Raw genomic sequence first — 144,179 nt, 5'->3', positions numbered from 1 at the left:
TCTGCCAATACCTGTTAACTTTGAGACCTTGCCTATCCCTAAATCATCCAATAAAGTGAAATCAGTTCCTGCCTTTTTATTTCATGCCATCACTGTCTTCAGAGAACTTGCTGCTAACTGGAGATGGTGGGAATTTCTTTTCTTCTTACAGAAAAAAAGATCAAAATGAAACAATAGTTAAAAAAAAAAAAGGGTATACATTGCATCTGTTCTGCATCTGTTCTAAAATTAGTATTAAATATTAGAGCGTAGCTTTAAGTTGCCTTCACTTTTTTTTTTTGGCTTTGTTAAATATAATTTGATTCCATGCATACACTAGATGTTAGATACTTTGATATGTTTTTCACCAACCATTAAGTTAAGAAGCAGGTGTTTTAGATGTTATTGTCATCCAGAAGACGCCACCTTAAGCACATGGGTGTGTGCATACATATGCATGCCTTAGAGAACCCTCTTGTAGCCCTATGTGCATATCAAATAAGAGAAAATGGTGTAATACTTGTTGCAAAATAAACCATCTAGTTCAACATAAAAGTAGTTAACTGGAGCATACTGAATCTGCAAGCAGCAGGTTAGGCACATAGGTTAATGTATTCTTGATATTTATGATGGTTCTGTATCTTCCCCCCACTCTCACTGAGGCACAAACATTTCTCCCCATTTTAAGAGTAGCACAGCTACCAGCTGGATCTGATCATCATAATTCCCATCTGCCACCACAAACACAAGATCACCAAAAATGAAATGTTCCACTTCATTTGACCTTTTCTTGCAGAAATACATTAAACATGTATAAAGATTGTACATTTTCTTTCATCGATTTCAGAAGGTATTCAACCTGAAAGCAACAGAACATGGTTTTCAGGAGCTGTCAGACACTCAATTTACTGCTGTTCTGGGTACCAAAACACGCAGGGCTCAGAGAACATCAAAAACAAACCTACAGTTACATGCTCAGAATACAGAAGATCCAAAAGAGAATTCAAATATTTGTCAAGTTTCCCAAGTCCAATTTTTGTTTATTTGTGCATTTGCTATGCAGACTACTTAGAGACAGTATATTTTCTGCTCTCTCATTTGAATATTAAACATTAATATATTCTGTAGTTATTGCTGCATAACAGCTTATATGTGTATGTGCACGAACACGAATATAAATATTTATACACACACCTACCTAATAACTAAGGCTTTTCTCCTACACATTTACATACAGGCTTAAAGGCAGAAATGTTCTTATTGACTTCCAACTGGACTACGTCCACACTTAAAATCACATATTTTAACTACATAACCTGATGTTAACATTATCCTGTACATGGTACAAACAGATTTTCAGGCTTTGTAGATTACCTTCTTATAGAAAGGGCTACCAGTATCAATAGGCACGAAAACAGTCTATATGCCACTTGTTCTTATATGCACAATAAAGCCATGCGTTTTGGGACACAGAAAGTCAACCGAGTTGCCTTTCACATCTTGGGAAACCAAGTCCTGTGCTAAACTTTGCTGACTAAATTAACTCCAATTGGAGAGTATAGCAGACAACTAGCATTCATGCCACTAAAAAAAAAATCCTCCCCCCCCCCCAAAAAAAAAAAGTCTTCCTAGAAACTTCAACACAACAAGCAAATGGGAAGAGCACTGACAACTCAAAAGCAACCCAGAAGCCTTTATAGCCATGTCACCTGCTGATGTGTGCTGTAGCTTGATACCCCATGACTGCAGATTAGAAAACAATAATAAAAAACAGAATTTATTATGAGATTTGAGTTGTTTGTTCAGGAATCTACTGATACTATTTCATTTCATCAGCACATGGTGGCCCTGACAGGAATTTTTTCTAAGACTCACCCCTATATTACCTGTGATTCATGTAATGAAACTCTCTTGTGCTTCTGAAGAAGTGCAATGGCTTTATTCAGGCCATTTTAGTATTCTGAAAGGAACTTTTAGTGTATTCCTAACGAAGTAGTATATCAGCAGGCATAGAACTTGATTTTTTTTTTTTTTTACATTTGAGACCTTGTGTTTAATGTCGGAGGCCTTCATTCTGCATGCCAGTAAGCTTTTACTGTGCAGTTCTCTGCTCTCTGACAGGAATATGCCCTGGGGAAAGTCCTAGTAAGGGCTGCACAACGCAGAAGGTGGCACCAAGTATGGCAAGGTTTTTTTTTTTTTTCTTTTGGTCAGAAAACACATTTATAGATTTATATTTTTTTATATGTTTTTTGGGAGACAGTTATGGGTGCTTTCCTTCCTTCCATCCCTAACTCCTTAAGAGTCCATGCTTATTCTAACTTGGCTTTTCAGCAGTTGCTTCATTCTGAAACTGTAAGTGGCTGTTGTTCCTTGCAATACTGAAAGGCATTTATTTCTTCACATAAGGGTCCAGATACCGATCTTTAGAGATCTTTAAGCTTGTTGCTAGAGAGACCCAGGTTTTCCAAGCTTCTAGATGATTCCTGATTCCTTACTTGTGTGATAAGGAATTGCTGGACTGGTTTAGAGAACCATCAGCAAGTGCATACCTTCATTCTATGTTGTACTGCATATCACAGATGTAAATCAAGACTCACGTTTCTTCTAAATAAGTAGCTACTATGTTTAAGTGCACAAGCAGTCACTTGAGACCAGATGAGGCTATCGAGTGGTTTCAATAATCACATTGCACAGGGAACACATGAGATACACTCATCTCTTCTTTCAAACCATTTTCTGCAATCAATACTTGTTTACTTGGTCATATAATTACTGGGCGATCTGGAAAGAACTATAAATAATATAAAGAGTTTAAAAACTTGGGCTCTGTCTTTCATCTAGTTTTTATAATTGGTTCCAGTATTTACATTTTTATGAAGAAAAAAAAGTCTATTATCTCATTCAAATCACTATTTACCATTAAGTTTACCATTAACTTAATTTGTAAAGACAGGCCTCAGATGAAATTAGAAATCCTGAATTATTCATGATGAGGTCTACTAATTTTACACTATTACTTCTTATGTGAAACTTCAATGTGTCAGACCAGAAGGTTTTTTTTTCTGGCAGGGAATAAATGCTTCAAAACACTCCCTAGAGAACAAAATGTAGCTGTCACATTGAAGATAACGCTTTTAATCTCTTTGTTACATTACAGCAACTTCAATAAGCTTTATTGTACTCAGTTTCCGTATAGCAACCCTGCAAAAAAATTTCATTTACTAAGTAAGCAGCAAGATGGTCTGTACATTTCTACCCACTTAGCAATTAGATTACTGCTTTCAAAATAGTCAAAGACAGCAGTAAATTCCTTTCATAGCGGCTGGCAAACACAGCAAGCACATCAGTCATTCCTCAAAGCCCAGATGACAGCTAATTTCTAATCTTCAGTGATTAAGTTGAATTTGGATTCAAATTAAATATGATTTCTAGCTTCCCATTGTAAATCTTGCACCACTCAAGACCCACTGCACTGGTATTTCATCTAAATTTATTTTAATGTCCCTTCCAAACACATTCCATTACCAACATGAAATCCTTAAAGAATGCTGACTATGCACAAAATACATTCCAATTTTCAAACAATTCTTTTAAAATTTCCACCTGGAGTTCAGGAATGAATTATGATTATAAACCTAGCTGTAGCATAGCAGCCAAGAAAACAGCTCCCTGAGCCTCACCCTTCTCTCCTGTCAGAAGTGGCTGCTGCAAACCCAGTCTCCATTTGCTACTTTCTCATAACAAACAGCTAAATGTCTTATGAGTAGTAGAATGCTGTAAGAGCACTGAAGTACACATCCCGTGCAGCCTGTGTGTGGATCCAGCCTCCGTTTATCTGGTGCAAGCATTCAGATTTATATCACTAAACATTTTGTTGTAAAATTAAAATTTTGCTTAAAAGGAAGAGCCCAAATGACACCCCCAAAATACATCAGAGCCTATAGAATATCAGCATGCCATCATTTCACTTCTTTTGTCCTTCAGAAAAAAATAGCACATTCAAAACAGATGCTTACTTCAGAGACCACAACATCTATGTAATATCTAGTAATTGCTGCAGACTATTTTCTCTATTACAAACACAATGGCAGCTACACAGTAACATCTCCAAGCCAAAGCAGTGTGCTTCTGTTTTGTATCAAGGGGTGCAAACCTATGCTGAAGCTTAGGCTTTTCTGGTATTTCTATTTGTTGGTAATGTAAACTACTGAAATTCTCCATTCTCATATGAGTGGGACAGAAACTATCCTGTATATTATTTGTAACTGCAGTGATAAATGAAGTCATTCAGAACTTCATAAACTGTGCAATAAAGTTAATGCTAGGAAAGGCTACCTGGGATGAAATGTTTCAGCATACCAGAAGACAATTAGATGAAATGGAGCCAGGTGCTGTCACGATCATAGTTCTAGAAGTGTGGCCTCCATGACGAACCAGTGTCAACTCAATTCAAAACCATGAAAGAATTAACAAATAGAATTAATGAGTAGAATCGTATGGATGCAATCTTAAGAAAAAAAATAACAAACATTATAGGACTATTTTTCTAATTCAGAATAAATGACGAAACTAGCAAGTTAACTGTAAGGAGTTAAATAAAAGCTCATTTTACTAATAAAACTCCTTTCAGGCAGGGCACACTGCTCCTCTTCGAAAAGACTGCTGAGAAAGATGAATGTGGTAATATTCCCCTGAGGATGAGCAAACAGGAGTTTTGGTGTGTGCTGGAAAGCAGCAAATTTAGAAATTAGAGACCTCGAAATGCTTCACAGGTTCGTCTCCATCTATAGGTACCCAATTAAAGACAGATGTTAAACATATGCTTCAGTCTATTTCAATTTACAAAGTCAGTCAAGCATGTGCTTCAGGCTTACATTCTGCACAGGGATCGTTGTAGAAGGGGGGAATATAGTAATAAGTAATACTTAACTTTTAAATAGTGGATTGGATTAGTGATCTGAAGATGTTTAATGAAGGAAATCACTATCATTAGCTGCATTTTAACAGACGAAGGAGCTGGAAGACAGAAACGAAGTGATTTGTCTCCAGACATACAAAAAGGCCAATAAAAAAAACTAGGAATAAAGCCTACCTCAGGTGACTCAGCTCAAACTTACAGCCTCTGCAGCCATCCAATGATATGACTACCCCAAATGTCATATTTCACAGAGAAAAATGGCACTATGTCAACAAAGTAAATCATTAGATGGTGCTCTGAAAAGGAGTTAATAACTACCAGATCTTTGTGTGTTCTGTAATGCAAAACCAAGCTAAATCTTGTCCAACAAACATAAGCAGGTACAGTGATTACTCTTTCTAAGCAGTTCAATTCCTAACCTGTGAAAAAGTGGGTGGTCCATATTGACTCAACATGTTTTTCTCTATTATATTAATAATTTATGAACAGTTTCAGTAATCTAAATACCCATTCTTCTACCCTGAATTAGTTACCACAGGGACAATAAACCAAATACTTGCACGACACTTTTGACAAAATTTGTTTCCAAGAAATTCCTCTGCTGTAGCTGAATTCTTGCCCAACTTCAGAACAAACTTGCACGCTCATTTCAGTTATTACAGATGCATGAATGAAAGACTGCCAGACAACTGCAGTGATTCCCACTATTGGCCATACAACACAAGGATGTCATCAACATCTTCTGAAAAAATGGCTAGGACTGACAACTCTTTCATTTCAGCCTTCCTTAAAGAGTCTCAGGCATTGTCACATTCATTCTCACGCACCACTTCCAATGTCTATGCCTACATGTCCAAACCAAGTCTTCAACATAGCTCTTCTGTCTTGGCAGTGGAATCTGCACAAGAGACAAGTCTGTTACCAAAACTCTGATCTTCCCTCATTGCTTAATCAGCCAGCAAATCTTACCACTGCCTCCTCTATTTCACCAGTGCAAGATTCATCTAATGTTCATAAAGATGCATCACGGGACTCTCAGTAACTAGTAAAGCAGTTCAAGGGATACCAGCTTTTGACCATCAGCCCCAGCCATGAACATAGAGAATTTCAGACATCAGCACAGCAAAGCTGGTTTAACAGACATAGGTGATCAGTAGACAGGTGGCTTATATGGAGCATTCATGTGTGTTTTAAAGCAATGGAAAATATTTTTTCAACTGTTATTTTACTATATTCTTGAAAACAGCGTGTTAAAGACTATGGTAATGCTCATGTTTGGAAAAATAAGACCCTCAGAGTTTCATTACTTATTGTGTAATTATTTTAACTATTCCCTCAGCATGAGTGTTATTGCTTACTTCTTTAGATTTCACAGTTTCTGTACAGAAATGCCTTTTAACAGCCTCTCTCTGGGCTCCCACAACCTTAATTCACTTGAAAAATGTATACAAACCTCTGTGCCATCTGGTAACTTTTTGCAATGTAATTATCCTGATATATGTACGCAGGATATTAGACATTTTCCATTACAGAGGTGACTAATGTTGCTTCCATATTTACAAATCTGTCTGCAGATTTCTGCTACAGGTCCATCTGAGGCAGCTAACAGACTTGTTCATTTAAATTTATATCTTACGGAAACCTGATGCCAAGGTTTTATGCCAAACATTACTTAAATTATGCACTACTATTTATTCAAATTGATTTCCTGCCTTGTAAATTAGGCATACAAAGTAACAAAAATGCCACAATTTGCTTTGCACATTTTTAATATGCTGCCAAATGAAATTTTGGATAAAGTCATTGTTGCACAGCAGGAGGAAAAATAATAATAGAAGTGTTTTTTTCTCCTCCTTTTGGAGTTTGGGAAGGCTGGCAGTTGTATGTCTTAAAGTTCAGCTACAAGAGCAGAGTTTGAACTTTATGTCAAAGTATTGTAAATGACTTGTGGTTACACAAGACTATTTGAAAACATTATGTAAGCACATATGTAGACCAAAGCTTCCTACCCAAGCACTCAGCCAACAATACATGATACGTCACATCATACTTTTGTTCATCTCAAGGAGCAGTGACATCATTGACTTGATCTGTGCTTCTTGTTCATACAAAATTGTGGAGGCAGCACGGGAGAGGGTTTTTCAGAAAATGGTATCTGGAACATCTGTTTGTGTAGAGCCCTGCCAAAAAGCCCTAATTTCTCAGCTTTGGCCCCGTAACATTTAGGACAGCAGAACACCACATCCTTCTTTTTGGGTACCACAGTTGGGGTTCTCACACGCAAGTTGCCTTCCACTGGTTTTATTTATCTTCAAGACACTGCTGCAGATCACAACTATCCAGGAGAAGAAGACACCAACAAACTCCAAATCACAAACTTATTTAAAACTAAACATTTTAATTTGAGGTGCTGGTGAATAAACTGAGGATCAGTAGGCAGATAGCTTCACAATTGGATGTGCCAGTGCAGAAGTACACCAATTACAGTTAAATATCTTCGGTATTTTTACACTGAACTCCACTGGAATGGTTAGGTAAACTCGACAAAATTTGTGAGAAAATTAACAGTTAATATTAAGACAAGTACATTTACCCTTGTTTAATTCAACCATTAGTAGTCTGGTTTGCTGCTGAGTAGCAATAGGCTGGCTCAGCACTAATTAAGCCTGTCATTATCACAGCAAAACGTTTATGGCTTTTAAACTTCTCCCTCACTTCTTCTGCCATCAGCTCCTAGGAAAAACATTTCACAGTAGAACCACAGAATGGTTTGGTTTCGAAAGGACCTTAAAGATCATCTAGTTCCAACTCCCTGCCATGGGCAGGGACACCTGCCACTAAGTGTTAGTTTAAAGCCCCTTGTCCTATCACTGCACTCCCTAGCAAACTTTCCCATAGGCCCCATTAGGTGCTTGAAGGCATGCAGCCACACCATCTCCCCAGGCTGAATAACCCCAGCTCATAGCCTGTGTTCATGGGAGAGGTGCTCCAGCCCTCAGATTTGCCATTTTAATCCAAAGAGCAAATCAGCCACATAAATAAATAAATAAAAACACCCAACTATTTAGAGCTGTTAGTAAAGAAGTTAAAAAGAGAAAAGCCTTTCATCTCAAGGCATCCCAAGGCAAAAAAATAAAAAAATAAAATATATATATATATATATGTATACACACACACGGTTTTCCTTTGCTGCCAGGTGAAGATGAGCTTTTGCATGTGGTGATAATGCAGTAAGACGTGGACTGTCTGCATTTCATTAGGTGATGTTATTAAACAGAGCAGCTCACAGTATTGACTCTGTGACAGTCGCGAGATACAAAGACATGTTTTAAATTAATACAATTTTTAAAGTAATTTGAGGAACCAAACAGAACAACTGAGTGTTGTAATATCCTCACTGCTTCTAATTAAGACTAAGCTCCTCTGCAAGCCTACCCCAAGTTACACAACACATCCAGAAGCTGCACTTGAAAGTCCATAACTCTGAAGCTGCATGAGGTAAGTCCCTGGGATATCCTAAGAATTTTCTCAAAATTAGGGTCCTTTTTTGTCTTTTTTTTTTTTGTCTATATAACATTAGCAGAGATATTTGAAGTGAGTAAAATTTACTATTAAAAATTACTATTCTATTTTAGTGATGCACAGAATGTCACTCCTCAAAGAGGAGAAATCCTCAAAATAAGTTTCCATTCATCAGTATGAACGAACATCATTTAACATGCAAGCTCTCCACTTACTTTTCAATTTAGAAACATCTTCTGAATTTCAAACTGACCACTTCAGATGCTATAAATATAATGAGCACGGAATTACTGAGAGTAAACGTAAGTGGGCAAGCATTAGTGTGATAGGAAGTTACCATTTAACAGTAACCACATAGTCCAGCTCTGCCATGTAACTGTTGTGAAAGGAGAAGAGAAAACAAACAAACAAAACCCCACCTTTTTAAAGAACACAGAAATGCTGTACTCCAATTATAAAGCAATGACTGTTTTATAAACATTCCTATCCCTACAGATGGGCAAGTCAGGACATCCCATTAGGAAAAAACAGAATTTTCCTATATGTTTTTAAAAGACTTCAGAAAACATCTTGAACAATGTAGCAAACAACTCTTTTTTGAGCTGTAAAGCCCTTTTGTTTATCCTTCTCCCAACTATACATCATTAAGAATAACATAAAGTAAAGCAAGATATGCTCTGCACTGCAATTTGTGCCATACCAAATAAATAATCACATCTGAATGATCAATAATCAAGGGGAACACAAGTTGTATGAGATGAAGTAATGACTACAAGCATTGAACAGGGCAGATGAATTTGGCACTGTGCCTTGCAGGCTGGGTTTGTGCCTAGCACAAAGCTCAGGAGGCTTCTGGAGCAACATTACCGTTGTTTTCCCTTCCAAGAACACAGGATCCCACCACACATCTGCTGACCACAGCAAGGAAAAGAGCACACCACAGCTCCTGGTCCAACAATGTGACACAACATGAAGAAAAACAAAGAGAATCCAATTATATTGCAACTTCAAACAAGTCTGGGGGAACAACTGGAAATTTGTAGATTTACAGATACTTGCCACCAAGCAGCTGAGGACTATGCTCTTTTGTGAATAGGCATTCACCTAAAAAGTTGAATTACCATGCCGCTAAATGCCCAACTTCTGCTTCTGAGTTCAACTTTCCTCTTTAAGCATCTGGTCTTTGTTTCTGAATATAAAAGGCATGCAATATAACAGTCTAAATTCAACAATTTCCCAAAACACATAGATTATAAAGGGTTGTTTTTGAAACCTTCTACAACCACAGAAATACCAGTGAAAATACAGATGTACTTATCTCATCTGTTGCATAGTTACTGCACTGAGAAAGAACATGTCAAGCTTCTTCATCACAAAAGAAATCATTAAGTTGTTGTTATATTTTCCTTGCTGGAGTATTTTGATTATTCTCTTTCAGCCACTAAATCAGTGATTATTTACTGCTGGTTCTTGTGAAGGTTTTAAAAAGAAGAATTATCCACAGAAGCATTATATAAAACTAACTACTTTTGAGACTAAAACCATGGAAGTAATTGATTATTTTTAAAGCTTTTCAGAAAAAAAAAAAAAAAAAAAAAGTCAGGTGAAATTATTTTTTCATTTCAACAAGTTTTGCAATAATTTTTAAATAAATTTTTTCTGAAGAAAGTGTCATTTAGAACAAAAAAAATGCTTTTAAAAAGAAGACAGCTCAAGTATTTTTTTGACTCTTTCAAAAATCTTCAGAAAAAAAACTGTCATGAATTCTTCAACATTTCAGTTAACACTGAATGTACTGTTTTCGTTATTTTTTTTTTTAACCTGGATTATTTAATGTTAGTACAAATCCTCCTACAGATGCCATCAGGAGTATAAAAATTCTTTTTACTGGAATTCCTACTTCCCCTTGCAGATGAGAGCTGTGTTCTGCTATAAAGGCATCTTCCAACTGCACCCAAACCAGTAGCTGGGAAGAGGGAGCCCAGGGAGAGACAGTGGAAGAAAGAGAGCGATTCCCTATTACACTGAGGCAGGAACAGTAATGATTGTGAAAATAAAACTACCACAGAGAGTGTGCAGCAGGTAAGTTCTTAGGGCGGGCACCTCATGCAGGAAACCATCTCTCGCTATGGCACAGAAAGGCATGTAAATGATTGAAATATATATATATAAAAGCAGATATATATATATCTGGTGCACTCAAGAAATGGAGAATAGGACAATTTCTAGATGATTTGTACATTAGGAATGGTATATCTTCCTCATTAGATTAATTGAGAAGTAGGCAAAATAGTAATTGTGCAGATGTCATCGAATGCTGCACCAATACACACAGCTGTCAATATCAGGTACGGTACCATTGTGTTTAATGCTTCCATCACCTGCATGTGACAGCTTCAATAATGAAATGCTAGTTAGGAACAGAGCAGAAATACAGCTGCTTGCTCCAAAGAAATTAGATGGCTCCAAATCACCTAGAAACAGCTGCCAGAACATTGTTTGAGTTATACAACTTGAGATTTTCAGAGCAGCAGGAATAGATAATTTGCCAGAGTTCAGCAAAAACAGTACAAAGGTGCCAGAGGGACCTGAGCTAGGTTTACTTAATGCTCTAAGGGGATATGGAGGAGACTGCTTTTCACAACTGAAATGAATTCATTTGAAGATTCCGCGAAATACAATTAGCCATGGGAAATCAAGGCTGATTCATGGAGAAGGACACATTTTTGGAAATGTGATGGAAAACTTCAGACTCACTCTTTCTGCAAGACCAGAACAGAGCAAGTCTGATTTCTAATTAGATCAGCAGCAAGTCAGGTATAATTCTACCAGAAACGATGTAAATTGTGGACTGGAAATTATACAACTTCCTCAGCAGGTTACCACCCATATATGAGCAGTGTCAGATGCACTTACATAAGAGAAAAAAGACAAAAACAAAAACAAACCATTGATTTATGTTAGATGTCACAATCATGAGCTATTTCAAGAATAAATGTTATCAGTTATTGTCGTGTAAGAGATTCTTCTGTTTGTAACCATCTTTTTTAACCTGCTGTGCTCTTAACAGCTGGACTGTACCCAGTGCGCAAAGCCATAGAAGTGAGTAATGAAGTTCATCATTAGGGGCCCATCATGCTCGTGTCAGTGAGCAACTTATAAATTGACTGTGAGCCTTAGGAGAATTAAAATATACAATCAGCCTCCAATTAAAGATTGCAAAATAGGAGTCTAGCCCTAAATTCCTTCTAAAGTACTTGCAGCAAGATTCCTATTTGGGCCTTGTCCACACAAACCTGATCCCTGCCATTCAACAAGATCAAAAACGCCTCTCTGCTCTGGCAGTATACAAGACTTCACCTTCCTGTTGTGAAAACCCTGTTAGAGGTTTCTTACATGTTGCATATACTTAAAACTTGTTGGGCTTGGAGATATATATATATATATATATATTTTTTTTTTTAGTGGAAGAGCTAGGAGTTGAAAGGTGAAGAAAACGATATTGTTTTTAACCTATCAGATTGTATTCAGCCACTGAGATCACTACCACAATAAACTTAGATCTTCTAAAGTTAACACGCATATATTCTAGGATAAGTGAAACTGTTTTTCTCAGCCCTCGTAGTTATGTTGCCCTTTCTGTCTATAGAGCTTCAAAAATACTTCTGCAAACTTCTAAGTTGGATCTAACTTGATCATTTTTTCCACTAATGACCAATTTCCCATCACAAGTTCTACTCTTGAGGAATGCAATTTATCAAGTCACAAATCATTCCTCTTATTTTGATGACTTCTGTTTAAACATTTTTGATGACTTCTGTGTTAAAAAAGCAAGCACACACATGTTCAGCAATGATTCTCAAGCATTTGTTCGCTGATTACTTCATTATCAACCTACAAGCAAATATTGAGAAGAGTTAGTGTAGTTTATTGTCAACCTAGTTACTTTTCCTAAACTACTGTTTAAATTAAAGTAGGAATGTGTTGACAACATTGTTCTCTTTTAGTGATTTGTTATTTCATGTTGTTTTCCAGAACTAACTGTGCAATATTAAAAATTCTAATAAAACGATGACATCCAAGTACTAGTATACCCACATAGATGTGCACTGATTGGTTTGCAGTAAAGGGAAAAAAAATCCATAGGCAGTGAGTACAATTCCTTCTATCGGATTAGTTAAAACACCCTATTTAGCTTGCTGCCTTGGTGAATTTGCTTAAATGCTTCCTTTAAATTTTGTTGACAATATAATGCTGGTTTTAACATTCAGCTCTTCAGTGTATTAATAGAGCTCATAATGAACATAAAATATTAAAGAAGGTTGGAAGTCATTACTGCTAAAAAACAACTGTACACACCGAATTCTAATGCAATGGTTAGCAACGCTGCTGTGGATGGGGAAGGGGACCTTCACAAGCAAAACAGCTCATGGTCTGTATTTGCATAAACACTTTCAGATCTTTTCATAATTTTAATACAGAATATTTTAACAGATACTCAAATCTCTTATTTAAGTGTCCAAGATTGATTATTTTTCAAGTAGTATTTCAAGTGAACCCTTTCGTGTAGCTCCTCCTGACACCTTTCTTGTCTACAGTTTAGCAAAACAGCTAAGTACTCAATGGTCTGATTTTGAATTAGGTCAGACTGTTGCTTCACTTGTATTTTCTGACCTCTTCTTTCCTTGAGAGCAAAGTGAATTTGGTATTGATTTCTTCAACAGGATACAGAGTGCACATTACTGAAAAACATGAAGCAGTTGCATTCTGATCTTCAACACTGACCATCAGATGGCTGGTGCTATGAAAAGACTTGCACACCGACACTTAAATTTCAGGATATTTGACCTGTCCAACGACTTCAATGCCTACTTGGCTATTCACACACTGCAAGTGTACGAGTAACAGCTGCAAGGCCAGAGCAAAGAATAGAAGCCTTTATTGAAGTGGGATTTTTTGTTTGTTTTTCTGCAAAGCACAAGAGAGCAATTTAAACTCTCTTGCTTACTGGCACAAAGAAGCTGGTGGCATCAAAAATAGAAGCCAGCTGGGTGAAATAGTGAGTACTTGATGAGAAAGCACCAAGTACATAGTGAAGCACTGAACTCCACTCTTTCAGTAGGCTCCACAAGAAGGAATACATACAATAAATTGTCCATTATTCACATATCTGATATTCTTCATAACCATTCTTTATCACAATGGCAGAGGTGCTTGCAGTGATTTCACAGATCTTTGGGAACTCTTCTATTAACATGCATGTCTGCAGGTAACCTATTACAGCGCATAGTTGGACAGAAAAACTGGTATTTTCTTATGCTCAATAAAATAAAATCTAGCTCAATTCTATCACCTAAGCAAAAGCTGCATAATGTTAAGCTCGCAACAAGCTCTTAGCATTTTCAGAAATTATTCTGAATGGCATTTTCATGAAAAAGATTTGGGGAAGGTGACCAATTTTTTATAAAGTGTTACTTCAATTATGTCTCTAGTGTTTGCAATTATGGAGTTTTGAGAAGCTGAAGCAATAACATGTTCTCATTAATTTATACAGCAATAACAATTTTGGCATGAGGTTAGCATTGCAGGCCAATAAAACAGATGAGCAGGCAGAACTGTCTCTCGCTGAAAAGACAATAAGGCCTCAGTAGGCTTTCTTGCAAAGTCCATAACTAATAAGTATTTACACAGAGTGATTGACGGGAAGACCTTTGCCAGCCTTTTGGGATGTGTGTGTGTGGGAGGCAAGTGTCCAGCAACAGGACAAGAAAAGACTTCCACTTGGTTACACACACCCCTCTGCTTTCGCTACAGTTAATGATATACAGGTAAGTGATTAAAAAAAAGCTGAAAATATTGTATCATGAAATATTAAGTCAGTATTTATCTCATGTCAGACTTGTATCATGGCCAGTATTTGTCTTTCAAATTTTAAAATATTTTGCAAATATTATTTACCTCCAAGCCTGCAAAAATTAAGTCTACAACAGTGTACTCTGAAACATTTTCTTACAGAGTATCCTGGTATAGTAAACTTCGCATTTTTTTTTTTTAATAAGTTTTTGAACCAAGATCCACTAGTTTCTAAAAAGCATTTTTGAAGTGCTTCTCAAGAGTTCCTCAAAGGTAAATGTGTTCCTAATACAAAGTGCCAGGGAAAAAAAAAAAAAAAAAAGTATTACCATCTGAGAAAAGAAACCTGTCAGGGGTCTTTGATGACATAAGTTTTTCTTTCTTTCTTCATCTTTTACAGGTCTAACTTAAGCAGCCAATCACCACAGGAGTCACTGTTATCATAGTTATTCCAATTGGTACAGTTACACTTGAGTTGGTAAAATGCACCCAGCACCAACTGAAATACAGCACACCCCTGATTTCTGATAAATGGGGAAAACAAGACTTTTAGAAATAGTGGTATACTTTCATACTTATTGCGTGTTAGTTAATAAATTACTATCAAATGAATACAGATTTTCATCTACTCTTAGACATGATGCAACACACATGAAAATATCTTGACATGAGGCTTAAAGTTGTTACCTGAAAAACACAGGCAATTTGTTTTCTGCATGCACCATTTACTTGGTTTCAACATCACATGGTTGTGCTTGTTTATACCTGTTGCCATTTGCAGACAGTTTCAAGAATAAGATATTGTTCATTGCTTATTCAGTGAAGCCTGATCCTTTTTAACAGAGAAAAAGCAATACTTATCAAAGTGAATTTATCAAACTTTTACTTTGTCTTAGGTACAAAAGACTAAGTAAACCCACATGCATACAAGTGTGTCCAAAGCACATGTATGTCCTGGAAAAACATATACACTGCTCTGTTACAGAGATCTAATTAGGTTTTATTAAAGCTGTAGATCTATTAGCATTTTGAAGAAAGGGTATGAAGTTATTTGGATAAAGATTTCAAAATCAGATCTTTGAAAAACTGAAGTATTTGCTTCCTATATTCAATTTTTTGTTCCACACTTCAATTTTTAGCCAATTCTTTTGATGCATTATTTCTCTACACATTACATTCCTAAAAAAAAAAAAAAAAAAAAAAAAGGAAAATAATGCTTATCTGTTGGATTTTCCAAAATGCTTTAAAAAAAAAATCTATTCAGGTCAATGGAATCTTAACTTCTTATTTTCCCATTGACAATTAGACCAAGGCGACAGGCTTTGGAAAGTTTCATGATGATGTTTTCATTTGTACAAGCTACTTTTTGTCTGTAGCTGAACACAAGGAATGTGAAAGCATCTGACAGGCTGAGGGTACCAGGTTAGTGTTTGCTACAGCCATCACTGCCCACTTAGAGTGAATCTCCATTCCTAATCTTGCCAGAATGGCTTCTCACAAGCTGTATAACAGATAGCAAGGTGCTTCTGCTCCCGCCTTAAACTCAAGTGCCAGACACTTTTCACAGAATTAATTAATCAAAGGGTATTTACTAATTAGGTGCCTTCAACATGTATAGCTAGCTATATGTAACTGCCCTTGTTTCTCTGCTCTGTTTGTTCTTATAACTGCTTTAAGGAGATGAAGCCTATCCAATGCAGCCATGTGCTGCCTAACCAAGCCAGTAGGAGCCCACTATGATGATGCTTAGACCATTTGCCACACAAAGCACTTCACCAAGCATTTTACAAGCACTTTTTATATTGCCAAGTGAATTTTCTTCTCAAGCATTTTCCCCATTTTGTCAACACTTAATACACAAAACAAACCAACCCCTCAATAATATATTAGGAAAGAGTACTCATTAGGAGAGACAGTTATTTTCTTTTTACTAGTACAGTTTGAAATACCTTTTCCGATGTACTGATGCTACTTTCCTTTAAAATTCTTCAAGTATCAAGTAGTGAATAACTCAGAGGGATGAATAATTGAGAGAAAAAAAATACTGTTATGACTATCAAGCTTTTCAGAATAGGTACGTAGGTTATGACAATACTGAGATAATGCAACAGGATGCTCCCAACAGGCACATAATGTCTTCCAGCCAGATGTTATGCAGAAGAACAAAATACTAATTCGGTCAAAGAAATCACCAATAGCAGCAGAGGGTGCTTAATTCCTGACATATTATTTCATACCAGAGCTATTCCTAAGGGAGTTACACTGCTCACTACACCACAGAGATCGCCCAGCACTCCAAAGAACACTCCAAAGAAACACTCCAACACCCCAGGTCTAAAATTATTAGCAGCTTGATTTCTTATTTCAAGTCTGTTAGTTATTACTTCCAGCCTTCACTCTGGATTTGATTTACAGAGGCCAGACGTATCTACAGCTGGTACAGCACTCCAACAAGAAGCTGAGCTACAGAAGTGGTGCACGCATTCTGCGTCCTGCTGCAGTCCCTGTGCAGAGCAAAGCCAGAGCATGGCCCAGCTGCTGGCCCCGGTTATCCTGACAGAGCCGTGTACAGAAGACAGCCGGGATGCCAAGGACACTGTCACATACAAAAGTGCTTTCTATGGCATTTATGAAGACATTTCAACACCTGTCATCTTTTCAAGACCTCGACTTCCTTCTCCTCCCATGTCCCCATTACTGGAAATGCTGGCTGCCAGTACATTCAAGCAGCTAACAAGAAGCTAACAATTGCTTTACACTAATCTCATATGTCCTTTCTTAATTCATCTGGACTTGAATTTTTGATGGAGAGAAGAAAAATATAACTTCATATATGAAATCTGAATGACATTTTCCCCTCCCTACAGGCTAGATGTCATTATTATCATTAAAGAAATCACTATAAACAATCTGCCCATGGAATTTATGTCCTGCCTATAGCCACAGTACATAAGAACTGAAGTGAAAAATGAGAAAATACAGTAGAAACAGAATAGGTTTTAGCTTCTCAAAATGAAAATAGAGAAAAGATGTGGTCACTTACTACAAATGCTTCAGGAAGATAAATATCAGGGATGGGAGAAAAGGCAATGTCTAAATAGGAACAAATATCTATTAAAGGGGCATCAATATGTTTAGGCTGAAAGTTATGAGACTTCTAGTCAGTAGAGCACTGAAGTTCTGCGATAACCTCTGAATTGGAAAGGCAAAGCAAATCATCTAATATTATGTTAATGATGATGGGTGATTCAAGAGATTTCTTTTAATTCCGTGTTCTCATCTTTTTAGGACTCAGTCTATTGCGTTTATTAACATGTTGTCACTCAGTGTAACTGGCATGCTAAAAAGGCATAATGCAGCACATGCACCTCTCTGCTTGGGACTATGCAAATGGATATACCCTATTTCATATTAAAGATGAAATTAACTCCAAATTTTCAGAGCACTGCAGGCAAATGTACAAAGAATATTCTGACGATAGATCTAAAATGATCCACTTTTATCTCATACACAGAAAATATAAACAACACTGACCTTTAAAGTCATGCTTTTACAGCAGGACCTGCCTGCTAATATTTCAGTTATTTTTTTCTGAACTAGCTTCTGTTTCTGACCACACAGAGCTAACACTGGCTTTGTTCGTGACAGTTCAATTCTCAGGTGACAAAGCACCAATCACGGCAGCTGGGTAGGCAAACTGTCAGAACCTCATATTCAAGGAAAGGTGGTAAAAGGGTATTTGGGAGACTTGATGTTATTTGATCCTCTAATAGCAGTTGGGAATATAGCCAAAACCCTATGATGTTGGTGACAAACTGACAAACCCCTGCTATCAAAGTGACTGATAAACTCTGCCATATTAGTAATTGTTTTCCACAGCCTCTGAGCATTATTTCTATCCTGTCTACTCAGCCTCTGATAGGTGTCCACAGACCATGGCCCAGCTTCTCATAGGTAAGCAAGCAATTTCTTCAGCAGCTCTGAGTAGATGTATAGAGCTCGCTGTCACCCCAACACCCAGCAGCTCCTCCATCATTTGTTCTTAACAAGATGACTGGACTTGAAGAGCAGGATATAAAAATAAGAAAAAATAGAAGGATCCCAGAGAAGGACAGGAGAAAGGACTAGAGGAGAAAAGCTACACACTGGATAGCAAAAATAAATAAATAAATAAAATAAAGAGAAAAAAAAAAGAAAAGAAAAAGAAAAAGGTCTCTTTCTTTACTAAACCACTGAAAATTTTTCAGATGTACCAAACCTCCCTCTCAGAATTTATTCTGCACAGTCACAGGACCTAACCTGTTTTACAAATATTTCAGACATATCTTTCTATGCAAATATAAATTTTCCTCTAAATTAAGATTTCAGAACCATTATGATACAGCTACGCCTGAAAAAAAAGTGTCTGTTATTGCCAGTGTTGCCACCATATAAAATAATTGCCCCCAAGCTGAAATGTCTATTGATAATTGGCAGATCAATTCTTATCACCATTTTTCATCCAGGATCACACCAGGATGCAATATTTACTGTATTCTGTACAGTCACTCTCCTTCATTTAACTTCGGACTTGCAGAAGAGCAGGTGAATCATGACAACAATGTTCAGAAAGGGAGTATTTATAAAGAAGCATAGGAAGTGCAAGAAGCCAGATTATCCTGGTGGTGTAAAATGAATTAGTTTGTATTTTACTTTTTGGCAATGCTGTGCTGATAATTCAATGGAACAAAAGCCTCTGTTTTGGTTCCAAACTTCTTACAAAGATGATACTTGATATCAAAGCTGCAGCTTTGGCCACACTGAGACTTTGTTTTAAAAGTTTCAGTTACCTTTGGAGAACAGAGGGGTTTTTTGTTTGTTTTTATTCCGGCTTTTCAATAACTTCTTAGAAGACCAGTATCTCTAGTTGAAACTTCCCACTCAAATGCTTAAGTGAAATGCAATATATCTTGAAAAATATTTACCTCTCTGTTTAAAATAGTTATTTGATGTTATTTAATGCCCCTAACAGCTCTCAACTTTCTCTCAATAACGTCGGATGTGCAGAGACTATAGTTGTGGTAAAGACTTAGAAATAATTTCTATAGGTTTCTCTCCTTGTCCGAGCATTACCTCTACTAAAATCTTTCTTCAAAATATGCTAGAAAAAATATTTGAAAATTATAATAAATGTGATAAGTAAATAAACTCAATTATCTAACACAATCTTTGTTAAAAATGTAGTGGTTTTTTTTGTTTGTTTGTTTATTTGTTCTTTAAATCTGATTCTTAAAAACAAAGTTTGGGAAGGTAGATGCTTTTTGGGTTTTGGTTGTTGTTGTTCTTGTTTTTTTAACAAAAATTTTCTGTAATGTCTCTGGAAGTCAAATTGTTTTCTTTTTCTTTGTAAGCAAAGAGATGATCTTTTAATCAAATGTAAAGCACAAAAACAATTAGGACACACATGGAAATATACACTGTGCAAGATGGTAATGAAATAATATTTATGAACAATTAATCAGTTCCTGCTTGTGAAGATATCTTCACAACAGGTTATATTTAAGAAGCCGTCCCAGTTGTCAGGCTAATAGTTACCAAGTACAAACAGACAAAACTGAAGGTAAGTCTTCAGCTTCTGCTAGATGATTTGGTATTACCTGAAATAAGGACCGATTTAATGTAGTTGTAGCTTACAGGATCAAAGCATGGTGACCAGCAGAGCTAGGGTTGGGGAAGCACCACTTCTCAAAACAGGTAAGTTTTCACCTCATCCCAGTCAAGTTGTGTTCCAATAAATGCTATTGCTCTCTTAAATCATTGACATTTCAGATAATTGTAAAGGTAAAGAAGGAATTCTTATTTTTGACTTTCTGCCAGTTTTGGATAAAATACTTTTACTTCTGATACTTCTCCTCTATATCAAGCTTCTGTTTATATTTACAGCCAAATTATAAGGCAGAAAGATGACAATGAAATTTCAGGATGTGTTTTTCTCGCACTGTTTAGATCTAAAGCAAGCTACAGCGGCACTGGTTGGCACCCCTGTCGAGTCTGTTGACAGTAATAATGCTACACTGACTCTAGAGTAAGTCTCCTCATATAACATTCTGAAAAGATGACACCTTGTACTAAATTTACTCTTGTTATGAATAATATGCTGCCTGTTAATATAAAAGAAATAAGAGCTACTTTTATGAGGAAGAATGTGCAACTTGTTATATTTTCCTAATCTAGTCAGCATCTAGAAAAACTGCTTTACATCTGGATGTGTGAGAAAGCAACAGGAAAAGTAAGGATACAGCAGAACAAAGTCCTGGTTGCAGGACAGCTTTTGGGAAGTTCTCTCAGACTCATGTTTTCTAACAGGGTCACTGAACACCTGATGCTTCCAGACAGAGACAAAGTTCAACAACTTTTTATCTCATACCCTACCACACCTAAGGAACACAGATCTGTGTAATAGTTTCTGATGGACCAAACACAGGTACCATCAGAAGACAAGAGCACCTAGGACAAGGCTTCATCATCACGCCTAGGCACCCGAAAGCTGATCCTCAGTTCTGCCATATATACCAAAGATGAAGCAGAGAACACTACTTTCATGAATCAATTCCCTTATTGCAAAATAAAATTAAGTCATGAAATACAGGTATCATTAAATCTCGGCATTTAGGCCTACCTCTCACCAATGTATTAGCTGAGTATTTCCAAAGCTAAAATATTTCATCTGTTTATGATTCCTGGGGGAGGAGCTGTATTTTGGGACAGCCAAAATAAAGGTGATTAATGACTATTTAGGACTGAGGAATATTTGCTATAGGTTACTTAATTTCAGCAACTTCTTCCTGTCCAGTCAAATAACTTTCAATTACCCTTTTGGCAAAAATGTAAAACAAACTTTTTTTCTCCTCACAGCTTAAACACGTACTAGAAAAATCACACTACTTTCACCCAGCAAATCCTATAGAAAATTCCTGCAGCTGATGCTGACTGCAATAAAACAGACCGATCCACCTATAACAGACTACCCACCACAATTTTTAAATGCTCATTCCTAGTAATGGGTGACATGGAGGGGTTTATTCTGATGGCAGAGATGCATAGGTTTCACCAAGTTGCTAATGCATCTACTTTGTCACTATTTACATCACGGTAGTCATATGGTTTCATGTATTCACTTCTTTTCCATGTCACTTTATATGCTCACTTACAGATTTATATAGTCAAAATAAATCAGAAAACAAGTTACATGTGTGCCATGACATATCCCAGCAGGATAACACATTCTCTATATTGGTAAATAAAAAAGATTTCAAAAGCATTTATTTTTTTGCTTACACTAGAATTTGTCTTAAATACTGAGAATTATTCTATGTTTCTGTAGGGGATAACTTTCCTACCAAGCTGCGTTTTCTCATGTCAGGATTCAGACTCAGCACCTGTACTTGCATGTGGCCACTGGGAGCACAGAGCTGCTCAGTTCCTTAGCCTGTATTAGAGCACTGTATTTGAATGTAATGCAACCGAATGAGTATTTAACTAATAGCACAACTCTATAACAATAATTATATTTTTGCTTTCACCTAAGTACCTCATATGTGCAGTATCTGGTTTAAATCTTCCCTGAAAAGCAAAAGCAGATATGTTCCTTCATCCCACACGAAGGGAAGGTGTCAAAGTTCTTGCTCTCACACAGATTTGCATAACAACCTCTTTACCCCCATAACATTTACCAGCCAGGTATTATCTACCTTCTAAGATGGTACTATGCCCTTTTCTTATCTGACACTGGCCAAATGCTCAAAAGCCTTGTTGGATGAGTGTTCAGAAATGGCAAAATCAATGTTTTTATAAATACATACACCTAACCACCCACAGCATGCCTGCCCTGGAAAGCTCGTCTCTGCATAGCACAATTTTCAGGAAATCACAATTGTTGGTCTTTACTCCCCAAAGTAGTCATTTATTGCTTATTTCTTTGAAGATTATGCAAACTGTAACTCTGCTTTGTCAAGCAGAGAAAGGGAAAACTGCTTATCTACAATTGTTACATGTGAGTGTACACTGTCTTTCCAAGCTCATTCAAAAGAATAAAAACCACACAACAATAACAAACATCCATGTTTTTAACAGATTAAATGTGGATATATTGGACCAGGTTTTCAGATGACTTCAGATCCCACCTATGTGTCCGAAAACAATGCGCATTTTCAGAATGTTTTAGAGAAGTTTAAAAGAATTGCCATGGTTTCTTGAAGATAAATTGACACTGTTGTTACAGATCTCAGAACAACATAATCATCAAAAGACAAAGTAAACAGTAGCAAATAGTAAATAGTAAAACAAAGGGTAAATTCTTGCAGCTAATCAGCTAATAATTTCTAATCTATGACGCAGATTTAAAAAAAATACCCTAAACTTTACTTCTTAAGGTTGGTAATTATGTTTTCTGTTATGTGGATTAAGAGAAAGAACATAATTGTGTAATATGCAAATATATTAAGAACAGATCTTTTATTTTAGCTAGTGCCAGAAAGCTTTTTCCAGCAACTCCAGCTTATTCAGTAACACAACTTATATTATTTCTAACAATGATATGACTGGATTCCTGAAAACAAAGGAACGGTTTTTGAAATTCACACTTATGCCTGAGTATGGCAACTGTACTGCAACAGTCGTACTGACAAACCCTGCGCAATCCCTCTCAAAAGAAAGGAATTAAACATGAAATAGAAATGAACAGTGCAACCAGCCCAAGAAGATGCTGAAGTTGGCATAGTCAACAAAATGACAATAAATTTAAGGAAAAAGATACACACACACACAAATATTGGTGGAAGTGAACAAAAGCTATAAGGATATTAAGACACTGAACTACGCAGAGCCTGAAGGTCAGTCATATTTCTCTCTGATAACAGTCCCAGCAAGCAATGAGGCAATTCCTCTCAGGTAAATGTGATCACAGAGATTTATGGTAGACACACACATGCAAAAAAAGGAACACATGCATTTTATGATATTTCCACCTTTCTTGGAAGCTACTATTTTTATCTATAGGTAATAGGCAGCTACTGCTTCATGTTATAAGAGACTGGAATTCATTCGTAATGTATTCCAACATAAATTTCTTTGATGCCTAAATTTACTTCCTTTCATAGTCCTTGAAATGCTACCTTTTTATCCATCTTGTGAGCATACCACTTGAAACATGATCTGCCATGGTTCCCAAAACAATTTACAGTAATAAAATGCTTAAAAGGCCAGTGGTAACATTAGCATGATATCCTGGTCCATGGTATCATGGATAGAGTACAATGCAAGCTTCTAAACGAAAAGGTTGCTGCAGGAAATTTTACTCTGCCGTGCTGTTATCTGCATTTGCCAGGGTGATAAGCAACCTATAGGACACCAAGGATAACAAGAATGGCTGAGTCTTACCAAACTACCTGCCAAAAGGAGCAGCTCTGTAAGCACATGGATTTCCTGTGGGTTAGTGTTTTGTGGTTTATTGACTCACACAACCTCTTCCAGAGACTGCACCAGCTCTGTGGTCTCTCATGCTACCCTTTGTTGATCCTTAGTTTGAAAGCCTGAGCTCACAGTCTATCAGACGTGGGACATGCAGCCTGCATTTTATTTACCACGCTTATGCTGGCAATCACTTCGAAGTCCTGACCTTAATTTTCAGAGGCCAGCAACAACCAAACCTGCAATACAACTTCTCAGTCCATCTCTCCCCGCAAGGTGCCTTAGCTAGTAAATGGAAGACAAGAAAGGCTGTGGAAGGAAGTTCTTCAGACAATACTATCGCAATTTAATTTATACAGTATGCATAACTTGCCAGAACCTGGAATAAGGTTATCAAGGCTTTTGCTGTTAAACAAAATCTGCAAGGAAAAGCAGATGACCTGAAGAGCAATCACCTTGTATTTAACACATCACAAGACTTACAGAAACTGATCACTAGTGAGGAAGACCTGAAAACCACTTGAAACAAAATTGAGAGTCATTGGACACCACAATTTACATATGAAACAGATATAAAAAAAATGTTGACATAACTAAGAGCAAGTTCACAAAACCTTTTTAAAAAAATCACACCACGAGTGTAGTTTCACTGTGCTGTATCGCAAGTTAAATGGCAAGGTGGGAGAGAATGATATGCAACTATTTTAGCAATGTTATTTAAATTCAATCATTTTAATTATAAATAAATAACATACCATGGTGTTGAAGTAAATAGGCAGACTAGAATTCATCAGTGAGAAAAGCAGAGCATCATAGAACAAGCCTTACAGACCTTCATACCAGTGTTTCTTTCAACATGATAGATAGCTGACTTTTGGACACACAGCTTCCTGTAATTTAATCTGGCTAGATGTAGCAGGTGGTAGCCAGCTAGAAAAACTGCAGGGGATTTGTCATCCTCTACTTTCTTGTGGAAATCTCCAACTGTGTACTAAAATATTGAGAGAAGTTCCAGTAAGATCAAACAAGCACAACTTTGCTAGGGGATAATCACAGCTATTCCAAGTGTGTAAATACGTTTCTTCCTTGATGACAAGCGAAGAAGCTGATTTCAAATGCTTCCTGGGACAAAGCAAGACAGATGATGCATGTTCGAATTTAAAAATACTTCCTTCCTTCAGCTTTCTTTTTACTTACCCTCTTTGTCTAGGTATGATTTGGCGTCAGGAAAACAAGGCTACAAAACAAATCTGTTAAATGCTTAACACGGTAGGTTTCATTTTCAGATGACTCTCTTTGGTATATCAATGGCACAAAATTGTTGAGAAACAAGACAAGAAAAGGCTAAAGGGAAAAGATTTAGATTTAGTTGATTGGGCTCTCAGGAGTGAGAAGAGAAAATAGACTAAAGGAATTTTTCAAATGGAATGAAGAAGTGGACAGAATAGATGAAATCCACCTAATAACCATGAAATAATTAATTCAGAAGCAAACCATATGAAATATGAAATCCAGGAGGAATTTACATCAGGCCCATGTTTTGTATATCTTATCCTGGTTGTGTGCTGGCATGGCAGAGGTCTTTAACGATGACTTTGATAAAACTGTAAGGGCAAGAGTGTGGCACCCCTGTATGGTACTCTGAAATCAGTTCAACCCCTTCCAGGTGAAACCAGGACATCAAATTAAAATCTTGAATGCTGTTTGCCTGGGTGACCTTAAAATCTACTAAATATATAATAAACAAAGCAATTTTATTAAAATTATATGTAGGAAGACTTTGCCCGGTCTGGCCAAGGTCATCTAAAAGTGTAAGAGACATACTATTTCTGAATTGCATATATTAAATTCAATAGGAAATCTGGTCTTATTACTGACTTGGAAAAAACAGTCCCCTTTAGCCAAAGAATTATAATAATAATTTTAGTGAAGTCCAGTAATAGAAAACTAGTGCAGCTCAAGCACTGTGCCAGTTCTCAACCCATTTCATACATTCTTGGACAAAAAACTAATTTTTTTTCTCATTTATCAGTTTTAAATGAAAAACTGCATGTTGTTGCTTGACCAAGCCTAAGTTGTTTGCTTAGTCCAAAGTTTATAAGAAGATTTTGAAATAACATACAGTGAAAATAATGAGAAAAGCTATTCTAGATTTGCTTTATTTAGCAATCTAATTCTTTAAAAACAACTCAGATATTTCAAGGCTAATAAACAGCATAATCTCAGAAAGCAGTATCAGCTGATAGATGCACTAGAACTACTAGAAATGATTACATTATACTGCCAACACTCATACAAATCTTAAAAAATGATTTTTGTTGAGACTGTTTTCACACACCCTGTTATAGTCCAATTATATCCTAACCTATCAGCAGATTTGGTTGTTGTCAATTTAGAAAGCAAGCTAAAAATTTAAATGATTGCTCCCGCAGAGCCCCAAGAGCTCTCCTAACACTTGTTCAGTTCTGTTGATAGTTCAGAATAGACTTCACCGACATGAACTGGAACTGAATTGATCACTCAACATGCTACTCCCACTGCTGCCCTTCTCAAGACCATCACATCATTTATTCTTCTTTTAATCACATTCCATTTCTGGAAAGAGATAGATCCCACTTCTGGGGGAAAGAAAGGTTTTAAACAGCTTAACAGCATCATGAGTTGCCCTGTTATCTGCATAATATTGCATCCCAGAGAATATTATAAATGTGCTCATTAAGGTACTAAATTATTCTCCTCACAAGCAGAGCAGTTTGAGCAGTCAAAGCAAACTCTATTTTCTCCTTTCCTATATACAACAGTCCTTCCAAAGAAGCATATAGGCAGATTTTCACCTTTAAAAGAAGGAATCAATGGAAAAGATAAAAAGGTATGAAGTGTGAACTTGCCAGTATACTCTATACTGTCACCAACACTTAAAACAAGTGCCTTTAAAAGAAAAAAAAAAAAAGAAAAGAAAAAAAAAAGAAAAAAAAAAAAAGCAATAATACTACCCAACAAGTCACCAGAAACCAATTATCTCCAAGATAACCTCTTGGTCAAGTCCAGCCAATGCACTCAAATCTTGTATAGGAAGGGGCTGACAAAGAACACACAGAGCAAGAGACTGCATAAAAACTGTTTCGATAGAAATCTTGTCCCCTAAAACAGTGATAGAAATCACCATGGCAACTAACCTGGAGAGTTATGATGCAGATTGAAAATTTATTCTGGCTTAAGGACCACTGCACTAGTAGCTACAGCCCCCTTGCAGAAAAAGTTCAAGTTGGATGCTTGCTTAATTACAGATATAGCTTTTTTTTTTCTTTTTTGCCATTACATAACATCTATTAGCAAGTTTCAGTTCAAAAGTAGAAAGTTTAATACAGATATAGATGATTTCAGAAGTTCTGCTTCAGTTACCAGTATCAATTGCAAACAAAACAAAACTAAAGCAAAAAGATATGTTGGATATTGTTCAAGATCTCTCTATAAAAATAAAATCAAGAACACAGTAGAAGAGAAAGGAATTTCAGTGATTCTACTCTCATTCTAAACAAGAACCCTAGAAGTTTCCTGCATCCATCTCTTTTAATGGAAAAAGTATGACCATAGGAATATGGAAACAATACATTTTCCAATTCTTGCACACCAAGTGACGTATTCTCTGTAACATACAATTTATGTTTAGAGTGTCAGCTGCCTTTACACCTTAACTCTAGAAATGTTTTAGGTCTATTTGTTCATACTCATATACCATTTTAGAAATAAAAGCAATCAGACAGTGACCTCTGCCTGCTGACTACATCTGGGGAAGGAAAAAAAAAGTGCAGCTGATAAGAATGATTAAATCATTCTTATTTGAATATTTCTGTATTTAATACATTCTCAATAGGAGCTTGTGACAAATAGTTCTTTATCCCCAAATTTTCATAGTAGTAATTTTGCTGCTCCACCAGTTTCAAGCAAGGACATCCACTTAAAATCCTATTCTGAGGAAACTTGGAGTGAAAGCTCATTTAGATTGCTGAAATGGTGAAAATTATCATGCTGAACAGCTCTCTTGGTCTTCTTTAACTTTATCCTAGCTGCTGTATTTAGGACAGAGACAGGCGAATAATTCCCTATCAACTATTAGCCTGTTTAAAACACAAATTTATTTCAAATACAAGGGCTACATCTGGAGAACAGGTGGTATACTACTATGATGTTTTAACATGTTCACATCTTCCTGCTTTTTAATTCTGCATGTAGTGTGCTTAAGAGTGTAAATAAGAATTCTGGCATTTAAAAATGTAATCTGAGAACAGAAGACATTTGTGAACTATTAGCTATGGTGGAACTTAGCATAATGCATATGCTGATCCAATTCCCTCCCTTAATTAAAGGGGAACCACAGAGTCAGAATTTGGAAGCTCTTACTAATAGACTAAGGAGATCTTCATGGTTTCCAATTTTGAAACAGCTGGCTTGTATAGAAACACAATGTCCTGGCACAAAGAATTATTTATGCCCATGTAGATTTAGCATGACTGATTATTCACCACATGACAATAGAAAGCTGCAAAAGAAGTAATTTGAGAAATTTTGGCTGAAGTTCTCCTCCATCATTAACTCAATAATCAAGATTGCTGTTATGGAGGTACTATTTCAATAGCTCAAGAAAATCACCGGACTTTGCATGCAAACAACCACAACAAACACAAAAACAAGCCAACCCATCCCACAAACACTGTTACCATGTTCATTCTCTAAAGTAGACCAATTCTTTTTAATCGTATGTAGTTGGATTCCTCTGGATTGTTTTACATGACATTTTAAATGCATCGGTTCAAGAGGAAGGCTGGATATTTTTCTTCATGTCACTGTGTTTTTTACATTTTATCCTGTTGTTAAATATGACAATTAGTTGCTAAGATGCTATATAGATAACCTAAGAATGTAGCTAAATTTCTCTTTCCCTGCATATTTATCATAATCAAGAAGAGGAGAAAAAGTGCAATTAGATGATTCTTGCTTCTACTAAAAATAGTTGTTTTGCCTTTCAGTGAAGAACATTTTTCCTCTGCTTTAAACTGCCAATTGAAATGTTCAGGAAATTCTTGTGCAAATTAATAGCAAGAGAACAACCACCTTCAAAAAACACTTCTGACTCCTTCTATAGCTCTAAGTCAGGTCAAGGCCAGAAAAGGTCTGATAGCAAGCTTTAATGCCAGAAAAATGTACAAACAAAAAGTAGAGATTTTCTAGCCATGTGAGAGCTAAAATTATATTTAAATCACAGATAAAAACTAATCAACTTTTTAAATTAACTTTACTGAATAAAGCAGGTGTTGGCTTTTGTTTTGTCCCTTTTGTTGAACACCTCGTACTTTTGCTGTACCAGGGAGGAATTTTTTCATGATTCATGTCTAACACGGAAGTAGCTAATTGCTGGTTGAGCGACTGCTACCGATTATAAAATATATATATATATATAATAAATAAAAAAAAATAAAGTACCTTGCAGAGCTTTTTGCCATCCTTACCTTTCACACCAGTGTAACTACACTATTTGCGTTTCTCTTTGGGACTGTAGCTTGGCTAAAAAAGGATAAAGTCTTTACCACCAGTCAGCTTTTCTCTCATTCAAACCTCCTTCAATTTTTTCGCCTCAACAGATCTGACAATTTACTTGTGCAGACCTATGCACCCACCATCACATGCTTCCTTCCTGATGCAGTCCTCATTTCATTGATAGCAATCTCCCTTACCTAGACGAATGAATCATTATCCAGGCTTTTAATTGCAAAGAAAGAAAACAACAGTCTTTTGCCACACCAGAGAAAACCATCACCTCACCTGGAGGTGGGGGGTTATTCACTGATGTGGAAGGGAACAGCAAAGAGATCCGCACTTACTCTATAAAGCTAAAGCTGCCACTTTGGGAGCCATAAGACTGACATACATAAGAGACCTTAGCCTATAAGAGACCTTCTTAACTAGGACTCTCAATTAACAATGCAATTATTCTTTGAGAGATGTGCCATTCTCAAAGATCTTTCTAGAGAGAAGCGGAAATTAGAGAGACCACATTGGCATTTCCAATCTAGGACCTATACGTGCCTTTGTAAAATTCCAACTATGATCTGTCACCCTGAGATTAATGAAGCCTCCATAAAAAGGTCTCTTCTGGTAAAATGTCCACTGCCAACATCATATCTGAGAGAAACACACATACATAGTGAACTGTTAAGCCAACTGCCCTCTGTCCAGTAAGGTACATGAACTAAATCAAGCACATTACACATCACTTCTAGGGGAAAAAACAACAAAAACTCCACACATACCTTAGTGACATAATACTACACCAATTATTAATAATGTTGGCATAGAAAGAAAAAGATAAGATTCTACAAAACTAGGGTAGAACATATTGGTAGTATATCTGAAATGATACATCCAAGAGTATTTTCTTGCTGCTATAGCCTTATGATTAATTATTGTTTAGACATATCTTCTGAATTTACTAACAGCTTCTAAGGGAGCTTTACATAGAGTAAAGGCTTGTATGTATTTGGAATTACCAGGTTGATTTGTTGCCTCACCTTCTTGTGCTTAAGCCCATCACAGGAACATCACACTTTCAACACCATTTCAGTAAAGGCTTAGCAATATCCTATGTCATATCATTTGAAGGAGGTAATATCCGTTTTGAAGCCAGCCTTTCACTTCCACTGCATGAGATTATCAAATCAAAGTATTTAAAACAAGATCTTATTAAGATTACACAGCAAGACCAGGGATACATATTATTTCACCTACAAAGCATCTCAAACAGTCAGCTTCACACCAACACCAATTTCAAACATTCACTGCTCAAGAGTCTTAATTAGTCAGCCATATTCTAATAGACTGTTTAGCCTCCTCTGAACTCAAATTTCCTAAATAGCTTGCCAATTAAAATACTTTGTTCTTCATGTGTGCTCAGTTTCAGCTATTTCGCTCTCCCAAATCAGTCTGAAATTATTTGTTAGCAGAATATCATTCTATCAGACTCTAGAGCCAAAAAAATATCTTAGGAAAATCTTTTAAACTGAAGATGCTATTTGCTATTAAACATTTTTGTTGACTTGGCACTTTTCCTGACTTGATCCTCGAAAAAAGAAAGCGATATGCAAAATTCATGAAATTAGACAGATAAAATAATATTTTTCCTTTAATTAATCAAAACCCCAATGGTTAATTACTTTGTCTTAAGACACTATTCCCCAAATGTCTACATCCTCTGAAGCTTTGCATCTGCAAGGACAATGTGCTAATTTTCATATTTTATTCTGGTGAGAAATATTCTCAGTGATATCTGTTTAGGTTTTTCCCCTCTGTATAAGCAGTAAATACCCACTGGAATATAAACTGGATCTCAAGGTCCTACTTCCTAGGGCCTATTTCTAGGGCTCCATTTTCCTAATCAGTGTGTTATATTAATTCATTCTGTCCAAATGAGTGAATATTTACATTTCTTATGGAAACCCAAGTGGTTAGAACAATTTCATAAGAGAGATTTAAAAAGTCATCTCTCCCGAGCCTAAACAGCTCAATGCTAAAAGATGAGTTACGTGCCTTTAGAGACTGGACATATGTCAGTTTCCTCAAAGTGGGAATTCAATTTTTCACTTAAATCCTGTGTTAGAACCCTACTTATTTAGTTATTGGTGAAAAGCAGCATAACCTGCTCTTACTGCTCTTATGGATCTTGTTTAATCTTCCATTGTCTTGCTTTAAAAAAAATAAATAAATAAAAAAAAGAGATCCAAACTATTGCTTCAGGACAAAGAGGTTTGCTAACACACACAAAATTCAAATTTTATATTAAAAAAAAATCAAACTAAAAAAAAAAAACAACAACAGGAAAAACTATTTCTAACTTTGTGTTTCAACCAACCAGTCTTCCTAGCCATCTTATTCCTGGATATGGAGGAGGAAACAAATACTTCAAAATAGACCAGCACTTAAAAGAAAAACATACTCATGCAAATGCCATATGCTCATGTTACAACTAGGGTGACTATCTAAACCGGGCTCAACATTTCTAAAAGCAAGTAAAGGCCAGTCAAATGTACCTGTGAAATATTAAATTTCTCTTTGATCAAGCTACTCTATCTAATTACACAGAAAAATTAGTGCTGTCTGTGAAGAAAAAAAAAATCCATCTAGGTTCCCAATTAAATGCTTCTCTCAGGAGTCAAGAAAGTAATTATGTCAGTTATATGTAGGAGTGCTATGCAATGCCAGGCTTCTTCATCTGAGCAGCTTAAGATGGTTACTTTCATTAGATGAGAGCTTCACAGCACCTATGAAAACACTATACACAAAGCTTAAACAAACAAACAAACAAAAAAACTAGAAGCACAGTGCTTTACCTCTTCTCATTTTGAACTAGTCTGTCCAAGTCTGATAGTCCTTCTGGAAACACTCTTTGCATAGGGATTGAATTTCACAAGGCAAACAGATGCTTCTTGACCTTTCTTAAGAAAGGTCAGCACACTGTGGATCTAAAAGCTTCTGACCAGCTTTCCAATTAGTGTGCTGGCATCCTGACCAGAGATCTGAAACGATATTTGCTGCATGGCCCCAAGGTTAAAAATATCCTTCTTTATACAGTATGATGAAGGAAAAATCTTTCTTACAAGAGCAAACAAATAGCACTTCCAAAAGCTGTCTTGATGGACCATTAGCTTACAAATTCTATAAGAGGGGAGGAGAAGAATAAACTTATTTTCCCCTATAAATACTGTATCCCCTGAGCATGTAAAATGGTACAAGAAAAAAATCCATAGGGCGTAGCATTAATGTTAATGCATTTTTACTTGATGTCCACTGCATATAATGGTCATTCGATGTTAGCACAATGTGTTCTCTGATGTCCTCTATACCATTATCAGTAACAAACAAACAAAAGCAAAGCTACATCAGTAACAGAAAAGATTTCACACATTATAACAAGGCATGAAGCTTCTCTCTGAGGGCAAGTCATTTGTGTCCTACACTGGACAATTAATGTCATTAGAGAAACTAGAACTAACAGCCCTCATAAAGAGCATCTGGAGAATTTCAAATCTACAATAACTGTGACCAACCCAAAATGTCCAAGAATAAGTCAAGGTTGCATCCTTTACTTCTGCCTTTAACATTTGCTGAATTAGCTTTTATTTATTAAAGTACAAAGTAACCATGTTACACAGGTACAGAAAGACCTAAACTATGATCCTTGCCTAAGATAACCACAAACACGATATTATGTGTTTGAATACTGCTTACCTAGAATTACCTAATAGTGATATTAATTGTAATCAAGAATATTCCAAGTTGGAAGGGACCCACAAGGATCATTGAGTCCAACTCCTGGCTCCACACTGGACCACCCAAAACCCAAACCTGAGAGCATTGCCCAAATGCTCCATAAACTCTGGCAGGCTCAGGGCAGTGATCACTTACCTGCGGAGCCTGTTCCAGTGCCCAATAACCCTCACGGTGAAGAACCTTTTCCTAACCTGACCCTCCCCTGACCCTTTCCAGCTTATCCCCCTGACCCTCCCCTATCCCAGCTCCATGCCATTCCCTCGGGTCCTGTTGCTGTCCCCAGAGGGCAGAGCTCAGGCCCTTGCCCCTGCAACCTGCCTTAGTCCTGCATCCAAGTCATTTATGGAGACATTAAAGAGAACTGGCCCTAAAAGGGAGCCCCGGGGAACCCCACTTGTGACTGGCCACCAGCCTGATGTAACCCTATTTCCTATAACCCTCTGAGCCCAATCCATCAGCCAGCAGTTTGTCCATCACATTATGTATCTGTCTAGCTGTATGCTGGACATTTTGTCCAGAAGGATGGTGTGAGAAGCCATATTGAAAGCTTTGCTGAAATCCAAAAAGATGACATCAACTGGCTTCCGTTGGTCAACTAGGTAGGTGGCCTTGTAATAACAGGAAATTAAGGTTCTTAAACAGGACTGTCCCCTTGTGAACCCATGCTGGCTGTGACCAATGACTGCATTGTCTTTCAGGTATTTTTCAATAACTACCAGAATCATAATCTCCATAATTTTACCAGACATTGATGTGGGACTGACAGGCCTGTAATTACCAGGGTTGTCTTTCTTGTCCTTCTTGAAAATTGGAACAATTTTGCAAGCTTCTCAATATTCTCCTTGCAATGGTAACAGCATCTCTGTAGTCCTCCCATATTGCCCAGCCATGCTTCCAGCAGCCAAAGACTTTCTTTTTCTGCCTAAGCTCTAGAAGAAGAACCCTGTTCAGCCAAGCTGACCTGCCCGATCTGCTTGATTTCTGACATTTTGGAATTGCCTATTCCTGTGTTCTTAAGAGGTGGTACTTAGAAATTGACCAGCACTGAGGGACCCCAATGCCTTCAAAAGCAGTTTCCCAGGGGACCTTCCTAACTAGTTCCCTCAGCAGCCTGAAGTCTGCTCTCTGCATATCCAGAGTTGAAGTTTTGGTGGCAGTTTTCCTCCTGTCACCAAAGATTTTCAATTCTACTACTTCATGGTTGCTCTGGTCAAGACAGCCACCAGTCACCACTTCACTCACAAGACCCTCTCTGTTTACAAGCAACAAATCTAGGAGGGCACCTTTCTTAGTCAGCTCCCTCAGTACCTGTACCAAGAAGTTAGAAGCAAGGTGTTTGTTGTGGTTTTTTTTAGCAATCTCCTAGTTTACATCTAGAAAGTTGAAGTCACCCATAAATAAATGAGAGACCCTTCATCAAGAAGTGAAGGAGCAGATCTACCATATCTGAAAATAGACAGTCCAGTAAAGAAAAGCCTGACTTACGTTTATCACAACTTTTTGGACATAGCTGTTTGATCCAAGGGTTCATTTTTATACAGCTTAGCAGTGCAACCTTGTCTTGGATGCTGAGACTATTTCTAAGTTGCAATAAAGATTTGTGAGAAACTACAGAGAGCTAAGCAAGGTAAGAAGTTAAAACTTCAGGGAGAGGTGATGCTGTGACCATAATAGGTAGTACCTCCCAATTCAAGAGGAAAAATACCAGTATGAGAAGGTATAAAGCCATATGGTGAAAAAACACATCAATCTGGAAGACAGCAACTCAACAATGAGATTCAGCCTGTTTCAAGACAAAAAAAGAAAAGAAAAACAGTGAGTTGCTCTTCTTATGTAGATATCTGTGATACTGCTACAACAATCTCATATTCTGGGTATTTTCTCTCTGTACCTGGACAAAAAGATTAGAGCTATATCATACGTTCAAGAATTCAAGTTTCTGATAGCAAATTGCCAAGAGAAGACTAGTTTTGTATTAAAACCAAAATAATTCAAAGCCATTACTTAAAAGTAAGAGAGTAGCAATCTGCTTAACATGTATTAGAGTAAAAAGCCAAATTTTCTATTTTCTACTGTATTGGATGACTGTTTAAGACCAGCATTTTACAAGACACTGTTTAAGAAAATTGTTTTTTTGTTGTGGTTTTATTTTGAAAGCATACTAATCTAGTAGAAGAATTCAAGTGCTGAAATATTGAAAAGGGAAGAGAAGTGGGCTCTGCACAGAAAAATGTTTCCTATAAAACTCTATACACTACCAAAATTCCAAGAGGCATCTTAAATCCATCATTTGTATGCCTATTAACTCTTTCACAGTGACATATGGCGATTTAAGCAGATCAGAAATGGGAAAGAAAATACATGATGCATCTAGTATAGAATTTTTTGGGCAGGAGAGAGAAGATACTGTGTTGAATACTGAATAGGAACTGTGTCTTACAGTTATGTCTCTCAAGGTGATTAAAATCAGTCCATTTATTTTCACTGATCAAGCGCACTTCAACCGCACTTTACCAAAAACTACAGAAATTAGTCAAATTATGAGTCAAATTATGTCCTCTACAATAGCATCAATGCTATAAAATGACAAGCATTTGAAGCATGATTCCCCAATAGTTTAGAAAATAAATGGATCATTACTCCTTGTGAAACAAAATAAACCCAAACTCCCAGACTTCATTGCAGACTCAGGGGAAGCACCTGTCTTCTCCTTGCTTCAATACTGTCTGCTTTCTCAGACCAATGACTATAAAGGCAATTTTCACACCTACCACCAACCAACAGTCAGACAGTGGGCCAATACTGAGAAGAGCTGGGGATGCACCATGGGAAACATACAGGGCAAAAAAAAAAAAAGAAAAAAAAAAAAAGCCTTTTATTTTGAAAAGTTTCAGCTTTAGGCTTTAATGATGTTTAGATTGAGCCCACAGTTTGCATCATGAGTTCAGCTTCAGCATTTAATTTAGGCTATGGCTACCAAAATTGAGGAACAGGTGAAAGGTTATAATAATTTAAGTTGCTCACTTGGGAATTAGCTTCCTAATATGGGTCTTGAAATTCAAAGTAATTAGCGACAAGTTGCTTAGTTTGTCACAAGGAAAGGGGTGGTGGCTCAAGCGCTGTACAAAGCCAAGGGCTTCAGTCCCATAAGCCCTGTGATGTGTTTTATGAATGCTGCTGAGTCTATTGTTTCCAGATTAAGTAGTCACCATTTTATGGTGAGTTTAAGTCTAAGGCTGCTGGTAGCTCCAGTTAATACAGTATGCATGTTAACAAAGGGAAGTGCTTCTGAATAGGTCCAACTTTCACTTGTATTTCAGTCAAAATATGATAATTAAAGGACACACTACTCTATAGATTTTAGTTCACTTCACTACCTAATCTATGACAAGCTTTAAATAAAAGCATTGTAAATTATTGGTATTCAACTAGTTGCCCACCATTTTTTATGTAGCTTGCTTCCCTGTCCTGTCAATAAATTCAGCAGAAGGTTACATATATGGAAGTTGCAGTTGTGTCAAAAACAAAGCTGCTGCCCGCTTGCCTGGATGTGTTTACATGCATTATTATAGTTTAATCTGCTTTCTAATTTCCTAAGCAATGCATTTTTCCTTCTCTGTCATTTACTTTGAGTGCATCATGCTCACAAATGCTGATTACTTTTCTGCTAGGGATTTTCACCATCTGTGCTAACACAGTTGTGAGAGAGTCATATACAATAGGAAAAGGAGATAATAGTCATTAACATGAAACAACAAGAAAAGACCTAAATTTGTAAGCTCTAACTTTGCCTACAGTTTATGATTAATGAAAATGAGTGCTTACTGAAAGCTGATTATGTGTTTCATTCTGTGTGAAACCTGAGGGGCTGAGGCTTAGAATGCTAAAATCCTTCAAATTCCACCCAATTTAACGTCCCTCTCAAATTACTTTGTGGATTGAATCACTGAATCAGTAAAATCAGTGCAATAAAAGCCATTAGAATAGATTTTCTTCTGACTTGCTAAAAAAAGTAGCAGTAGATGATCACAGCTGATGAAGCAGCACAAGACAGCACAGCCCTCTAAGAAATATCCATTTTCTTTGAGGTCTCGAATTCACAGTTTTCAAAGTATTACTTGAACTCTAAGTTTAGCTTAGAGTTGAGGCAAAGGCCATCTTTCAGCTCACTAGCTGAGGGCACAGGACAACTGTAACATTGTGAGAGCTGTGCTCATTAATGCTACAGGAGCTGGGGTGCAGAGGAAGGAGCTGCTGGGAAGGGAGGGACACCTCCCCAGGCCCATGCAGCCCTTCTCCAGCCTTCCAGCTCCCTACTCCTCATTACCTTCATTCCTCATGGGAATTTTTACCTGTCCTTCATGCTCATATACAGGCACAATTCAAACCGGTCTTGAGTAAGCTTTGTACTGATGTTTTGCAATTTATTTCCTTTCATACTTTTTTTTTTTTATGCATGCAACAGTGCATCTCCCTGCCAAATAAGCAGGACTAAGAGAACACATTAAAACATAAGCTATGCAGTTAGAAGAAACAAAACGAACACACAGAAAAAAAACCACACAAATCCGCCATAATCCTTTCCCACCCCCTCAAAAAAAGAACACAATGCATGGCTGTTTCAAGAAGGTCTTCATTCAGAAAGAGGAAGGCTACCTGGACACAAATAGCTCTGTGCTTTTTATATGACATTTCCAGTTAAAGGTGTTGCAGAGGCCTGTGACATCTTCAAGATTACTATTTGGAATCATCAGAAAAATGGACAATATCATCCCCAACCTTCATCCCCCGAGATAAAGACTTTGCTTATCAAAATTTTAAGGCACAGACAAAGCATAACAGAAACATGTCCAGCTAGAGCACTGATAACATTTCTGTAGCTGTCCACTGAGGATATCCTAAGACACAGAAACCAGCATTCACCTTGTAGCAATTGAATTCCTTTGCTGTTAGAAATAACTAACAGTTGTTTCTAATCCCATTGTTTATTAGTTTTCACGTCTTCTATTCTGACCCTCCTGTCTCTTACAGTACACTCTCACTGATGCGCCAACTTGACTTCTGTACAATTGTTTCCAGCTCACAAAAGCAGAGCTTCAGCTGCCACAAGCCAGCATTGCCCCTTTACTTTTTTTTTTTTTTGATCAAATATGGCAACACCTTGTAAAGTAGCCTAGGAAAGCAAATAGTACAGTTTCCTTTATGCATGTGATCAATATTACTGAATGTGGAAACAAGTTGTTTTATTTTGGACTGTGTTTTAAAGTTCTGGGATGCATAAGAGTTAGGGACAGGAATAAAAAAAAAAAAAAACACACTTTACCCTTCCTTTACATTTTCTCTCAATGGCTGCCTCAATGTTTTTCATTGATTTATCAGGAAACTGAGATTAATTGCAAGGAAATCAACAGATTTAACCAAAATATTCCCTGTTTATACAATCAAGGCCACGATTGGAGAAAAGCTCTTGAAGAACATCCAGCATCAGGTTATGCTATGTTATGTCATTGCCACGAGTGATGTGAACACTCAAGTCCTACAAGCTGCTCGAGGTCAGCAGCCAGACCCAAACCAGAGGCTGGCCACTCATAAACAAAGCAGAGATGACATCTGAAGAGATGACACAGGAGAGAAGGAGAGAGTGCTTCTGTCAAAGAGGTGCAGTGAAACAACTAGCTGTCTCTAAGAAGCTGCCATCCCTCCCACCTCAGCTTCATTCCCAGTCTTGCTGTTGCCTTTGCTGTGCTGGTTTCTGACCTTATTAAGCTCACTTCAATGAGCCAGAAGAAGATAAGAAGTAAATAGTTTCCAGCTTGTGCAGTGAGTGCTTAGGCAGAGGGAGAAGGCACTGTAAAATGAGCAGTCAGCCTCGCCTCGCCCCTGAAACTTCACCCTTGGGATAAAACACTAGATTTGTTGTTGTTGTTGCTGCTTGTTGTTTTTTTTTTTTGTTAGGTTGTTTTTTGATTTTTTTTTTCAAGTAATCAAGTATGTTACCCAATTAGATTCCTGTTCCTCTACCAGGTCCTTAAGAAAAATCTAATGACGACTGTGTGACTGAAAACCCCACAACAGCTCCATATTTCATAATTTATTCTGATACTTTCTTTTTCTTTCCACTATCTCACAGAACAGGAAAGTACTTTTGAGAAGATGTCTATCCTAGAGAAAAAAATTAATAACCCTAAAAAAATGTTCCTTTTCTTATACTCTGAAAAATGACAGGCTATAATCCAACATAAAGGGATCTAAATTAGAGTTAAAATAAAGTCTTTGAATTATTTAATGATTAGGGTATTTAATGTAGTTATTATTTTCAAATGGCAGAAAGAATCAGAACATTCAGAATTATCTATATAAAATGCAGTAACAAAATATCACATTACAGCCTCAGTCGTGCAGCAACTAAGTTTAGAGACAACAGAAAAAGGCAAAGATTCTCTTTTCAATCCTTTTCCCTCCCCCTTTAAACCAAATCAATTAATCATTCTGTGCTTCTAATTAAATAAAATAGACATAAAGTACACTACAAAAGAAAAAAACATTTCATCTCTGATATTTCCTGCTTTGTGGTGTTCAGATAAAACACTTAAATCATTCCATTGCATCCCACTCACGCACACCCAGTCCTTTAACGCAATCCTGTTCAATGCCTTATCTGTACTCCAAGAAAATCCTAACCACCCACCATGTATTCAAATGATCTGCTTTTCACATTTTTTAGAACAATCAATAATTATAGGCTTAAGTTATAACACTAAAAGTTTAAATTTTAGTGAAGTTTTGGAAAACGCATCAAAGTTCTTGGTATAAACATAAGCATTGCAGAGTATGCTAACACTCCTTCACTGCCTGTCACAAGAAAACCTACGATATTAAAATCAATTTATGTTCTATTTTATAGATGTGTTACCTGAAATATATTCTCAGATCTATAGAGACAGTTTTGTAGGAGAGGTTAATTCCATCAGTTGTATCATACTGAGAAGAGTTCTTGTGCCTTCAAGAAAGGACTATGATGGCAGACTGCTAGCTGCCCTGCAGAAATCTCCAGGGCAGCTCTGCCATTATACACATGCTTTGTACAGGAACACCTAAGCAAATGCTTCTGTTTGAAGCATTCAGTTGAAATTCAGCTGAGGGCTCTACAGTTCTTGGACTGCTGTCAGTTTGTACAATTTAGCTTAATAAAAAAAATTACTTGCAATTCCACACTGTTCCAGTTTTGCACTGACTCTCAAAGAATGACACATTTGAACTATGAAAACATAGTCCCACAGTTTGTGCTCCATCATTAAAAACTAAACAAAACAAAAACAAACAAACAAAAACAAGTAGGGTTGGGGGGAAGTTGTTCAAAGTTTCAGAGTTGCATGAAGCCCACTTCGGTCCATCAGGACACAGCAAATGAAGAATTGGTTGGGTTTTGGTGGTGGTGCTGGTCTTTTTTTTTTTTTTTTTTTTTTTTTTTTCATTTTTCCCTTCTCTTTATTTTTAAGAAGAGTTAACATTCTGAGAGAATTAAATCTGGAATAGAATTGTGTTAAAAGTATCAATAAGGATGGTTATTTTAAAGACTTCTTTAATTAAAAATGGCCACAGAGATCAGGCAATTTTATTTCTTTAGTTTTAGTGCCATACAAATAACCACACACAGAGTACCTGTTAATTAATATATATAGAGAGAGCAAAAAATCAATCAGACCTCAGAGCAAGATGAGGTCAAATCTGATTTTTTAACAGCACATTCATTGTTACAAAGCACTATTTGACTAATTAAATGAATACACGTGGGAAAAATAGTTTAATATATATACTGTCCATCACAATGCTTCTAATTTTGTTATTCTGTTCATTTTGCTATCACTATGTGCAATATATTATATTGCTAGACTAATGAAACTGTTAAAACCAGATGCAGTGTTGAAGCTGCAGTCATGTCACTAATATTACAGTAAAATATAAAGCTTTGTTTTGTCATTTTTTATTCTACAAATGAAATGTACTTTTATTTCAGAATAAACACCTTTATTATACCCTAGTATTCTAACAGAGCACTATTTTTTTTTCCAATTACTTACCTTAACTCAAGAATATTTTTGTAATTTGACTCTCAAACATGAAGTTGTTCATTAGTATTGCTTAATACCTCCATAGCTCTCTATAAAATCTTGGAATCTAACTTTTTAATTCCTGCCCCTGATACTAGAATGAGAGATGCTGCTGTTAGAGTTCTTTTTTTTTTTTTTTTTTTTTTGGTTTTGTGTGTATGCGTGGTGTGTTTTTTCAGAACCCTGTTATTGAAGGTTTGTTTAAGGAAATTTTTCCTGAGAAAATTAAAAGGGGGGAAAAGTATAGTAAAAAAAAAGGAACAAGATGTTGTGCAGTTTTCAAGAAACAACTACATTATCCAGAGCCTGTTTCAGGAAAATGAAAGGAAGCTAGGCATTTCCATGATTCACATGATTAAGCTCCATTTGGATCTTCACAGTGACCATATAACAGGTACTTTGTTCCAGTCCCTAACCTTGAAATTTATATATTGTTTCTGGGGCAGTTGTGACCATCCATTCAACTCCTAACACCCTGCTCATACTAAGGCATGATGTACTCAATGATGTCATGAAATAAAGTTGAATTTACAGAGCACATTGTCCTCTAAATTTGAAAGATTCAGACTGCAACAGCAGCCTATTGTACAAAGTAGATAAACAACACGCTAACAAACAGCCTGTAAGACCAAATTTGACTTGTCCAGCTGCTTGTTGTACAAAAGCTCCCAACTTCCAGGATGTGCAGCAAGGCCAGGTATTTTATTTGAAGCACAATGAAAAGCAACTTCAAGACCCTGCTGCAAAACCTGAGTTTCCAAAAGAAAGAGCCCATTCTTGAAGCATAGGAAGCCTTCAAATTTCTTATCAGTATCCACATCCACCCTTGGAAGATTTACCAGGAGGAGAGCCCCAGTGCAGCCACAGCTCCCAGGACTCTCCTGATGTAGGTCAAAATTTTAACATATTTCATTCTTGAGAAATAAATAAAAATCTCCTCATCAGGAAAGGAACTGAGATTTTGAACTTGCAAAGATGAAAGTACTTCATTTTGTATGGTTTGCTTGGCTTCCTTATAACTCATCATACATTTTTATGAAATGATGGAACAAATGAAAACCTAATTAACAGGAAAGACTCAGAAATATGAAATACAAGATATCCTATACAAAACTCTGGCAGAAGAGTCCATCAAACAATACTAAGAAGAAAACCACTGATAATAGTGCATTAATAGCTGTCAGTAGTCTTAGCACGAGGGCCTAATATTAACAGCCATAAATGCTCCTATTTTAGTCTCTCTTTTTCCTAGTATAAAATAGTCACATTGTAGGACATATGCAATCCTTTTCCTTTCCTATCATGACTTGGAAAGTTCTTGATTAAAACAAAATCTTTAGAGTAAAAATTAAGAGAGTCATCTGAAGATTCAGAATTGATTTTCAGTAATTCCTGTAAGCCTGGAGGGACTCCAAAAGCAGTGGCTATATTTAAACCAGTCAGGGAGGTGACTCAGGCAACCTCTGCCCCAGCAGAGGTCCAAATAAAGTAACAAGACTCTTCCATTCAGAACAATTAATAAAGCTTTTAGCAAGATTACATAAATTAAGACAGGCAGGTTTACGGCAGCTAGAATGTGGTTTAGGCAATAAAGGCTTTGAGGTACACATGTGAGAACCTTGGCTCTTCAGCTCTCTCCTATAGGCTGGATCACGGCCAGGCTTCATTTCCCGGGAATTACAACAATAAAAGGATCCCCAATGAATTGTTAATAGTGCCCTGATTACCTGACATTATAGGAAACAAAATGCAGCTGGGATGCCTAGTTCACATCCATTACCTTTCTGGTAACATTTTCAGGATTACATTCTAATACACAGGAGTGTTAATGCAATAGCACAGTACACGGTTTATTTCAGAATTGATCTAAAAGCCAGGACCTACTGATGCGGTGATAAGCGTTAGTCCCACTAAACTGAACAGCAGAATTTTATCTTCACAAAATTTAGACATGCATTCCACATTTACCTTTCTGCCTAAAAATAGGAAAAAAAAAATATTTGTGGGCTACTGTAACAATTTATAATATACAACTAGCAGTCCTAGAGACAGGCATGGATTCCACAGAGTTCCATGAAAAGGGACAGAACAACATTGATTGGAAGTGCTGCAGAAAGCAACTCTAAAGGAATTTCAGATAACAATTACTGTAATTACTTCTCAGGTGGACCAATCTGGTCTAAGCCATCCCCAACACCTTCAGCTGTGATTGCAGCTACAGGAACTGAAGATGCGCAGCAGGTCATTAACGTCTTTTCAGACATGGCCCAAATTAACTTGCACAACAGCACTTCAGCAACAGCTAAGAAACTACCTTTCTCATTTAATGGGACTGTTTCACCTTCATTTGCCACAGTTTCTCATTTTAAACTTCATCTTTTACTACAAATTCTGCACAAAACGTAATTACAACACAAAGAAAAGGTTGAGATGTTCTCCTGTTAGATCTCAAAATCCTAGGTAGTCATAACAGAAAGGTCAGTCTTATAAGAGCTACCCTGTCAAAACTAAGTCAAATAAGAAAAACAGTTGTAAGATTTTCAAGGGCTATTTTCTAGGTCTTCTTTTGATAATTATTTTAGACAGATATTGGCAAGTACTTCTAGACTTGCCCCAAAAGTAGAGTTAATCAAAACTTTTCAAACATCATTAAGGATCCATCAAAAATTTCAACTTGATTTTAAGGAGGATTCATTCAGCTTGCATGAAATATTTCAGAGAGCTTTTGGGGGTTTGCATACAAGTAGGAAGGCTAACATAATGACTCCAAAGCAAATTGGCAAATATGCACTTATGTTACAAGTAGAGATCTGACTGTATTTTTAGCCAAAAGCATTGGCAGGCTACTGTTACCAGAACTCATCTTACATAGTGGCATAAATCCAAAAGGACCTCTTCACAAGCAGAAATACTTAGCATTGTTAACATCACTAAAGGGATCAAACTGAGCAAAATGCAACATCTCTGAAATTATTAAGCTATTAACAGGTTATTTATAGAGAACAAAGTATTTCTTTACATTAAAATCACTATCCCTACTCAAAATGTGACCTTGACCATTTAAATTTCTAATAAAAGCTAAATAGTAATCATGTCTGTCTCAGGTATTAGAGAGTTCTGGGGGCAAGACACAGAATTTCAGCTACTCTAAGCAATGGGTGGAAACATTATTTGGCTCATATTGTACAGTTGAAATGTCAGACAAAAATGTTTATTTTGCCCTAAGAATTCCTAAGAATCAGGTGACCTATATTGCCCCTACCACTAGTGGTATTAAAATTCAGTTTTGTACTGAAGTTCAGCTTCTCCATATCATAGAATATCGCAGCAATGTGGAATCTCAGGAGACCTCAATGTGGGCAGGAGAAAATAGAGCAATGGTCAAGAAATTAGTCTTCCAATGATGAAAGTATGAATGGAGTATTACATTTTAAGTAACTTCCCAGTAACTGAAAAATAACGAACTACAAAATACAGCTCACATATTTTTGCAAAGGGAAAAGACTTTGGCTTCACTTTTTTACAACTTTCATAGTGGTATCCTTACAGATTAGCAGGTTAGGTCAACGTAAACAGATGAATATGCATAATGAATGAAATGCAAATGCATTTGTAGTTATGCTACTCTCTTTGCAATAAAAAGATAGACTTACATTCCATTTAGGCTGAAGTCAGAGAAAAATATAGAGAGATAAAAAACAGTTAAATATGTAAATTTTGAGAACCCAGGGTAATAGAAAATTTAAGTATAATCTTTAGGAAATGAAGATAAATATGCTATTCCTGGGGAAATGTTAACTTCATAGATTACGTCAAAGATTAAGACATGCATAATTGATTTAGCTAGCTTAAGACAAATGAGACACATGGGGAGCCAAGAAAGTAATAGTTTTAAGGAACATCCATTAAGCTTAACTAAGTAAAATACAGTTTAGAACATGCAGAGTAGCTTCCATAATTTAGATGTATTCATTTTTCATATTTTCATTAATGGATACATTTAAGGCCATGCTGACAAAGGAAAAATTCTAGTTTCAAAATATAAATCCATGGGAAAAAAAAATATACAAGGCCAGATCAATTTGCCATTATGAGCTTAGGGACCTGTTCACACTATAATATTGATGATAAATGTAAATTTGATCCTGTCCTTAAAGCATGGAATTTGAGAGAAAAATTTACAGACCAATAAAATTCAGCCTGTTTGCAGACTCATGGCACAATCAGTTTTTTTGTTTGTTTTGTTTGCTGTTTGCTTTTTTTTTTTTTTTTGGCTTGCAATTCAAGATAATACACAAAATCAAAGTGATTTGTTATTTATGTTCATTAGGAAAATGTCTTGAGTGCTCTACCTTCCAGTTGGGCATAGCTGCTCAGTGTGGAAAGGTGATTTTTTTTTTTCCTCCAGAAACATAAAACACAGGAGGATTTAGTTATGAGGTAGTTATAGTATCACAATATACCCATGCTGTCATTACTGGTGTTTGCACTCTTGAAAACCTTTCCATCTTCCTTGTTTTGTTTTTCCTCATGAGCAAATCATTCTTCAGTTATGGCCAAACATATTTTATGTGTGTATATATATATATAAACGTATAGGTTTACCATTCAGTGAGGTTATGCTGATCCTTCTTTGCAGAACCAGGTTCACCAATTATTCAGTAATTCTGTCTCATTCAGTTTGCAGGAAAAATCATTGAGTTCATTAGCACTAGCCTTTTCACTGCCATTACATACATGCATTCAAGCCCTAAGTTTTGAAGAGAAAAGCTTAAACTGGGCACCATCATGGAACACCAGACATTGTGCAACAGATGCACATACTGCAAATCATAAAAAAGTTGGTAGATTGGATGTTCCCAAACTACAGTCAGATTACTTGCAGAGAACATAAAGAGAGTACATCAGGAAACAGATGATTTTATATAGAATATTATAAAGTTGTATCGAAAGCATTATTTATTTTATTTCACCAATAGTTTTTATTCTAAGCATATCAGGATTACCTGGATTAATTGTAAACCTGAGCCTCAGAAGCTGCTTTGGACAGAACTCCTGCGAGCCTTCATGATCCATATATGCTATTGCTAACAATCTTATGAAGTAAATTCCTTGTACATAGCAAAAGAATTGCTATACAGAATCACCATTGTTGTATCTAGCAAACTCAGCACCATTTGATTTTTCTTCTTTATAGCTGGGGACTGCAAATATTACTGCTCAGCAATTTTTGGTTTAAAGGTTTGTCCACCTTGAGTCATGCTCCTGAGTATTATATTGCCTCTGCTTTCACCCTCATGCTCCCAAGAAAGAGAGACTATAAATGCAGGAATATTAAAAATAAATAAATATACGTATAGTCAAGTAATCTCAATTGTTTCCTCTGGCTTCTCCTTTTAACTGCAGTTTCTTTTCAATAGTGATGTGGTGAAAAACAATTGGTTTATTATATGCTTTTCTGCACAGCAACTTTGACTCAATTAATACACCAGCTACCCAATGTGCCATCAGTTTGATTAATCATCACCACAAGGCAGTTAAGCTATCCTGATGGCAACATCCAGAGCAGTAGTACAGTACAGACACAGATTTGTTAATAACACAAGGACTGTAAGGATTGCTGCAGATCAGCGAAGAGTTTACTGTGCAAGAAAAAGCTAATCAAATCATCTCTGAATATTGCAATATGCAAATAAAGTGAATTGCTCATAATTAACATTTATAATTTGTTGTGACAGTGCACGGCTCCCACATTTAAGAATATACTGCATATTTTGGCTAGTGGTTTTCTTTTTTTTTTTTTGGTAGATTTAATTTAGATGCATTTTGATTTAAATAAATCCTGATATTTGTTCTGCAGTTTTAAGTGAAATAAGATTTAAAATAATTATTACTTATAAAGAATATATGTCACCGAAGACTACAGTTGTTAAACAAGCACCCACTGCACACAGCAGTGCTATGAACTTGGGCTACTCCAGTGCTTGCTAATTCCAGGTAAAGGTTAAGAAAACAATCTGATGAATAAACATAATGTAAGCTAGCTGGGTTAAAGCTCATTGTTAACTTTCTCACACACTTTTGTTTTACTGAAAGCTACCAAATACATTTTCTTCCTGAAAAATATGACCATCTAATCAGTGTGACTACTGGCCACATATCATGGATTACGTTAATTGGCTTGAGCACTACTGATTTATATCAGCCAGGTATCTGCCCCAGCATCCTCAGAAGAGATGCATGATCACTTAAAAGTAAGATTTTAGACTTCCCTTCAGATATAATTAGCCATAGCAATTGGAAAGCTCCCACTTTGCATCAGAAAGACTTGTTTTTTTTGACTCCACAATAGTAGTGATGTTAAAGTGTCACACACTCAGTAGGCACAGACACTATGTTCAAGGATGTGGTAAGTACAAATTTTAGAGTAGCACAGATGGTTTCTATCCTAAAAGACAAATTCACTGTTACGTACTTAGTTATTCCAGCAAACTCAATTTGTCTCTGCTGCTCAAAATAGTCTTTATGAGGGCACATTTCCCAATAAAGCGTTTTCATATCAAGCACCTTATTTAGTATCCAAGTAGTAAGGTGGAAAGAAAAATTGTTTGGGGTGAAGTGTTTATTAGATTCCAAATAATTCTTCATTTTGCTCAGAGTGACATTATTTTCCATGCACAGTAAGTTCAAAGTATGTTATTCACCCAGTTGACTCATCTTTCTGGACTATAATATTTGTCCATGCTTGCTCCATGAAAAGCTTTGTTTCCGCAGAGGGCCTAGCACAGCTGATGAACATGCCTACGTAAATATACAGAGATAAAGCATGTAAACAGCTCTACCAAAACTTTAAGGAATATTCTGGTTTGAGTTCGTTAAAAATACCTTAATAAGCAGAGAGGAAAACACTGTATTAGTGGATGAGCATCCTTCACCCAGGCACCATTCAACTTTCTATAAATACAGCTTACTGCAAGGGCGGTGATGCAGATATGGATTTATCAAGCCTCACCTCAGCAATACCCTCCAGCACTTCTTCCAGTCTAATCATGGCCATCAAGTTCAGCGAACCAAGCTAAGCAATTACTGGGCTTGTTCCTCTGACTTACAGAAAACATACATTTGTTTGTCTGTCTGGGTAACACATTTCATATAAGACAACTTCCCATTGGTCAAACAGATCTACAGTCTGGTTAAGTGCTTTGTTTTTTGTAGTTGTGGATTTTGACTCCAGCAAATGTAGGAAATTGGAAGTTCATTATGGTTTTTTTTTTTTTTTTTTTTTTTTTTTTTTTTGTGTGTGTGTGTGTGTGTGTGGTTGGAGTTTTTTGTTTATTTTTTTAAATAAGTGTTTTACAGATATTTTTGGCCTCCTTTTACAGCCCTGGAGAAACCAAGCAGTCACATTTCATATAACCATTCAGATACTTTTAAAAATAGAAAACACTATGGAAAATGAAATTAAGGGAATACCTAAACGTTCTGGTAAAAACACAAACACTAGTGGGCACTATGAAAGCTCCTATGAAACCGTGATATGTAGCAGAGGTTTAGCATACCACCTGCAAAAGGAGGAATTTGTGAAGTGGTCAGGCCAAGAACCACCTCAACAAGGTCTGACAACTCACAGCTCTATGCATGATCATTTCAAAAACTTTACTGCATTTTTTGGAAACTCAGTGTTTAGATAGCTTAACTCTTGCCTCCAAAAGTAAAGCTGAAAAAAATGAGATACTGCTATCTCCTAATTATCTGGTGTCACGATGGGGAATAAAACAGACACACAACCTATACCTGCTCATATATTTGTAGATATTTTATACTTAATAAATTTTAAAAATTAAAGATTTCTCCAGACATTTCTGGTCTATTTATAAGAGCTTTATCCCAACAAGATCCAAGCAAAATTTAATTTTGCAAGTTTGGGAAAAAAGCAAGTCAAGTTATCATAGATGTGGAGAGACAACCTCTGAAATATGGTGAGCAACCGTAGAAGACAACTACCTTGGTATAGGTAGTGCCAGTTAGTCAGACAGCTTCAGTTAATCCAGTGTTCAAAACAAGTGCAGACAAATTAGACAGTAGCTTTAAAGTACTTTTAACACTTCCTAGAGAATATGTAATAAAGAGATCATGTGGTGCCAGGTAAACAGTGTGAACTTGTTAAAGACTGATCTCTGCCCTTCCCTCCCACCTCATAACTAATCAGCCATTTACACGGCTCTAGATCAAACCCAGAGGCCAAAAATGGCATCCTAGACTAATTGAATTCCTTACTCTATTAAAACTGCTTTCCTTAATGCTTACTCAATTAACATGTTTGCAAGACTAAATCAAGAGTATAAAATCCAATGTATTTTATAAAAAAATAAAAGCTTCCAAGAGTAAATGGTGAAAAACAAATTCAGCAAAACTCAGTTTTTTTTTTTTTGCATGCATTTATTAAAAGCTTTCCAAGTGTGTTTCAAGGGAGGCTCATCTAGTTTTGCAGTATAACAACACAAACAACACACTCCAGATGTAGGTTACTTTTTCCTCTTCACTATGTCAATTTCCAAGTCTAACAGTTGAAGATGATCATTGTAGATGCCAGATGTATCTGAAGTAGCTCCTGCCCCATAAAACTGCTTAACGAATGAAGGGGCGAGTAGACATTCGCAAACATCTCCCCAGGACCTCACGGACCACTTCAAACCTCACAGAGCCCCAAGCTCCTCAATGAATCTTCTGGTTTTCCATCTTCAAATCTCGCAATGAAATTTTATCCAAATTCATTTATTCATATTTGTACACACAGATGTATATGCTAGGAAGAATATGCACAAATTCTGAGTGATACAGTTAAAATCTTTTGTGTAACGCTCAATTTGTCACCCACTTAACCAGCTAGTTCTTTGTTTAGCAAATCTCAATGCCAACTATGCTCCTGGTTTCATACATATTTTTGTTCACAGCATGATTTTTATGAAGCTGTAGTCACACAAATCTGATTATTTTAATAAGGCAAGCTGCTTTAATACTAATATTATATAATAGTCAAAGAAAATATCTTTTAATTATACTGTATTAAAAAGAATAAAGGAAACAAGTTAACTATAAGACATATGATTAATTACCATATAATGCAGTTTGGGTAGATACAGCTGTTCAATGCTTAAAAGAAGATATTTTGTCTTAATTACTTGGGAAAACATTAAATACTTCCTGTTCTAAGAAATCTGAGGTAAGAAAATCTCATATTGCTGCATTATTAGCAGTGGCACAATGTTTATATTGGTATGGCTATTGACAATGTACGAGGTTTTTATGTGAAGCACCATCATCTCCCCTTTACTACAGCTACATAGGACAAAGGTGAACTGGAACATATTTCTAGTTTGTGAAGCTACTTCCTTGTCCATGACAACTTGACCCTTAATCAAATTTCTCCCATAAAATACCTGACTGCATTTTAAAAAAAGTACCAGTTGCCCAGTTATCAGCTTAATACGGGAAACATTTTACTTTGGTTTATTAATTATGAATTACTTTAGTTGCATACTAAAAAGTATCCTTATATGAAATTAACTAAAAACATGATTTAAAGATTGGGGGTGAACACTTTGCAATAAGAAAAAAAAAAGGATTTTAAAAATGATCCCTAATGCATTAAGCCTACATGAAATGATCCAATGAAGTCAAAAAATATATTTTGGTATTTAAAGTTTACTTTCTATTTTGCTAAGAATACTTCTCATATCAGATGGTACCCCTCAATTAATGCACTCTTATTTTCACTTACTCAAATAAAATTATTTAAAGATTAGAAAAACAACTCAATCCTGAAATGTATTTCTAAGCAATAGGAATGTTTTCATGACAAAAAATACACCTGAATTTTTTGTGGAGTAGCTGTGGTTAAACACTGCTGATCTTGTAGTTTTCCAATGAGGTCTAGAAAAGCTGAGGTAGCAAGTTGAAAAACATACTTTTTTTCATTAAATAAGCAGTCAAGCAGCATGTATTAACATATTGCATATTGTACATCAAGTTGCAATTTTCTTCTGAGATCTAAGAGTCCCTGGCTGATGGCCCAACAAGTACAGATTTTTCAAACCAGACAGAAGTGACTGTATCATTTACTATCAATTTTTATGCTGGTTGAAGACATGCAAGAGCTGTCTTCAATAATCATTTCTCTGTTTTTAATCTGGATTTGGCCTTGCCTGTCCATAATCTAAGGGAGCTTTTTAACACATCAGTAACTTCTCAAACCAGTAGCAGTTAACAAAGGGAGCTCAGGAATTCCAAGAATTAGGTATGGTATTGACAATTAAGGTTTACCAGAACATGCACTATTGATCCTTCCACTGTATGTTGCTTTTTAGTCAACTGCAAACACCTGAGAAGTGAACTACCACCACCATCACCTTCTACAAGACACCTGAAGCTGCATGCTTAACTCAAAATATTATTTTCCAAGACTTGACTAGGAATGAAGCATGAATGAGTCTCAATATTTTATCAGAGTTACATGAGGCCTTTTTTATTCCCTTATTGTACAGAAACACAAGCACATTGCTTTCATCCTTTTCCCAAACTGTTCAGTTTCTTGTCCTCAGACCAATTTTACGTATTTCAGAACTTCTGCATTTGTCCTAAAACCTCTCAGTCTAATCCATCTTTTTCTTTGTTTTTAATTGTTTCATTTGAGACTACGGGACACAAAACATTGACTAAGTTGTCTAAACAGGGAAAGATCCTTATGAATCACAACGTAGATCATACGGCATCACTTGTGCTGTCACTTGCATAGCTAATCTCATGCACAGTAGTGCAAAGGGAATATAGGCAATGCAACTTCAGTGAAATGTAAATAGCTTTCATGCAGAATTTGTACCAAAACACTGTACTTTGATCTCTCATTAAGAGATATCATCATTTCTTTGTACTGTAATCTTTAATATTCAGTAGATCATTCAATTTTATTTTTTTCTAAAGATTGTTTTATGTTAAAAAAAATCAGAAACTTTATTAAAGGGTATTAAGGCTCCCCAAATCAGTTTTGCATTTGTTCCCCCCCCCAAGTTTTTCCCCTCCGTTTAGACCCAGCACATAACTTGGGTCCGGAAGGCTGTAGTTAAAAGGAAAGTTTAGCAGCTTGTAGGAACAGAAGGCGCCCATCACCAGATGATAATAACAATTACAAAGAAGAATTTTATTGCTGCCTGATCATTGCAATGGCAACATTGAAGCAGGAAATTATCCCCTGCTTTTTTTTTTTTTTTAAAGAAAGTTTTTTTTCCACACGAAGAATAACTATATACTTCAGCCCTTATGACTTACTTGAGGCAAAGCAAAAATACAGCCAAGGGAAAAATCATAAGTTAAGTTCTCCCACAGTAGCACAGTTGTACCAACAGTACTTAACAGAGTGCTGCAGACAGTATAAGCCAGGTAAAAGTTCCCTGGGTGGAGTAAATCAACATTAACTATTAAGATCAGATGAACTATATTCTCGTGTCTATCCTTCAGTTCAAGCCCTAATAACATCCAAGCACAAATATACTTCATATGTCTAAAACACCCATTACAGGTGTAATCGATGGTAGTAGTCTCTAATCTTCGGTGGGAGCAAATATAGATGAACATGGGGTCTTTCAGGAAAACTATGCTTAGAAATACAGCAGCCACAATCAGGTGTAGACTGACATAAGCTATTTTAACTCAATTCTTGTCTATTTGCTAATTATTGAAAACAGCATTGAAGTTTCTGTCAGTCTAAAATGTGGTTGGGACTCAGGACAACGGCATTACTCCCCAGTTAATTGCTTACACGCATTTTTTCCTTGTTTTAGCCTCCCTTACTTTACAACATTCTTGGTCATTCTTGGTCTTGATGAAAGATCACTTTCTCAAGAAGCTTTAGATCCAACTGATCTGCTGGGAAAACTTCCACCTCATGTTAAGCAGTTTAGACACTGGTCATTTCTGACATCATGCAACTATATTATTAGAAAGAAAAAAAAAAAAGAAAAGAAAAGAAGAAAAATGTATGTGGTAAATATAACCCCTCCCAGAAGGCAGTAACTTCTGGGACCACTGTGTAGAGAATTCCACAGCAATCTTCCACGATGGAGTGACCAGAAACCAAAAAGGCTGGTGAAATCTAATACATATGTAATGAACCATAACACAAAGAAATAAGAAAAACTGTTCTACTGTCCCATAACGTGATCTGCTGATTGTAGGTTCAGCACAGGGCCACAGGGTTATTATAAATGTAGTGATGAGCTGCTTCCTTGATAAGGAACTACACATTTCAAGATCTGATTAAGGAATGGAGTTACAGCCAACCAAAGAGAAAACATATCTCACTTCTTGAAAAGAACTGAAAGCTATCCCACAAGTATTTTGTAGTATACCATACATATAATGGATGTATAGGTACAAATATGTACATTTGTTGCTTTGACTTTTCACAAGAGAGCTACTATCCATTAACAAGCTAAGAACATTTACTGCACCATGTCATCTCCCTTTACTGTTGTCTTAAACACAAACTCTGCTAAAATACATTCACCAATACTGTACTTTCACCAATAAATTCTTTATGTTTCCAGACAAAACACTACATTGAAAGAAAGTTAAAATAGTTCCAAAGAGCTAATAGCAAAGAAATTCACAAATGCAAATCATACCATATGTCCCATTGTTAAGTGAAAGAGCTGTGAACATGCTCATCAGTTTTGTGAGAGGCACATCATCAAGAACCTGAAAGAAATTAATGGAGTACTCTGAAGCTGAGAGTTATTGACCAAATAAATTTGGAGATCTTCCAGCTTGTTAAAGGTGCTAATGACTCATGTATGCAATTTTTGAAGAAAGAAATGAGCTTCAGCAGTGAGTTTGATTTTTCTGTCAAAAAGTCAAACTGCACTCAAAGTTGCACATCACTTATCTGTGAATGTGCTGAGACACTTTAGAAAAAATTATAATTCAATATTCTCCAAACAATGTGTCTTCAACAAGGCAAAGATACTTGGTTCTTCTGCCTATTGTAAACCCTACTTTTTAAACCAAGAAAATTCATGAGTGTTCTGCATAACTGTGCCATTAATTCTGCTCCAAACAATGTTTGCGGTACCTACAAAAAAGTGCTTTCTATTTTCAAGTTAAGTTTAACACACATTATCAAAAGCCTTTTGATTAAAGTAGACAAGGGAAGAGGCTCGTGGCAATTGTGGTATTTATGCATTTTGTATGCAATACCACAAAAAAGTTTTGCTGCGCTAAAACAGACATTTGTCTGCACTGAAACAGACTTTTGTCTGTCATGTTTCCCATGTAAGTGAAAAAGAAGTGTGAAAGTTTTATGGTTTTTTGTTTATAGAAATTTCTATTAAAACCAGAGGGAGATGATTATGTCTCAGGCAGGAAAGCTAAATGTGTAAAGCAGTCAGAGGTGGATAAGAATTTTTGCCTATATATTGCTATAAAGATAGATACATCAACAATGCTTCTAAATTTGTGAAAGTATTTATCATTATCACCTGTTTCTATTTAATTCATCACAATAAATATGGCTTTCAGAAACAGATTATAGTAGAAAAAGAACAACAGAGGAAAACATAGTAAAATATTTGTGTTGAAAAAAAAAAAAAAACAATCAAGTGAGAAGTTTTCATGAGAAAAAAGTACAGTCCGAATTCCAGCCCCAAAAGGTAAGCAGATAATTTAAGATGTCTTGTTTCCAGAAGTCACAACTGGAAATTCCTTGTTAGCATCCTGTCTCATATCAAAATATCGGAGGTATACAGGTCAGACTAACATAACCAGTTTTCATTATCAGCAACTAAAGATCCATTGTATTGTCAATGCAGTACAAGTCAAGATACTTCAAAGTCAGATAAAAAGCTGAATATGACATACAAATACATATATCAATATCTGCAAAGTATTAGGTTCTGTTCTCTCTCTTTTTTTTTTTTTTTTTTTTTAAAAGAGACAATAGCTCTCAATAAATAGTTCCATTGAAAATAACTTGTAAAGTGCATAAACATAAACAACAGCAAGGAAGAGAGATCGGGTTCCCTGAAAAAATTCCTCTTACAAATTCTGGAAATACTTGGTCTGGGGAAACCTGTTCAAAGAAATCCATGTGTAGAAGACGTGCTTTAAGCTCAAAGTCCCTACCTGTGTATAAATAAAATACATCAATGATTGTCATGAGAAAAAACGCAGAATAAGTTAATCCTCTTTAAAGATCATAAATGTGCAGGACAAGGAAAATAAATTTGTTCAAAGAAAGATTTTCTAAACAAACTTTGACAGGAAATTGGGAAATGTTTAATCACATTTTGGACTTAACTACTTTTTCCAGTTTATTTTTACAACCACACTTAACTGTGTAACTTTATCTCAGATACAAGAACATATAACAGGCTCTTTGATGGCAAAGCTGAGTACAGTTAATTGCTGAACTGTGTTTGATGGAAGTGCTACGTGTTACTACTCAGTTCCAAACCTGACTGTCCCACTTACCCAGTGCACAGCAAACTGACTAAATCTACATCTGCCCCATACAACATCTTCAAAACATGAAATGCCATTAGCACGTCATAAACTCACTCATATTAGGGAAACAGTCATGGTATAAGAGTAACTTACAGTAAAAGAACATTATTGCATGAAATGCTATTGCTAGGGGGAAAAAAAAAAAGGGCAAACAAAACCAGGCAATGATGCTTTAGACTGACCTTTCAAGAAGGCTTTCATGCTTGTGCAAACAAGCATCAATATTCAGACTCCTAAGAGCATTTTCTTTTAAACTTATTCAAGATGCTACAGCAGTAGACTATTCAAACAAGCCAACCATGCATGAGCTTTTCTAAGCAAAATGCTGGATGCACAACCAGACTACCCTTAAACTGAAACTGAACAAATGCATGCAAAACACTGTTAGTTTGTCATAAGAAATTCCAGTGTACAACTCGTTAAAATTTGTCCTCAGAGAGCAGTAAAACCATCACACACCACAGACTCTTATAATACCAGGAAATATGAGTTATGTGCAGGAAGATGTAGCTAACTTCACTAATTAATGAGCAGCAGTAGGAACTTTATGATCTACCCACTGATTTATATGAACTAACTCTAGTCAGCTGATACTGTTTGAAAATGCTCTGTGCTGTCTCCAGGCTTAAAGCTGTGTTAATGAGGGTAGCTCTCCCACTGAGGGAATTGACAGCACTGCAGCAGATGATAGCACTGGCATGAAGCTTAAACTTGCTTCCACCTAGGTTAGTACTAGACTAATTTTATTGTCTTCCTTTCCACATGAACCTTCAGCAAAGATAATTCAATATACGGTGATTTGCTAACCATGTTATAGAGCTATAACGCACATAAAACAAAAGAAAAGAGTTTAAACGCATGAAAATGTTGAGCAACACTAGTCAGAGAATGGACTTTAATGAGCTGAGGCACTGGTATGCGAGGCTATAGTGTTTCACACATACAGATGTTTCCTCATTTTTCCTTGGAAGTTGGGTTTCAAACGCATCTTGCAAAGAAAAGATTTCTATCTATAAAATATTTTTACTGATTGTAAGACAGAACTCCTTGATGAAGACTAGTGTTAAAAAGAAAGTAGTAGCACAGATTCTTACCAAGGTGTATTTTTAAGAACTGTTTCCAGACACAAGCATCTTTGAAACATCACCACTGTGACTTTGCTAAATGCAACTAGCACACTGTCCAGACAGCTATGTATAGTTGAAATGATCTCTTTCACACACCAACGATACACCTTTTGTGCAAGAGCATGCTACTATTAACTACCAAACCCATTTGTCCCACATTCCCAATGCAATACAAACTTGTTAAACATACATCTCTCTCATGTAACTTCTTCAATGATGAGCAGGACTTGGATACTCTGAAACTTAAAAATGCATGTGACACAAGCATTTCAAAAAAAGGCTCTGCAAAAAGAAAAAAAATGTCCCCAAACCATAGCAAAGAAAACCCATCAGTGTTTCAGACATTCAGCCAAACTCTTCCCTCATTTCCTTTTCACCAGCTGCTCCCCCCTCCCTCTCCTGTGTAGGACTAAAAGAAAGAGCACATATTCCATTTGTTGCTGAAAGTTATCAAATCAAAGATGAAAAAGGTGTGAAAGGACAGTTCAAGCCTTTTTGCATTGCACATTCCACAATACCATTTTCATTTAACATTAGATTTCACAAACAACTAGACAATAAATAAGCACGTGTTGTACTTACCGTCTCAACTTCACTTTATACCCAGTCACAAACTCGTTCTGGTCTTCAAAAAACCTGTTAAATGCCTGCCTGGCTACCATTAAAGGTTGTGCAATCTTTCTGCTTCAGAAAGCCACCAAAATCCTTGCTTCCACCCCCCTTTATTTCCTATTTTCTTTTCCAGCAAAAAGGATTTCAATGTGGGTCTCTCATCCACGGTTTAGCAGCCTGGTATTAAGTACAAAAGGGTGTGGAAAGAAACCTCATCAGACCACCTCAACTATTGTAAATCATTATATTACACCAACACTCCAACAGGTGTGATCTGAAGCTCATTTAAGTTATGTCCCAACAAATTCAACTTGCTTAGCACAGGTGATAGGGAACAACAGCTTAAGTTTTAGGAGGAGGATCTGGTTTTGTTGTTGTTGAGCAAAGGGTAACCCACCTGCCCATCTGCAATGCTCTCAGGAGTTTTGTAAAGAAATTAAAAAATTCATTAGGTTAAAAACTGGTGTCAGAAAGGTCTTTGCATGTGGATTTGTATGTATGACAAAGAAATGCTAACACAAAAATAATTCTCATCTTTTGACTCACACTCAGCAAAGAACTGCCTTTACATGTGATCTCTTACCTGCTAATAAACGATTTTCATTACTCTCCCTGTAACACCTGTGAAAGAAGTGCTCCAGCTGTAAACTAACCTTACTCTTTAATATTGAACATAAAACACTCCCCACTCCTCAGATGGTGGGGTTTTGCTTAAATAGTCATTTTTAGAAGCTGTCTTTACACAGAGATTTAAAAATGCTATCCCTATGAAAGAAGGGAGAAAAATGACCTCCTTTTCATGCAGAAGTGTAATGGTAATGTAATAGTGGATGAACTCATTAAATTAATTAAATAATAAAATGTAATTAAACTTACTTGATTGCTTGCTATTGTGTTATTTCAGGCAACAGGAAAGAAGTAAGTTGTATTTTCACAAAGGTAGGAGGTAAGCTTTGTTTCACCAACTTCATCCTCAACGCTTTATTTACTCAGAGGTCCCGCTCCCTCATAGTGTGTAACACTGAAATAATAAACAGGACAGATACAGTCCAGTCATCAAAAAAATCTGAATATGTTTTATCTTAGTTATTGAAAATATTCCCACTGATTGTTACTCATTACTTTGGTAAATAATTATTTTCAAGGAATATAAATTTCATTTTCCTATTTAAAGCTTCTTTCTTTTTAACTTACTCCTTTTCTTTATGATGAAGGTGTCTAACTGTAAGCCATTGTGATTGAACCAGTGATTGAGGGAGGTGTGAACTTTTTCAATAGAGCTGGAAAATCTTTTTAGCAGACCGGGGGGGGGAGCATAGTGAAGGCCCCTGGTTGCTAAGTGCACATCTTAATTCCCAGCTCACTAGTGCAGTTACTACCAAGGGTTTGACTGCAGTAGTTACATACAATAGGCCTTTGCTAGGAAAATCTGCAGAAAAGAATTTGAGTCCTCTTTTTTTGCTTTGCAATAGTGGGAGAGTTTCTCCAGCTGAGCTAAAGGAATACAAATGTTTTCAACTGTATCAAACACCTATCAGGGAAAATTCTTCAGCAGAAAAGGGACAAATTGAGAGCGGTGTAGCTGTCTTAGATCTGCCAAGACTAACTAGTTTTGCAGGAAGATCAATCAGAGTTTGAGAAAGAGGCTGACGAATAGTATTAGGGTAATCAAAATCTATCAGAACTCATTGCTATATTTTTATAGCATAGCTGTATTTATTTACATATAACCAGAAAAAAAATAAAGAAAGACACTTTAAGACACTTTAGGTGTCTTAAAGTCATTCAAGAACAGGTCTAGAGGCTCAAAAGGAGAAACACAAGACATGGAGAAATTAAAAAATAAAAATAAAAAATTGGGCTCAGTAGTTGAATACAAGAGATGGCTTGCACATTCGTAGATGGAGATAACAAGTGTCGCATTGTTACTGTAAAAGACCAGTATTACAGGACAACCAATTGCCCTGAACTTAGGGGTGGGTCTATGCAATCATTCCTTTTTTGGCAATTGCACTTTATGTCTTCTGAAAGATGAAAGAAATTAAACTAGAATGAGTTGTATTTGAATAAATAGGGCCTTCCCATATGTTGGAATATAGGCCAACATATTTAAAACTTGAAGCCTGGAGAAGCAACTGGAAAAAAAAATCATAAACGACTCTACCTGTTCACTATGTTCTTCTATTCTACTGAATTTCTGAGTTAAAGCAAATTCTGCCCAGTACTCTCCAAGCCCTAGAGAGATATTTATTTCATCCCCTCTGATGCTGCACCTTGCTGCAGAGATCTAACTACTACTGCAAATCACTTGTGTTCTGTAGAATAGTCTTTCCCTGTGCCCAACGGATCCCAAGGGAAGAAAAAATATCCACCCCATGCTCTTCCCCATGGGGCTTTATGTCCCCCAGTCACCTCTTAGAAGCCTGGGATGTAATAAGAACACTCAAGTAAAATCTTCCCTCAGAGTTGGGATTAGCGGAAATACCATAAACAACACAATAAATCAGTGGGAGTTGTCAGTTATAATCACACACACCTAAAATAGGCATAAGTATCATCAACTAGAAAAGGATATGATTTGTAAACTGAATACATATCTGGGAGAGATTTGGAGCTTGCAGGCACACCCTCTTAGAGCACTGTTGAGGCTCATTGCATAAGCCAAAAAAATACTGGCTAAGTGAAAAGCTAATGGTAGCACAAGAAAAATTAACCCCCAAAAGCAAGAGATTTGCTTGTGTAGTCTTGGAAACAAGCAAACAAACAAACACCAGTTCTGAAAAATCTTAATGCTCCACGTCACTTTACTGAGATTCTTTTCTAAAGGATATTTGGCTAAACAAGCAATTGTATACATTTATTTTCACTAAGCATACGGTATCTGAAATGAACATCTCTGGCAATAGACTGCAATTTAATGGGAATGGATTTAAGGAATGTTTAATGTCAAATGAGTAACAGCACTGAAAGCCCTCGTTATCCTCGGCTCTCAGATGACAGCAATGTACAAATTAATATAGTACTTAAACTGCAGAATTACAAAAAAAAAATATTTATGTATTTTAACCCAGAAATTTATAAAAGAGAATATCTGGATTACAAGAAAGTCAGAATTGTTGGTTAGTTGCAGGCGGATAACGAGAAGACATAAAAAACATGAACTTGCTTCTTAAAATGATGCTGCGCACATCTCTGAGAGGAAAGAAAATCTCTAAAATGTTGTGTTACATACAGCCTTGGAGTGTTACAGAGTTAGAAGCCAGGACAAAGGGTACTTCAGAGAAATATGTAAGGTTATTTCCTGGTCATTTGACTTGTTGGGTGCCCTGGCATGGGACACAGATGTATGTGGGTTTATCTGAGTGTGCAAAGCCTTCTGGGGTAGGCTTGGAGGACTATGGAAAGTAGAGCAAGGCATCTTCATGCAGCCTTGACCACACATGGGGCTGAAAATTTCAATGTATGGTATGCACATTCAAAATAACTCAGAGACCGTAGGTGAAAGCAACTCAAAATCATTTAAAAAACAGAAGTATTTTTAAATGAGCATGTCGCTAATGGCCCAAGACCAGTTTCTAATCAAGGAATTGAATAATGCAATAATTGCTAGCATTTTCTGTCAAAAACTTTACAAAGCCTCATCAAAATGATCACATTCTTCCAGGACTGAGCAGAAGGATGAGAGAAAGAAGACTACATTTCAGCATATCATGACAGAACCCAGCAGGAATCACTACAGGAAGAGCTACAAAGCGTATTTCATTTGAAGCAATGAACTTTAATAGGAATTTCATTTTACACATGAATGTTCCCTGTGTGATAATCTCCAGTCTGTTTATTCATCAGCTGGAACTCAGGATGTGAATGTGAAGGTGACAGGAGCAGCAAATTTTGTGTTCCCAAAGTGTAAGATAGGGTATTAAACCTTTTAATGATTCTTCATTCAAACCCAGGTTTCACAGTAAAAACTAAAACAATCTGTTTTATTTTCACTGCAATATTGAATAAGAAAGGAAATCCAAGTTCAGCTGTGGAAAAACAGCAAATATAAAAGATTTTATGCTGCTTATATCTGTTCAGGAGGATTCATATAACTGACCCACAAACAGCAGGATCATCAATGTAGCAAAACAAAACCATATACATTTGAAAATTTAGCCCAAAGGCCTTTCTATTGGTCCTGATCCAGACAAACATCTTTCAAAAGCATTATTTTTGGAAATATCTAAGATAGCCTAATTCCAATTGTAAGTAAATGTACTGTGAATTTCTTTAATGCATTTTACTAGGGGGTTAGACAGGCTCTGAGAACTGATAATGGATGTTATGGAGAAAAGCTATGTAGATTACTTTGAAATCAAGGACAAAGCAAGGAATATTCTCATCCAGATTCCAATTTCCTGGGATGTGAGCCACAGGTAGTTTAAGACAGAAAATGATTATGCGTGACCCACCAGGTAAAGTCTTTTTTTTTTTTTTTTTTTTTTTTGAGTACTCTTCTTTTAAACATAAAGTCTAAATACGAAGTAGGTAAATAATATCTGGAAATTATTCCTGAGAGCTGTAAAATGTTCAGTTGCTACTTTTCCACTACCTATACCTACTAGCAGGTGTAGCAAGAGAATTTTTTTTCTGTGCTCTAAAGACTTTTAGCAAGGAAGAATGCATCTCCTTTTGTGCCTGATTTATCTGGAGGAGGAATTAGATGTATTACCCAGCCAGGCCTTTTCCTACACTTCGTCCTTCTATCAGGCCACTACTATATGACACTCTAGATAGACTGTTTTCTTCTACTTAACCAGGCTTATCACATTCAAGAATATACTGTCAGCCTATGATATATCACAGAATCGTCTAGGTTGGAAGATACCTCCAAGATCACCTAGTCCAACCTCTGTCCTAACACTAACAAGTCCTCCACTAAACCATATCACTAAGGGCTACATCTAAACGTCTCTTAACGACCTTCAGGGATGGTGACTCAACCACTTCCCTGGGCAGCCTATTCCAATGCCTAACAACCCTTTCAATAAAGAAGTTCTTCCTAATATCCAACCTAAACCTCCCCTGGTGCAACTTTAGCCCATTCCCCCTTGTTCTGTCACCAGGCACGTGGGAGAACAGACCAACCCCTACCTTGCTACAGCCTCCTTTAAGGTAACCGTAGAGAGCGATAAGGTCACCCCTGAGCCTCCTCTTCTCCAGGCTGAACAATCCCAGCTCCCTCAGCCGCTCCTCGTAAGACTTGTTCTCCAGACCCCTCACCAGCCTCGTTGCCCTTCTCTGGACCCTCTCGAGCACCTCGATGTCCTTCTTGTAGCGAGGGGCCCAAAACTGAACACAGTACTTGAGGTGTAGCCTCACCAGAGCCGAGTGCAGGGGGAAAATCACTTCCCTAGACCTGCTGGCCATGCTGTTTCTTTTGCAAGCCAGGATGCTGTCGGCCTTCTTGGCCACCTGGAGCACACTGCTGGCTCATATTCAGTCGACTATCAACCAGTACTCCCAGGTCCTTCTCGGCCAGGCAGCTTTCCAACCACTCATCTCCCAGCCTGTAGCTCTGCTTGGGGTTGTTGCGCCCCAGGTGCAGGACCCAGCACTTGGCCTTGTTGAACTTCATACAGTTGACCTCAGCCCATCGGTCCAGCCTATCCAGATCCTCCTGCAGAGCCTTCCTACCCTCGAGCAGATCGACACACACACCTAACTTGGTGTCATCTGCAAACTTACTGAGGGTGCACTGGACGCCCTCATCCAGATCATCGATAAAGATATTGAAAAGGACTGGCCCCAGCACTGAGCCCTGGGGGACTCCACTAGTAACCGGCCTCCAACTGGATTTGGCTCCATTCACCACAACTCTTTGGGCCCGGCCATCCAGCCAGTTTTTAACCCAACGAAGCGTACGCCAGTCCAAGCCACGAGCAGCCAGTTTTTTGAGGAGAATGTTGTGGGAAATGGTGTCAAAAGCCTTACTGAGGTCAACGTAGACCACATCCACAGCCTTTCCCTCATCCACTAAGCGTGTCACTTTGTATTGTGAGTTAACAACTTTCTTTACAGTATCAGCTAAATATGAGACAATATAAATGTGAAAAATCCCCATTTGATACCCGCTTCAGCCATGGAATCAGGCCCAAGGGAGCACTGGAGAGATTACCCATGGCCTCAGCATCCTAAACAGGAAAGTATTATTTTTCTTATGCTGATAGCAGAAGAACTCAGACCCGGAACCTTGGCTGCTAAATCCTTCCAGACTTCAGGTATATAATATGAGACTGTCTTGTTTGTGGTCATGCACTTAAAGCAGAGTTAAAAAGATAATTTACTGAGATGCTGTAGCTCTTTCTAGCTTTAGAGATGATCTTCATTGCAACCAACTTGACTTCACTGTACTTCAGACCAAATTTCAGCTAGGTGGTCATAGATTTTCTCACTGACCTCTACACAGAACCACACATAATCTCCCTCTTCCACCCCATTTCATTAGTGGAAGTACAGGTCCCTCATACTGCTCTGATCAAACACTCGCAAAGGAAAGCTGAGTATCAGTGCAGTTTCCTTACGCTGCATAAAGACCTCATCTCTTCCGTTCTTTTTGATATTACGTTTTTTTTTTTCTCTTAAAAACTGCTTTGTAGATGTTGGGAGTAGCAAAGGATATATCATGTTATATTTTAGTTGCTATGGTAACTAATCCTTACTAAAAGAGAGAAGCAAAACAAATTTGTAAAAGTTTGTTTTGCATTTTGAACAAAGACGACCACTAAATAGTCTTTATTTTGCTGCCCATTGTCTTCCTTTATTTCATTCTTATTTATAAATAACCACAACTAATTTAGTACAGGAAAGTAGATTTTTTTTTGTTTCCGTCTGAACATTCTGAATTTCTCATTTCTTGAAGCATCTGAAAAGCAATTCTACCGAACTCAGAAAAAAAGGGTGAATTTGTGAAAGGAGGTTAAATTCCAGTTCACTGATTTTTTTCATTTGTGTTAAGGTATAACATGAACAAAGAGTTTTTACAGGACATCCTTTGCATTGGAAATGGTTACATTTCACAGAAAAATTACATCTAATTCATAAATTAGGGAGAATTTTACCATATTGCTCTACTTCTGTCTGTCCGGAAGAAGAAGGATATCATCAGAGCTGGAAAGATCTTTCATGTCTTGGTCACCTCCATCCTTGCAGGGAAATGCAGATTTGGTTTATACTCCTTTCATTATTTCTGAGATAACTCATGTCTGAGATACCATTTACAGAACTCCTGAGCTGTGTTTGCTGTCTGACAGTGGCAAACAGTAACTCTTCAAAGAAAACTACAAATATCAATTGGATAAAAGAGAAAAGTCCTCCTAACTGATCTGTATCACTCAGTAGTCTCCAGGACTTCTCCCAGAGAAGTGGTAGTAACTCTCCTCATAAGAATCCATGAAAAGATTTGCTATTTTTAGAGCTGTGGCTTTACTCCAGTGTAATTCTGGTGCTAATAAGAAGAATGGTTGCTGGATGATAGAGCCTGGACCTTGCAATCCCAAACTTCATCCAGTTTGGGCATGCTGCTGTGCGGAACCTCAGGCAGCACAGCTACTGCAAGGGGCAGCCCTTTGCCGCACTGCAGCAGTGTCCCAGGTGCAAAGACAACACAAAAACATTGCAACAAAAGAGAGATGGGACAATTTCCAAGGCTAAAATATGAGAAAAGGTGATGGTGGTGGGTAGGAATGAAAAGAAAGTTTATTTTTCTAAAAAAAGCTCCCTGAATCACATCATAAGATGTATCGTTTTGTTGTCATGGCCCTTCCCTTTCTTTCTCCTCCCTGCAAGCAAACTGGCAATTGCATTCATTATCTTTGTTATCTATGTGCTGGAAAAGGATGTCTGTACTTTGCCAGACAGAAAAATTCAGAAGAAAGCTTCTCTTCACACACCACTTGGGAATTACAACCATTCAATACATTGCTCCACTTGACACAACTCCAAGCAACATATTAAATTTAGTTTATCAAATTTACCAAATTACTCATCTGCCTACAACAAAAAAGTCACCTAAAGGAGATAAATGTAGCTCAGCTGCAACAATACTTTCCTTCAACTGGTAGCAAGTCAAAAATCACATGTTATATAAAGGAGAAAAAAATCCTTAACTCTTAATTGCTGGCTTCATTTAACAGGAAGCCAGCACAGAAAAACTCTGCAATATGTATCACTAATTTCTATGTTTAGAACAAATTATAGAAAAATAATGTTTATTGCAGAAAAGAGTTCTATGATCATGACTGATTTTCCAGTATCTATACCAAGAGTTGGATGAAATGTTCTGCTCCCTCAGCTAAACTCCTGCACACCCCGAGAGATGCTACAACAAAGATGAGATTCCTCTAGAGAAGATCTAATTCTGCCCTCTGGAAGAGAAAAAACTATTACATGAATTATTTATTTTAATACTTGAATGCTACAGTGTCAGCAGAGCAGCTACAAGAGGGGAAGACCAGGTAGAAACTAGCCTTGAAGTATGTTAGGAAGTAATCTAAACCCTGTAGATCACTAAAATAAAGTGGCATGCCCAGACCCTAAGGGAAAGGGAAAAGCTGCAAAAGGTTCTAGAAATTTTTAGGACTCCATTTGAGACCAGCTAATTACACAGTTGAGGGAGATGAGCTCAGGCAGGTCTGGTGACAGGAACAGAGCTGCTTGATCTAGGTCACAGAACTGCTAAGGCTCAGGTTTTTCTGTCTGAAGGACTTTTATAGCTCCCATCTGCATAGTTACTAAGCGCCTTACACACTTTCAATGTGTTTATTCTCAAAACATCCCTGTGAGTCAGGGAAGCATCATTATCACCATGTTACTCATAGAAAACTAAAAAAGCAGAGACCAGAGGGAAGGTCCATGGGTTGTCAACACTCTCTGCACTCCATCCCTCCAGCTCTGGGGTCCTATGCTCCCCTTCGATGCCCCCAGGGTTCCATCCTTTGCCAGTGCTCAGCTGCTCATGGAACGCAATTGCAGGCTAAATACATCCTATCTTTCAAAGCCAATACCTCAGCATACAAACACTCAATATTGTTTGGCCAACTATTGGCAAAAGACCATGAAGAGAGTAAAAACATATCATCAGTGCCTGGGGCTGGTAAATGGAGAGACTGTTATTCCAGCAGCAGCAGAATATACCAGAACTCCACAGAAGATGCTTGCTCTAATGGAAATGAGAGTATAATAAGTATGTAGAATTAATGCATTTTTCCAGAATTAATGCATTTTTCCAGAATTAATAGTCAGATCTTGTACAAGTACTTTCACTGAATTTAAAAGACTTAAATTTCACATTTGTGAAACACAGAAGTATTTTGTACATTTTTTTTTTTTTTTATGCTCGAGCAGCGACAAAATTCAACTAAACAATTTGCTTCCTGCAAGTTGCTGTGCATATCAACTGCTATTCAAACCAATAGCAGTCTTATCCATCTTATCTGTTGATACTGCATCCGGCAGTCTTCAACAACAATCATTACATCTGATTTTTTCAAATGGAAAACTTGCCAAGCCTCAAAACAATGAGCAGGGATAACAGATGTCAGTCATTTCCTCTGACAGGTCAAATGCAAAGTTGTGCTTGAATGGTTTAGGTTTTGCAGTATTTAAATTAAACAGGAATTGCCGTGAGAGTACAAAATGAATAAAGCTGCATAATGTCAATGAAAGACATATACACCAATAATATAAAATTACTAACATGTAAACAAATTACCAACTAGGGGCATGAAAGGAAGAGCACTACTGTCTATCAAGACAAAAAAAGATTTGTGCTCTTGTTGGAAATATTTTTACAGCAGTTAAAAGGGAAACCTTCAACCTGGCAAAGGTTTTCTCTTTGATCCTATCAGTCAAGAGCCCAGTAGGTCCTAGTTTCACTCTTGGGCAAATATCAAGTTTTTTTCTATCATTCTGAAGAACGTCATTATTTTATGCATTATTTTTTTTTAAAGGAACATAAGAAATTATCTTTGGAATGTAACTGATACTTTAAGGGTTATTGACCATTGCCTCCACAGAAACATGTCAGGGTGACAAATGTGTTTGAGGATGACCATTTTTAATGTTGGATGCCATGGCAGGAAACTAATTAAAGACATCATTTATGTTTTATTTGCACAAAGAAGATGCTATCAGCAGCATACTAACACAACACAATAGGCTAGATAAATTCTGCTATCTGAATATCTGTACTGCACAGACCCCACAGCAAGTCCACTTTGCCAGAACAGAAATGAAAACTACAGTAGGAGAAGGTCAACATTATGCTGTCAGATGGTAAGCTGCCCAAGTACCTACAAGTACTGTTTTCTGACAAACAGCTTTGAGTATAAACCCTCCATCTCTTATTCAGTCATGTTCAAGTCAGGATTGAGAAAGCAAGAAACAGATATGTTTTCTGTCTTTCAATGCATTTGATTCTGTTATCATACAATAATCACACATTTCCATGTCTCAAGCACTTATAACAGTACATACATATAAATTCTCTTTGCAATTTTTGAGACTCTGTCTCAGGATCTAGGAACTACTTTGACTATAGGCATGACTGCAAAGTCTGTGCACAAGGTCCACAGCCTGAACAAACACTAAAACAGACCAGAAACTGACACATCCCCAAAGCAAAGCAATCTCTTTTCAGCAGAAATTATTAGCTTAGCACTGCAGCACATACACATAAATAGACAGGTACCACTCTAAAGTTGGCTTGTGTTCAGAAAGCTTAGAATATAGGAAGAATAAATTCATATCATTCAGGAAATAAACAAACAAAACCCACCACCACCAAGACAACAACTACATAGACATCATACTTTATGAGAGAAAATGAAGAGAACCTACAAATTAAAACCTTATAGTCAGGATAGAAGACAAAAGAAAGTAGGAATCCTTTCTGAAGCCAGTTCCTCCTATCATACTTGTATAAACAATCACATGGACTAATGACAACTTAAGACTCTTTTTTCCCTTTAATTCTTTGCAAAACATAATAAAAAGACAACAAATACCTTTTAACCCAAGCAACTGGTTTGAGTGGACAAACAGATGACAGTTTTCTGTCAAATAAATTTTCTTCAGGTGTCTTCAGCTATTTAAACCCTACTGATTTTCTTTTGTTTACATTAAGCACCATAGTTAGAGCCACATAAGTACCACGTTTCCCCTTTATATCAGAATCTCTACTCAAAAACAGTCTGAATCCTGAATACTATGAACAGCACACACCCTATGAATCCCATTACTCACTAATGTTAAATCTCTTATCAACACCATCAGATAGCTTTTTACATATTATTCATGAACAGCATAAGAGAAGATGTTAATAACTTTTAACTCAAGGGTACCGTATAACATAACTAAGCCCATATGGTTTAGCTATTGCAGCCAGCTTTCCAAGATTATTTTAATATGCATACTTTGGTCCTTGCAGCCGGACAAGCTGGAGTTTTATTTGTTGTCTTTTTTTCTTTCTGTTTTTCTTTTTTTTTTTTTTTATCTCCACCATCTGTTTTATAAATCCTTGAATTTATAATATAAAGGTCATTGTTTCACCAAATGGGGAACTGGGTTTTACTAATAAGGCAGAAGTTGGCAAGAATTAAATGAATACATACATTTTGATAAATGTATAGGTGCACATACGGCTGTATGTGCTTTGGACCACGTAACTTTTGTAAAGTATTTGATAAACTGCTAGAAAGGATCCTAGGGGGAAGTCTTGAACGAATGGGCCCAAGGAAGTGTTTTTAATCAGATCATTTCAATCAAGTATAGATTCTTCACATTTGAAATCATATTTGAGACACATTCCCAATTGTGTGTGTATGTGTATATGTAGGAAATACTGTTGCAACACCATATCAGCAATGTAGCAAATACCCATCTCAGATCTTACAGGAGATGAAGGTGAACTTATTTCAAATTAAAAACAAACAAAAAAACTTTCACTCAGGCTCTCAAATTCTTGTACTCACCAGCATCTGGATGTCTGTGGTGTCTCAGGCTTCTTGTCCACAAATGTGAGGTCCAGGATCTGTTGTGATGACAGGGAGGACAAGAGATGGCAGCTGTCAAGATTTTGTCACAAAGGTTGAGGTTCTTTGTAGGCTGATGACAATGTCCAGGTAATAGATTGGAGTTTTTGAGACCTTCTGGAGCTGACAGTGAGCAGTGTCTCCATCCTATCCCAACTCTGTGAATCGTCAAGAGTCATCACTGTCCTTTGTCTCCAAAACCGGGTGCCTTGTGAAACCGCATATAGGTCTGTTTGGGTCTTGATGGCCTCTCAAACCTGGTAGATTAACATAAATCATTCAGAGGGCCTCCTTCCTGATGTTTGCCCCTTTTGTACTTCCACACCCAGATACTCCCACTGATTCTCCCCTCACAGAGACCCTAGCCTTTCTATTACAGTTCTCTACATCTCTCTTTTTGAGTGCATGTGTGTGTATGTACTAGTTTTGGAGGGAATCATCTAATGCTTAGAGTCAAGGATTACTTTAGGCAATGTTTTGTAAGATACGAACTTCTGGTGAATGATTATTCATTCAGATCCTTAGGATGTAAAACCAGATGGCAAGACAATCCTACAGTGCTCGTATGCTATAATGCAGCACAGATCTGCACAGCTGGGATATCAGAAGACAGCTACATGGAAATCAGGGCAGAAGACTGAAAAGATAATGTTGTTATTTAACCAATTTCTAAAGCAAAGCAGGGGAATATGGGAATTTAAGACTGTGATACTATAGGTATGTGTACACCATATACTCACAATGCTGTGGGTTTACAGCTGGACGAGTCCCTCAGCATCAAAGTGGCAAGAGGGACACAGCCATGTTTGATAACTCTCTTGTATTCCTTGGGATAGGACAGCATTTTCCTTTCCTTGCCTTAAAAAAAAAAAAAAAAAAAAAAAAAAAAGGCAAATATAACAAAAGTCACATAGCATATCGTTTTCAGTAAATGACTTTCACAATTGATTTTGAGATGTGATTATTTTAGGACTGAAAAAACAAATGTCTTGCTATTATATTATTGACTATTACTTCTGGGGATAGTTTGTTATTGCTTAAACTAGATAATTGAAAAGTTAAATTTTGAACTGTATTTATGTTGTGGAATTCAAAGCTCTGGGTAGTTATTTTAATAAGGATTTTTGTCTTTTTATTTCTCTGGCTTTACAGAACTCCTACGCTATGCCACATAAAAATAAGGTCACATTTTATGATCATCCACTTTGATACCTTATAGCAGATAAGAATCAATTAGAAGCTCAAAAATATCCTGTCACTGAGTTCCCTACTATAGATAGAAGGCCAGGCTGGGTTTTAGAAAACCTTTTCTTTCTACAATGAAAACTATATTCCATTCAAATCAAACTCACAATACAGGAGAAAAAAAAATTAACATTAAAATCCTGAAGACCTGAATTAGTAACCTAACATATTATCCAGGCTTAATGAATATTCAAACAATTCCAACAAAACACAGCAGATTATGCATTTTTCTTCAGCTCCAACTTTCCTCCTCAAACTCATTCTCTATTTGCAGGTCAGACAAGTTTAATGCATGAGCACATTAGCTCTTCTCAGCTCATGCTGAGGGAAGGACCCTCGCAGTATCAAGGCTGTCCATCACAACAAGGCAATTAGACAAAGCCTCGTTTTCCCTGGCAGGGATGAGTTAGCAGTGATGAGCCTCTGCCAGTCCCGGCTTGCTCCCCACTGACTCTTACAGCCCAAGCTGAAAACCAACACGTGTTGGCAATTCTGACAGCATCCATCAGAGGCTGCCCATCGGGTCGCTGCAATTTTGACCCTCAAACACTGAGCCCATGTCTCCAGCGTACCATGCCTCAGCATGCTGCCACGATGGAGTAACAGGAACAAAGGGTTTGCCTCTCAACATCTGAATTTTTCTCTTTGTTTTTCAGTAGTCCTGAAATTATTCTAAAATGCAAAAATGTCAGTCTATTTGAATGGGATAACGTGTTCAGAGTCCCAACTTCAGCAATGATAATAAATAGCCCTTAAAAAAAGTCCTCCAGACAGTAACCTTAACTCCAGTTTGGGAGGTTTACAGTCTCTTTGGAAAATGATGAATTCACATCTGTCACTGACAGTGTCAGTCACACATTCTCACATACAAACAATTCTTACTGATATCAGTCTGAAGGATACTGTGGACAAAGGATAACATTCAACCTTTTTAGTAACTCTACACAAGGAAAGCATTTAATTCAGCAAGCTGCAGAAGTATATGCATTATGTGCAGTGTTTTTACAGCAATTCTCCCACAGAATTTTAAAACTGTTTATGATTAGATAATATTTATATATTTGGAAGTTACAACCACAATCACTGTAAATCAAAGTAGTTTTTCTGATTTCTTCAGATGTACAAACTTGATTTCAAAAGCTGCATACCCGTCCTACAGCACTTAAAAGGTTTTATTACTTTTAAATGCATTTAAAAAAATAAATTATCTTATGTTGCACTTAAATATGTGTTTCTTTTGAATTGTCAAAAGTAAGGCAGATCTGCAGCCTTTGAATGAAAACTGGAATTTCAAAGTATAGTCATCCATGTGAACATAACCTGAAAATCAGCACTGTTAAAGTCCGTATCATGCATCTGAGTGCTTGGACATGAAACAAACTTCAATCTGAGTAGAGTCCTTTGGAGCTATTGCAGTTGAGAATGAGAAACAGCAACAAAACCTGATGTAATCTCTGAGATTCTTAGAAACCGTAGGTATTAAGAGCATCTTTTTCTCTTTTTGTTAATGTTTCCATACAGGTACTAATTTCCCAACACAACCACTGCTGTTTGCTTAGGCAAAAATCTAAATATGAAGGAAAAGACTCCAGTTGTTTTATACAAGGGTATTTTCCTTTTTTTCTCTCTCTCTCTCTTTTTTTTTTTTGGTAGCAGAACTCTATGAGTCTGCAGCAGTTTATTGCTTTTCTGTCTCAAGAATTTTTGAAGCAGGCTGTCAAATTAGGTTGGCTCTTCACTCGCTTCAATCACGAAGAGCTCATTGATTTCACTGTCTGCAGGCTGGTGGAGATCAAGTCTTTATCCTCCACTTTTCAGGTTTTTTTCTTCTTTCAACTCAACATTATAGTAAAGGATATACAGAAGGTTTCTTGAAACTTCCAGAAATGTGTAAGAGGATCCCATTAGTATTGCTGAATACATTGGCCCTTGTGAATCTTTATCTATGTCTTTTAGAATTGATGGAGAACTTAACAACACTATAAAAACTGCTCTCAAATATACTAATCTCTCCTACGTTTACTCAATAGATTGAATTTTAAAGCTGAGATAAAGTCGAAACACAACACAGGAACCATGATTTTTGAGTAAAAACATTTAGCACTGTGGTACACAACAGTAATAAACATTTATATGACTACAGGACAAATAGAAGAATTTAAGCACAGGCATATGCTCCTAGCCACTGAGTATACCTGGAAAGCGCGACAACCACAAGTCAATAAGTAACAAAGCAGTTTTCCCCATAAGATTCAAACTACTGGTGGGGAAGTGCATGCAGGAACTCAAGAAATATGCATAATTTAAATACATGTGGACAGCATACAGCAATATAAGATCTTCCCCATTCATACTCCAATATTTTTTTTTTAAAAGAACAAGCATTCAATAATAGTCTTTGCGTTCCCATTATGGTTTAATACAAAAATATTATACTGTTGAAATATGAAAAAAAAAACTATTTCTTGTGTACTGTGTTTCTTGTTACTTTAACAAACCAGAAAAAAAAAAAAAAAAAAAACAACACTAATTTGGGTTTCGTCAGTATAAATGGGAAGAGTGACAAAACTGGGTAATAAGGACACTTTAGGAAGCAGGCTATTAAATGAGTGATGATTAAACTTCAAACAACAAAGAGATAAGTGACTGATCATGCAGTATTGCAGTATTTCAAAACGCAAATACACAGGTGACACAGTTGGCCCTTTGGCTATACAATCCAGATCATAACTACTTAAATACCATGTAAATCCAGACCAGAGCCAAATTACAGGTAAATTTTTGCCCAGGTTTGATTCAAATATGAATAATTGCAGGTCTATGAGCCTGAATATGATGTTGGGCAAAACAAAGGAACAGCTAACTTAGAATTTGAATACAATTAATAATTAAAGACAAACGACTGAATCTACGGAAAACATGGAGCTTGTGGGGATTTGGGCTCTAGTGCCATGTTGCAACCAAGAAGGCTACAGTACTGTGTTTAAACAATGCACTGCATGCACTTAAGTGGAAATATTGCTTTATTTTGTACAGGTAGCATCCAACACAAAGATGATAGGAATGACTAGTCAGATGAAACATTCATTCAGCCTAGCAGCCAAACTTTAACAATAGCCATTTGTGGAGGCTCTTAAGAATTATATGAGCCTGGGATGGAGTGATGATTTCCTTGTATCTGAGCTTACAGCAGCTCCCAAGCTGACAATCCCCTCCCCATGTTTTATGATTTTTCAACTCTCCATCATTTATCTAATCACATTTTGAGCCTGTCACAACTTTTTGAATCTAAAAAACTCTGTGGCTCCAAGTTTCTCAATGTAATCATGCATAACATGAAAAAGTTCCTCTTCTCATTTGATATAAACTGCCTGCCTGATCATTTTATTTCGTGTGCCTCGGTCTGTGTCTTCTGAATAGTGAATAATCATTCCCTCAAGACCTCCCCCATGTCATTCAGGATTGTATAGGTCTTTATAACAACCATTCACAGTCATTTCTTTTCTAAACTACAGTCTTAGTTATTTCATTTCCTCTGCATACAGATGAAGTTCTGTACTTCTGACCGTTGTTGTCTGTGTTTTTCTAGCTTACTACTCCTTTTTCTGAAATGAGGTGAGCAGACTTGTAGCTTATACTCAAATGTGAGTTCCTCAGAATTGTACAGAGCTGTATAATGATGCTCTCATTCTTCTCAATATTTCCTAACACCTTTACTTTCCTACCCACCACCCAAGACCAACTTAACGTCTATAGGTAACTACAGATGGGTTTACAATTCTCTTTCAATAACAGCAGATTTAGAACCTACAGTGATAAGAAAGTTTGCTTGTTTTCCCTCTGCATATGGCATTTTATTGATCAACAAGTGAATTTAATCTTCTGCCTAGTTGGCACTGTGAGATTGTTGAGACTCTTCAGTTTCTATGCTCTTAACTCCCTATCATCAGCTAACTTTGCTGTTCATCCCTTTTTGCTCATGCAAGAGAATGCTAAATAGCAACCACCCCATCACCTCATTGAAAAAACAGGCCTTTCCTTATTCTTTGCATTCTAACTTTGAACTAGTTACTGTTTTCTGGCAATACCTTTTCTTTCATCTCCTGATGGGTTAGTTTCTTAATACTCATTGGTAAGTCTTTGCTGTGCTTAAAGGAGAATTTTGAAACTGACGCTGGTGCAAAGCAGAGCTATGGAACTAATGAAAAGCTGTAAGTGCATATGCTATAGTTGGGGTCAAAATACTCAAGGATGATATTAAAAGAAGAGTTTACTGCAATTAAATGTACCTTCTTAAAAAAAAAATCTTATAAGAAATCACTACATAATCTAAAAATACAAGCTGTGTTGGAAGTTGAAACATTTTAGACTAGGAGTACAGTGCCTTATTTTTAAATGGTGAAGACAAGTAAGCATTCAAACAAATAACCAGCAGCAATGCTGGATTCTCTACCATGAACAATATTTTTCAAATGTATCTTTTATTCAAAATAAAATTATTTATTGCAAATTCTGTTTTATGTCATAAAGAAAATTAGATTAAACTGTTCTAATGGTATCTTCTGAGCTCAGTCTAAAATCTCCTTTATGATGTGCTACTTTATGAATTTCTTTTTTTGGTCCAGTTCCTGGAAAATGTACAAACTATATGGCACAGCTATTAGGTTACTAAAACAGCTAATAGTTTTCTCTCTCTAATCCCAACTAAAGAAATGTGCTATATTATAAAGTTTTGCGCTGGCATTTACAACCAGCATACCACTTGAGATTGTTCTTATGTAAACACTTTGGTTTAAAGTATTTAACTGCTACCAAATTTCTTCCTTCCTTGTATCCTTTGTCTGGACATCTTCTGTCGTTACAAGATATCCATACACAAAGTAGTAGCTGTCCATTTTTGACTTAAATTTCAAGCTACACTGCTATAGAAAGCCTATGACGGATGCAGAATATAACAGCTGTTTAAAACAGCAATAGATGTCTGCTCTCGTCTCCTTGAGTGATGTTGATATAACGCCTTTATTCTAAAATTGCTGTGAGGATTTCCCATGTGGCAAAAGGCAGCCAGCAAAGACAATGAGTGGGCTCACTGCTTTCAGCCTTATGGTTATACAATTATCTGTCTGTCTAGAACTGTCTGAGCTGAAAACTGTAAGTCTGTCCAATGCAATAACAACTTGCATAATATTTTGTTCCATAATCAAATGTCATATTTATGTTCTAGAGAGCTCTAGCTTGTACTGAGACTACTGATTCAGCTTTTGCATGTGATCTCAGTGTGTACATACATCTATTGTCCTTGCTCCAAGCTCCATTAACAAAAACAAAACCTATTTGTTTGGAATGCAGTAGCTACATTTTTTTTTTCCCTGAGGTGCTGAAAAAACGTACCCAAGCACATCACAAGTAATGCTCGTAATTTGCAGTTTACCGTCTGCACCGCTGACAGTTTAGAGAACAAATAATGAAGTGTGAGGGGTGTGCTGATCACTGCAGACCTGGTTATGTTACATTTCAAGAGATGTGCAACAGACTCACAGGCATCCACCACTATACAACAGCTTATTAATCAGCAGCCTGCAGGTCTCTTGTCCTCTTTGCTATTCCACTCTGCTAGAAGCTATGTTTACACAAGACCTCTGAGGGAAATTGTTTCTAGGACAGATACAAACACCTGCCTACTCCCTTTTCTGGCCATAGAATTTGCTCCAGATAGGATTCTCTGGATAAATGGATGTTATTTCTCTCAAAAACAAGAAACATGGGAAACCACATAACCATTTCTCTCCACATTTCTCTCGAGTTCACTTGGGGTCCAGCATAAGATCACTCTAAAAGGATAAAACAAAACCAAGAGGCATTTTCAACTGTGCGAGGAAGTGAGATTTCAGTGGAATTGACTTGTCAAGACTTAATGAAGAACCAAGAATTTAGACTACTGGTTTTTATTGAAAACATTGTTCTCCAAAAGTTTTTTGTTGTTGTTAGTGAGGTATAGACAATGTTTGAAACTAATTGTCATCTAAAGATAAGAGACAGCAGTAAATAGACCTAATTGAATACAGTGAACAGCAGTGGCCAAGCCATTGTAAGGTGTCTCCTATTAAAATAATACCCTCTGCTAAATATCTTTTGAACATCCAAATTTTCGCAGTCACAGCTAGGGTATAGCACTCTAGAAATAGTTGTTTAAAAAGACCTGTTTCCACAAAAAGCATTTAGAACACTGATTTCTCATGCCTTCAGGAAAGCTCACGCTGTGAGGCTACATTTCATGGTTCTGACATACACAACAAGATCTCCAGACAAGACTGGCACTACGGTGAAAACTGAAAGCATAGAAACAAACAGTTCTCAGCCACAAGGCAGGACCTTGCTAAGAATGTAGGCCTGTTTGCAAAGCATTGCACAGGGACCACCAACGCCACTTTTTAAGAAAGCATTTACCACACTATGAACACTTAACTTGTTAACTCTCCCATTTGCAAAGTAATATTTTAAAAAATCTTTAAAGAACTGCCTTTGCACTATGAATAGTCCATTTGCATGCATTAGAAATTGTGCTGCTGGCTGAGTTACAGAACTAAGTCTGTGTTCGGCTTTTCATGTATCATCTCTTTCAAAAGAGAGGGACTGTAGGCTGTGGTGGGATACAGGAGCTGTTGTGAACAAGTAGGAATTTCACTGTGAGAAAGCTTATTGACCAGGCAACATGACAGGGAGACAGTGCCTCATTTACACGTGGTTTTCCAGCTCCTAACTTTTGTTTGTGTTTATATTTTATTCTTATTTTTAAAGAACCCATCCATTTTGCATCCTCAATTTCATATTTCTTAAAAAAAGAATAATAGACTTTTTTTTTTTTTTTTAAGGGGGGTAGAAAAAGTAATTATCTTGCCTTGTTAAACCTACCAGTGAATATATTAGAAAATTTTGGTGGGTGAAAGTTCATTTGTTAAACATGGTATACACAGTGTGGTATATAAAAGTGGGAATCAATTATCTTATATATATATTTTTATTATGTATTATTTATGAGACATCTGTGCTCAGCACTCCCAACTGAAATCAAAGCTCTGTCACTTCCAATGCTGTAAAGCTGCACAGATGTCACAATCAGGTATATAATGACTAAAGTACACAATGAATAAATGAATATAATGAATAAAGTACACAAAATGGCCACACTTTCCAGCCAGCAGAGAGCCAGGCTAGCAAGGCACTACAGGCAATTTAACAGTATGTGAAGAAAACGTTAACACTTTTTTTTTGCCCTAAGATCAAAACAGGGGGTGATGGGAAATAGAAGATGAAGGAGGGTAATCGAATTTCCTACACAAATGAGTACAACTACACTGGTTGTTTTTCTTTTCATTGATATTTCAAAATTCATCAGATGAAATTCTGCCTGCAGAAGGACTATTAACTTGCCATCCATGCAATTGCTACTAAAACAAACCACAAACAAACAAAAAATGATGAAAACCTACCACAAACAAACAATATTATTTCTATTTATTATACCAATGTTTTTCAGACAGTAACGGAAAGTGTTAGATCAAGTCTCTGATCATATGGACAGAATTACTAACTCTTATTGAAATTCAGATAATGCTCTTCCTATCACAATTAATATCTAATTGGTTTTCTAAGACATTTTAACCTCTTTCTTCCACTTCTATGTTTAGATCATTGGCAGCTTTATCACTCTGTACCTGCTGATGAAATAAGAATTGATACTATCTTTGGATGCTCGATGTTAAATGAAAAACATTTCCAATGTGCTCTTGCAGCAAACACAAACGAACTATCGCTATCTGATTACCCACCTGATGACTTCCCTCGCTTTTGTTATTTTGACATTTAACCAAAGCAGTATTTGAACTGGTTTTGCTGTATTTCCTACAGTTGAATGACTACCCTCAGTATCTTCTTTACTCTTTGGTCAAGAAGAACGCACAAAATGTGTCACGTGGAAAGGCCATCAGATAATCAAGGTGCATTTGCATATACACAGTCTGTTCCACAAATGCTGAAATCTGTTTCCGAGCTTATGCCTTGCAATTTTTGTCTCCTTTCAGGAAAGCTTCTCCTTACCTCTAGCTTCTTACATCCTTCCACAGTTATGTATAAACACCAGATACGCACAAAAAAAAAGAACATATACAAACTGGAAACTATATATACAGCATCACTGTGGTAAACACATGTTTTTTTGTGGCCCAAAGTCCACTCTTGATGGATCTTAAGAACAGGAGGAAGCAAGGGAAGGAGTTTAAGCAGCCCATCAGCCCTGCCATCATTACCCAGAGGGCGCAACTTCTGTAGTTAGAAAGCAGCCATCAGGAAAGGGACAGAGTGGTGAAGCAAAACACATCATCCACTTGCTATAAGTTTTATCCTTGCCTAGTCTGCTGCACACAAGAGGTTAATTTAATTTACCAATGCCCTACTTTCATGAGGCAGAAGAACCTACTCGAGTTCGGTATGGATTGCTGGAACATACTGCAGTGGCATCTTCTAAATTCATTGCTAAATAATGCAATACAGTGATACCATGGCGCACTTCACACAAAACAAGAGAAAACGTTCAAAAGGGCAAAACACTGCAGAGTGTCCCAAATTATCATTCCCTGTCAGTACTTGTTATAACTGAATACACAGCTTGGGCAGGAGAACGCTATTTTCAGCAGGCTTTATCAAAAGTCAGGAAAGCCTCATCTCAACAAGAAACATCATCTGTCAGTGCAGAAAAGAGAATGAATGATAACCTTTCTTTAAAAACTGCCAAGGACTGATTCAACATTCATCAACTCATTTCATTCTCATTAGCAAAATTTAAATATCCTATTTAGCAACCTTTCACTTTGCCTTTTTGGATGATGGTATGTTGCTAAACTCATTTTATAGAGAATAATCAGTAATAATACTCCCCTTCTTTCTGTGAAATCATGAGATGATTCATGAAATAATTTCCATTTCATCTGGAACATTTTCCCTTCTGCAGTACCTGTGGAATCAACTCAATTGTCTGTCTTTTTCAGAAATCATTAGCTCTCTAGTGCAAAGCATCTCTTAAGATGCTTTTATTACTTCTGAAAGCCCTGCCTCCTAATAGACTGAATGTAATTGAGCACAGATGCTATTTGCAATGAATAGACAATCCAAACTTCCAAACAATTGCACAGCATTGAGTTACCCAGCGTGCACAAATAAGCTTGTTATTGTTTTTAATTTTTATCCATTGGGCTTGAAATTGCAGCCATATGAAAACGTTATGCAACCTTCTAAGTACATAGACCCCAGTCAGACTCTCTGTTGCCTGAATTAGAAAAGCAAAGAAAGCACTGTATCGTATACAAGTACAAAGACTTTATGATCTTCATCTTATTTGCCTTGAAAAACCTCCTGCAGACTTCAATGGGATTTAGATTAGACCTTCCATGAATTACAGAAACAAGATCCCTTCTTTGTATACAGCATGAGTTCTCTAATGAGAAACTAATTCATATTTTGATATTTTAAAAGAGTAGTTGGTATTTAAATGAAATATTTCTAAAGATCATTGCACTTGATATCAATCAATAAGATTACCGACATCAGAAATATGTCATATAATCCATTTACAATGGATTAGTGTTCTCAGAACAATACACAAGTCATATCTGTAGTACTAAAGAACAAAGAAAAATCTTAAGAAAATGCTGTAAATAGAAAAAAAAAAAAAAATCAGAGGCTGACCTTTTAAGATCATCCAATAGCTTAGTTATTGATTCTAAATTCATCTGAAACAACAAGAAATCAAGTTTGGAAGGAGGTAAGATTGAGGGCACGCTTCCTCTTGGCATTTCAGAATTACATTTTTCCTCTTATCCAGAAAGAAGAGTATTCACTATTTACATTTCATCAGAATAAAAAATTCCTAGATTTTGCAATTGCAGCAGAACCTCAAAGGAACTTACAGTTTTGGTCTCCAACTCTCATGGTTTGAGCATTCTCATAGAAATTACTTGTTGAAAACATATATTCAACTCAAGTGAAATGGGTTTCTGCAGCTATGTCATACAAAGATTTCACAGTTACAAGTACATCTGGAAGAATCTTTAGTGCTATGAAGATGCACTAGACTTACAGAAAATACTTCACAGCTGCTCAGTTTCTGATAACCACACATCCTTGATTTTGTTGCAGGTCTCTAAAATTAATATTAAACCACCTAGTTCATTAATTCCCTTCTACACACAAGTGAGAATTAAAAATAGGACCTGCTAAATGGCTAATACTTGCTAAAATTATTACTAATCTGGTTTCTTTTTTTTTTTTTTTTCCATATTTTTTCCATCTTACCTAGAATGTGTCAGAAGAATTTTGTATGAACTGTGAATACACATCCGGGGAACTATAGGCCTGTCAGTTTGACCTCAGTGCCAGGAAAGCTCATGGAGCAGATTATCTTGAGGGTCATCACGCGGCACTTGTAGGGCAAGCAGGCGATCAGGCCCAGTCAGCATGGGTTTATGAAAGGCAGGTCCTGCTTGACGAGCCTGATCTCCTTCTATGACCAAGTGACGCGCTTGGTGGATGAGGGGAAGGCTGTGGATGTGGTTTATCTTGACCTCAGTAAGGCTTTTGACACCGTTCCCCACAACATTCTCCTCAAGAAACTGGCTGCTCGGGGCTTGGACTGGCGTACGCTTCGCTGGGTTAGAAACTGGCTGGATAGCCGGGCCCAGAGAGTTGTGGTGAATGGAGTCAAATCTGGTTGGAGGCTGGTCACAAGTGGTGTCCCCCAGGGCTCGGTACTGGGGCCGGTCCTCTTTAATATCTTTATCGATGATCTGGATGAGGGCGTCCAGTGCACCCTCAGTAAGTTTGCAGATGACACCAAGCTAAGTGCGTGTGCCGATCTGCTCGAGGGCAGGAAGGCTCTGCAGGAGGATCTGGATAGGCTGGAGCGATGGGCTGAGGTCAACTGTATGAAGTTCAACAAGGCCAAGTGCCGGGTCCTGCACCTGGGGCGCAACAACCCCAAGCAGAGCTACAGGCTGGGAGATGAGTGGTTGGAAAGCTGCCTGGCCGAGAAGGACCTGGGAGTATTGGTTGATAGTCGGCTGAATATGAGCCAGCAGTGTGCTCAGGTGGCCAAGAAGGCCAACAGCATCCTGGCCTGTATAAGAAGCAGTGTGGCCAGCAAGTCTAGGGAAGTGATTGTCCCCCTGTACTTGGCTCTGGTGAGGCCGCCCCTCGAGTACTGTGTTCAGTTTTGGGCCCCTCGCTACAGGAAGGACATGGACATGCTCGAGCGAGTCCAGAGAAGGGCGACCAAGCTGGTGAGGGGTCTGGAGAACAAGTCTTACGAGGAGCGGCTGAGGGAGCTGGGCTTGTTCAGCCTGGAGAAGAGGAGGCTCAGGGGCGACCTTATCGCTCTCTACAGTTACCTTAAAGGAGGCTGTAGTGAGGTGGGGGTTGGTCTGTTCTCCCACGTGCCTGGTGACAGGACGAGGGGGAATGGGCGAAAGTTGTGACAGGGGAGTTTTAGGTGGGATGTTAGGAAGTACTTCTTTACCAAAAGGGTTATTAAGCATTGGAACGGGCTGCCCAGGGAGGTGGTGGAGTCACCATCCCTGGAGGTCTTTAAAAGACGTTTAGATGTAGAGCTTAGCGATATGGTTTAGTGGAGTACTTAGTGTTAGGTTGGGGGTTGGACTCGATGATCTTGAGGTCTCTTCCAACCTAGAAATCTGTGTCTGTGTCTGTGTCTATCCTAGGGTTTACAAATTACATTCAACTGGCCATGTGAATCTGCAAGCAAAAAGCACCAGTACAAAACCAAAGGTCATTCAGTACTTTTTGTTTGTGTGTGCATTTGTTTTCCCAAGCCTCAAATTTCATCCTCAGTGGGTTGGGGATACAACTCCTAACATTCAGCTTCTGTTGCTATGACTTGCCTACAGAACCACAGTCAAGCTACGTTTGTCCCTTACATGTGCCTCGTAGATGAAGAAGCGAACATGAAAACAAAAACCCAAAGGAAATTACATACTGGTTTGCAAGACAATGCCTCTCTATTCAGAACAAGATTTTCTTCAGCTATTTTCTCTTTGATATTTCTCTTTTGAAAAGGGAAAGATGAAAAGTAATTGGCAAGGGTGCCTACGAATCACTATACAGAGGTATCACATTTTTAATGCCTACCCTTTTCTGTTACAGCATCTTTCTTATTTTACATACATGCAAATACCTTCTTAAAGCATAATCGTTGATGAAAAATAGATAGTAAACTTCTAAAACTTCCACTTGTGCCACATTTTTGTCATGAAAAATGACATGAAAAATTAAATAAAATTCACAACAAAAACATTTCTATAGTACTTTATCAGGAAAGAAATCTAGCAAGGTTCTTAGCACCTTCATTTATTTATTAACTTATTCTGCTTTTGCCTCCTGCCAAACTTGACACCTGCTCTTAAACTCCACTTAGGATACTTTTTGCCACTTTTCCCCTTATCCATTTTCATGTGACAATGTGTCAGTCATTTGGTATTATGGGAATGCTCCCCAGCTGATGGAAACTTAATAACCACCTATGGTGGTGAGCATCTTCCCAGATGGGGATTCATTTCAATCCAAGTTCATCTCCAAACATCATATTTGGATTTGCAAACTTGGATAAATATGTTCAGTCTGACTTTATCCCAGCTAAGTCTTAGCACATGACCGAGCTTCTAAAATTTAGGAGCATTGGTCTCTTCCTGGTCAAATGCACAGAGGCAGACATGTTCAAAAGGTAAGTGAGATGTTAATAGGGTTCTATCACCCCTGGAGGTACCTATTATTCTTCACAAATACCCTGAAGTTAACCTGGGTTATTATGGCATTCTGACCAGACAATTACACATGTTTCAGCACCAGCATTAAACATATGCTCTTTGTGTCCTGTATAAACATTCTTAGGTAAAGTGCTAATGTTTTATTTGCCATGCAATGCACATAGTGTCACAATTTTCAGCACATGGCTGCTGTTCGGTGGGCTGCAGGCACTTGTGGTGTGACTTAAAGGCACTGATACATGTTTGAGTTTTAAGATGTCCTTAGGCTCTTAATGCAGCAGAAATTAAGAGTTCAGGCACCTCTGTGCATCTGTAAACAATTTTAGAAGAACTGCAGAAAGCTTAAAGCAGAATGATTAAGAGCAATAGCATAAGCACTGACTAACTAAAGATTTGTACCCACACAGCAGAACAGCTCATTCAAAAAAATGAAAATGCAAAAGCTTAATACAGGCCCTGGATCCTAATGTGTGCTCTGTCACAGGAGCGTTAATATCTAATCAGTTATTTAAATTAAAATGTCTAAGCATCAAAAATATCTAAATGCCTTAAAGCAAGAGCATTTAGCCAGAAAACACTGAAGTACACATCAAAGAATATTTCTAGATGAAGGGTATGAACTCAAGGGCCTAAAGGTGAAGAAAAAAAAAAAAAAGCTCTGAGCGTTTAGTTTTCAAAGCTGAAGCACAAGAGGAATTGATACATACGAGATGTTAAAGGGGTATAAGGTAGGCTCTTACCCATAACATAGGAATGATGGCCACAGGTGCAAGAGCTTCTGCTATTTTTATGATTATACTAGAAGCAGGAATCAATATATGAATGAAGCAGGAAGTATTTGTGAATATAGTAATGTCTCACTGAATAGGTCCTATCTTTAATCCTGTAAAACTGAGCAAAAACGTTCTGCTATTAAACCAAATTATCTTAAGAAACAAAATTAGCAGGAAAGGTTATATCATGGCCTAAAAAAAAAAGACGACTAGTATTCAAGTATTCTTGGAGGTATATTCAGCTTTTCTAAAGAAGGGTTCAGAGTGTAGTAATAAAGTCAGGAAGTATATAGAGAATGTGGTCTAAATAAAATGCCTGAAATAAAAATTACTTTTGATTCCCTGGTTGGAAAAGAATCTCACTGAGATAAATAGGCCAGAAAAATGACATTTGTGTTTTAGCTATGTAATTTTAAGGTTACAAAAATAATAGCAAGCTCAGTTAGAGAAGAACAGAGGAAAATGTAGTGCTGTAAGGGAAGTATTGTATGACCACAAGACTGCCAAATCTAATATCATTATCATCTAGGATTTTTCCTGCAACCATGGAAAATATGCCTATCCAGCCTGCTGAAGTGAGGACTGACAATACTCTCATCTCAAGCAGAAGAAATGCTGAATATCTGCCAACATGAAAGGCAGCACTTCAAAACTGAAGGCAGCTAGGACTCAGTGTCAAAGAAAGTGAGTGCTTTTTTATGAGACTGAAGCATAGACTTAGCCTACGGGACACAGGAAGAGATGAAAATTGTTTCTATGAAAAGCAAGATCATGACTACTGAATGAATCTCAGTAACAGAGAACCCAATTTGGCATGTACAAATCTGGACAAAGAATCAATTTTCTCTTGTTTATCCTACATAGCTGGAAAAACTTTCTAATATAATAAGAAATATATCCAGAAAAGGTTGGTTGGATATCTTTTAATCTTTCTAGTGCCCTTCCCAGCTACTATAAAAAAATAAAAAAAAAAAAAAAGAATTATATGAAATCCCTTTTTACCTGGAATGTCATATATAACTTGCAAGATTCAGCAGCAAAGTTTGCCAGAACAGCTGCCTGTGCACAGTACTCAGCTTTTGCCTGAAACTCAGATGATTAAGTCATAGTAAGAGTGGGCAGCACAGCACCAGTACAGATTCTCTCTATTCACTTTCACTTAAACTAGTCTAGTCCAGTGGTCATCTTAGAGAGACTGTATTATTCATAGAAAATCATAAACAGACACTTGTAAAAATTTCCTCCACTATAGCTAGAGAAGATCCTACCATCTTTCAAAGGCAACAGCATGTATTGTATGCTGCTAAGGGAAGGTCAAGAGTTTGGAAAAAAGGTTATAAAGTAGGCTGTGGGGCACAGAAGTCTCACAAAACAAGATGACCAGTCACAGGCACCACTCATGATTTTAAATATCCTCTGAATCAAGAATGGAATGAATCACTATCAAACATGCCCATTCCATTGAACAGTCCAGTTTTCAGATTTATTTTTATTTTTTAATTTTTATTTTTTAAGAGGGAGGTGAAGAAATTGTTAAAAGCAGCTTGGACAAAGCAATTTCTTTCTAGATGCTGTCTAAATCTATAAGCTCTGACAGCAAACCTTCACCAGCTTTGGACAGACAGAAAGGCAAGCACTCATCCAGATTTAATCTAAGCCAGGAAGGAGAAACAACTGTAAAGCAAGCTTTTCAAGATCAGTCTGTGCATCATTCTGGTGAAAAAGTTAAGCCAAAAGAGCTGGACATATATGAGGTGTTTCAAGAGCTGTCTGCCCCCAGGACACCATGAATCCTTCTGGACTCTTGCTATTCAAAGAGCATTCCACTGATATTTGAACTGTATGGAAATATCAGGACAGAGTTTACTTGTGAAGTGCCATGCAGTGCAAGAGCTCTTTCCTTTTTTCTAATGATATTCTGAAAGAAAAGAAGCCAATAAGGATTTCCTTTTTTGAGGAACACCAGGAGAGTCTACAGAACTGCGGGATCAAGAGTGTGAAAGGTAAGGTAAGAGAGCACAACTCTTCCCACCTGAGATTTAAAAAAAAATAAAATCCTCATAGCTTTAAAAATATATATTTTACTTTGTAAGATAGGAATAATAAAGGGTTTGACACTGAGTCAAACAGTTGACAAAAGTGACACAGAACAGAGCTATATTCTGCCCTTTCCCTCATTTCCTGTGTATTCAGGTGAACTTTCCCCTTCTTTCTCTTTGTTGTATGATTAATATAAAGCAGCATGTTTCTTGCAGCAACTAAGTAGATCAGTTTCTTGCAAACAGAAGAGCTGCTTTAAAAAGGCCAGTATCAGTTCTGAAAATATGAGTTAGGCACCTGAGTAACTTATAAATCTTTGTTGAGAATTTCACCCTTATTCTACCATGTGCCTCACTTCTCCATCTGCAGTCTGGAGATAAGAGCTTTTCAATGTTGCTGCTGCTAGCATCTTGGGAATAAGAGAGTTAGAGAAAAAAAGACACAGCAACAGCAAGCACTCAAGCTGGCATAATGGCAGTGCTGCACTGATAGCATACTTTTTCATATACTGTGGAAAATGCTACCACTCATCTTATCAATTCAAGTACGCCGATTCACACCAACCTACAATTTGGCCTCCCATGGTTTGTTTGACATAGACCTTATGGAGATCTCTCTATATAATCACATAAAATAACTAGAGTACATCCCTGCTTGTATCATAATTCCTGTTCCATAAGCAAAATAAAATGAATATTTTTATGTTATGAGAGTTTTCTTAATGGAATAACAGGTGCATATATAGATAATGATAGATAATGGGATCACTTATAAGACAAGTCTGAAAAAGAGTTGATCTCCAACTTCATTTTCCAATGAAGAAAACCTGATGCTGACTTCTGTGTTTACCTTTGGAAAAGCCTCTGTCCAGGCCAATGAAAAAAAAAAAAAAAAGCCACAGGCAAAAAGATAGCTAAAATCTTATTCTGAACCTGAAAGCAAAGCGTTTCTGTCAGGTGTTGAATGAAACCATTGGGCTAGCTCTAAACTGGGATAAACTACTGTAAAGGGAAAACCATTTTGAACTTAGGAGCACTTTCTAATACGCTGTGGTTATTACAAACCACACTGACAGACTTATTTGTTCTGCTGCTATCAAAAACCAATGAAGACTGAACCTCAGAAGGTTTGGAGGGTTTCAGATGACTCCCCACACACAAACACATGCCCCTGAATCAAGAGAAGTACATTGTGATCTTCTGTGGATGCATGAGTAAAGCATTTCACTGTGAAATACAAAAATACGCCTTTGCCACTGTTGTATAAATTTTAAATTGTATTCACTAATTCTTGATTGTTAAAGCCAAAATAACTAAAAAATTTATTTTCTTTTATATTATCTTCATTTTTAACATGCTCAAAATGTGGTTAGCAATGTCATAGTGTTTAACTCCTAGCGCCTCAGTTACAAAATAAGAAACCCCACTGGAATAGCAAGGATTTTGCACTTATTTTTAACTGTTAATTTCATATCACCTTAGGCAGAATTTCTGTCACTAATTGGTCCAATAGCGGAAAAGAATTTTTATGATTCTTTTCCAAACGATTGGAGCAGTTATGGAGGTGACCCGTTTGTGACAAGCCAAGTTCTGTCACAAAATGGCGGCTGAACACCTCAGAGAGAAAATGGCTGCTGGCCTGAGGCCTGCCTGGCAGCAAGCCTGGGCACCTCGGCCTCAAGGGCTGGGAGCCTGGCATGATGTGTGGCTGAGCACCTTGGGTGGCACTGCCTGGATGTACCAACAGTACTAAATTAGAAACTGAGGGACCACTTCTCTGCCAAGAAAGTGGGAGTAGACGTGAAATAAGATTCACTTAAAAAGAATAAAGGAAAACGAGAAACACCACCCACTATCTGAAAAAGATACAGAAACTAACAGCAGCCTTTGGTTGTCTACATGGCAGTCTCCTATGGTCTCTTACATCTCAGTGATATGTAAAGGGCTTGATTTTATTTATTTTTATTTTTATTTTTTAAATTTATTTGTTTGGTCCTTTCTGGACACATTCGTGGGGAGGTCAGCCTCTTTGGTGACTGTTTTTTTCCTTTTGGTAGCTAGTCTCTTTGGAGATCACCTTCAGACATCCCATCCCAGGATCTGTTTGATGCATTAGAGTACCAGTAATTTTATGAATATGTATATATGTACATGATTTGTCCTAAGTACAGTATTGATAAGTATAACCTAGCATAAGTCTGTGCTTTTCTAGTGTTTAGTTTGCAATCCATAAGTAATTTTAACACCATAGCATTATTGATTACTCTGTTTAGCTTGTAATTATGCCCAAACCATGTGTGTGGCTATATTCCTGATTTTCACACCTCAGATTGCTTTCCTACTACCTCTAATTGCTTCTACTATTAATTGGTGTCATATCTTTAATGCCTCTTACATTGCATTATATATATATATGTACATTTTGTGGTGATATATGCAATAGCTTTATAAATATATTCAACTTATTTATCTTATTAATCATAGTGTTCTTACTAGTGCTGATTTGTAATAAACAGAAATCTTTGGTAACAAATCCCCCACATCCTCATGTTTCACAAAATCCCGCAAACTCACTGCTGCAATCGCAATATGCCTACAAGCCAGACAGTTTTTCCCCCTTTTTTGGATCATGACATCTGTTACAATGGGGAAATCCAGGGTTTATGACCAGGACCAGATTGTTTGAGTACTTATCCAACATGTATGTAACTAGCAAGACGAGGAGATATGTTGGTGTATCCTTTGCTCTGGCAGAGTCCTTGCATGCCCTCAGATTCTGCCCTTTTGTCTTGCCCCTATTGTCTCACCTGGTAGGAAGCAAGCACCTCCTTCTACACTACATCTTCTGTGTAAGTTTCTATAATAAGTATCATGAGGGTATCACTTACATTTAGCATCAATTGGTGCTGCTGAACTATTTGCACACTGTTTGGCCACATCATTTTGTCAATTACTGTGCTGATGTCATGAAACACAAGCACTGCAGGGAAGCATTGCTATCCCATGCTAATTGATCACAACCTAGAAGGAGGCAGGCTCTCAGCAGTTGGAGGGCACAATCACTCCAGCATGGAAGATAGTGGAGGCAAAGGCATAACGATTTGCTGATGCACTGGTTCTTAATGAGCAGAGCAAGCAGAAATGAAAGGAGCAAAAAAAAAAAAAAAAAAAAAAAAAAGGCACTTTGAAGCTGTAAGACCAGAGCAGCAGATTCGCTAATGGGAGTTTTTGTTCTGTTTCTAAGCAAGAAAGCAGAAGGTAGTTAAGATCCAGCTACTCTTTTAAGCTCAGACTTTCATGCTAAGAATACCACAAGTATTTATAATTAGACTTAGTGCATTCCAGAATTTTGCAAAAAAATTGTGCTAATACAATTTATGTAAATAACACCTGAAATGTTAATCTGTTAAAATGTTAATCTGTTAAAATGTTAATCTTGAAATGTTATCCTCTGCTGCTTTCCTTCCTCTATCACATAGTATTTTAGACTGTGCTTTGGTCTGTAGATTTTTTTTCCACCCCCTTAAATTCAGTGAAGAAGCAGAACCAATGCTCCAATATCATTCCCTGGAGACAGCCAGTCCATGTCCAGAGATACATTAAATGACCTAAATATGGATACAGGAATAACACATCACTGTGAATGAGAGGAAGACAAGCTATTGAGAAAGTGTATTAAAATATTCTACTATAGGAGAATACAAATGGTTAATTAAATGTTGCAATGCCATGTTGCCTCTGTGAAACCCCTCTGGCATCCTTGTAACAATAAAGTTTGCACAGCTGGCAAATTTTAAAACAGCAATCACAAAAACCATTTAGAAAGTTCAGAAATTGTAAATAGCATTAAAGACTAAATATTAATTATAACAAGTATCATTCAAACATCTTATAGGACTCCAAGGTACTAATGAACTCTGTTAAGAGCACAAATCAGGTTTACCAATTAGACTACGGGGTTATACATTAGGCAAGCTTCAGTTTGTTGGAGCTTTCTGTATAATGAGGTTATTTTGCCTCTTGATAAAATAAATCTAATTTTACTTGTTTATTATAACATCCTATTAAACTGCTATATAGAACATTAGAGACACATTTTGCAACTTCTCAACGTCCCAGCTAATTGAAAAAAATAAGTTGTTTTTAAAAAGTGCTCCTCTATAGCATTATTATTTTTAATTCATTCACTAGGAAAAAAAAAAACACAAAACAAAAAAAAAACTACTGTAGTTTCTACTTCAGCTACAATAAGATTATATATATATCTTTGTCAGCTTTAGAGCCTGGATTTTTTATTCTGATTAATTCAGAGCTTTTTCAGTCTAAAATCCTGAAGTCTTGATTATTATCAATTCACAGAACAGTAATCATCACAGACTTCTTTTGCTTCTGTGTCTGGTGATGCTACTCAAAGAGTACACCACTTCAGGGCACTTTGATTTAGATTGAAATGAAAACTATACGTGAAAAGTAAGGAGTGAGAATAGCAGGATGAGGTGGTTAGAAGAGAAAAGGAGAAAACTTCTTTGTACACACAAGGTAGGGACAATCATTATGTTTTTGTTGAACAAAATAAGTGAAGGCTAATGATGTAGTTTTTTAAGCCAGTAGTAAATATACATGTTCTGATGTTTCAAACTCACAGTGCTTGGATTAAAAAGAATACAAAGAACAAAACTAATTTTCTAAATAAAAAAATCTAAAACCTCATCTGAGTGTCCAATCAACTAAGCAAAACCACAAGGGTAGTCTTCCATCCTATATTTCCATTGACTGGCTTAGCTTTCAGGCAGTATGTGAAAAAAACACAGACTTCTGTTCTGGCTCCAGGGAAAATATTCTATTCCAGATTCAAACTACTAACAACAGAATTTTTGGCTTCATTTTCTAGTCATGATTGGATTCGCAGATGACACAAACATCTACACCTCTAAGAATAATACAAGTTTTATGTTAAATAAACGTCATAAAATGATAAGGATTTTTACTTCTGACACTATTAGAATAGGCTAAATATATATTTGTGTATATGTATGTATAACACAGGTGACTTGATTAGTGTTTCTTTTTTCAGTAGTGCTCATCACTTAGTAAAATAATAAATGCTCCATTAGCAATTGTGTTCGCTTAGTACCTTCTTGCTTATTCAGATCTGTTCCTACTGAAATCAGCTGCAAACTGTGACTTAAGTGCAGCCTAACCAGCCACAGACTTCAAAGAAGCTAAATCTTCCTGACAGTTTTATTTTCTTCCAAACAGCTTCTTAACAGTAAAATTATTACTCTAAATTTTAAACTTTCCTTGCAGCAAGAAAGAAAACTATTTTTATGCAAACTGTACTGACACTGTTGTTCTTCAACCTTCAGTTTCAAGCTGACCATCTCTTCCCACTATCTTCTGATGCACTTGTAGTTTTAATAGTTTCACTAAGCTTCCCCTCAGCCTGGTAGCTTTAAACTTTTGCTAAAGCAGCTTAATCAGAAGCCTTAAAAGCTCCTGACTGGAGACTTTCTTTTTTAATAAAATGCAAAAGACCAAATAGACTGCATATAACGCTAGAAAACTACACCTAAGCAATCATTTTTAATTTTTCTGTAAGAAACCTTGCTGCATGCAAAAAGCAGTTTCCGATAATGTTCACAAACATTGCAGAAACTTTTAATTTATAAATTAATTAATTAATATTAATATTAATTAAAATATTATAATAAATAATATAATAAAATATTAATAAAGCTTTTTAGAAAATATATACATTTTTACTTTAAAATTTATGATTAAACCGTAGCACTATGGATGTTGGATGATGGTTTTACTACCCAATGTGAACACATTACAATATAAATAGTGGCATGTGGATAAAAGTATATATTACTACACAAGCCTTGAAGATGTTTCCAAGTGAGCTTTAGAACCCACATAAAAGCAAAGGGCTAAACAAAACATGACAAAAGGTTAACTTATGAAAAATTATAGACATTCTTGTATATATCAATTTATGCAACTTGATTTTCTTTGAGTATCTATATCAGAAAAAGAATGGAATACTATTTTATTTTTTACTTTCAAGAAATACAGGAAGAACTCAAGTCTTTAGTTGATTTTCTTTGTTCCCACTGGCTTTAACCAAAGGCGCATTTTCTTGTACAGCCTCATGGAAATTTCTCAAACATATAAAGCTGAATACTACTGAAAACAATGCTGTCAGTGGCAATAGTTAATGTTAATGCAGAAATGGTGATTATTACCATGTCACTACCTAAGGTGTCTTACAGCCCAAGCAGCAAAACAATTGGTATGGTAATATGCTACCCTGTGTTTTTTTTTTTGTTTTTTGATTTTTTTGCATGTACACTTACACCATTATCTTAATAAAGTTGGTCTATAGATCACAATGCTCCCAGATATGCTGGTGGCCCAGTGCCCAATGAGCAGACATTGCCATCAGCCTTCCCAGACAGAGAGGCAGTGCCACTTGTCCCCAGAGCAGGACAAGGTATGGGATGCCAGCGCAGACCTATTCCTAACAGGGTTTTAATGTATCAATCTGTGCTTGGAGCTCATTCTTCCATAGCTCTAGGTCATTTCTTTATAATTTTCTTCTTCCTCACCTCTCTTAAATCATAGTTGAGCAATTTTGCTACACACCACGAACCCATGGAAGTATCATTCGACTTTTTACAGCCTTCTAGAGTGAAGAAAAAGCTTGACATGAAGATGATTTTTTCTTTCAACTCATGATCACTGAAACAGAGAGGAACTGTGGAGAGCTGCTGGATGCAAAGGCTGATGCTTTCTCATTAGTATTTGACCAAGCAAATTGTCTCTGTACTGAGGATAAACCACAGATGAGTACCAGCCATCAGAGCTCATGAGGCTACTTGAACTCCCCTCTCTGTAGAGAGGAGTAATCCAGCATTCACTAGCTTGAAAACATGAGTTCTGTATCCCACAAGTCTGTTACAAGCATTTTGCAAGCTTCGAAACCATCTTCTCTAAAGTGAATACCTTACAGAAGGCTCAGCAAATCCAACTTTCTTTAGCCCCAACTTCTCCACCATAGCCCCCAAAATTAATTTTGGAGGTTTTCGAGCATCTCCCTCAGACTGTCTAGCCTGCACTGGCAATACAATAATGAGGAAATTCTCCTAAGTAACATAGGAAGAAATGGGTTTCAACCAATGAGGAAAGCTGCAGAGTTCCCTGTTGTTTGCCATTGCTACTTTCAGATCCTTGATTTTTTTCCTTACAATTTGATTTATTCATTCTATTTCTCTGTGTCGTGTTTCTACAAGCCTCATTACGTGGCTTTGGAAAAAAAAAACTGCAGCTGAATTTTTGTTGTCTGAAAAATGAGAATGCTTCTGGTACTAAATAGTTCAAGGTTTGTTAGATAGTGAAGTCATTATATTAAAAAAAAAAAAAAAAGAAAAAAGAAAAAGGATAGATAAAAGTAATTAAATGATTTGACCTTTAGGTTTCTGATCTTTCTTTTCCTTCTCAAAGGACTGACTTAAAAATAAAAACTTTAATGCTGACTGAAGTAAGGATGATTACAGTTTTATAATCTGGGCTGCTCTTTTGTATCTGTTTTTGAAGTGCTTTTGAAGCGCTTTTTGAAGCCTACATCCAAGGTGAAGTTTGTGCTGTAGAACTAAATTTTACATTCTTGAATTCTTGATATCCTTTTTTTGTGTGAGAAAATTAATAACATTAATTTTGTTATTTTCCTTATTCTGAACTGCAAGCTAAGGATGCAGTGCATCATACATATCTATGTACACTCATAAACGTACACAGGTCTGTTTTTATTTAAGCTGTATCAATGCATGTGTGCATACATCAGCAGCTGTCCTAACACATGGTTAAATCTCTAAGCCTGTTATCTAGTGGCCATTCTAAGGCAATTCCTATGTTGGATTTACACATAACAGGTTTCAAAACCTTCTTTCCAGGAGAAAAACTAACAAAAAACAAACAAACAAACAAAAACCTGAAATCTGACTTACCATTCATCTTGCCATTCAGCTGATCCTATACTCCGCTACTTAGGTGCTGAGGGCAAGACAGAGAAGTTGAACCCTGTTTTTAACATGGTCTTCATTTTACAATTCATCTGCTTGTTATTTGGAAAAATCCAGGATTTTTTGGTGCCTACTTAGCTATTCTCTTTACCTTAATGCATCCTCTATTCACAGAGACAACTGACCTCATTAGTTAAATGCTGGCTCTGAGTAAAACCACAATATAATATATCCCTACAATAAACCTCTGACTAAAAATGCTCAGCATTAAAGTTGGTGGTAACAGCACACTCTTGTTCAATCCTGATGTTAAATACTTACACGAACATATAAACAAACAAATATATGTATGAAAAAAAGGACATCTGAGGATTTTATACATTATTTGATTACCTATATGCATACAAGCTACATTAGAACTTAAGGTCCATACTACAACAAACCATTGCTGTTTCTTTCTGCCTCAGATGAATGAATACATACTTTATTATGTATTTCTCTCTCTCCCTCTCTTTTTTTTTTTTCCTCCCATTCTGGAGATTTGACCTTGGTTTTGTTTAATTACAAAGTTCTACCAGGTTAAGAAATGTCTTTTCCTTCAAAACACCATAAAAGATCTCATTAGCTACAAGGAGAAAATGTTCTTTATTCCTTTATTATAAAAACTCCACATTTGTGTTTCAGCATTAGCAGAGCCAAAGTTAGTCAAAATCCTGGATTCTGTATTCCTCTCAACCTTTTTTTAATCAGAGAGAATGAAAGAGAACGATGTCCAGGAGGGCAAGCCAGTATGTCAGAAATCTGTGCTAGAAATCTGTCACCAGAACTGCAGGCTTTGCTGTGAACAGCACAGCAGTCAGCAGTGTGGGCAGCCAAAGAAGCAGGCAAGGTCGTTCAAGGAGCTGCCACCACAGACTAGAAGCTGCTAGAAAAATATGGAAGTTGTAGCAACTACATTTCAATAACGCAGAGGTCATGATATAAGCTGTTACAAGCCACCAGGACCGCTACTCCATCCTAGCTTAGTTTAGTCAATAACAAAGGAATTCAAGAGAAGATCTGTGCATTTGTTTCTTTGCAGATGGAGCAGAAGCTGCTTATTCATCTAAGGTTAAAATGCTGAGTTCTATTTCATATTAAATTACCCAGAGTCAGAAGGCCATGATCTTAGCCACTGCAATAGCAAAATTAAAGTTATTTCTCATGGCATCCTTATGTTGCTAATAAAAACAGGACCTCCTTTGAGAATGAAGTGTGTGAGAACACAAAATGCATTTTTGGCTCAAGAGCAAATAAACAATTAGATACTTCTAAGAGAAATAGAAGATTTGGGGACATTGTGATGAAGTTCTCTGCTTGCAGTCCTGTACATATACTGTAGACAAGAGTAAAGGGCATGTGTATGAGCTATTTTTCTTCCATGGCATAAATCAAGCAGCACCACCAGAGCCGGGAATTCTCCCGGTCACAAGAGATGAATGTAAGCGACTCAGCAGATGTGCTTTCCAAAGAAAAATTCGCTGGCAGAATTTGACCTTAAAATCATGTGGCACTGTATCCACCAAGACCTCATGCTGCTTACGGATGTTGTAGGAAAAATGAGGGAAGAGAGAAAATTACCCCCTAGACACTATTTACCCAAGTTTGTTTACACAAGTTCTGTCTCAAAAGCCATATGACAAGGCACCTAATTCAGACCTTTCCAGTACAGTAAAGTGTTTTCAGTGACCTAAGATCAGGTGAGTCCTAAACTGGGACATGGCATTACCTTTATGTAACTCCAGTAAGGTAAAGCTTATTTGTGTTTTATGTCTACCCCATATAGTTTTGGATGATATGGAAAAAGTTGCAGGGAAGGTGGGCAAAAATAATCCCATTGGCACTTCCAAAAACATGGGTATAAATTGTTGAATGCTACTTCTGTCTTCAGAGAGGAAGCACTCCAGAGATGTTTGCAATTATCTGTTCAGTTCAGTAGTGGGGCTGAGCTAGCCCAAGGGATGCAGTTGAACTCTGCATGGGTTTTAGAGGCCAGAACTGTAATAAACTTGTAAAAAGTTTGGGCTTACTGGATAAGAAAGCTGAAATGAAAGCCGTATATATTTGATCTTACTGAGGACAGTAATTGTGTTTGTTGCTCCCTTACGGTATAGAATCTTTAATCCTCTTCCTGTTTGTAAATTATTTTTCCTTGAATTCATTCAGATACAGGATCCTTATCAGCCTACATAGACACAGATTAACTGAGCAGAACAGCAGCCATTGGAACACACAAATAATTTTTGCCTGAACAGATAGATGCTAACTCCAAAATTCTTTAAAATCATCTCTCTCTCTCTCTCTCTTTTTTTTTTTTTAATGTTAAAATAACTCTGGAATCGTTATCAATGGAGAGATAGCATTTTTCACCACTCTGCAATGTTTAGCAGTCCTGTCATACCTACAGATCACCAAACCACAGCTGTGTTGGTACCACATTTGTGGCATTACCGCCATGTACTTGTTTGCTCATCTTCAACTCCACCTATACACAACAGATTTCAGGCATGGAATGCGTTATGCTTTTTGAGCTGTAATTCTCCCTAGTAAAATTCATATAGATATTTCAAAGAATCTGATCAGACAGAAGCCAAGGTGAGACAACTTTACGAAGTGTCTATAGCAACCAAAGAGTCCCTGTAGGACCATTGATGGCTGTTGAGCTAAAATGATAAATCAACTTAAAATGAGATAACTTGTTTTTACAAATAAGTCAGAAAATACACTTCCCCAAATTAAGGCAGGTAGCAAATGTTCTCACTACATCATTTCTCTTCCCTCGCTGTTTTTATTTTCAAGTAACTGTGCTACTGTCAGTTTGTAAGGGGAAGAAAGCTGTACCCTTACTCAGCCCTTACTTCAAAGAGTATTATTTGCAGTAAAAGGCACCATACCTCTTATGAAAGGATGAAAGGTGCTACACTGTCACCTTAAGGAAATTAAGTTGAAAATGCATAATGCATAGCAATACATCTTAGTTCTTGTCTGACTCCAGTGGAGCTTCACTGATTTAAAACCATTGAGCATCTGGCTTAAGTTCTCAATATTGCTGAAGTAATTATCAGAGCTCTTAAGGACATAACATTTTTTTTTTTTTAAATGTCTGTTTGAATAGCATTTTCTACTTTTCAAGTCTTTTTTTCAAACATTCAAAAATTAAAAATGATCTAACAATTAGGCATAATTTGTGAGGAAAATGAGTAAAACTAATTTAAAAAAAAATCCTAACCATCACAGACCTCATAGACCAAAGTAAATGATACTGTACAAACAGTTTTAGGAAAAAAAAATCATTAAGAAAATGAGAAGACTGCAAGAGAAAAACTGCAAAACAAATTAATGTGTTTGTAATTAACAGTTTTTAATGCTGAGACTTACAACTATGGCCTTTTCAGGGCAGTCTTGTGATGACCAGTAATAACCAAGTACTAATGGTCTGTATTTCTTAATAAAATGGATGTGCAGTAATTAAATCACTACCTCAAACATTTGTTTTTCTTTCTAATTGTTGATAGCATCAGTGAGATGATAGTTGATGATAAACAAGTCTCACTCACCACTGTAAACTTTGATTAGTAAAGTTAAGCAAATTTTCTCATAAATGGGTAAATAAAAACTTACATACTACAAAGCCAATCAAGAAAATTTCTAAAACATAACAGACAATTTTAATTTATCTAATTTCAATGAATAAATGTCATTAACCAGTACTTACTTTTTAATTTAATACTATATTCTGCTAATAATTTCATATTTTCTCAATTTATCAACCATATATATTCCTTAAGATAGATTGTGATATTACCTTCACATACACTACCAAATTGCAGTAGCACTAAGTGTAACTTAGGATGAAGGTGGATATTTGTGGCACAAAAAGACTTAGAAATATTTACTCAGTTTCATCAGATAGAAACTGTTTACCTATTATCAGCCTCATGATCCCGAGCAGATTGTTGCCTAGCAATGCTAAAGTACATCAGAAGTAACAAATGTTTTAGGCTGTTTTAAGCACTACCACAGAAGTATAGAGAATAAAAATCTGGTCTCCAAAACAGTTTTCCCGATAAAGAGAATACGTAGGAACTTAAGTCTCATAGAAGTTGTAGAGTTCAATTTCACCCAACCATTAAAATATAATAATAATCGTATACTTCACAAGTATTACAAGATCATTCCACTCATTTCTTTGGATTCACTTGCGTGCTCTGACTTCAAAAGCTCGAATATTTTTGTTGACATCTTAAGGCTGATAAGTAGAGAAGGCTTTCACTGAAAAAAGGATTGGGGATGAAGGGCCAGGTGGAAGGTAACACAGAAAGCAGAGAGGAAGAAACTATCTAGGGAAAGGCCAAAAAGTAGAAACAAGAAATGCAAGAGGACTAGATGACAAGCAGGCCTTCTGTATCCCACTTTAAACAAGCATGAACATCTGGATAAAAAAATTACCTAACAAAGACAGAAAAATAACCTGAAGTAGGACCTTTGAAAAGATAACAACCCAAGTAACAGCTTCTATAAGCTTACAACCACTCTCAGATTTAACTATTACTTTTTTTAACCACTGAACTAAGCAGACAATGCCTTGCAAAACCATAAATTATTTTATTTATTTTCACTTACTGTTTGCTGACATCAATTCATGAGCTCCATTTCCGAAAGTATTTGTTGAAAACCATGGTTTTAGTCTTGAGAAGCATTAAAATGAGAGGAAGAAAGAGAGAGCAAGGGAAATGTTCTCTCCTCCATTTCTTTTTTCCCGCTCAACTCAGAACCTGATTTAAAAAAAAATAATCAAAAAACACCTGTCATGTATGTAATTTTCTTAAAAGAGATAATAATTAAATGATTCTGTCATCCTTAATATTTTTTTTTCCTTTGCACTATACATGTACTTTGAAATGCTTTCCATCTGACAAATGTTTCAGATGAATGACCTTATTTAGTGAATCATGATCCTGCAGTTTGCAATAACCGATTCCACCATTCACAAATATATGTCTGCAAAGGGAAAACAACCACTGGAATTACAGAATCAGGGATTAAGACTTCATATAACCCAGATACATTTTCAGATATTGGCATACCCTAACAAATGATTTAGCAACTCTGGAGTTGATGGGTAGACGTGCAGCAGCCATCTACCCACCAGTCTGAATGAAACGGACTGTACAATTACACAAAGTAATGATCTGCTGCTTTAGAAAACCCAAAAGCATCACCTGAGATACAGACAAACATGCTGTGTAGAATGATCTTTAAGTTTTTCCGTTAATTCAGTGTTCAGAAATTAATGGATCGATGCCCCTTGAAGCTGAATGTCTTCATTTGGCCTTATATATTCATATTTAAATAATGAATTTAGTCATAATGAGCACGGAGGTTCAGAAGCATTGGGAGGCCCCAGTGATAAGAGATTACTAGGGTATGATAAGACTGTCTGAACGTCTCTGCTTAGTCTTACAGGGAAGCAACATTACTCCAGAATGCCTCAGAAAATGAGAAAATAATATAAAATAAATATTACATGTGTTATCAGTAGTTATTACCTCTACAAAGACTCACAATGTAGAGCAGAACTCTTCTCTCGACAAAAGCATTTGTCCTGCTTTTGCTTCAAGCAGTTCGGGTACCATATTTTTCACATATATAACTTGCATATTATTTGTTCAAACCCTGTGACACAGCAATAAGTAATATCCATTGACAAGCAATACGAAAGGAAACATCACTTGAGCCCTCTCGAGACATTGTGGTAAATAAAAATAGGAATTCTGAATTTAAAAAGCATACATTTCAGTGTTGTTGTTTTTTTGTTTGTTTGTTAAATTTTTCAAGTTTGTTGCAACCAGCAGAAATACCCTCAAATTTCACTGGAATAAAATAGTTATACATTTCAAATCAATTACTTCATAGTTCAAAAATTTTTTTCTCATATAAATTTATTTTTCATACTATTTTACTGGATCAACGCAAATAGAATAAGCCACATTTCTGTTCAACTTTAAATCAATACACAGTCATTTCACAAAAGCAAAGCCAACCATACATGTTTTGGAATTTGTGCACACTGTTAATCTTGAATTAAACTAGTGGGATGTCAAAATTGAGATACATAACATTTTATCTTATTCCTTTTATTCCACGTTCAAAACCACAAAGAATCCTTCAGACAAATGGTAGAAGCAGTGCTGTGCACAGGCAAGATGATTTGTGGACCTGTGTTTGTGGACATTTTTCAATATTTCTAAGTTATAGATATGTTTTCCGTACTACGTGCAATTTGGCTTCTGCTGAATTTACTTTCCAGGCTCCCCATACTTTAAAAGTACAATGAATAAATATTAGGAAGAAAAGGAAAGCTACTTGTCAGAAGGGGAAAACATCAAACAGTCCTTGGAATTAAAAAAAAAAAAAAGTTTAATTTTATTCTACAGCATAATAATATACTGTAAATAACCTAGTAATATAAATGAGCCATACAATTTACCCCTCAATGCTAAATATCATTATTCTTACTTTAAAGAATTAACTAAAAGACACTAAAGCCAAAATAATTTATAACTTGTACGAATACAAATAGTTGTTTCAAAATTCATTTTAGCAGCTTAAGGGAAAATAAACCGTAGATTTCTGCATGCCTCTAGGACTTCTATGAACAACTGTAGATTTCATTTTAGCTGTTTATGCAGTGTTATCAAGAGTAGTGGTGATAATAAAAGACTATTTCATGTTCTTACATTTACTCTTATTTGAGACAACTAAGAATAGATACAAAAGGCAGAGCATGCCAGATTCACTGCAAGAGCCTCTGTGCACCAGCACTTCACCCATTCTGTACAAAACCCACATCAAAACCAAGCCCCAAAAGGTTGAAAAGCTCAGCTATGATTCTTAAAGGAATCTGAATACAGGATCAGCTCCTTAACTATTTTACGTTTACTTTTTAAGTATGCTTCACTACACACATATTTAGTTACCTAGTTTTACAAACTTGCTTATTCTAGCAGAACATCACGGAAAACAAGAGTTTAATTTAACACCTCTGTTTATCATAGACTTAGCTGTGCTACAAGACCTTTCCAATTTCAAACAGAGTGAAACAAATAAAACATAGGTGCCAGGTTCATTAGCATTTAATGAATAACAAATTAACTTGCCTCCGCTAGTAATCTGAACTTGTCTTACTCCCAAGTTTTTCAATTATATTATCTTCTTTCATGCAAATTAAAGAACTACACAAACACAATTAGATGTGGCAGCTACAAACAACTAGAAAAGCACTCAATCAAAAGTTATGGAACTCTTCTTTATTCAGGCCAAACAGATAACTGGCAGCTCTCTTTGGCTTTTATGCATTGCAACCCAGACCGGAAACAGATATTAAGATAGTTTATTTTCATGGAAATGCAAGGACTTGTTCCACCCATCTATCATTCTATCTCTTTTGCTACTGCTTATGAACTCGGTTTCTTAAGATTAAGCTGATGCATACTCGAGCTCCTCTCTTGTACTCCCAGACCTGCTCACTGAAGTGCATAAATATAGAGCCAGCACTGATTTTAATTCATTCTCTCCTGTACAACATTATTTGTCATTTCTTATATTGTAATCATTCTGTTAGGGAGATTGTACATTCAAACAGTGGGGAAAGGAAGTGGATGGTTTAAGTATCATACGCATTCATTTTTCTGTGGATGAAGCACAAAGCTAATGTTAATGAATATTTGAAACAGGTCCTACTAAAACGAGTGAACGTTTTTCCATTGGCCTGAGTTGAGAATATGACCAAATGCTCACTAATCTAGTTCAATTACCACAATCTATTAATAACATATTAATAAAAGTGTGCAGTTCCCTTGTTCCCTTCGTTCCCCTTTGTACCCCAAAATGTTTGTATACAATCTAGTCCTGAGGAACTTTTCCATGGTCATGAACACCAGCTCTACTGAGGTTAGTAAAAACACTCCTGTTTGGTGATGTGAATAAACATAAACCCTCTTTTGTAACTGAAAAGCATTAAAGGACTTAATTAAAGTTTAATTAATCATAAAGGACTTAGTGGTTAATTAAACATTAAGCATTAAAGAAGCAAACACACTTTTGCAGACGAGATGGAGCAGGTGATTCATTCTAAGCCTCAGACTCGGTAAGGAATTGTTTCCTCAGTCCTTGTCTGGCCTCTGACCATCCCTTCCCGAGCTGCGAGCTTACAGAAGCACAGCTATTGCATTAAGCTGTGGTACAGCTGGAGCTCAAAATAGAGTCATCTCAACAGAGTTTTGGTACGTGCATGTCTACATCTCAGACGCAGAACCTTTTCCCAAGAAGTCAAGGGATTTTTGATCACAGAGCAGGGATTTACAAGTTGCCACCTCAGTCATTTCTGGACTAGAAAGCTGCAAGCTGTTGGTGTCAGTTAGCTGCCAGCCACCAACAGGTGTGAAACAGCAAGGCACCTCTGACCCTCTAACGGGCCCTGAATACAGGCCACAGAGTAAATTAATATATTGGACCACACTGCCCCTTCCTGTGCCCTAGAAATCAAGCAAGATTGATGGACTTGTTTTGTAGCCTGTCGAGAATGTTCTAGGTAGGCAAATGCCAAAACTGTCAGAGCAAGGAAAGTGGGTTGATTTTCCATAGAATTAATCTTTAAATGAAGGGGATATGGATGTCATTTCCTTTCCAAGTAACATTTGTCATCAGCACTCACTGTTCCAACCAGAGGTAACCAGGCCATAAACAAGCTTTAAATTTCAGAAACATTTTGGAGATGCTATTTAAGTCAGACAATCTCATAATAGTTTGCTCTATTTCTGCCTTGTACTTAAATACACATTTAGAACAATGCTACATTTATTATAATTTCTAAGACAGTATGGAAAGGAATTTCACAGCAAGAAGAAAACTGTAGAATCCAGCATAGCAGCACACTGAGCTCTGTCTAGCAGCACACTGAGCTCTGTCGTGTCATCCCCCCCAATATCTTGTTTCCTTTTATGCTTTAAGGTTGAACAAGAACAGATGTGAAATGTTGTGATCACTCCTTTTTCTGCAAGGAGAGTAGTTTAATGGTTCTGTATCACAGGCAACAACTTCCCACACTTACTTCTGTGATCTTATCAACACTGCAAACTATCTAAGCAGAAAAAATGCATTTTGATGTCCAGAGCCTCTTTACAGTTTTGTTGTTGTTTTTGTTTTACACTGATTAGCAAAAGCAGCAAGGTTTTATCTTGATTTTTAAGTGTAAATTGGAGCACTGATAGCATAGGAAACTCCACAGGCAGACAAGTAAGTTTTGGGGCTTTTCAATACTACTAAAGCAGCTTGCAAAAATTATGAGACAAAGGATGTAAAAAGTCAAAAGTGCAAATGAGGATAACAACAACAACAAAACCTCAGACATTAAAAGTAAAAAAATAAAATAAAACAAAGCATGATGTGTGTGTATGCATGGGGGAGTACCTTTTTCTCTCTGACTGTAACAAGGTATCTAAAAAGGTTTTGTGCACATGAAACAAGTAGAGGGATGCCACAGACTCAAACAGCTCATTCATGGCATCATTCAGATCAAATATAAAAACTGCAGTTACTGTGTTTTTAAGGAGAAGAACCAACTAGAAGGAGATTGACCCATACCTGTGCATTCAGGATGTATTAGAATCTTCTAGGCCACCTGCAAAGACGTGATGTGACTTATGATTCAGCATGTTAACATCTCTGTTCCTGAAAACCTCTATAGGTTGTAAGAAGTACTTCAAATCTGATCATATCACTATTAATTGTGAGGAATAAATTTAAACATTTTTGTCTTACTTGATCTTGAAAAGTACATCTGCCAAAACGCAGATCTAGGCTTACAAGCTCCACATTAACCTGTGCTGATTACTTTTTTTTTTTTTTAATTATTACTAAACTTTAGCTGTACAGATGTAGTTATGAACTGCAAATTTACTGCCAGCCCATTGCTAGTAAGCCTTTGTGTCCACTGATGGCAAGAACACACATTTAATTGTTTGAACTCAGCACAGAAAACATCAAATCCACAATTTGCAGTTCACCATTTCAGAGTGGAATTGAAGTAACCAGTCAAGAAAATAGTAGCTACAAGAGCTTGATTTTTTGTCTTCCTGGTAGCCATTTGTATCATGTGCACTTGATAATGGTTCTAGCTCAAGGTGAAACCTGCTACCCGATTATCTACATACAAGATCTACATTACTTGACTTTTCATTTTATTTTTAAATGCTTTTGCCATTTTCAGTAATCAGAACAAAAATATGAAATGTAAAATGCTTCTAACAATGTTTCAGTTTCCTATTTAGTTGATAATGTTGATTTAGGTTTCATTTAGTACAATTACAGTTATATTTCAAATTTTCTCTCTGTAAGTGAAGCCATGCTATTTCTGTTCTGATTGCTAATCCATATTCTCTACCACAGCACTATGCTTTTAGCACATTTTTACATCTGTCACATCACAAGAACTTAAAACTCATAGCACGATCGTACTTCAGGAAATGCTCCTATTTCTACATTTTGATTAATTTATGGGGTTGATTCAGATATATTCTTCACCTATAAATTCTATTGGCTTCACTGGAAGAGTTGGGTGTGCAAGGAATGCAAAAGCTTTTGCCCACAACAAACACAAATTAAAATTGAAATTATAGCTCCTTTGCTGTACATTTTCCTTATTTTCAACTAGTTCTGCTAGAATAAATTAATGAAAATTATTATTTTCATATATATACATTTGACTTTGGCTTATGTGTAGGCTCCAGGTGGACCTTTTGCCTTAATCACTGTGCCTTGAATTTGATGGGGCTGTTTTCTTTCAATATAGACTATATGCACAATTAAATGTAAGAATAATTGAAAACTTAAGAAGCCATATAAAAAGAAATGCAGTCCTTGACATATCTCACATAAGCACTTCAGAGTCGCTTTCTCTGATATTTTCCTGATAAGAATTTTCTTGTCACCTACACACTTGAGATTTTAGATTTGTGTATGCGGGTAAAGATGTTTGTGCATGTGAGAGGAAGAAGTGGCAATGTAGAGATCTCCTCATCCATCTTATACAACCGGTGTGCCAGATAATGAGTTACCTGACTTCAATACAACATTTCAGAGGTTTTGGACGTTACTAGGAGGTACATATGTGAATAGGGATGGAGAGGGAGAGGGGTGTCAAGCTTTAATCAGGTTTCAGATTTGGGCAGACAACAATTCATCCATATACACCTCAATTCCCCACAGGGGCATAAATTCCTGTGTCAGATCATACTCACCAAGACATTTTCTCTTTCAAGTATGTCATTTTGGAGGTAATATAGTATGCTTTGCAACATAAGAACTCTCAAATTTATGCTTCTACAGAATAGTTATACAGGGAAAGACAAAATATTGTAGTATAAGAAGTCATTTAAAAAAAATAAAATTTAAACTATATCACCTATCAAATAACAAGTACTATCCTTTAAAGTCATGTATATATTCCTCTTTTTATGCATAATAAAAGGATGGTATCTGAAAGAGCACTGAAATTCTCTAAATTATTTTGTCATTTCATATTCTAAGATATTGTTCATTAAGTGTGAGCATGGCACACTGAGCAGGAAGAAGTGTGTATTAAGACAAATTTAGTATCTACAGATGAGTATATATGATGGTATATACACTGTTCCATCCAGGTAAATTGAGTTACCTTCCACTTAGTCAGCTGAATATGAGCCAGCAGTGTGCTCAGGTGGCCAAGAAGGCCAACAGCATCCTGGCTTGCAAAAGAAACAGCGTGGCCAGCAGGACTAGGGAAGTGATTGTCCCCCTGTACTCGGCTCTGGTGAGGCCGCACCTCGAGTACTGTGTTCAGTTTTGGGCCCCTCGCTACAAGAAGGACATGGAGGTGCTCGAGCAAGTCCAGAGAAGGGCAATGAAACTGGTGAGGGGTCTGGAGAACAAGTCCTGCGAGGAGCGGCTGAGGGAGCTGGGATTGTTCAGCCTGGAGAAGAGAAGGCTCAGGGGTGACCTTATCGCTCTCTACAGGTACCTTAAAGGAGGCTGTAGAGAGGTGGGGGTTGGTCTATTCTCCCACATGCCTGGTAACAGGACGAGGGGGAATGGGCTAAAGTTGCGCCAGGGGAGGTTTAGGTTGGATATTAGGAAGAACTTCTTTATTGAAAGGGTTGTTAGGCATTGGAATAGGCTGCCCAGGGAAGTGGTTGAGTCACCATCCCTGGAGGTCCTTAAAAGATGTTTAGATTTAGAGCTTAGTGATATGGTTTAGTGGAGGACTTGTTAGTGTTAGGACAGAGGTTGGACTAGGTGATCTTGGAGGTCTCTTCCAACCTAGATGATTCTGTGATTCCTGATCTAGACAGACAGTGAATGGCATTTCCTATGGCAGCACAGAGAAGATGTTCAGTGGATGCTCCTGACTCTTTCTGGCAATCCAAACAGCTGAAGTACATAAAGTCTAGTATTTTTTTTTAAACAAAATTCCATTCCAATTCTTCTAATTGTTTCAAAATTTATTTCTTTATTCATTCCATGCTGATGAAAGGCATGGAATGAAAAAGCAACAGCAGTCAAATGCTTCTAAAACCTACACAGGACTTTATATATAAAACAGCTGGAGAACAGGCTAAATTGAGAATTGCACATGCACTCTGCAGGGACTGAAATTTCAAAAAGTGACAACTGATGGTATTCAGAGAAAACAGGAAAGAAGCAGTGAATAATGGATTTAGATGAGATAAAGTCAAACCGCTGATTCAATTTCTATCTGCAAATCAGTAAATGTGTTTCTAGCAATAACAGCATAGGAAGTCATATGGTGTTTCACCAATCCATTTATATTAAGTGATACTTACAAAGTGTAACCTGAAGTTGTAATTTTTGTCTCTTCCTTTCAAGCTATGGCACATTTATTATAATGCCTTTGGGAGCTTTAACAGTTAATAATTGAAGAGGTCATTTTCTTATGAATTGCTTCTTGCTTTTCCATCCTCTTTATTTAGTTTATTGTGAAAGCAAACTTAGAATTTCTGAAGGTCTACCAGATGTTGCAGCCACTGCCAGCTCTGTGTTTTAGCAGACATCCATAATTCTTTAACAGCAAGGTGTAATATAAGAAATGCAAGGGTTTTTTTGTTTTGTTTTGTTTTCTCAGACTAAAGAAACCCACAGTCATAAGATTTTTTTTTTCAAGGACAGGACGAGGGAAGGAGGAAGGAAACAGACAATATTTTAACTTGCATGTCTTCTAATTTTAGCAAATATATTGTGAGAATTCCCATAATTAAATTCAAAAGTGGGAAAATAATATATTCTATGTGCCATCTTATTTCCTATGTAGAGAATAAGAAACTGTGTCTGGAACTTCAGCAGTCAAGTCAACAGAACTTCCCACCTATTACTATTAAATTGTATTTAAACAGCAAATAATGGTTCTTTTAAATAGATTTCCTCATCTATACCAGTAAACCTGCAGGTACAGTTGTGTTCCAGAAAGGCCTTGGATTGTGTTAAGTGGTCATTGGTCATTTCCTTTCCTGGACATCAATGCAACATTTCTGATTATCATGTGCCATTAAAGAATATTGAAAAATGCATTGCAACACTTCCTGTTTGTCAACAAGTATTCTTTGTGAAGCTGATACAATACACAAACAGTTATATTTGGAAGACCTGGGGACAAATGATCTTTCACTGGGTTCTCCTCTGTTATTCTGAAGTTCTGACATCTTTTTTCCTAAGGCTTTCAGTTAAATCTGATATACTGGTTTACTGTCATAATTTTTTTTTACATTTACTCCTAAAAAATTATAGAATATACGTATATCATGAAATGCTGTAAACATGTCATTGTAGATTAATACAGTTAAATAAATTATAAAAATCATGTTCAAAATACAGACACAGAAAAATTAAAATTGATACTTTAAATAATAAAAATGAAATGGTTTGGAACTTCATACTTATGTATCTTCCTTTCACTGAGGCATTCAGCAGCACTAAGTATTAACATGGAAGGCCAGCAGCAAAGAACGTATGTGGAATGATCACTGCTATCTTCCTACACTTCGTTTTTCCTTTAATGATATATCTATCAGCTTAGTCATTCCAAAAAGCTTTATTTCACACTGTTAATCAAGCGCAATTCACTGCCCGTTAGTCTCCAGTATCTCCACTGCGATATGCAAACCTGAACCTTTGAGTTGGATGAGTGTTGCTGACATTTGAAACATGGCCATCATCAACTGGGCAGCATACAGTATAAACATGAGAAATAGGAAAAAGCTTAGCAAATCCTCCACGAAACAACCTGCAAGCCAGAAAAATAATTATGCACAACTTTGTGTATGGATTTCCTAGAGAAAGTGATCAAATATTCACCATGCTCAGTAGCGTGTATATACATTGGTCTCTGTTGCAAGCAATGCCTTGAATAGGAATGATGCCAGCAGGAGACTCTCAGGCCAGCAAGCACACTCGAGTCCTGGTGGCAAGAGCTGAGGAGATCCAGGACATCTAATGCTTTACTCATGTTCGTGCGTGTGAATTAATAATGTGTGGAGCCAATCTACACGTTACAACCAGCTTTAAATCCTTTAAATACCCAGCTCTGCTATTTTATATAATCACAGCATTAAGTTAAATGCCGTGTGTACAACCCTGCGGCAGATATAAACACGGACAGCACAATGCCAACTCGTAAAGTGCTTTAGTGCTTCAACTGTTACAGACCAATTAAAATGCGGTTCTTACTCCAGCTTTGCAACCCATGACATTTGACTTTTTTTGGAGGTGACACTTTGGGATTTATCTAACATCCTGTTGGAACAGTCACAGACAATTTAACTTCCCTGGAATATATTAGTTTATGCTGCTGCTATAAAGGATCCAAATTAAATTCCCCACAGGGATTTTTAACTGCCATATTCAGATGTACAAAGTAAATTTTTTTTCTAACAACAGGGACTGCAATAATGACTGTTGAATTTCATTTTGATAATGACAGATGTTACAAAGACAAAATAGGAATTCTTAATGAGATTTTGGGTGACATTATCCCAATTTCATATACTTATATATTTTCAAATTTGATAGTAGTAAAACAGCTTTCTTCATTAATATAAAATAAGAAGTATCTTTTAATTTGTAATGTTGCATCAGATTCTCTCTGTGCATTCCTCTATTTGTAGCTTTTTACTTGAAATACTGTAAGAATCTTTAACTTTTTGCAGTAAAATGTGATTATATTATATAGAGAAAGAGATGAATATAAGATTAAAACAAGATAATTTTTACAAACTCTGGCTAGGCAAATTTTGTTTTTTCTCGCCATTTTATGTGTGGTTATAGGAATGTGGTTGAATAAAACTGCAAGGCATTCTATTTGTATGCAATGGTGGATAAAAACAATTCAGTTTTTTACTTGGAAGAATTGCTATATCCCTTTCAAAAATAAATAAAATAAAATAAAATAAAATAAAATAAAATAAAGGAACACCTATATGTCATAGGGAAACGGAAGAAAACAGAAGACAGTTCTTAAATGTTAAGTGCTGAACAGACCAAATAATCAAGTAAATATAATATATTGAGATTCTGGTCATATTTTAAAAATATAACAATGTGGATCTAAGCACCAATCTTTTGTCTTTTTTTTTTTTCCTGGATAGAGTATTTAAAAAACAAACAAACAAACAAACAACTTGTTCCTTAACTCTTCCTTATCTATTTCCATCTCTTTTACTAGAATTCAAGTACTGTGATGTACAAGGATTTAAGAAACCACATTCGTATGATAGATTTCAAAAGTTATTGAGATCTGTGGCCTGTCTGCTCCCAGAAGATTCCATGTGGTTTGAAATTACAATATATTGCAATATTAAAATATATTCTTAGCTTTCTATAAAATGTATAGCTAAGTCTTCAGAACACAGCACACTTCTAACTCCTGTCTGCCAAGAAAGCAGCTGTGTTCCAGTTCTCTCAGGGGTCAGATGTCACTCATTAAATGCATTGAATTGCACTTAAAAATAATGATGAAAATGCTTACCTTTACATGCATTTAGCTGATATACAGGAAAAAATTAATAGTTTTAAAGGCCATCCATACCAACTCTTTCTGAGTTTATAACTCTGCATATGCCTAATGCTGTGTGTTCTGCTTATCTCCTGAAAGCCCAGCAGCAAAATATATTTAAAAACAGTTGCCAATTTCTACCCATATTGTCAAATGCTATTTTCAATGCATGGTAGCTACTGTATCCAATACAGAAAGCAGAAAAGTGATCACAAACTAATGGCAACCATTTCAGTAGTCCTCTGAATTATTAATAAATTACATCTATGGAAGTCATTTAGAATGACTCATTAAGCTGATTAACTCCCTGTTTCATGAGCAAACGACTATTCTAATAGAAGGGAAGGTAGGAACTAGTAGATAAATGATTATTGGAATAGCAGAGCTTCTTTTGGAGCAATTGCCAAGCTAAAGATGAAGTGTTATTTGAAAGTCTCAGGAAGGACTTTGAGAAATTGGTGCAACAGAAAATTAGCATGAACTAGTATAAAGGTAGATTATCTGATTACACAAAAGGTGCACTTGACAATGTAGTAAATCTAATCTGTACAGGCTCCAAAATGCAGCAGCCACAAATTAAAGCTACAGGTATAGCACTGACTCTTCCCAGGATATCATACCAGTGCTTACACATGGCGGATTAAAATGTAGTCCCTACTGAATGAACCATCTGCCTGCAAACTGAGAGAACTGCTGTTCCTAGGGGATGCTTCACTTTCCATTTCATTATTTGTGTTTGCCTGAGCAGTTTTTACATTGTCTTACCTTAGTGTTTATTACGTTGTAATCAATTAAAGGTATAAAATTCACACTCACAAAATCAGAATGTATCTTTGCACAGCTAATGAGATTTTCTAAACTACTTTCATCTCCTTTATCAATTGAAATGTGAACTGGCTGAAAAAGAATTAGCCATTTTATGGTGTACTAGAATTAAATTAATGGTGATTATTTTGTGATGTAAAATTAATGTATTTTAATCAGCTATTATTAGTGCATGCATTTACATGCAATTATTTTCCCCAAGTGTTAAAGGGAGAATAAAGATGTAGCAGATTATATTTCCACTGATAGCTATAGTCTGCATTACAGAATGTATTTCCTTCTATTTTTGGAAAACTTCATGACTATAACACCCATTTTTATTTTTATTTTCTGTGTACAAAACATGATAAAAGGAGAACCTAGAAAGAGAATATTACTGTGAGAGAATCATGATGTTATGCATCCCATTCATAGAGCAGCTTATTGCAAAGTAACTGGCATTGACATTACAGGTTCTTTACAAAGTCCATGAAGGCCCCTTAAAATCCTTCCCAAGCCTGCAGAAGCATTCAGGAAGTGCAGTATAATGTCTTGCAGATATCTAAAACCTGTGCTACTCTAATTACTTGTAATCAGCATCAAATCACAACAAAGGTGCTGATATATGCAGCATAAATTTTCATCTCACACAGAACTTTTCGAAGTAATCTGAAAGAGTTATGAAAATTGTAGTAATTAGCTATTCTGTTATAAAATACATGTTGATAAATATGCAGTGCAAATATGTTATATAATAATACACAAATTTGGTGTATAAGTATATATACTTGCATATTTTATCTGTAATTTATTACATTCTAATACACCAGAATAAATATTTACTATTCATTACAATTGCTATTCATTAGCCTTCACACCTTGCAAATAAATACAAAGCAGTCTAAACCATAAAAAGCTATAATTAGAACTGTGTAAATTCTAATTTCTATTCTGTCATGCAAAGAACCCAAAGATCAAAGCAAAGATCAAGCAAAGATCCCATTTGCTTGTAAGGGAGGCTTCTGAAGTGTAGACATTTAAAAAAAAAAACAAAAAAGTCAAGAAAGACCTTTACAACTTTTTTCCCCTGTATTGAGTGCAGTCAATAATAAAACCAAAAAATCTAAGTTATAACTCTGATTTAACAGAATATATAAACATAATGCAGAATCTATAGAAGATGTAATAACTCCTTCAGAATGTAAAAAAAATTGATTTTTAAATGAATATTTTAGACTAGACACATCTAGACTTATTAAAAGAGGATATTCTGAGAAAATCATGGGCTTGAATCAATCAATTAGTTCATACATTGTATTGGACAATGACAAATAAAATTATGTAAATATATATATATAGTGAGAAAGAGCAGCAAAAAGCCAACACTAACCGCTAAGAGAAGTTATAGTACAACTGTTCATTAAAATTCTTGCAGTTTTTATGACTCAAAGTACACAGCTGCAGTGCAAGCATGCTTCTGATTCACAGACATGCAAAACTGACTATGTACATTGCCTAAATACAGACTTTTAAGGCTATGCAAGATACATGCACTCACTTTACTACTATGAGGCTGGTGAGGCACTGGAGCAGGTTGTCCAGATAAGTTGTGGATGCCGCATCCCTGGAATTGTTTAAGGACAGCTTGGATGGGGTTTTGAGCAACCTGGTCTGGTAGGAGGTGTCCATGCCTATGGCAGGGGGTCGGAACTAGATGACTTTTAAAGGCTCTTCCAACTCAAATCATTCTGACTCTATGATTCTGTGATAGCATTACCCCTTGTCCCCAGGCCAACCTGCCACTTAGATCTTCTAGGGCAGGTCACCTTTCCTTGCAGTGTGCCTAAGGATGGGACTTACCCAGGCTATGCATCTAAATGCAGTCAGTACATAATCAGGGTGCACACAAGATGTACAAGACGCTGCTGGATGCTTGTGTGTCTACATGCCTTGACATAGCTAGTTGTGTAAATATCCTACGCATTCAATGACAAATATATATATCAGAGTATGAATGCTACAAAGAAAGTTAAGAAACCTAGTGGAATTCCAATAAGCCAGGAAAGTCTTCTATATTGTTATCATCTTGCTAGTATTGCAGGTAAGTCATCTTGTCTTGTAGCAGTTAAGAGAACTGAGGCAATGCTATTTTTCAAAGGCAATATTTTCCCTTTAGATAAATGTCCAATTCTATGGTATTTGGATAAATAAAAACCTGCACCTAATCTCAGTAGGCATTAATAAAAGGAAAAGTTTATCTTATGCAGAAGACCAAACTGCAAAATAATAATGGGTCCCCCCAGCCTTAAAAGTTATGAATCAGTCTCTGAATTAGTGTTTTTATTGTCCCTGATGAGTGCTACTTTGCATCTCAGTTTCTGTTATTTATAGGGCAATGCCTCAAGAAGCAAGTACAAACAAGCATATGGAGGATCTACCAGCTCAGGCATAATGCTTCAGCATTACTTGTGGTACTGTTGGGATTTAGATTCTAATACTAAATTACTTCATTATTGGTCTGGAACCCTCTCAAGGCAATCCCAACTTTTCAAATCATATGGTCTTTATTTGATAAGTGGGAAGAAAAAGAGTGGAACAGAAGTTCAAATCATCTTATTTAGTCAGTTAAGAAGCTACACAGCACTAAATATGTTTTACTGATATATTTATGGAGACTTTCTTGTCATCTACGCTAGTACAGAGCCTTTGAACTAGACATACTTTGGGGACCAGGCTGCGTTCCCTGTATAGTAGTTTAGCACCAATCTGATGGCACAAAGCAGACAAAGACAAATTTTTCAGGGCTAGAGAAATGTTCTGAACAATAATAGAGTGGCTATTATCTCTCCTTCAGGGAAAAAAAAAAAAAAAGGCTTGTCACAGCATGGCTACTCCTGTCCTTTTGTAACTCTTTATGTCACCTATACCACGTAACCATGCAATGTTACACATACAACTGATATTTCCAAGGTGTGGGGAATGATTTTGCATTTGCATCATTACAGCCTGTGTCACAGCTACCTCCTCTGGGTAGAAAGACAAGGGGTGAGCAGGCAGCAGGGCAGAAGCATCTAAAGGAGTGGGCCTGGTGAAACTCAAGAGAAGTTCACTGCTTCACCAGCCAGGTAACAAACACAATGTGCTTCCCAACGCTTGGGAAGCCCTGTGGACACGGAATTAGGTTCTCTCCTTTGCTGTGGACACCAAGGCAGGACATGGAAGAAGGACAAGCTCCTTCTTATAACATAATTTCTTGTAACAGGCTTATAAATTGTAAGGTTATGATCTATTTAAGCCAGAAAACTCAGTTTCATTCTCAAAAAGAAAAGAAAAGAAAAAAGAAAAGAAAAAAGAAAAGAAAAGAAAAGAAAAGAAAAGAAAAGAAAAGAAAAGAAAAGAAAAGAAAAGTTAACACACACTCAACTGAAGGCATGAGCTGCCTCCCAAGGAGAACAAATTCTATCACACATTCCTTTAACAGCCAATAGTTTGTCAGAGTTTTTCAAACACCCATTTTGTTTGAAATAAAACATGGCCTTTTCCAAAAACCTGTTTCAGAAATTTACTTTGTTACTACAGCAGTTATTTTAATTTCTACTTGTGTACCTCATCTGTAAGTTTTTCTTTTTTAGAAAAATTAACTTTAATATTTTTCAAAATAAAAAATGGATTCTACTTTGAAACCTTTCAACATAGTATTCTCTGATATTCTGATATTTTTCCTCCTCTGTCTTCCTGTGAGAAGTATAGTATGACCAATACTAGATGCTATCTCACTTGAAGGCTAATCTTTCCTGTGGAGTACTGTAACTTCATCATGGGTTATTTATAAAATAGAAGATGTAATAAGAAACTGTAAAAATTCAGTACACCTTACCTCTTGCTGTTGCCCTCTATCTCTCTTAAAACTTGATCAGGTGCAGCTGTTCAACCTGGTTGTGGACTACCACTGTCCTTACTGAGGCAAGTGACACCTTCAATCATTCTTAGCAATCATGTTTCATGATTTGTCAACCATTTAATTAATTTCAGGGGGGAACTTTTATTTGTTCATTTAAGAATGAATCTGACGAATAAATATTGAGGTTACTATGCTGTTGTTTTAGCACAGCTGTGCTAACAAAGGATTTGCTCAAATTTAGACAATGCCTTGGTTCTGATAAAATGCTTTGAGTGTTTAGTCTTATGTTTCACCATACATCATTGCCTGCAATGATGTTGAGTTATACTACTGTCATATTAATTGGTATGGTTGCTATTTTAATAGATTGAACAGATATAAACTGATTGCCTTAAATTAAATATGCATAGTTCTGCAGTGCTGTGCTATACACTGATTGCAAGTGTAGTCACTACAATAAAAATAAACTAAAAATGCTCAAGAAATGATCTGTATAGAAGACACCACTTCATATTGTCTTTGACAAATGAAGTGGAAGAAGTAAGGCAACTTTTGAATCAGGTTTCATTGTCCAGGGAGAACTTTTGTAATTTGTTATATGGCTGCAAAAACAACAAACAATCCATTTTATTAAGTATTCCATATCTTGAAACTCCAACTTTGTTTTTATGATTAATATTTGAATATCGACTCAGCACTGAAATACACAGAGTATGAAAACAGAAGCTTTGTTTGGGAAATGCAAAAATATTTCTCATGTTCTATTAGCAAACAACTTATCAGTAATATAACAATTATTTGCTTTCCTTATTTTTTTTTATTAAATCGCGGAACTCATTGCCATATTGTTTTGGATGCTGGAAGAATAAGTGAAAGGAAATGCATCAGGGGCTATTAAACTACACAAACTGATGCATGAAATCCCAGATGAGAGGATGTATCAGCTAAGCTGCCATTCTGATAGTTGTTCTGACATTATTTTCCCCTCCACAAGTATACGTTACAGTCAGAAGTTGAAAAAAGAGTAACCCATAATTAAGAACCTCATCTTCTCCAGTACCTCCATTCCTACGTTCTTAATACTAATTTTCTGAAAAAAAAGAGATGTGAAGTTAAGGGGAAAGCTTCCATCTTGCAAACAGAAGCACACTTAGTATCCATAAGTTTTTTTTGTTACTGAAAAGGGCTTTGGCAAAAATTGTCACTAGGACGTATTTTTAAACATCAAGTTCATCCCATCCTTTAAACTAGACATGAATTTTTCTGTTAATAATATTTAATAAAAGAGGGAACCTCAAAATTAGTAAAATTTTCAGCACTTACTCTGCACTTTTTTATTAAACATGCTATAGCCACGTTTGTTTGTACTAAGCACGAATCTTAGCAGCAAGAACAGTACTAAACACCTACTTAAATATCTGCCCTTCTCTGCTACTTGCTTTTTCTCCAGCACTGCTTTGATTTATATCTTTATGTTGTCTCCTTTAATATCCTTTAATTTTTTTGTAATTTCCAAAACATTTGCTAAGAATGGTATTTTTCATTGTTATATAAACATATCCGCAGCAAATTCTCTAGTGAATATATATAGAGATAGAACCTGTATAAATAAAAAACCTATAGGGATAGAGCATAGGCAATACTGGATTTTGAGCAGAGTTTTTAAAGCTGATAAATGAATAATGATAGATGATAAAGCTGACAAACACAATGCTGGTTGTGTTCTTCATTTTACTAACATGATTAAGATTTCAAAGAGGAACTGCATCTTCGTTTTAGTACATGTACCTCACACCCCTTTTCTTTGAAACACTGAGATTCAGGAAAATAAGAAAAATCTGGAACAGTCCTATCCCTCAGAGAGTGATTCAACTGCTTACAGAAGAGTAAAAGTCTCTCTTCTGTGACATTCTTATGCCAATATTAAAGAGTAAATAACAGTTTAAACACCAGAAGGAATGCAGTCAGTAATAACATGTTAACTTGGAGAATTTTGTCTAATGCTTAGGACCATTTTTGTTGTTGGTATTTATTGTAAGCTCTGTCCTTACTATCAGTCAAGACACAACAAAAAGAGCTTCCCTTTTGGGGGTAAACAAAGTGCTACTCCTGAATGGCTGTGTGTGTTTGTGTGTTTTATTTCTGGGAGTTAACTGAAATGTAACTATGCTAATAATTAACTTAAGATGGGCCAATTCAGACAGCTCTGCTACTAAATGCAGGAAGCTGGAAAACACTGTTTATTTGTTTGTTTGAGCAAGTATTTTCTAGAATCTTATTTTAAATAATATTAAGTATCAGTTTAAGAATGGGAAGAAAATTGTCAAAATAGCAGGAATGACTTTATTTATGACATTTTCTATAAATATTTTATTCTGTGCTCAATCTAAGACAAATACATAGGATTAAGGTCATTGATTTGAGGTTTGGAGAAATATTTTTTTCAGCACTTAGTGTCATCTTTGCTATTCCCAACCCACCCCACACTGAAAAAAGACAACACCGGTAAATAATAAGATTCTGTTGCAAAGAGCCATCATAGAGAGAAATGATCTCTGCAGTTTGAATAAATGAAAACATTTTTTAGCCATTTCTAGTTCTTAGATCTCAAATTTAAAATAATATTTACTTTTATCAAAACAAAACCTGATAATTTGCCTTTTGTCTGACCACTTTGCTCCATAATATTCACTGTTAGCTCATAGGCAGAATGCTTAAAGTGTTCTCTGTTTAAGAGAACACCCTTCGTCATTCAAGACTGATACTTGTAAGGTTTACAATATGATCTGATTGGAGAACTAACAAAATATTATCATATCATTGTTTAGAAGTGTCCTCTTACAAAGCACAGAAAACTAGAAGGACAAATTGTTGAAAATATTTAATGGCTTCTAAAAGAACTAAATCAATGGGAACAAGAAAGATCCAAGGCAATATTCCATGAGCTAAATTCATGCTGGATACAGCCCGTTCCCAGCAGCTGCAGTTATTGGTAGTGGTTAAGAGCAAGCCCACTTGTAGCCAGACTTGCTTCTCTATCTGTGAGACATGTTAGATCCTGCCTTGGGGACAAGAGCTGGCCTACCTGCTCTAGTGGTCTCTTTGGAGAAAGCCAACATGCAACACTAGAAGATTGAAGGTGGGAGAGTCAACTAACACGAACTGCTTGTAGACAAGTCAGTCATGAAAGACAGCATCAAAATCTACTTGAGTTGGATGATTATTTGGGATAGAGGATGGCCGAACAACTTTAGTTTTATCTCAGACTTGATGGAGCTTTTTGTGTTTTGTCTGCTTTCACCCCTCTGATACACAGGAAGACTACACAAAGAGCAATATAAAAGCAACTAGTAAATGGTAAGGCCTTGTGCTGTCTTTGAGTATTTAGCTGGCAAATGAAACAATTACATCACAACAGACTTTTCATAAGGACCATTTAGTTAAATTCAATAATAATATCAGGGTACACTTAACTTCATCCCTAATTTTATATATATATATAAGGGCTCATGTAAGTATATGAGACATTAATTCAATTGGAAAAACAGCAAGGCATTTGAGTGCTTTCAACACAGGCTATTGAAGCCATCACCCCCTAATTTCAAATCATAACCACTCCACATTTGCACTTACATAAATCTGCTGACTCAAATGGAAGCCTTAAGAGTAATGTTTTTGTAGTTCAGCCTAGCAATCTCACTCAGTTGTCCTTGTTAAGCCTATGCCAGATATGAATTAAGCCACCTGAGTGGTGTGAAAGACAAGCTGTAAATGAAAGTATATTTTGAAATTTTTGTGCACCATGAAACAGCCATTTAACGCAGGTGTTTTTCATAATTTCCAAATTAAAAGAGAAACAATGCAGAACTGAGGTCTAAATCTGAGATAAGAAAATTGAAGATCCTGTTTTTGAGCAAGAGCAAAAGCTCAGATGTCCCTTCTGCCCCTACATGTGTGATTGTCTGACAAAGCTTTGTCTAATAGACTCATTTCAGATTCTGTAAAGACAAAAGACAGGGTTAGGAGTCATGGTCATGACTCTGTAAGTTAAGAGATGGAAAGTTTGGAGGTGATAGAAAGGCAAAATAATTAGTTTACACAGTTCAGTGTCCAAATAACCTGTGAGATGAACGGAGCTTTCAAACCTCTCTTTCCTCATTGACTTTGATTCCTTTTTACTTTAGCAGTTCATAGAGAGACTTAGAGGAAGAGCTGTATACCTATTGACAGTTCAGATTTGAATTATTAAGGTGAACTGAAATGCCCTTGTTTCCTGCACCAGTGAACATCCCAAATGTGGCATCTCTTTTATAAGTGATGAAACTACTATTTTATTCTCTCCATTCCACAGTTTTGTCGATGTTCAAGACAGCAACTTCAACAGCACCAAGGACATTGAACACACCGTATTCAAGGGACAAAACTTCTATTGTGATTGTTCAGTGATATTTCTACCCTTGAAATTTTGAATGCCACAACCCATGCTAAAATTAATAAAATACCTATTACAATACTGATGTATGGCACTGCATCTTTATTAATCTGATCTGCCATAGTCCAATATAAGATGACATAAGATATAATGAAGTCTCAGGACATTCATTAATCTAAACAACAAAATTAATTAGAAATTAGTAAGCTAGAAATGTAGGGAATCAGACTGTAATCCTACTGTCTCCATTGAACAAAAAAATCAAGTCGAAGAAGGTATTTACATTGCTATGAAATCACTACAAAAATTTGCCATTATATGTATAGCTTCAATTTAGTGTATGCTGTTGCATCAACAAAACTTTCATAAGCAATTTCTTTCACTAGTAGATTTTTTTTCTATATCACTACTATCCTGCAAAAAATAACATTTGTGTTCACTTGGTCCTGCCAAAGCCTGAAGTATCAAAACAAACCAACAGTACAATTTTCAAGGGACTATGTAACATGAAAAAGAATCCATAAAGATGATGTGCATAGAAGAATAAATGTATTTGGAAAATGTGTAAGGCAGTAACAAGAACAGCAAAACCCTGTAGAATATATTCTACTGTATAGTTTAGCATTCTGTACCACTGTGTATATGTGTCCTGTGAGTCTGTGTATACTAAAATTTTCTACGTCCATTCAACAGCCCCATAAAACTACAATTTTATCGGTTCCAACTGAAACTATCTTCTGATATCTTTACAGCACCTCTTGTATATTATTCTGATTGTATACATAAAACACATCTTCAATAACTAGTGATTCTAGGGAAGAAAAAGGACAAGAATATATTCAAGAATTCCAAATGCTCTACCATAGCTTAGCAGCATCCATATGTATTCTTAAATAGTGATTCCAAGCACAGTGTTTTATACGCTCAGTACTCAAGTGATTTGTACTGTTGACCACTGAATGTTCTACATTATATGGAAATACATATGTTGTTAGAAGCTATGTCCAAGCCATAAATTGCATAAATAGCCTGACAAACAAATTCATCATCCACATTTTACGTTATTGCCAGTGGCCCTAGAACTTATTGAAACGCTCCAGCCCTGAGAAACTTCAGACAGTGCCCATTTTCTAAAATCTGCAAGTCAGAGATATTTTACTTTTCCCCTTTACAGTATTCTATTTAGCTTTTTCTGTCCTCGTAAATACAGAATTAAAAAAAAAAAAAAAAATCAAAAACACCAAGGAAGCCTAAAACTGTCAAGAGTTGTATTCACTGTAAATAACCATTTAATTACTTTAAAATTCCTTTGCTGGGAAACATAGAGAATTTCATAACCTCTGAAGAAGTTGCTGATTTTCCCTACTGTTCTCAATTTCACTTCTAAGCCTTTAAAACTTTCTCTTTCAAAATCTCATGTTCTTGAAAATAAGACATTTTATGAAAATATGATGTAATTGTTCTTCAACAATTTTCAACAATCTTTCAACAAAATTCTTTTTTCTTTAGTTTTGTTTTTGAATTTTTTTTTCAACTCAGCATCTCCTAGCAAAAAACGAATGCATGACAGACGTGGTAAAGAGCAGAAACAATAACTAGAATAAATTTTCAGCAAGTTAGCAGTTTCATTCTTCATATTTTAGCTTATCATGAGCTAAACTAAAAATTATAACAAGACAAATACTGTAATTGAAGAAAATACCATTTTAAATTTTTATAATTTCTATCCTTCATGAAAAGTATTTGTGATCTCCTCAGAGTCCCAAAGGAGATTCCAAACTGACAGTTCTGAAGAGCAATCAGGTGTCACTCTTTAAAAGGAGGCTTAAATATAATAAAGCAGGGCAGCTTGCCAGTTCTCCTGCAGTCCCAAATGGACCTTGTTCCATTATGCATCCTCCCTCAGTTCCAATTCATGCTGAACTTAACTAAAAGCCTTGCTTGTGCAATTTCAGGGGTTGCATCTTGCTTGAAAATGGGAAGCAGTCAATCACTCCAGTGAGAATGGATCAAAGAAAACAGGATAAAAGACAGTGCTGATTACACCATTGCTCTTCCTAAGCTGTTCAATAAATCAGCAGCTCAGCATCTGTAATATTTTGAGAACCTCTGTTTCAAACTATTTGTAAAAATTCATTCCCATTTAGGCCACATCTTTCAAGCCATTGAAGCAGTTGCTACTGAAAATGTAAACCCACCACGGCGATTAAAAAAAAAAAAAAAAGTTACACATAAGGACTTATTCAGCCAAAGTAGAACTTTTTTTTTTTTTTTTTTTTTTTTTTACTGAAAAAGAGTTTATGTATAATGCCTTTATAAATGTAGGTATTTTGTAACTATTTGCACTTGTTTGTAATACATTTTGATTTTGTTATGAGTGGATTCTGAAGTCTTCTAAGCAGAAATTAAGACAAACTTTATGTTATTTCTTTCAGATTTAGTCAACACTGATTACTTTGTGCTATACTTGCCACTTCTAAAAATTTACCAAGGTGGCTATATTTTGCATGTGGTTAGCAGCTCCAGTAACATAATAGTCATTTCTTTCCAAGATCTCAGCTTCTCTAAAGCTGTTTGAAAATGTAGCCCCAAATACTTTTCTGTGCATATTTCCCCATTTTATAGAATATTAAGAATTTTTCTCTTTGGACTGTTGGTTTTGGATGTCAGAGACAGCTTTGACATCCTCTTAAATGGAGGTTCCTGCAGCATCACCATAAGAAGCAATCTAACTGAACTTGAACACTGTTCTACAAACACCCCAAAAAACAGTCCAAATATAATAATAAAGAAAGAAAATGAATTGTTAGAAAGACAGAGTTAGAAAGCCTCAGTGACTCCATTTGTATTTTCTAGGTACTTCATATCGCCCTGTTTTGACCTCTGTGCAACACAGTGGTTTCAAAACCCTTCTTGATTGATTTCTCAATTTAGCACAACAGCAGGACATAAGACCATGGCTATGAGTAGGCAGATAACTTTTCAAAAACACTTGTTTTGTACCCAACTCTCAGAAAACATTCTTGCAACCCCTCATTTTCTGAAAAAGAAAAAAAAAAGTGTTTAGTTTAAAACATTTCTTCCCCCAAAATTCTTGCAAGAACATTAGGTGGGAATGGGACAATTACCTTTCATTAGTACGTTTAACAAGAGTACCAGAAACATTTCATGTCCTTTCAATTTCTCACAAAAGAGCGTTTATGGAGTTTATGCACATAGTACAGTTGCATTTTCCATTCACGTTCCTGCACTGTCTACTTTGCTATAGTTCTTGAATACCAAGCATGCTGAAAAGATACAACAATTTTTTGCTGTACCTATTAAAAAGAAAAAAAGAGATCATTTACTCACCAAAAATCCAATTCATGCCTGTTCTCTGTTAACCATTTCTGGCAATTCTTCACTGCAATTGAGCCACCACACAGAATCTTGTATTTCTACGGACAAAAAATATATGTAATTTTTGATTAAAATCACTGTTTGCTTGTACCAATTTGCACTGATGAAGCTCTTCCTCACCCTAAAAAAAGTAATTTACAAGAGGACATAGCAGCTTACAGAAAACTGACTGGAAAGATAAGCTTAGCAGAAGCCTGGAAAATTTTCTGTTTCATTATGTCTGTTTCATGTTTTATGATTCATTACTGGTGCTTCAATTTCCAGCCTATGTAGTGGAACCCAAACAGGTTCAAACATTTCAAACTACACTAGCCAGCTTATTGTCCTTAGACCATCATAGCTACAACATCACTACATAAAATATGTGACATTTGGCTTTGCTTTGTTAGAGGAACGCTGCCAGATGTATGCATTCAAATAAGTATGTTTTACTTGAGGCACCTTTTCAGCATTTGAGGTCTGAAGAGAAAATTAATGCAATATTATCTTTCCTGTGGAAAGACAATTAGTTGTCAAATAGTCCTATAAAATGAGAAGAAAATGTAATACTTGTACCAATTTGACTTGCTTCACCTAAAGCATGTAATAGCAGGGCAAGTACTCTGTTCTGCCTCTCCTTATCAAAACGTTTATTGAGACAGGTCCATTTAATTGGAGCAGGAAGGAGAATTTTTTTCCATGAAAAGGCTTCAGCCTCAGTGCACATGTTAATCTGCATTTATTGCAGTTTTCTGACAGCAAGAATCATTGGATTTGTTTTACCGAATTACAGTGTTGCACTATGTGGTGGTTTTACCGTGCTAGGCAGCTGAACACCACAACCGCTCTCTCACTCCCCCTCCTTAGATGAGGAGGGGAAGAAGTAAAGGAAAGAACACCTCACGGGTTGAGATAAGAATGATTTAATTGAAGGGAAGAAAAAAAAATAATTATTAAGGAAATATTATTAATTAAACAATTTAACTAAACAATTTAACTAAACAATTAACAGTTTAACTAAAGGGGAAAAAAAGGAAAGGGGAAAAGGGAGGGGGAAAGAGGGGGAAAGGGAAAACTAAACAAAACAAGTAAAGGCTATGTGGAAGTGCAGAGGAAAGAAATTACTCTCTACTTCCCACAAATGAGCGATGCTCGACCACGTCCTTGAAGCAGGGCCTCAACACACGTAGCCGGTGTTCGGGAGGAGGACAGACGTTTTCACAACGAGAGCCCACCCCTCCCCTCTTCCTCCTTTTTCCACCTTTTATTGCTGAGTGTGACGTCATATGGTATGGAATATCCCTTTGGTTGCTTTAGGTCAGCTGCCCTGGTGATGTTTCTTTTCTCACATCTTTGCCCACCCCTAGGGGGGTTAGAGAGAGTCCTGATGCTGTGCCAGCACTGCTCAGCAGCAGACACAACACTGGTGTGATACCATTGCTGTTTTAGCTACGCGTGCAGAGCACAGCACTGTATGGGCTGCTGCAGGGAAAGTTAACATCCCAGCCCGACCCAGTACACACTAGTGAATTATACACACGTTTTAATATCATCATAATATCTAGGCAGATAATAGTACAACCATTAGAAAAGTCTTTATCAACAGTCTTTATCAACATCTTATTCAGGTAACTCTGGAAAGAAGAAGCTATCTTAAGATCAGAGGCAAAATTAAAATACTTATTTACAGAGGAAAAAAACTCAATGCTTGTCCTATTCTGGACAGGAATGTGATAGCAGTTTTGTTTCAGACCTCTATATAATAAAACTTACACAGCTTTGGGAAGTTTTGAAACCTTTAAAGCAGAGATGTTCAGGTTTTTAGGATGGGAAGAATAATCAAGAATTCCTCTCCGATGTTCTGCTCCACCTTCTACAACACAAAACCAAGAGGGAGGACCTTGCTGCAGGGGGCATCATGTCTAAACATACGCACATGCTGTATCTCAATTACATGCTACCAGGCAATAAAAATTTCAGATTGCAACAGAATTAATGATAGGTTGGGGGACAGTAGGCAGGTGACAACAGGTAATGACTTTCCAGTGTTAGCAGTATAATACAATAGATCATAGAGATTTCTCTTCCTGCTTTACAATTACTGTCACTTTCTCTACTGCACCTTCAAAGAAGGGATATTCATGCTTCACTGTGTATCAGCTTCTTTCTCTGCTACAGGAATACACATTTTTTGGAATGTTATCTGAGGTTTCACCACCCTGCTTAGTAGTGACAATGCGCAGCAAAATGCACACAAACTGGTTTGATTTAAAACTTAATTTTTAAGGAAACTTTTAGAAAACAACCATGAAAATGTCACATGGGAAGTAGTAAAAGATAGTGAAGACAAAAGTATAGCTTTGCACAAAGTAAAAGTAATACTATCCTTACTTATTAGTAGTCCATACTTATTAGTAGTCCATAATAAATTTCTAAACAAAAGTATTTCTGAGCATTCATTTGTAAACAATTTTATGATATACAGCTCTACAACACCTGTAAATATGCCAAGCAATCCATATTTAAAAAAGTAACAGCTTTCTGAAGTAATTCTGAAGTAAACAAGTTTTTAGTGGTATTAAGAAGTCACCTTTCTAAACAGAGTGTTTTAATACCAAAGTGGAAAATAGTTATTTATGCTTCAATATCCATGCTGTCAGGACTATCATAAACATACCTTTCACCCCAGTTAACCATGCAGATGACAGAAGGCTCCATTTGAGTATTTCCCAGTCAAACAGTTTTGATCCTAAATGAACCAAGGAAGAAGGTGCCAGACCTGACTGCAGTCAGGCAGAATGCAGAACTACGTGCAGTGGTGGTGCTGTAGCAGGTAACCAACACCACCAAACAATGGCACTCATCCTTTGCCAGGCTTGTGAAGTCCACACCGCAGTACTTGAAATAGATAAGCCACTGCCAATGCTAGTGACTCGATTTCTATGTCACTTTTGTTATTGTTTGTTTTCCATTTGTTTTAGAAGAAAATGAATTTAGAGCTTCCTGGATAGGATTCATCTTTCTTAACTATTGCATAAAGATCTACTACTGAGCTTATTGTGTGGGATGCCTTTTTAGGTGGATGGAGAAAACTGGGAGTCACTTTAGATCCCTGAAGTTAGACTAAAAACAAATTTTTTTGCTCTTCAGTTTTCAACCTATTAAACGCATTTGAAAACAAGCACGCTTTCTTTCTTTACTGCGAGCAACTTGGACTTTGAAAAAGTATATAATAGGAGTGGATGGAAGTTTTCGCCACATGGCCCATAACAAGCTGCAAAATTTTAAGTACCACCTTCCTAAGTTGCCATCCCTAACAGCATTCTGAAACGCTGCTTGGAAAAAAAATAAATTTTATTTTAGGATTAGTTTCAGATCCCAGGCGAAGCTGAAATTTCAGTTCCAGTCTATCTTCCAGTTAAATCCTTAGGTAACTCCTGCGGTTAAGTGAAAGTGGAAATAAGTTTAATTCACTAGAAGTATACATTTTTAGAAAGAAAGTCATGAAGTATAAGACGACACGGGAAAAGTTGATCTAAGTTTTCCACGTTAACACCAGTTAATGATTATTTAGCTCACTGGGTATTAAATACTGGAAAATCAGATCTTTTGTTTTTCATATGGCAATTCATACTGATGACAATTCTTCAGTGGGACATTTCCCCCTAGACATGAGGAATTAGGAAACTGATTTATTACATTTACTCATATTACACAGAGAAATGTGAAAGTATAGTCACTAAATATTAACAAATCCATTCTGAAACATGGTAATGTGGTGTGGGTTGTTTTGGTGTTTTTTTGTTTTGTTTGTTTTTGTCACTCATCCAGTCTGGTTTTTATTTTTTATTTTTTTAACCATTTTTTCAACTGTCAAATCAAACTTCATGTGACTAAAATAAACATTTAGAAAAAACTGTTGAACTATTATATCAGATATAGGTAAATAGGTGGTTTCTGGCACCCATAAATCATTTGGCTATTTGGCCATAGCTCCCTTTTCATTTGAATGAGCTTTCATGCCTTTCCGACATGGCAGTTTTAACTATCATGTTCCTTTACTAGGCACAGATTTTAATGCAGCAGAACACCCAAACATTATTCCAAAATAAAATTTCATAGTATGAGGAGTGCTGGGAGGCTGTAAGTATTTAAGGCAGGAAAAAAAATGAAATAAAATGCAAAAATGTTCCTTCTTAAAATAGAAGACAAACAATAGTGGTCCCAATCAAGAACCCATCTGGTTCCCCAGCCTGTTTTCAGCACAGCTGAAGGGTACTTATGACAAAGTAAAATCAGGGCAAACATATCTGACTGCTTTTCCTTCATATCCTTGCAGCCTGCAACTATTTCCAGCTCTGAGGAATTCCTTTTAATTATTAATTATTCATTTTAATTTTTAATTCAATGTTTGTTAATCTTTTTAACTGTTAATTATTTGACAAATACCACTTGGTTAATTCTTTTTTATAATTCATATACAGTAAATAATTGTAACTCTTACTTGTAAGCAATATTTACTGTAGAATTTTACAAGGTCAAATATACCTAAGCATTTTTTTTTCAATTGCTAATACTAAATTGCCTTGACCAGTGAAGTGTCTGCTATCAAAGTTCTGATCTAATTAATTTTAGTTCGATGTGAAATTTAAACTGAAGCTCTGTATGTCAGATATGACCTTTGAAAAAAAAACAACTGCAAAAACAGAAAAAAAAATCGTTTAAACTACTTTGAAGCAGTCCAAGTACCCAGTTTTTCTGTGCTCTCTCTTAATCTGATAAAAACTGTTATTAATTCAGGCTTATAAGCATTGGCATGGACCTTAACCACTAACTTGGTAATAAGATGAAGGAAACTGTTTTGAATAAAATAATAAATTTTCAGCTTAGTTCACTATTAGAAATATAACTAATATTTTGAAGGTTAACTACAACTAATAGCTCAAAAGTAACTTGAGATGAAACCCAGCCTGTGGTGGTTGAGACTTCTATTCACAGTATAGGACTTTTAATGCTTTAGGCTTGTACATATTTCAAGTCAAACAACGCTTTTATTTTCACATAGTTTCTATTTCTATTCATTAAAACTTCTATTCATGTATACTCTAAATTATTTCTCTACTGCAGCTTATGCCAAAAGGCTTGGAGCCTCACCTCTCCTGCTAATTAGAAATATGTAGGTCTAATTTTCATGAGAATATTTGGTTTACTTCTAAGTTTTACCTGTACCATAAAATTTGAGCCTTTTAATTCTAGTGAGCATATCATTTAATTCTAGTGTAGAAGTGCAAGATATTTGATTTTTATTTATTTATTTTTTATTCTGGTCAGGCAAACACAGAAATCAAGCCCCAAAATCTACTGAGAATGAAAGAAAATATACAAAAAATATACACATCCTAAATATATATATATATGCACAATTATATAGACTACAGTATTTTTCTCATGTCTTCCATTATAAATAAGGTACTTTCTTTTAGACCAGAAACCACATAACTCTGTCTACATCACATTTGTCTTTATTTTTAGGCATGACTGTAAATTTATTACCTGTTTAATAATTCCTTGATAGATGTTACCTAGAAAGGTGTAGAAAGGAATAGAAATAAAGTCACTGTTACGTACTATGTTATGTTTCTATAGATCATGATATGTACTTATGGGTTTAAAAAACAACATGACCAATTCCCCCCAAGCCCAAACAAACAAAAAACCAATCAAGCCAACACTTGGAAATGCTTCTTTTGGGAAGATTCCTGACCAACACTATTACACCACAGAAAAAGGACAGGTACTAAAACCATAAGAAAAATCACCAGCTGCATAGGCCATTCTCATTTTATGTGGTGTTTTTTGTTTGTTTGTTTGTTTGTTTTTAATGCTATAAAAATGGCAGTCTTCATAGGTAGACACTTTTTTTTTTTTTAAATAAGTAGTGACATATAACATTTCACATAAAGCTATGCACTAGATGGTTTAATAGCCATTTCTTGTCACCCTAAATATAATTCTTGGTCAAGTGCACAAAGCTGGGGTTTGTGAAGTTATAGGACCAGTGTTCAGAATAACGATTCATGCCTGTCTGCCAGCTGGAATGCAGACCTTCCATAAATGTTTGCAGTTTGTTTAGAACAGGTTCTTTTTATTGCTAGTTATTTTGCAAATATTTTATTGGCAACTCTTTGTAGATGAAGTTGCTTAACTATCTTCCAAGGTAAATGGAAACCATTCAGACCTGAAGGAAATATATACAAGCATTCTCAGGAGAGGAGAAACAATTCTTGAGTTGAAGTTGCGTCTACAAACTAATCAGCTTGCTTTCCCCAAGGAGATTTTTTTTCCCCGTTTTACTCCTTCCATTTAACCCATTTTTGCTAGAACCTTTTAGAAGTAAAGGTCATTCGGCCCACTCCTGTCCAAACTCTTGCATGAAAGGATGTTGCTATTTATTGCTATCTGAAGGCTAGATTGTGAGGTGTCTATTTATAGCATGAGAATACGATTTTAATAAGACAACACGCTTCTACAACATGAAAGTAGCTTTCAGTTATTACCCAGCTGTATCAGCTGTGAATTGGTGACCTAAAAGTAAAACACTCCTATTTCCAAAACCTATTTCCAACTACATGAGCTTTCCAGCCTTCCAGAGCTGTTAGCATTCACCTTTCAGACCACAGATTAGGCACGATTTTGTACCTCACCATCTGGCATTACATTCATTACATTTTATAATGCTTCATCTTTCAACTTTACCTTGACCAAAATAAAATGGAAAATAAGATTCACCAGACATATCTTTGCTTACACATATCATCCAAAATATCTGATGGAAAAATATAATATTTTTTGCCTACGTTGCAGGAACAGTACACTACCCATAAAAGTAGCTGAGTTGTTCCCTGACATTTTACCAGTATAAGCCACTGAAGTAATAGAAAGAACTATAAATAATAAATAACACTGCCTAATAAAATAATAAAATAAAACAAAATAAAAAGCAGACTGTGTTTTATTTCTCCTTACTCTTCGAATAATTGGAATTTTTTTCCATAATTGCACTTTTATTGGAGAAATAACATCTCAGAGCCAAAAATGCTGATTCACTTCTTTTGAAACTTAATTTTAACAGTATGTACAGATCAGAAGAGTGATTTTCCTCCTGAGATTAATTTTCAAAATGGCAGAGAGGGAGAAAAAACTGGCTGATAGTAGATACTTCATTATCTGCCCAAGTGTAAAAACATCTTTCAGCATCTTCTGTGTGTATAGTTTTTCATTTGTTCACCCTGCTTTCATGAGGAGCCAGCAATGGACAAAAATTCATTGTAGCAATGTAAAATACTGCAGATGTAGGCATGCAAACTAATAGCCACTGAGAGGCTGGTTTTTTTAAAGATATCTTTTAGGCAATGGTGAAACCAGAAGCAAATAAAACACACGGAAAAATACAATAAAGATTTCATTGCATAGAAATAAGATTTTCCAAGCATATATAGTGTTCAACAACAACAGAGAAAAAAACATCTACTTTTCTGTCATGTATAGGCAATTATTTACTACAGCATGAAAGGCTGACTAGCTTTAGTGTTTCAGAAGATAGGAAACACTTTTAGTTGGCACAGCAGGGCCAAGTTCTGAGTGTGACATACAGATCCATATTACATATAGAAAGACAAGGGCCACAGGACACAGGTTTACTTAACAAGAAAATATTTTTCCTAGAAAACAAACAAACAAACAAAAAAAGCAAAACCCCAAAATGTGGACTAAGATAAAGTAAGATCAATACTGCAAAGTTCCTCTGCTTCTTCAGATATGCAGTATGTGGTAAAGACTGCTAGTGTTAAGTAGGATGCTGTGGTGGTTTGAAATAATCTATACATGGCAACATGGAGCTCAAGGCAAGATGGATCACTGTAAACAGCATCAGGTAGTAACCACAAGTAACAAAAGGGTCCCAGAGCAAAGTACTTATTAATAACCTCCCTACTTTAACTGTGCTCTGTGTGCAGTTCATGCTTATCCAAGACCATCATATGTACCTGCAATCTAAGGCTGTAAACTTCATTTTGCAGTCCCATTTGGCAGCAACAACAAGAAGTCTGTTATCTTTGGGCTTACCAAATGGCTTTCAGTGTATGAATTATTACTTTCTAAGTTTTCTAAGTTTCTACTTTTTAAGTTTTGAGAAATAAAAATTCAGTCTGTACCCATTATCAACTCTAATTCAGAAGTGCTAATTCCTTCTTCATGAGATTCCTCTCGTGTCCCTGCAACATGTTGCTCTTGCTGAAGTCTTTAAAGTATCTTCCTTTAAAGAGGGTTAAAGCCACAATGAGATTGTAAAATGTTGAAGGAAAGTGGGTGCCTTGGCTCAAAATGAATACCAATCACAATGGAATTTAGTACAGAAATTACTTCAGGGACAAAAATATTGATTGCCAATGGAAGTGAATTTAACTTTGAACAAAGAAAACCTTCCTTCCACTACATGTTAATATAATTTTTTTCACCTTCGAAGCACCTTTTCCAGATCAGGTTAATGGTCATTTAAAGGATTTTGGAAATACACTATTATTGTCTACATAAACAAAATATTTGTTATAAGTCAGTCTCGTAACAACCAAATTCATCAAAAGGTGAAGAGTTATGGACTCATTTCTCAGGTCAAAGAGTACCATGGTGAATTTTAACTGACCTCCTCTTCTGATTTTTTTTTTTTCCTAGGCCACTTCAATTTATCAGAAACTAAGCATTCAGAGAGACTAAAATAGCATGCTTACTGAAGCTCATCAAATATTGTCCTTACTACATTGGCTGCTAGGAAACATAACAGTTTGGGATGGTATTAAATTTTGAACTGCTTCAAGAGGAAAAAACAACAAAACATTATACCTCTTAGAGGCAAAAGGAAAATAAGGAGTTCCTAATGATGCAGTTTTTTTATACAATTCCTTCTGGAGAGACTCCTTTAATGCATTTTTCTGCATCAGTCTGAGCTCTGTCCTCTCCTTTAAACTTTTTCTTGATAAAAAATTAAATGCCATAAGAATACATTTGAAACATGAAATTATTTTCAAACATATTTAAAGCATTCATATGTAGCAACAATTGTAAATACTCAACACTGAGATTATGTGATATCATATAGTCATGATTTATTTTATAACTGTGCTTTAACTGTGCCTATACTGGTACCTGGAACTAGATAAGCTCTCTGGCAAAGATTCAGTGTGCAACACTGTAAAGGCTCACACTGCCAGAAGGAGACCATCAACCTAATTATGTTGTGTGTAATGCTGTAAACCTAACCAGAACCTTTCTGTAACAACTGATGCTCCAGTCTAGCAGAAACAAGCTACACTGACTGATTTTCTTCTACAGTCACATGATATTTATAAAAGTGATGGATCCATACTGACAAAGAAAACTGGAGTTTTTAAAGATTATTATGGTTGAAAAAATCTTCCTATACTCCTAAGTCTCGGACTAAGACAGACTTGGTGCTGGTACAACCAAACAGCCTACCTGGAACTAAGAACTCGTCTAAATTGGCACTGACACTAGAGCTGGCCCATAATTTTTTACTCTTTGTGATGGAAATGATAAAGATTTGTGCAAAATGCTCCCAAGATTTAGGGAATAACAACAGTTTACACAACCTGAAATGTAACAGGACAACTCAGAGTAGTACAAGCATGCATAGTCAGAAACAGACTTAATAGGTTGCCTCCCACTGTTGTGTAATACAAAAATGAAAAGTTTATGACATGATGATTTAACAGAAGACAAAATGTTCTTTTTGATTTTCAGAACCTATTTTGGTACAATCTACATAAATTATGAAGCATTCAATTCCTATGTGCAATTTTATCTTCTGAAAAATGATTTAAGTAAGAAAAATGATCTGTCCAAAAAATAAAGATCTTGGTATGCCTATTGCATGAATATTCTGTAAAACTTCAATGTTAGTGTTCAGTCATCTGCTGCAAACAAATCCAGTTTTTAATAGATCTGCCAAGGTTTTACCTTCAATTGAAAAGCTCAGCTCTCTTGTAAAAGAATTTGCCAAAATTCCTAGTAAATTTGTGTCAACAGTTTTATAAAAACATTTGAACCCTGAAAAACAAATTTGTTTGGATGTACTCAACTTAATAGAGCCTCAAGTGACCCATTAAATTTTGTTCATTAGACTCACTGAAATAATTTAAAACACTTCATCCAGATAAATCTTATGTCAGGCACAATTTGTTTTGTACCCATGTGAAAAGTCCAGTCAGCAGAAGTTCAAGCAGGATGTAATAGAAGGAACAAAGTACATTAATGATGGCTAGCAATAAAACCTTCAGGAAGTCTATTTCTTAACCTAAATGACACTTATGCACCAGTAGGAAAACAGATATCCCTCTTTTCAGTGTGTACAAACACATGACTCCAACAAAACTTTAGTGAGATTTCAGGGGGTAAAAATGCACACTTTTTCAGAAATAACAGCTGATCCTAAATGATAATAGAATACTTGGATCGGTAAGATGTGAGGAGAAAGAGAATACTCAAGAAGCGTCAAGGGGATTTCAAAATGATTTCAGTAGAAAAGAGGATTTCTTCCTCTTGTGCAACCATCCCCCTTCAGAAACATCTTTGCTTTCTCTATTCTCTCTCCTGGTCCCATGCCCTAGAGTGGGTGGCTCTCTAATTCCAGCATCGCTACAGGAAACTTCACTACCCTGCAGTGATGGCCTTACTTCCCATCTCATATCCCTCCTGGGGCTTTATGCACATTTTATGAATCAAAATCTCTAATTATCTAGATATGTCATTACTGAGTTACTAAATAGATTTTGAATTTACAACTTTATGTTTAATTATGTCTTTTGAATTCCAGGTTGTGCTGTAAGTCTAAAAGACCTCACAGCAGAGGGACATTGCATACTCAAAAGTAAACATCTTAATTGGTATAGTGAATTATTGAGAGAAACCGTTGATTTTTTTCAGGGTAATAGTAATATTGTTATCGAAGCAATCTTGGGAAAGATTTAAGATCTGCTCCCTAGCTCACTCTTTATACAAAGACAAGGAATGAGAAATTTATTCTTTGTCTGCTGTCAGTGATTAACAGAGTAAGAAGTTAGGACAGAAATCAAGGGCAGAATGGGGCTGTTGCTTTCCTGGACACAGAAATTACTCCCAAGTGAAACACACAGGGAATGTTCAATAGTTATTTTAGAAAGCTCCCTTCCTCTGTCGTTGCTGTGAAGGCTCTAACAGTATTAATAATTTTGGACAAAGTTTGTCTTTTCCTGCTCTCTCCTCTTATCATGTGGTTCCAAAAGAATTAATGCATCAAAATCTGGAAACTTTTATTAAAACTTCATGAAATCATAGAAGTATGTGTAAAGACTATTTCAATGTACAGTTTAGGCCTTGAAGTGTATTCACAGATTGCTAAGGACCCTGCCCAAGATTGGTTCTGTATCCAGTGGTTTAAAATGCCAGCTTTTAGTGATAGGATGACAGCAGTATAAGGAGTTTTGCTGGAGCATGCATTCCTCGCAAGATGCCATAACTGTCTTAAATACTGACACCAACCATCCCTCTTTCCTCCTCCTCTCCTGAAAATCCCTGCTGGACCTCAAAAATACTATTCATCAGGTCTACCAGCAAAACTGATACATTTCTGTGAAGAGTTTCCATTTACACAAATATGGATTTTCATGATAAAACCATCAATTGATTCCACAACCATGTTACATGTTTGCTTAAAATGAATTATATTAACAGATGGTATTCAAGCATTTGTCTATAATCTACAGCTCTACTTCCGTAGTATTTATTACAGGAAGAACTACATAATAAATACATTTCATCTCAATGCAACAAAAAAATTTCAGAGAAAAAAACTTATCTGAGAAGTGCACACATCAAATTGGTCTGTATTTCCATATTTTACATCTTTTATTGCCAGGTACGAAACGAAAAATCTAAAAGTCACAAGTGAATACCTGTTAGCGATTCTTACTGAAAATTACATCAACAACTGAGTGCAGTTTTTGGGTCAGGCTAAGGCTACCATGAAGGCAGTTCTAGTGGATATGTCAACCTCCTTAGTCCTTGAGATTTGTCTGAATGAAAGAAACATGTTCAGAAGACAGACTTTTTTCCCTGGTTTTATACTCTTCAAATAGTCTTCAAATCTTAGTTAACCCACTTAGTTAACCCACCATTGATATGTAGAACATGTTTATATCTTGAGTCATGCTGATACATACAATTCTGTCTGCATGTCTATTTTTTACGCTCCCATTCAGAATCATATTTCAAGCCCAGAAAGTAAAATTAACTTTCATGTGAATCCTCTAAACTTCAGTTAGTCTGCAATTCTTTACCAGTTAAAAGTCTAGAGATTAATTAGGAAGAGAAAATACTTCTTCCATAATGAAATCAAAACGAAAGCAAACCCACAAACCTCTCCCTCTAAAAGGATATTACTGGAAACACAGTGATGTTTTCCACAGTCAACCAATTGGAGTGAGTGGAATACCACCCTTCTATTTGCTATGTGTCTGCACATCCCCAAGAAGCCATACTGAGTCAACTCTCAGAAGTAAGCACTTGTCCATTTATGCCTCAATATTCCCATTTTTCAAGCTGAAAAATGCTTGCCAAGCATGAACTGACGGTAAAACACTGTATAAGTAACTCTCCAGAGAAGAATGGGTTGTACAAAATGTCTACATACTCTATATCAAAACAAGAAATTGATGCTTTTTTTTTTTTTAGTAGGAAGATATAACAAAGTCTAAAGGCAAACAATAAGATTGAGAGGTTCAGACATCTGTGTTACTAGGCAATTAGACAATATGAAATAAAAGACACTATGGATAATTGCTGTACCATGCACACTTAAAATACGTAATTGGTTCACATACTTGTACAACTTCAGTTAAATAAACATTTGGAGAACAATTCTCTGCATCACTAGTAACATCATTATGGCAATTTCAGTACATTTATGAAGAAGATGATCAGCTTTAGACTAACAAATAGAACTTTAGAAAAAATGAAGAGATAGTGAGTAAGAAGATAATTTTTTGGTTTTGTTTCCCCATCTCAGAAAGGAAACAGAAGGAATTAAAGGAAAAAATGCTTAGAAAAGAAATGAAAATTGAAGGATTCATTGGTTTGGTAGGGTGATAGAGCACATGACAGTACGACAGATTAAAACATGGCAGCCAGAGAAGGTCACGTGTGTACTCTACTTTTTCCCCTCACAAAACTAGAATATGGAGAAATTCAAAATGAAACACAGCTATTGATAAAGAATCCTTTCTAATTCTAAGTATGCTATGCTATCCCTGAAGTTTAAGGAATTGAGAAGGCCAAGCATAGAATAGCTTTAAAATTACTGTACTTTTACACGTACATACAGCATTGTATGATTATATTATCCAAAGATATCCTAGGTTAGATATAAATTTATGAGGAATCTAAATTCTCATGCTTCATAAGTATAAGACTTATACTAATTGCTGTGGTTAGGAAGACACCAGACCCAGGAAACACTAATTTGACTTAATCCATTAACTTCTACATTTTTTTTATTCTGAGACATCTGACATTGGACAAGCTATACGAGTAGATAGATGGACACACAGCCTGTTGTAATAATGGGAATCTTATATTACAGAAAATGAGATTGGAATAATCCTGATATTTAACTTATTATTTACTGATTTTTTTTTTTTTTAATAAAAGATCAGTATTTTGGACTGCATCTGTATAGAAAATTGTATTTGTGGACATAGAGATATAAAACCACCGCAAGTTAAACACCATCTGCAGTCTGACAAAAGTGCATCATAAGGAAAATAAATATGAAAAAAATAATAGTCCATAAGGATGCAATTATTTCAAATAATACGGAAGAAGCAGAAATCTTTGGGACAACTGGATGTACCCAAATAAATATTTAGAAAATTTCAAAAAATACTGCATATAATTCCCTCCTCTTCCCAGCTCAAGCCATTACTTGGTTTTAATGCAGATGCATGAATGGTTTCAGTCATCTGTACCAGTACTTTGTATGAGTTCTTGAACAAAAATGCATAGTGTTCTAAATATTTCATTATCTCTGTTAGTTACAGCTACTATGTTGTGAAGACACAAATAAATTCTGTTTAAACTGTATTTATTTAAACCAAAATCTACACAAACGTGAAATACGGATTATAAGCAAGCTCAAAACATTTCGGTGGTTTCTAAGTTGTCCCTTTTCTATAGTTCATCTCTCACGATCCCCTTGTAAACAGTTTTGTTCATACACTTCTATACAAAGACTTTTTTTTTTTTTTTTTTTTTTACTGACATCTCTATAATGACTCGTCACAGCATTGCTATAACACAGCTTGTACTTGCACTGAAATCTTGGGATGAATTTCTGAACCTTAAAGACCATCAGCATTTTGACAAACAATTTAACATGGTGAAGAGTTCATCTCTGACAGATGTGACAATTCTACTGGATTTGGATGAGTTTGCCTACTCGATTTTAATAATTTTAATATTTTTCCTTCTACCAAGTCCTCCATGTTCAGCTATTATTAGAATTATTTCACTTCTAATAAAGGATGTTTGAAGTAGACAAAAACTCCAAAGATATTCCGTAAGAGGCCCTCCAAAGTAAGACTCAAAGAGAACTGAAATGCATGACATATATCATTATTTAGCAAAGGAAATATACAATAAGAAAATGCTATAATAAAGCCTGAAAATAAGGAAACTATCTTCTAAATCTCATCTATTGATTTTTTTTTTCCTGAAAGAACAAATTACATTTCCTAATCTAAACAGAAATTACACCATTTAACTGAATGAATCCCCACATAACTCACCCCACACAGGCACACCAGCCTCTACCTTTAAGCCTTCAGTAGAAACCACAAGGATAGCTGTCAGAAAATGCCTTTATGTGCATGGAGATGCACTTCTCTGCTTTTTGTGCAACTCCATAGTAATCACCCCTCCCAGAGGATCTGGAGTGGACTGTCTGAACCTCTGACACACAGCCCTGAGAGCGTCCTTTAAAATTGTTATATGCAATGCCGCAAGTTGCATAACAAGTTAATGAGATCTTGTAGTCACCTTCCAACAAAATATGCTCAAACAGATTACATTTGTTAGTAATCATATATGTAACCTCATAAATACAGGAGAATATGACATTTCTTCCTTGAATAATGTCTCTTCTTAGCCCATTCACTGATGTCCTAGGGCTGAGACCCACATTGATGGAAATGAGGGACCTGCCCTAGCATGTTTTCAGAGCCATAAACCCTGGCAGATTCCCACCAAAGGCTAAAAGAAAGTTTCATAATTGCTCATTAGTTGTCATTAGTAAAGCCGATGGCTAAACCACAGGAAAATATATAGGTAAATTCCAGAAAACTTCCATGTCTTTAAAGCCAGCGAGCCAAGCTGGAGTCAACAATTATTTTATATGAAAAACTCTTTCCATCCTTTTTTACATTTTACTTTCTCAGAAGCCATTCTGATACAGAAACTTTCTGTTCCAAGCGTTACCACCAACAAACATTTTATGCTCAAGTTACAAAACCACAAAACCCCAAAATATAAGAAACGCTGATGAGTCTACAGCAATGTGAAAGGTGAGTCTATAGTTACTTTTGCCACTCACAATGTATTTTTAACATACTTCTATAAGTTAAGACCCAGCAATTATTATTTAGACTAGGAAAAACAAACCAAATTATCTTTTCTAATCTAACACTATATAAAATTGTATTTAATTTGTAAATTATGTACTCATATAGAACATTTGGCCTGACCATATTTTACTTCATTTCCCTTAATTTTAACCACTGATTTTTCATCTCTGCTTCTACAATGCAATTCCCTGGACATTGAACAACAACAAAAAGATAAATTAAGGCAAGAATTTAGCACTACATTATTTTAAAAGTAATTTAAATAAGTACTATTTATGTTAATAACACAATCTATAAAGGCTCAGCAGGAATAGGGACTTTCTCATGATAAATGCTTCTATTAAAATTACATCATGAATTATTTTTTAATAAGTCAATAATCTTGTTAGCTTTAAAGGTGATTTTCCTTTCTTTTTACATTCAAAAATTAGCCAAATTTCTGCCAGTAGTTAACCTGCACTTTTTGGGTATAAAGTAGCAGTATTTTTCAGACATTCTAAAGCTTGTATCTGCAGATCTTCTGTGATTGGAATGTTGATAAATTCTCTATAACATATGTTTTATGTTCAACAAAGTTGCAAGAAAGTTGATTAGTTATAAGCAATGCAACAATTTGAATCTAATCTTGAAGCAATGCAACTCTTCAGCAGTTAATTTATTGATACTTGGTAAAGCTGTAACTGTGTGACATGCAGAAAAAGAAGAAAATGTGTTATTTAATAGTGCAAATAAGGTTCAAATCAGTGAAATGAGTTGCCTTAGAGATTTATTTCAGTTGAGGAATGAATCTTAGTTTTTGTATTAATTTCAATATGCCATTACCGTTTAAAACATTTTCTTAACTGGATTGTATTATATTTTATAATTGAAAAAATACTTGAATAATTTACATTCTAAATGTTTCCTAAATATATTTAAATATTTATAGTAATATATTTAAATGTTGTGTTGCATAATATATATATATATATTTACACCTATTTTTACAGCTCTAAAAACATCTTCTAAATATATTTTACTTTTAGTCTAGACTATTGGGTTTGTAACATTGCATGATAATCAGACAAAACTCACTCCTCTCGATTTTGTAGTCTGCCTTTGTATTAATTTAAGAAAAAAAGTCCATAAATTAATAAAAATCTTGATTAATTAACAAATCTCAGTAGGAACAGAATAGAAAGTCTCTCTCTAGAAAAAAGCATTCTTCTTAGCATAGATAAAATGAAATGATTCTACTATGCCACAATAGCCAGAAGAATCTTACTGCAAAGAGGTGGGGAATCACACGATGGCTTTGATGATTTTCAAGAATGTATCTATCAAGGAAGACATTTCTTATAAATATTTGTTTAAAATGTACTCTGTCTACCCCAAGTAGAAATCAATTCATGAGCATTTATTGTTCATAAATTAATAAAAGGACATAAAAATCGTGCAAAATAAACCAGAAGAACAAATATTTTTATTAAGATGCTCTATTTTTTATTCCCCATTATTTGAAAAAAAAGGGGAAAGGGAGAGAGAAGTGCTTTAAAACACTTTCATGACAGCAGCCTACAGGCCTTTTACAATAGAGTAAAATATTTAATTGGGAGAATTTTAACATATCAAAGTTACCAGGATTTAATCTTATTAGCTTGATATGTAAATAGCTAAATAACTCTAAATAAGTTTAAACATTAAATAATTTTTGCACATTTTGCACACACATACATATACATAAATAAGATGAAGACTTTTTAAAAGGCTTTCTGACCTTTGTCCCATAAACATAGATCTTTTGCAAGCACATGATTTATCTAAATCTCAAGGGAAGAAAACATTGCAAACTGAATTGACATTTACTGAATAGTAAAAATATCTAGTTTCTATTTTGAACTTTTTTCTTTCTAAAATAATTATAGTTAATAGCAAAAATGTATTTGTATTTAAGCATGCATGGTTCTCAGTTTGAATAAAAAGGAGGGAAAAAAAAAGCAAGGAAAATGCTTGGATTCATTAACTTCTAGGATTTAATTTTCTGAGTTAAATTGCTATGTGTATAATATTGCCTCTGGTTACTTTGCTGAAGACCTGCAACGATACAGCACTCTAGTAACCCAAAAGAGAAAGTAATCTCTGGTTACACATTAAATATATTTTGTTTTGCAAATGGTCCCACTAAATAGCCCTTGTATGAAATATATATATTTATTTTTTTTAAGATGTGTTGTTACTCCCAGAAAGTTACACTTCTGACAGATATGTTTATTTTGAGTGACTGGAGTTCTAACTTTGAAAATGCATGAGGATGGTGATTCATCTCTAATACCTGCACTGTTTCTTCATGATTAAAAAAGTGCTGCATTAGTATTTATCAAATGAATAAGTGAACGGTTTAAGATGCTTTATTTATTATCAAGATAAGGGTTAAATTTATTTCTTCTATTTTAGTTACATACTATTTTCTCTTTTCTCTAAATTTTTCATCAATTTTTGCTCAATGGAGTCTTCAAATTTGTTATCGATATTGGCTATAGGCATCATTACATTATGTTTATAAGTTTATTAATATTTTATCGAATAAAGAAAACTGACTCTGTGGGGAAACAATATTAAAACAAATAGCTAATATATGTAGTCATGCAAGGTCTTTGGAATTATTTTTTTCTACCAGCCTATCAGCCTGTTCTTTAGATGACAAGAAAATGACACTGATTTATAAATATGTTGTTAATGTGTGCATAGCAAGTTAATCTGAGGTTATCTGGACATGAGAGCTCGCATTTCTCACATTTACTTCCTGCAAAAGAATACCTTTGTAAGTAGGAATGATACAATTTCACCAGCAACCTAGTTTGTGACAGAAAGTCTTCATTTGAAGGCAACAGAGCCAGGACAGATTCAAGCAGATCAGGAATAGGCCTGCTAAGGACAGTAAAACCCTGCCTTTATAAAGAGCATTGAGAAAATGCTTGCACAGCTCCCACTACAGTGCTGGTAGGTCTAAAGGATATGCACCACATGGCAGTCTGATCCCTCATTTCTCTTCTGTTTTTGCTGTTTTATATTGATGGAGAAAATTCTTTCTTATTCTTGTATTCCCTCTCTCTGAATAATAAATGACATATTTGCAAATTACCTCATTTGAGGGGCTCCTGTTCACCACTGTCATATGCAATATCCTCTTACATCTTCCACTTCAGTGCCTTACCCCATGTTTCAAATTGACAAAAATTAAATGTAATGGTGAGAAATCACAAGGCAAGAAAAAGAATTTATTTCTCCAGCATTTATCACTTCTTTCAGGAACAGAAAGCAGCCATTTAAGTGTATGTCAAGCTTTTCATCTCTGCAATACAGAGCAAATAACATCTGAGTACATGGCTGCACTACATAAGAAGATGCACCAAAATATTTTGACGTATTCAATAAGTTGCTGAACAAGACTAAAATTCTAAAGAAATAGAAAAGCTGTAAGGAGGAGCCATGTCCGCATGGCAGGAGAGACGAAGTGGGACAGGAAAGAAAGATGTCCCCTTGCTCCTGTTTCATTTCTATGAAGAAGCAACAGAACCAATAAAATGTGAGCTAATAAGGGAAATTTCATTTCAGAAACCAAATCCTTGTAACAAGTTTGACACAGCTAACCAGCTCTACTATCAACAAAAACATAACTGTGCTAGACAAAATTTAATTTTCTTCCAAATAGATACCAGAGTATCTATTGGGCCAGAAATATGAACCTGCATATTCACTTTAAACTGCGTAACTCCAATTGTCTACTTGTTTTGTAAATGTTTGTTTATATGTTTATTGAAGATATTGCCTTTCAGAAGTTTAAACAGCAGCATCGTTTTTATGTTAGATCCTATTAGCCTCTCAAAGCATTACTTACTATACATGTGTATACATTTGTAAAAAGGAAGTGTCAGAAATACTGCAAGCAAACGGTGATTTACCTGATATGCTCAAAAGCTCAAAATGTCACTACTACTCTGTTAGTAATATGAAGTATTATATAGCAAATTTTAGCTGTATTGTTTTTTGTTTTTACAGGTTAATGCCTTTCCGATACTTTTAAAGACATTATTTCCTTTAAAGACTATCTCCTTTGATTTAAACTGCTGTGAAGGGATTGCTGCGTGGCTTGTCAAGAAATAGCACTGTTTAATAATATTTCACAGAAAAATGTTCATCCTAACATAAAAAGCACACAAATACAACTGTCTTCTGCCAGCAAAAGAGCTACATGAATACTTTTTCCTATAAGCAAGAGAAGACAGACCAGAAGACTGGTACAAAAGAAAAAAGAAAGAGAAAAAATAAGAAGAAAAAATAGAGCGAAATATGAAATTTCTGCTCTATTTGACCCCAATGCTGCCCAAATTGACTTCAACGTGGTCAGAGTTTGGCAGTCATCTGGAGAGGCTGATCTCTAAGTGCTTGGTGTCAGGAGTTATCAGTGGCAGGGAGCTGAATTCCTCAGCAGGGCATGTTTTGTGTCGCTTTCCTCCCCCTCTACATGTAACAAGCACACATTCTTGTTTCCCTTGCGCTATTTTAATGCAAGGTCATCTTCAGTCGGTGTATTTTCATCTGATACCAATCTATAGCTTTCTAATTGAGGCTCCCATCTCTTCCAGACCTCTTTTTCCACCCATATTGCCTGCCTTGTAAATCAATGGCATGCTCTTAGTTCACAGTCAGCTCCTCTTTCTGGTTTTCTGTAGGTGTCTGACCTTGTTGTACCCATCCATCTCTTCTAGACTTCCACACATGCACCACTACAGCTCACCTGCTAAATTAATTCCTGCCATCCTGTATCTGTGCTGCATGAATCTAATAATGTGAAACATTTTATGAGTTATGTTTGCATTAATACAAATGGTTTTAAATTGCCTACCTAAATCACGTGAGAGATTGGATAAACAGAGCTTCTGAGATGGGGTAAAATCTGAAGGGGAAGAAAAAAACACCTCTAAGATGAAGTAAGCATATGATAGTCATTTCAAATTAAATACAATCTTCAGGAAATTGATTTGGGGATATATGTGAAAATATTATCAGTTTAATGTAGAGCAACAATAACAAAGGCAAACAGAGCACTAGTTCACATTAGAAAAGGGAAAGAATGAAAATCAATTGTAGCTTAATGTATCGTTATTATGCAAGGCAGCCTTTATACACCTGAAACACCTTGGAAAATATTAAGCAATATGTTTAGAAAGGTAATGACTTTGGGGACCAGAAAATTGGAGAATTTTGGAAATATTTCAGTTACTCCATAAATTAGAGTTTATCTGATCTGCAAGTATACTTGCAAGGAGGGAAATCAATTCAAGTTAAGTCTAGGAACTACCAAAAAAGTATGTTTGACTG

This window comes from Cygnus atratus, chromosome 6 (genome assembly GCF_013377495.2).
Source record: "Cygnus atratus isolate AKBS03 ecotype Queensland, Australia chromosome 6, CAtr_DNAZoo_HiC_assembly, whole genome shotgun sequence".
Taxonomy (NCBI): Eukaryota; Metazoa; Chordata; class Aves; order Anseriformes; family Anatidae; genus Cygnus; species Cygnus atratus.
This window is presented reverse-complemented; position numbering follows the sequence as displayed.